Genomic DNA, 144,179 nt, shown 5'->3' with positions numbered 1-144,179 from the left:
TTTTTAATGAAAAAACAGAGAAATGAGGGTTCCTTTTCTGTGCTCTAAGGGTGGTAAATTCTGAGGAAGAATTATCCTTACAATCAAGTATTCTGTAAGTGCATTCTATGCTATGTTTTTAAAAATTCATAAATGCTAAAAAAAATGAAGAAAGATTCTGTAAATATGGATGTAGTATGAAGGATAATAATAGTAAAAACATTTTTGTGGGTGTTTAACAAGGGCAAGGACATAACAAAATTTCATTTGCTAAGAATGTACAATATATGTTACATGCAAAAAAGAAAGATGGATTTAATTTATTTTAAGCAGCAATCACTGTCATTAATATTCAAATTCAATACAGATGCAGAATATTTCCTACGTTTTCCAGATTGACTGAAAGTAATGAGAAGGGAAGTTACCAGATATTTGTCTCACATACCGTAAAACTACCTTCAAGGCCCTAAGCAAGATATTAATATATTTTAATTTGTTTTACAGTATTAAATACAAAATTATCCTTGCAGTTGAACATACAGAGAATTTTAGCAATTCCATAATATTCACAGACATTTTTATATTGTATAAAGTTTCTGATGTTTATTTAAAATTTTAAAGAATATTTTCATAATATTCAATATGAAGCTTCCTTTAGGAAAATATTTTTTGATTAAGAAAATTTGATGATAGTACCGATGTTATCTATTTAAAGGTAACAGGCATACTTTGTAGAAAAATGATTATCATAGCTCACCTGCCATTATCTTTGGAAAGCCAAATATAAAATGCCAGATAAATTGCCTTGAGATAAATTCAGAATTTAATATTTCTTACTATGCACAGTTTGAATTTATCTGGCAGAAAGAAAGGTAATTGGCCGGGATTAATTTTTCTTAGTATCAGGCTAGGGCTGTGTCTGCAAAACCCACTTTTTATGTGGAGATACAACAATTCTTATGTCACTCACGACAATGTTGACTATCTTTGTCAACTTCTGTCTCCTCTTCCTCCCTGGCTCATCAGCGTCTCATCCAGGGCTCCAGCTCTGGTTCAAGTTCTGTACACTGTTTCTCTCTGTCTCCTCAGGAGTGGTGGTGATATCCTCCAGCTCTAGCTGGTCTCTCCACGTCTTAACATTTCTTTCTTTCTGCAGCTTTACCCACAGATCATTGATTTCTCTTTAGAATCACATGTCAGTGCCACTTCTGCTTCCTGCCAAGATTCTGAATGACATAGTGTGGCATCTAGGTGGAAGAATGTAGCTTTACAAATATAGACCTGGATTTCAGGAGAGATGCTGGATGGAACCCTAGATTTCAGAAGCACGGCATATAGTGGGGTGGGAGCCAAGAGAAGCATTTTGATTTCACACGTGGAGCATGCAGAGTGTATAAAAAGACCCAAAGAAAAACAATTTAGAAAGAAGGCAAGAAAAATGTCATCTCAACACAGGAGAACTAGAAGAAAATGGTTTTTGCATGAGAATAAGGTAGGGGGCTTACAAATAAAGTGGACTATGAAGAGTTACAAATAATGAAGAAAGGTTACATCATTTGGACACTAAAAGGATATTATTGGATCTGATCATTAATGTGTTTTGTTTTGTTTTGTTTTGTCTTGTTTTTTCATTGCCAGAAGAGTTTCAGGAAAGCTAGAGATCTAGAAAACATTTTATTCAATAAAGTAGGTGAGAAAAGTAGAGTTAAGAATGATCTTTTATAAATGCTGGTGTTTGAGGGAAGAAAAGAGGCAGCATAATGGGTTTGGAGATAACAGGACCTAGGGAAAGTGTTTTAGTTGGAGAAGAAAGGATAATTATATTTTAGGGAACACGACTCATTGTATAAATTTTTAATTTCTGTCCATTCCTTATATTAAAAATGTAAAGGGAGTATCTAACTTACTTTTATTCTTAGCCCAGCATATCTTAACCTATAACCCCTTATTTGGGAGAAATTCCACAGGCTAATCCCAACTACAACCCCCCCCCCCAATATTTGACTACAGAAATTCAAAAGCCACAAGAACCCATTTTTAAAATATACCAAAAAATGCCCTTTGTATAAATAATATATCCTTAATTCAACATGATGATGTTGACACTTTTGATCTCATGAAACAGAGATCATCAGCCTCACAAATCTATAAAAAGCATTCACAAGTTTCTTACACACACATACACACACACACACATACATACACATGCACACATAGAGATGTAAAATAATACAGGGCTATTCTAAGATGTGAAAGAAACATTTTTTTTTTTCTGTGTTCTGATCAGGCATTTATCTACTCCAGCAGACATGTTGATGCTCTCATATAGAATTGGTGTTGACTTGTGGGAAGTCTTGTTCATATTTTAAATAAGTCAATTGACCTATGTTTATAAAAATCTGTGACTTATTTCCACCAAAATCTTTTGAGGCATTTATTTTAAAATGTGGCATCTTGGGCTCTTTTCCAGACCATCTGAATGAAAATCTCTTTTGGTGGATACTTTACATCACTCTTGTCAATGTAACAAGTCTCTAGAGGAGACAACATTATTATGACAATGACTGGTGGGGCACACAGAAGTTTCTGGAATGAGTTACCGTTACCCAACAAGCATCTGGTTTTTCTACAACCCTAGATATTGAGGTTTGGGGGCTCTTCTAGAGATTACAGATATAAATAACACCAAGGTAAAATGCTGAAGCAGAATTATTTTAGTGACAACTGACAATAATAAAATGTCTTCAAAATAATAACTTTTAAAAAATAGTACAATAAACAGACTTCAAGTTAAAAGTTAAATGTTTGTATATTTAGGAACAGTTTAGGTAGCTGTAACTGATGAATACACTATTAGTTTTATTACTTATCTTATGGTTTTCAGGGTCCATTTACTTGAATCACAAATATGAGCAGAATGGGCTGATTTCAGTAAGCTTATCTGGGGCTCCAAAGCCATGTGCGAGCCATCTGAGCTACTCTTTATAGTTTATGCTAACCCGAAAACCTCAATAAAATAGAGCATTTTCTTCTTACAGTTGCTCACAGTTTATTCATTTAGAAACATATTCTGCCCTTAAATACTTGCATGTCTATCTTGTTGAAGATAATGGGATTTGTCTTGGGTAATGAAAGTCAGAATATGGCTGAAGAGACATTATGGAATTTACATAAATCTATGAGCATATATCTTCATTCTTGTATAAGGTGAGGAGAATTTTGCTGTCTGTGATCATTGTCCTGCCTCTCCAAATTTTTTTGCAAAGTGTGGTACATAATGCACAAGCCAATATGAAGTATTTGAACAGTAATTGCCTCCATTATTGTTGTACCATCTGCCCTTTTCATGTACCGTCATTTCAACTAATCACTTATAATTGTTTTCAAGATGTGTAGAGTGTCTGAAGTTAATTCATCAAAGCAAAATCAGTGGGAGGTGGAACAGTGCCAGAGGTGAACAATGTTGAGAATATCTAGAGAGCCCTGGTACTAAAAGGGCAAGGCATTTTCTCCTCCCACTCTCTTCCTACCCCCTTTAAGACAGTGCAGAGGAAACACCATGCAAAATGGAGCAGATTGGCCATGAGAATAAGACATCATCCTTCCATATCATCTTAGCCACATGCCTCACCTATACTTTCCCTCTCTTGGCTACATTACTCATTGCACCTTCATAATAAAGACTAGATTATCCAAAGAAAACACTGAAAACTAAAATGATACCAGTCTATGTCAAGGCATCGAAGAGCAGGAATGTCTTTACCACATCAGCCATACAACAAGTTTTAAGTATTTCATGCTTTTCTGCCTACTCATTTCCAAGTAATGCTTTATAAAGTATTTTTGAATGGTTAATGCATTTCTAGATGTCCCCCCATCATCTGTTGTGGCTTTGCTACTTATCTAATTCATTTATTTACTTCTTTTTTTAAAAAAAAAATAATGTTTATTTATTTTTGAGAGCGTGAGTGGGGGAGGGATAGAGAAAGAGGGAGACAGAATGCGAAGCAGGCTCCAAGCTCTGTGTTGTCAGCATGGGCCCCGACACAGGGCTCAAACTCACAAACTGAGATGATGACCTGAGCCAAAGTTGGATGCTTAACCGACTAAGCCACCCAGGCACCCCTTATTTACTTCTTTTTATCCCTTTCAAAGTTTCCATTTGATATTACAAATGAAAAGTGATAAGTACCTCAAATTCTGAAGAATCTTTCTTTTGATGTAAAGTAATGTTATTTAATTTATTTAATCAATTTAGTCTTCTCTCACTTCAACCCCCTGTCTCCATACCACCAATCTGTTCTCTATATCTATTCATTGCTTTTTAAGATTCCACATACAAGAGCAACCATATGGTATTTGTCTTTTTCTGTCTGACTTATTTCACTTAGCATAATGCCCTTGAAGTTTATCCATGTTATCACAACTGACAGGATTTCATTTCTTGTTGTGGCTGAATAATATTCCATTGTGTATATATACCACATCTTCCTTATCTATTTACCCATCCAAGGACGTTTAGATTGTTCCGTATCTTGGCTGTTGTAAATAATGCTGCAGTGAAAGTAGGGCTGCATATATCTTTTTGAGTTAGTGTTTTCCTTTTCATTGAATAAATGCTCAGAAGTGGATTGATGGATTGTATGGTTAAGTTTTTGAGGAACCTCCATACTGCTTTCCACAGTGCCTGCACCAATTTCCATTCCCACAAACAGCACACAAGGATTCCCTTTTCTCCACATCCTCGCCAACACTTGGTATTTCTTGTCTTTTTGGTAATAACCATTCTAAGAGGTGTGAGGTGGTATTTCCTTGTGGTTTTAATTTGCATTTTGATGATGCTTAATGATGTTGAGCATCTTTTCACGTATCTGTTGTCCTCTTTGGAAAAATATCTACTCAGATTTTCTATCCATTTTTTAAATTGGATTATTTGATTTTTGCTACTGAGTTATATGAATTCTTCATAGATTTTGGATATTAACCTTTTATCAGATATATGAATTGCAAATATTTTTGCAAACCTATCCTGTAGGTTGCCTTTTTGTTTTGTTGATAATTTCTTTTGTTGTGCAGAAGCTTTGTAATTGTCTCACTTGTTTATTTTTACTTTTGTTGCTTTAACTTTCTGTGTCAAAGTCATTGGCATGACCAATATCAAGGAGTTTACTGCCTATCTTTTCTTCTGGGTGTTTTATAGTTTCAGGTCTTACAATACATTAAAAGTATCGTAGTCCAACTAATGATCAAGCTCAATCTGAACTATCAAAATCAATGCCATGTAATCTAATCCAAGTAGAAATTTGAGACAAGTAACAAAGTAAGATGTTCAACAATGAATGAAGTATTGCTAACATTTTCTCCTTTAATGTTTTTATTCAATTTAGTTTGTCATTTGTAACATGTTCTCTGGTCAACAAAGTCCTATTGTCAGGTAATGGTTTCTCTATCAGGCACAGTGTTTTCTCTTTAATCTCCCACATCTGGAGGAATATGTAGAAGAAATGAAGTGCAGGATGGTTCTGAGTCATAGAAAATCAAAACCTCCTAGACCTAGAGACATACAGGCTCTAGGCTTCCCTATCTCCTTAGCTTCTTAAGGCCATAGGACAGCCCCTAATTTCCCTCCCTCCATTCCCACAGCCCAGTGATTCTCAATCAGGGGAACTTGTCAATGTCTTAAGACATTTTTCATTCCTACAACTGGAAGGATGTTACTGGAATCTAGTGGGTGGAGGCCAGGGATTTTGCTAAATATCTTATGCTGCATAAGACAGTTGACCACAGCAAAGAATTATCCAGGTCGGTATATCATTAGTGCCAAATCTGGGAGTTTTTCAAAGCATTTTCAGTGATTGGAGACAGATTTTTAAAATTATTTTTGTCTACAAAATGCAACTATAAATTGTAACTTGAAAGTTGTTCAGGAAACAATAGAACTTTAATTGTGTTACTACTTACATTTGTATTGCAACCTAAAAATGCTTTGAAAATAAGCAAGAGCATCATGGGTTTTAAAAGAAAGTTTGGTTTATTAATGTCAGCCATTGAACTTAGTTAACCAGGTGCCTAGTATAGAATAGTTACAACTGATAGATTATATGTAAATCCACTGAAAGGGGATTAAGACCTACATAAATACTTTGAATTAAGCATCTAAAATCTATCCTAAAGTATAGATTTTAAAGAACTATTTTGAACTTCAGCTTTTCTTTTCTTTTCTTTTCTTTTCATTTAGGGACATTGAGGCTTGCTGAAGTCTTTTAGTGTTTTGTCTTAGAAATAGTCCCTCCCTTCCCCCCCCCCCCCCCCGTGGATGCTAAGGACAAAACAACTTTAACTTAAAAACAGGTCAAGCTCCCATAAGGATGTGAAATAGGGAAGGATTACCTTTGGCTTCCTATTTTCTTAGAGGCTCTGTGTTCTCATGGCTTTTCTTCTGGTGACCTATAGAAAATTGTGAAAGGAATGAAGCTAATATGGATACACATGAAGCAAAACTGAGTGTACCTGATCAGGTTGCCGAGCATTTCCTCTTTGAGGGGGCTGCCATAACAAGGCTCTTCACCCACATTTGCTTTCTCGGTCTCTAAATGCCTTCCAGTTTTTCTCAGTAGGTATAGGTAGATGAGGTGTTCATTTGTTCACTTATTTAATAAATATTTATTTTGTGGCAGGCAGTTTTACAGCACCGTGCTAGGGAAGTACAGTGGGGAAAGCAAGGCTGGAGGGTGAGGCTTCCCGGGAAGGCTAGTTTAAGGATTATGTGAATGAGGGAGCATTGATGAACAGAAAATCATGGTAGTTGTCAGGGGAAGATAAGATGTGTGGAGCTAGTATATGACATAGTGAGAAAAAAGGGATAAGGTCAGGAGCAGAGAATGAACGAGGAGACATGTATGTATGACACTGTGCTTAAGAGATAAGCTGCTCTGCTCTGATGTACTGCGTCACAGAGATAAGTTGTATAAGAAGTAGAGAAGGGGGGCTGTTGCTTCGAGTGATGATATTAGGAAGGCTACTGGAGGCAGGATGAATGAAATGTTTAACACAGAGTGAGCAAAGCTGCAATTTGGTCCATATTTCCTTTGGAAGACAGAGCTCAAGATATCAATGTTAGCAACTTGGGGGCCCCAAATAAACAAAGACCTTCGAGATACACGCGGCTTGAGTTGTGGCTTCTGTGTATTTTTAGTGTTATCGTGAGACCAGCAACAACTACTGAAGGATTGGAGTAAGGCGCTCAATGTTTTCATTTTTTTCTGCCTGAATCTTTTATTTAATATTTAAGAATTTATCCTTATCTGCCCACTTCTCTATATCAGCCTTATATGCTTCTGGGAATTTCCACCATCTTTTTTTGTTTGTTTTGTTTTGTTTTTTCCTTGCTCTCTCTACCTCAATCTGGTCATCGCAGGAGGACAAAATATCTCCTTTAACTTTGAAACTCAATACTGACACTGTTGAGTCAACTAAGGATGTAAGAGAGAACTGGCCTCAGCATCAGAGGCCCCCAGGAGGGTGTATAGCATTAAGCTCGGGCTTTTACAAACTATAACTTCTCTCTTTTCTCTACCCTCTTAATCTCCCATCTTTCCCCTGAGACTCATTAGCCATTAATCATTATCTTAAATGTGATTTGTTACTAAAAACTAGGGTTTGTTCAATCAGATCAGGTTCAAGAGGCATCGAGGTACTCCTTTGGAATAATTTGCTTTTATGACTTACTTGGTCAATTAGTCATTCTCTTTTTATGTACAAAGTTCTCCACCCCCCTCCAAATAATAAGAAGCTATTCAAAGAGCTTTTTTACTAGATCTCTTGTTAAAGACAAAAAAAACTATTATGTCTTTTGGACATATTAGTGTTTTTCCAATGAGAAAGTGCATAATTTTAATATATAGGAAAGACTTAAAGGCATATTTGCTAATGATAGGCTTCTTGGTATCATTTGACTACCAACCCAGGGTTTGGTAGAATTCTTCATTCTTGTGTCTTCCATGCCTACTTGAAAGGCAGAGTTCATTCAACTTTCAGTCAAAAGGTTTATGAATTTTGATAGCTCATTATTTTAAGATTTTCTACTGGAAAGTGATCCACACTGGATGGTTGCTATGAAAAATGAGGTAGTTTTTGGTCATTAATAATGACTAATTTCATTAATACTTTCCCTTTCAACTGTTCACAATTCTGGAACCGTCATATGTTCTTTTATGTAACCACGATCGTTTCTTAAATTATAAAATTCAAAGAAAATTATCAAGCAATGAAGTACAGTAACTAAGAATATGATCTCCATACTCCTGGTGGATTTCATTCACGGTTTCATCTATTACTAGCTGGGAAATTTAGTTTATCATTTTGAACCTGTTACTTGATCTGTTAAAGGGAGTAATAGTAGTACTCTGTTCATAGGTTGTAAGGTGCTTAGAACAATGTCTGACACATAGTATGTGCTTAATAAATGTAAGTATATTCTTTCCATTAGAACACATAATTTGTGAGGGCAGGAATTTTTGTCCACGTTATTTTTTTTCCCTATTACTGGTGCCTGCAAGTCTGGAATACAGTTGGAATTCAATGAATATTTGTTGATGGGATTCAACAATGGAATATGGTTCTATTTTATATATACATACACACGCGCACGCGCGCGCACACACACACACACACACTGAAACCTTTTTGTCCCTGGATGAGTTGACTTTTCCTCCACGTAGCATGTTCTCTTCTGACTTGAGTATGATCAGATTATCACTACAAATTTCACAGCTGTCAGTTCATTAACCCACTAAGTGTCTAAGTTAATATCAATGTGATATTATTGGTACACCTGCTACCCATACTACAAATTTAAAAGTACCCCTTTCTGCGTTGCTAATTGACTTGATCATTACCTTTATGAACAGACGGTGATGTTTTCCTGGACAGAGAATTGCACACATTTAAGTATGCTCTAAAATTTTCACATAGTGAAAGTTGATTGAAGTTTAATAGAGATGAGTTAGACTGAAGACTTTGGTGAAGACGTTTTAAGGTTTTACATTTCCTTTAAAATTAATCTCTAAAATGTGTCATAGGGCTTCACCATTACTTAATCTTACCCAGAAAAATAATTCTAACTCCAGTTATTTCAGGATTTTCAGTTATTGTAGGATCCGTAAAAGTAATGGCTCTAAACTTTAGCAAGTATCAGAATCAACTAGAGATCTTGTTAAAACAGGTTGCTGGGTCCCACCCACCAGTTTCTGATTCAGTAGGTTCGGAGGTGGGGCCTAAGAATTTCCTTTTCTAATGCATAGCACGTGATGCTGGTATTGCAGGTCTAGGAGAGACACTTGAAGAATGACTGGATTAAAGGTTCATATCAAATGATAAATTGATAATTAAATGCAAACAATCAGTCTCAAAAAAGGAAGATTTGTGGAGCTGTTTTCAGTATCTACAAGGCCACAAAGGGGTGCCTGGGTGTCTCAGTTGGTTAAGTGGCCGACTTTGGCTCAGATCTCATGGTTCAGGAGTTCGGGCCACATTGGGCTCTGAGCTGACAACTTAGAGCTTGGAGCCTACTTGGGATTTGGTGTCTCCCCTCTCTCTCTCTGCCCCTCCCCTGCCTACACTCTTTGTCTCTCAAAACTGAATAAATGTTAAAAAAAAAAATTAAAAATTTACAGGGCCACTAACTGGGAAAAGGACTGAACATGCTAGATATGTCTTTTAAGGATTAACTAATTCATGAAAAACTATCAAGAATATTTCAGCTTATATTGAAGAAAAAAAAAGTTTAACTTAATTATAGAGAGAGACTACCCAAAGGTGGCTGAGGCCATGAGTTCTTTGTTGGTGGAGATATTTAAGTTGAAAGTCTAGGACAAAGACAAATCCAGAGTGGGTAAAAATTTGGTACTCTGTGGCTCTGGGAATGTCTTTATATCCTAAGCTTATGAGTCTAAGAAACTTTTTTAAAAGTCATCTATTTGAATTACTGTCTCTAAGCAAGATATCCAAAACACTTATCATTCCAGGAATGATTAGTTGTGAATAGTATGTTCGTTTTCTGTGGGTGCTGTAAAAAATGGACACAAACTTGGTGACTTAAGATAACAAATAAATTATCTCAAAGTGCTGAAGGCCAGAAGTCCAAAGTCAAAGAAGCAACAGGACTGCATTCTGGTTGTAAGCTTTAGGGGAGAATTCATTCTTTATTTCATCCAGCTTCTGGTGGCTGCTGGTATTCTCTGCTTTGTGGCTGCTTCATCCAGTCTTTGCCTCCTTGATCACATGCTTACCCCTCTTCCATCTTTGCCAAAACCCCTCAGCCTCCCCCTGATAAGGACACTTGTGATTACATTTAGGGCCCACCCAGACAATCCAGGGAGATCTTCCCATCTTAACATTATTAAGTTAATCACAACTGCAAGACCTTTTCTAAGTGAGATAACATTTACAGGTTCCGGGTATGAGGGCCTAATATCTTGGGGCCACGATTTAGTCTACTACAAATTATAAGTCCCATCTTTTATTTATTATACTCTTATGAGGTAAATGTACTATGTAAAGGGTCCTGGGTGTGGAAGAAGTTCTTTTTTCTACGTTTTAATATTTCTGCTACAATGTAGATGAAGGAAAAGACATACAGAAGACAATTTTTACTCATCCATTTTCTTACATGAAAGAAATTAAAATTTTTGCCAAAAATGAGATTTCCTATAGCATATAGATTATGTTTTTCCTGACAAGCGTTAAGGAGGGTGCTGTACTACATTGTGTTCTTCCCTGGAATATTCAGCAGTTCATCTCACTAAAACTGATCTACTTTACATGTAAGAACAGACATAGACAGCTGCTTTCATGCAAAAAGGGGCAATTGGCTATTTATAATGTTATTAAACTAGTTTTAACAAGTATGTGAAGTTAAAAAAAAAAACAACCATTAGAAGGCTAAGTATCAGTATTGATATTTAGTAGATCAAGTTTAGCAAATCAAATTCATTGAAATTGAATTAAATCAATTGTCATCTTTTAAAACTGCATTGAGATGTACTCTACATGCCATATAATTCCTTTTAAAGTATTAATACAACAGAATTTAGTATAATCACAGTTATGCAACTATAACCAATATCTGATTCTAGAACATTTTTATCATTCCCCCCAAAGAAACCTCATACCCATTAGCAATAATTCCCTATCCCCACCACTACCTGCAGGGAAGTAATAGTCTACTTTCTGTCTACTGTAAATATACATATAAAAAAAAAAATCAGACACAGGGCGCCTGGGTGGCTCAGTGGGTTAAGCCTCTGACTCCGGGCCAGGTCATGATCTCACATGAGTTGGAGCCCCTGGTCAGGCTCTGTGCTGCCAGCTCTGAGCCTGGAGCCTGCTTCAGATTCTGTGCTTCCTCTCTTTCTGTCCCTCCCCGGCTTGTACTTTGTCTCAAAAATAAATAAACATTAAAAACAATTTAAAAAATCAGACCCAAAAATATTTTGTGACTGGTTTCCTTCATATATTATAATATTTTCAAGGTTCATCATGTTGTAGCATGGAGCACTATTTTATTCTTTCTCATGGCCAAATCATATTCCATCATATGGATTTAGTACATTTTCTTTATTTAGTAATCAGTTGGAGTTTTTGGTTGTTTCCGCTTTTTGACTGCATGAATAATGCTGACATAAACATTGGCAGGCAATAGTCAATATTAAACAAAGAAAATCACCTTGAAAATTGTGCTACGAAAATCTGAGTAAATTTTGAAAACTTTGAAAGCAAGAAAAATGAAATAATCTGTTACCATAACACCCTCACGTGGTATATTATATAAATCTTTGACTCTATGGTTCTAAAATCTTAGGTTCTTAACACTGGAATTACAGTAAGAATTAATCATTCTGCCTCCCCCCCCCCCCATGTGCTGGTATATCCATTTTGACAAGAGAATACATATTCTCCTCTATACCTTGAAGTAGGGAAAATATCATAAAACTTCTATGGAAAACAGAAAGGTCATTGCTATCCCAAATTTACTCGATCTCAGACTTCTCTGAATGTTAAACTACCTGTGTTATCCTTGATCTGTAAACTTGACCTCTAAATACTAATTTAAATGATTTATGTATTTGTCAGAAAGAGATAGTGACCTAAATACTCCAGCAGGTACTTTATGTCAATATCCCAAGAATATAATCTCTTATTTTACCTTGTGAATACTTATGGTAGAGAATGAAATGAGAAATAATTTTTGTGCTTTAGCCTTTCAATTACTAACAGTAAATATTATATATATACATTTTTTTTCCAGCTTTGAAAAGATTTCAGACTATCCCTTCATTGTCTGAAACAAAAACATTGTTTGGAAAAAAAACTGAAAAATTTATAAAATGGTTTTTTTAAATTTTTTTGTAAGGATAGTTTTGTTTAATGTTTACTTATTTTTGAGAGAGAGAACATAAGTGGGAGAGGGACAGAAACAGAGGATCTGAAACAGGCTCTGTGTTTTACAGCAGAGAGCCCCAGGTGGGGCTCAAACCCACCATCCGTGAGATCATAACCTCTGCCAAAGTCAGACATTTAACCAACTGAGCCACCCAGGCACCCATTTTTTTCTTTCTAATGAAGGCTTCACTTTTTCAAAGCAGTTTTAGGGTCATAGCAAAATTAAGTGAAAGGTACAGTGATTTCCCATAAGCCCCTGGCCCCCAACCATGCATAGCCTTCCTCATTATCAACATCCTTACCAGAGTGATACATTACAGTTGAACTTCTATTGACACATCATTATCACCCAAAATCTATTATTTACTTAGGGTTAATTCTTGATGTTGTATATTCTATGCAATTAGACAAATGTACAATGACATGTATCCATCGTTATGGTATCATACAGAATATTTTTGCTGCCCTAGAAATCCTCTGTGCTCTGCTTATTAATCCCTCCCCCTACTCCAACTCTGGAAACCGTTAATCTTCTTATTGTCCCCATAGTTTTTCCTTTTTTTTCATAGCTTTTCCTTTTGTAGAAAGTCATAGAGTTGCAATCATACAGTACATAGCTTTTTCAGTTTGCCAGCTTTGACTTGGTAATATGCATTTAAGTTTTCTCTATGTGTTTTCATGGCTTTGATAGCTCATTTCATTTCAGCACTGAATAATATTCTATTATCTGAATGTGCCACAGTTTATTCATTCACCCATGGAAGGATATCTTGGTTGCTTCCAAGTTTTGACAATTATGAATAAATCCGCTATAAACATCCATGTGCAATTTTTGTTCAGACATAAGGTTTTAACTCCACTGAGTAAATACTAAGGGCACAATTGTTAGATTATATGGTTAGAGTGTGTTTACTTTTGTAATTAACCACTAAACTGTCTTCTGAAGTATCTGCACTATTTTGCATTTGCACCAGCAATGAATGATCATTCCAGTTGCTTCACATCCTCACCTACATTTGGTGTTGTCAGCTTGTTGGATTTAGCCATTGTAATAGGCGTGTAGTGTTATCTCATTGTCTTACTTTGCATTTCTCTTGTGACATATGAAACAGAGCATCTTTTCATATGATTATTTGCCATCTGTGTATTTTCTTTGCTGAGGTATATGTTAAGGTCTTTGGCATATATATATATATATATATTTTTATATATTTATATATATTTACATATATATATATTTATATATACATATATATATATATATTTTACAAATTGGTTGTTTTCTTCTTGTTGAGCTGTAAGAGTTCTTTAAATATTGTAGATAATAGTTCTTTATCAAATGCGTGGCGAGCAAATTTTCTCCCAGTCTGTGGCTGCTGTTTTCATTCTCTTGTCACTGTCTTCTTCAGAGCAGAAGTCTTCAATTTTAATGAAGTCCAGCTTATCAATTATTGGAGACTTCTTTTGTCCTAGAGTTGACAAATATTTTCAAGAAGCACTGGTTTAATTAAGAGTATTCTAGTGTAATACAGAGTATATGTTTTCAATGTACTTATTTTAAAGGGAGAGCCAGTTTTTCCTACAAAGTTGGATTTTACAGTTAAGATTCAACAAAATGACAAATACCAATGCTACTAACTTGTTTTATGTAACAACAATTTATGTATTTCCAGAATTTACACACTGTGTACCAAATGGTACCAAACAAATGGTACCAAACAAACAAACAAACAAACAATGATAATATAGCACAATTTTCCTGGTATATAAGCTGATAAGAAACAACTTCCCAGGATACCTGGGAAGCTCAGTCAGTTAAGCATCTGACTGTTGATTTCTGCTCAGGTCATGACATGATCTCAGGGTTTGTGAGATCTAGCCCTACTTTGGGCTCTGCACTGACAGCTCAGCGCCAGCTTGGGATTCTTTCTCTCTCTCTCTCTCTCTCTCTCTGTCTGGCCCTCTCACATGAGCTAACTCTCTCTCTCTCTCTCTCTCAAAATAAATAAACTAAAAAAAATAGTAATAGGGTCATCCATGTCAATGAATTCTATTTAAGTGCTACAAATAAGTAAATGCAAAATAGTAGAAAGTTCATGCACTGCATTTTAAGTTAAGCCAAAATTATAAAATAAATTATTTTAAAACAAAATGCAAATACCTGCACTTTTTTTTTTTAATTTTTTTTTTTTTCAACGTTTTTAATTTATTTTTGGGACAGAGAGAGACAGAGCATGAACGGGGGAGGGGCAGAGAGAGAGGGAGACACAGAATCGGAAACAGGCTCCAGGCTCCGAGCCATCAGCCCAGAGCCCGACGCGGGGCTCGAACTCACGGACCGCGAGATCGTGACCTGGCTGAAGTCGGACGCTTAACCGACTGCGCCACCCAGGCGCCCCCCTGCACTTTTGTTAAAACAAGTTTGTTTGAAAAGTAAAAGATCTTACAAATGAACTTTGGGCAAACCAGGATCACTTAGGGCTCCCTGCCTTGACTTCTCTATTGTAATAAACTGCAGTCACAGTAGAAAATCTTTTACTCCCTTCCTGTCCTCAAACTCTGTTTCTTATGATACTATCTTTGGATCTCTATTATTTCTGGAAAAACCATGGCTAGATATTTAATCAAATATTGTTTATTTCCCCCCAGAAATACATGCAGCCTAAGTCATATCGCTTTAACCACCAGATTTCAATGTACAGAATTAAGATATTTTTTGACCATAGGTTGTCATAAAGTGTGAAAAGGCAGTATGCGATTTTATATGCTTTCTTGTGTCTTCTATGCATTCCGTAAGCTTTTCCCATTTCCCTTCTTCCCATGGTTATAGATTTCAAGCATCTGAATTTTATTTTAAGTCAATTGGAAACATTAGGTTGATGTGGATTATACACAGGGGATCTGAATGGGAAACTTGTTTATTTCATCCATATGGGTTTATTGTAACTTCACCAGAAAGAGCCTACAAAAGAGCACCTCAGTGAGAGAAAAAATGGCATTATTTTTATTTTCAACTCCAAAAGGGAAAACTAAAATTTCATCCCAGGGAGCATTCCATCTAACCAGATCACTCTTATGTGAACAGAATCCAAGCCACGTGGCACCGCCTTGCACTGCTGAACTTAAAACTACTTATTACTGCACTCCCCTGGAAATCAGATAGAGTTTGAAATTCAGAATACTCAATATCACCTGACAGATTTCTCATTTCAAATGATCACAACACCACAGAAATGCAGGATCTATGACCCTTTATCTGGAGTGATGATATTTACTCTACTTGGATACACAAAGGGCCTTGTACTCCCGTTTTCCTTCAGTTGCAGAATTAGGCCAAGAAAGGGCAGGCTTCTTTAGGAAGCTTTCTCGAAGCTTTCATTATGGTCATTTGTTACAAGGTGACATTGTCTTTAGTACGTGGGACTTATTAAATTCTCTCCTGAATGAGTCATACTGAGGTACAGTATCTGAGATAAACAGACTTCTTCAGACTGATTTATTTTCCCAATCTAATTCTCTTAGACATCATGTTATTTGGAGAGCTCTGAAAAGATAACTGTGTCTTAGTCTCTGGTTTCCATGCATTGTCAGAGGCTTTAGAGAGAGTTAAAGTCAAACAATTTAAACATTTAGCCATATCGCAAAAGGAAACCATGAATACCCAAACATCGCAGAGAGGGCAAACAAAACCCATTAAGCAGTGGGTGAATATCACAATTTCTGACACGGAATGAAGCCTGAAACGCTTCGTCCCTTCTTAGCCCTTCAAAGGCAGGAATCGTTTTTAGGGTTGATTCCTAAAGTGTATAACTTAACCATTTCAAGTGCCACTTCTAAAAGTTATATATGTCATTTCGCTCAACATTAAAAATAGCCACATTCTGAATTGCTAAAAAAAAATTAAATTGCAACTAGAGGAAGAAAAACATTCTTGATTCAGGAACGTATATATAGCTAGCTAGTAACCTAGATTAATAGATTGAGAAATGATAAAATGTATCAATAACTACACATGGAGGGGCGCCTGGGTGGCGCAGTCGGTTAAGCGTCCGACTTCAGCCAGGTCACGATCTCACGGTCTGTGAGTTCAAGCCCCGCGTCAGGCTCTGGGCTGACGGCTCGGAGCCTGGAGCCTGTTTCCGATTCTGTGTCTCCCTCTCTCTCTCTGCCCCTCCCCCGTTCATGCTCTGTCTCTCTCTGTCCCAAAAATAAATAAAAAACGTTGAAAAAAGAAAAATTAAAAAAAAAAAAATAACTACACATGGAAAACCTGGTTTAGAGATACTTTTATTTGTAATCATGGCAAATAGTGAACACTTAATCTCTCACTGGGTTACCATCATTTTACTTAAGTATGAATATAGCCCAATACTGCAGATTTTATTTTGTCCCATTTTATATAGATGAGGAAAAGTACTGAAAGACAGACTATCTACTGTGTTGCTCAAGGTCATACAACCAGTAGATGATAAAACAGAGCTCAAACCCTGGCTGCTTTAGCTAGCCTGCTTCATTTCTTGCAGAAAGGATTTATGAAACAGTTTTAGGGAACTAATATTTTACAAATTTCTAGAAAGTACATTATGCAAATACATAACAGCTATCTATTTTCAGTTCTGTTTAGGTTAATAGATAAGTTTTCCTTTGAATTGATGGTATAAGTTAAATTGATTGTTTACCTTTTAGATATGAGAAAAGCAAAGCCCTAGTAACTGACCTAAAGCTAATTGATTTAGTAAATCTGCAAAAAGATTACTTCTCAGCAAAGGGCTAGTTTTGAGTAAGTAAATTTACCTCCTTACCAAACAATTCTGTAATGGTTCAATTGTATTCTGAAGTCCTTCATATTACTGGAAAAAAACGGTTTCCGGTCTTCCCTCCTTGCATAAGTAATTGTCTGCCTTTTACTTTGCTTGCCCTGAAGCAGGGAGTGACAACATTTTTTTTTTTTTTTTTTTTTTTACAAAGGGCCAGATAGTAAATACCTTAGGCTTTACAAGTCATGTGTGGTCTCTGTCACGTATTCCCCCTTTTTCTCCCTTTTTTTTCCCCTTTTATAATCCCTTAAAATATTTCAAAGTTCATATTTGGAAGCTGCACAGAAGCAGTCCATAGGCCAGGTTTGGGTCAAGGACTTCTGGTCTGTAGAACTTTCCTGCAGAGAATTCTGTATGTGTCCTTGTCTCCTAGTTGTTCCAAGATAACACTCACTCAAAGTTTACTATACATAGTGATCATTCAAATTCTATATACTTATGTGTATATACATTGACATATAAAATACATTTAAAACATATAAAGAGATAGCTATAGGAGCTATAACATTGACTTGTAGATTCTTATTTTCGTAGCGTTAACTCATCTCATTTCAGAGTTCAAAGTGCTTTGCGTGCCACAGGATAAGCTGCCTATTTTTTTCCATACGGCCTCTATAAGTGCAGTTTGAAGGTTTCCAGGAAAATATTGTAATTCAGAAGAACTATCTTTAAGTTCTTTCAGTGTACGTTTTCATAATGGTCAGTCTGCCTTTACATAGATTATATATTGCTGAAGAAAGTTCAGTATTTTAAACATTCCTGATGATCTTGCAACTTTTTTCAGCTTTTGTCTTTCTAGAACGTCTCCTTTTCTGTGTTGGCAGCACAATATCACTGAACACAGAGCAGGAGGAGAAATGTACAATCAGCCTTCACAGGCTGGTGCCACCCAGCTTTAAGTGGCCACTCTTCTGAGTCAGTATTTACGCCCACAGACCAAAAAATAAATAAACAAAAGACAGCAGGGCGTGTTTGCGTGTGTGTGTGTGTGTGTGTGTGTGTTTATTCAACAGTGTTGCAGACTTGACTGCAAGTTGTCATTTGCAATCTCTGTTCAGACGGACCACAGCCCAAAGAGTAATTTGTCTTGGGTGCTAAGTGTCAATATTAGAAAATATTTTTAAGCCTAGCATGTAAATGTTGGGTTTGGTGGAATCTGAGCATTTAGTAATATTTTTGTTGAATAGGTAGGAAGGACACCTTGCTGTCCTGGAAGCACTGTTATTTTTTTGTTTTGTTTTGTTTTATCCTAGGTGATCCCTTGAGGATATGGGTCCCTCCTGTGTAAATCCTTCAGGGGATGACTAAGGCTAATTCTAGGCCAGGAAAAAGTATTCCTAGTGAATGTTTCAGGGAAGACTTTTATTTTGTTTCTGGATTTTAAGCAAAGCTCTTGTAGTATATTTGTCTCATCTCTGTCATCATTGTTCGTGTTTTAGAATTATTTGGATGCATGGAAGTTTCCTCACTGGATTTTTCTTAAAGCTTCCTGGGGGCAGAAACCCTTTCCTTTTTATAAAATATTTTTATTTCTAGTGTCCACCATACTTTATGACACAGAGAGGATTTCATGAATATTTTGTATTATTTATGAATATACAGAGGATAGCAATTATGTATTTATGAGAAAAAATACAATACAAATAGAGACTGGATTACAGAAATGAATGTTACCTCTTTGTACTCCTTTTTCATATGCTTGGCATTTATGACAAAATATCATGTAACATTCTAATCAAGTGGCAAAATCAACAGATCAAAGTACAGATGCATTCTTTGCTGTACATGGAATCCTGCTTCTGATAATGAATCTGCCACCACTAATTGATTTGCAGGTGCACTTATTTCTGAAGTCTTAATAACATTCCGGGCAGATTAGCAGATAGATCCCATCAGACCCCTTCTGAGAGAGCAATAAAATGGTTTCATTTTAATCATATACAACAAGCCAAAAATATGGCTGAGGAAAACTTCATGTCTACAGACAATTCCCCAGGTCTTGTAGGCAGCTTCTTTCTATATAATTCGGTTTGGCTAATGGCATTGCTTTGGATGTGCCTAAAATAGTTTTTCAGTTTATTGTGAGAATGTAGAATTTATGTTAAATTAAGAACTCATGTTGGGGCGCCTGGGTGGCGCAGTCAGTTAAGCGTCCGACTTCAGCCAGGTCACGATCTCGCGGTCCGTGAGTTCGAGCCCCGCGTCAGGCTCTGGGCTGATGGCTCGGAGCCTGGAGCCTGTTTCCGATTCTGTGTGTCCCTCTCTCTCTGCCCCTCCCCCATTCATGCTCTGTCTCTCTCTGTCCCAAAAATAAATAAAAAGCGTTGAAAAAAAAAAATTAAAAAAAAAAAAAAAAAGAACTCATGTTAAGACATTAGCCTCCAATAATGGTAGCTGCAGACAACTAAAAACTGGAACTAAATATGTACAACAACTTTGTGAAAGCATACGCAAGATAAAGAGAAGAGATAAAGATAAAGATAAAGAGATAGAGATAAAGAGATAAAGAGAAAGAGATAAAGATAAAGAGAAGAGAGCGGGCCAAAATGAAGACTGTGGACATCCAGAGAGGTTAGCGTGGCATTTAGGGCCACCTTTGCCCAGAAGACGTAAGTACATTTAGAATAAACACAACACTACATTTTTCTGAGGTCCTTTTTGGGTCAAATATATGAGGTATAATATAAATAGAGTAATATACACTTTTTTGAAGTTCAGTTCCATGAGTTTTGATGAATATAAACAGTTATATAACCATCACTGCAATGAAGATACAGAATTCCATCACTCTGAAAGTTTTACTGTGTCACTTTATTGTCACGCTCTTTCCCCAACACCCAGCCCCTGAAAACTACTGATCTGGTTTCTATTTCTACCGCTTGTCTGTTTAAGAATGGGGACATCTGGGTGGCTCAGTCAGTTATGCATTTGACTTCGGCTCAGGTCATGATCTTCAGGTTCTGGTTCATGGTTCTGAGCCCAGCATCAGGTTCTGCTCTGACAGTGCAGAGCCTGTTTGGGATTCTCTCTCCCTCCTTCTCGCTCTCTGCCCCTCCCCCACTAGTGTGTGTGCGCACACGCGCACACTCTCTCTTTCTCTCTCAAAATAAATACAACTAAAAAAAAAAATCCTCTGTGTAGAATGGTTAACAAACAAAGACTGTTATGTAAATGGAATCATGCTCTAACGTTTTGTACCAGGCTTTTATTTTTAGCATGTTTTAGGTTGATCCCATATGGAGTATTGCACTATATGAATATGCCATAATTGGTTATTTACACCAGAGGATGGATATTTGGACTCTTCCCAGTTTTGACCTATAACAAATAAAGCTGCTATGAACAGTATTGCACAGGTCTTTGTGTGAACATAAGTTTCTTGGTTAAGCTCCCAGGACTGTGATGGTATATTGTCCAGTGCATGTATGGTAGGTGTATATATAGCTTTATGTAAGGGACTAACATTCTGTTTCTCAAAGTGGCAGTACAATTTTACCTTCCCATCTGCAATTTATGAATAGCCCAGTTATTCCAGGTTATCACCAACACTTGGTATTGTCCATGTTTCTATTTTTCGCCATTCGAATAGGTGTGTTATAGAATCTCCTTGTAGCTTTAATTTGCATTTACTGAAAACTAATGATGCTGAGCATCTTTTCATGTATTTTTTTGTCACTCACATCTTGTTTCTTGATGAAGTATTCTTTCAAAATCTTCACTCCCTTTTCTCTTTTAAATTGTGCTTTTTGTCTTCTTATTGTTGAGTTTCAAGGTTTTTTTTTTTTTAATGCCTTTTGGATAAAAGTACTTTAAGATATATAATTTGCAAATATTTTCTCCCAGACATTGAATTGTCCTTTCATTCTCTTTCTAGTACCTTTTGAAGAGAAGTTGTTAGTTTTGATAAAGTCCAATTTGGATTTTTTTTTTTTCTTTTATGGTTCATGTGAATGGCATTCTAGCTAAGAAATCTTTGTCTAACACATGGTAATGAACATTTTTTTTCTACCATGAACATTTTTCTCCTACAGTTTCTGCAGAAGTTCTATGGTGCATATGAGTTAATTTTGTATATGGTGTAAGTGTGGATTAAAGTTCATTTTTGTATACAGATGTGTGAATGTATCAGCTCTATATGTTAACAAGACTATCCTCCTTCATTGAATTAGTTGTGCACTTTCGTCAAAAATGCATTTTTATCACATGGCTATGTATTTCTGGGCTCTCTATTCTGTTCTATGAGCTAATAGGACTATCATTTTATGAATATAGCATATTTTGATGATTTTGATTATGATACCTTTATGCTAACTCCTCAAATCAGGCCCTGCAAGGTCTCTAACTTTATTCCTATTTTCTAAAAATAGTTTGGCTACCCTATTTTCTTAGGCATTCCATGTATTTTTAGAATCAGCCTATTGATTTATATGTAAAATCCTGCTTGGATTTTGTTGCAATTGATTGCTGCTCAGCTGTGTTGAGTTTACTGATGAGCCAATTAAAGGAATTACTCATCTCTAATACTGTGTTGCTGGTTTTTATTTCTAGCCCTTTCATTTGGTTCTCAATGTTTCTATTTTTCTGCTCAATTTCCACATTTGTTCATAAATGTTTTCCACCTTTCCCACTGGATCATTTAGCATATTAGTCATACTTATTTTAAAGTGTCTAATAACCCCAATATCTGCTTCATATCTAAATGTGATTCTGTCGATCGCTTGTTCTCTTGACCATGTCTTTTTATTATCTTGCTTTTTAATTTTCATGATTCCACAAAACTTTCCCTCTTGTACACTCCTATAAGAAAAAATAATCCTTCTTTCTTTGAACTCAACTTATTTTGAAGGAGGATTTTGGTACTTGAAATTTCTTCTGCTGGAATGTTCTTAAACCAGATATTAGCATATCTGCTTCCTTGGTCTCAGCTGGAATGTCTCCTCAGGCAGAATTTTGCTGATCATTCAATTCAAATTGCCCAGGAGGTATTTTTGTTATTTACTGTTATTACCTTATTATTTAAACATTTTAATTACGGCTCCTTAATATTATAATATTGCCTCATAATATGCTTCCAAGGGAACACAATGTTAAATATTGTCTTAGTCCATTTGGATCTATAAACAACAGCTATTTATTTGTCACAATCTGGAGACTGAAGTCTGAGATCAGAGTGTCAGCCTAGGTTGTTGGTGAGGGCCCTCTTATGGGTTTCAAACTGTCGTGTCCTCATACAGCAGAAGGGACAAACTAGCTCTCTGGGTGTTTTTCTATAAGGTCACTAATCCCATTCCTGAGGACTTGGCCTCATGGATTAATCATTTCCCAAAGTAGCCACCTCCTAACACTATCACTTTGGGTATTCGTTTTCAAAATATGAATTCTGCAGAGACAAAAACATTGAGACCACAGCAAATATGTTCCCTATTGTGTCCCCAGAGCTTAGAGTAGTATCAGGTAAATAATAGTAGATCAATAAATAATTGTTAAGTGAGTAAATTAGGCAATCCTTCCCAAAAAGAAAGTGCTATCTTATACCTTGTATTCAAGTATTCCTCAATGTCTTTCATTAAAATGTATAGTTTTCTTGATAGAAGGTCTGTATGCTTTTAGGTAGGTTTATTCTAGAGATTTTATGTTTCATATTGTTATTTGGCATGAAATTGTTTTCCACTTTATTTTCATTGTGGATGTAAGAAAAATACTGATGGTAAGAGTCCACTTTATATACCGTTATTAGTTTTAGTTTTTTTTTCCTTTTTTTCAGTTTTGTCTTTTTAATTTTGCTAAGGAAAGATATTTTTTCAAGATAATGATGACTGTGGTTTCCTTCCCCCTCACCTTTTTTTTTTTTTTTTTTTTAAACTATCTTGAGTAGTTATTCTCAGTTGGAGGGGTAAATAAATCCTTTACAGTGCAGGGAGAAATAAGGAAGAGAGCCATGACAGGCTTTTTTCTAATCACATAAGCCCCTAAATAATTCCCCTATTTGTGTTGAGAATAAGAAAAGATTGTGGAAATATTAAATAAAAAGCACTATAAGAAGAGTGATAAATAGTATTAGTGAAAGTAGGCATCTTTCAATTGTTTAGGACGTATATGAAATGATTCTTTTTTTTTTTTCTCCCTTTAAGTATGGCACTGGTTATTTTTGTGTAGAGCTTTTATTTATCGTGTTAAATAGTCACTTTAATTTGAAATTTTTGTCTTCAGGTACTGAGGTTTAATTTTGCCAAATCGTCTTTTGCATACTATTGAGATCATCTTTTCCCCTGATTTAGTGATGGAATGAATGCTACAAATAGACTTTAGAATATTAAACTCTTCTTGCATTGGGGGATAAAGTCAATTTGATCATGTTTTAATTTTCTTTTAATACATTTGTATTAGATTTGTTAATTTTCTGTTAAGAATTTTTGCACATGTGGCAGAAACTCCCTTCCGTTCTTTGTTACAGAGCCTTGATTTCTTTAACCAGCAATGTGCTCTTCTAAATGATTACACTGCTCAGCCTGAATCCAGCTATGGCCATGTAACAAAGTTCTGCTTGTTCATTACAAACAGAAGTGTGGTCTCTTACTTCTCCCAAGTCTTCTTGAAAGGATTTCATTTAGCTAGGCTATGTAACCTTTGGTTCTTCTTCCTTTCTCCTTTTTCATCCTTGAATTTTTATATTCTAGTTAAATATCCAGCAACCATTTCAGACTATGATCTGACAAGGAGGTCTCACACTAGGAGAGTGGGAGAGAAAGGTACCAGGAACCTGGATCCCTGATGTTTCTGCATCTGGCATACCAGTCCCAACCTGCCTATATTTGGACTTCATTTATATGAAAAATTAACTTCTATCTTAAATGACTTTAATTTTGCATTTGCTGCTGCTTCTCCTGAACCTGATCCTAGTAAATTAGGTTCATCCATAGTCATTGGTTTACAATTTCTACTTTTTAAAAATCTATGCAATGTGTTTGATATAAGATATGCTAATTTTGAAAAGTAATCAGGGTGTTCTCAATCTTTTCCTTAATTCTGAAGCATATTAAGTATTTACCTGTAATGGTCAAGAACAGTTTTAGGAATACTTTTGGATGTTTTTTTTGTTTGTTTGCTTAAATGTTCTCCTTTTCCTTGTGTTATTTAGCATTAGTATTTTTTTAAATTATCCATTTCATCCAGTTTATTTACTATGTGTCACTCTAATGCTTTAGCTCTTCCGTATTATAAATTCATCCATACTATACACTTTGAATATTTTATCTGATTAAACTTAATATATGCATCTAAATGTGTATATTCAGGTTTTTTCAAATAAGTACATTCAGCGATAGTCATTAATTTGTTTTATATTGGCAGACACGGTCTGTATGTGGTTCAAAAAACCAGCCTCTTTTGAATAGCTCTGTGTTTGAGATGAGACACTTCTGACCTAGTCCATAGACTTGAATTCTGATTGGTCTAAGCGAGCCATTTTTATTCCATTCCTTCTTCCATTGATTGGTTTAGGCAAAAGCAAAGGATATAATTATGCTTGCAAGATACAAGGGAAGTCTATTAGTAAGTTTCTGGGATCGGTTTTCCTATACTTTAACACAGACATGAAGGGGGGCACCTGGGTGGCTCAGTCGATTGAGTGTCTGACTTCAGCTTAGGTCATGATCTCATGGTTGGTGGGTGGGAGCCCTCCCTCCCTCATTCTCTCTCTCTCTCAAAAATAAACACTAAAATAAATAAATAAATAATAAGACAGACACAAAGAATACACATTTAGATGCCCTCATGCCTGGTAGGGACTTCTAAGAATGTTATAGCCGTGTTGTATGCATAAATAGTGCTGTGCTGGCCTTTGATGATATCCAACATACAGAGAATGCTAGTGAAAACCATCACTGGAGGCTTACTGTACTATACATGGAGCAGCTCTATGTTTGGACTTTCTGTTTATAAAATAATATTTTGTCTTCATTGATCACATCAGCTGAGTCAGTTTTCTTTTGATTAAAGGCTTTCTTATTAATACTTAATTTTTTCTGCTATGTTTTTAAATTTTTATGTTTTAAATTAATTTATTCAGTTATGTTTAGGTTTATGTTTGTATTTTCTAAGTTCTCAAGTTGTATATGAAATAAATTTGCTTTAATGCTTCTATATTTAATAATGACACATTTCCTTAAATGCAGGTTTTAGTTATAATGCATTAGTCGCAACAATGCATTAGTCTCGTCATTACAAGGCATTTTCATTATTTAGAGATTATATATAAATATGTGTGTGTGTGTGTGTGTGTATGTATGTATATACATATATGTATGCATGTTGAAATGGCTGAGTTTGGGTAATTTTATTTAGAATATTGATATGCACTTTCAGTCTTACTGGATTCTGATTAAAAAAAAAAAAAAAGTAGTCCAGATGCACCTGGTTTCTCAGTCACTAAAGCCTTGGACTCTTGATTTCTGTTCAGGTCATGATCTCATGGTTCATGAGATCGAGTCCTGTGTCAGATTCTGCACTGACAGCATGGAGCCTGCTTGGGATTCTCTCTCTCCCTCTCTCCCCTCCCCTACTTGTGCTCTCTCTCTCTCTCTTTCTCTCAAAAATAAATAAATAAACATTTTAAAAAAAGTAGTCAGTAGAATTATCCCTTTTGAGAAATAAAGGTATTTTGTCACCTAATATATGATTAACACTTTTGTTAATATATGAATAATTATTAATTAGTATCAATATTAAATATTCAACTTTAATAGTACATAAGGTTCAATGTGTTTTTAAGCAATCTGACTAGTTATTTTATTCTCATTTTCTATATTCTTATTTTATGTTTGCTTTCTTGGTCTTTCAAAGATTAATGATTCTAATAATTTCTCCTGATAATTTTTAAGTTTCAACTTTATAGATTTTCTTATATACAATAAATGTGGAGATATTGCCGTGTTCTTTAATTATCTAGTTTCTTTTTTATTACATGTATAACTCCATATAAATATGCCATAAAATTAATGGACCCAAAAATTACGGATTACTTTTATTTTATTATTCAAATATATTAACTTCATGCACACATGTATTATTTGTCACAAATGCTCAGGCTTTTCAATGGAACCTGCTTCCTTAAAGCCACTACCATAAACTGTGAAGTTTATCCTAAATACAAACGGGTACTTTTAGAAGAGAAATAAAGTATCATTACTGACATTTTTCTGAAGCTTTATTTATATTGAGTTTAACTTAATATTTATCAGGAAATTAATTTGGTCAACTGAACTCTTAGTATCTGACCTTCATAGTAAAGCTTTAGTTAACTCTTTTTATATAGAACTTAACCTTGGTTAGGATTAAGATTTGTCAATATATTTTTCCCCACCCTCCCAAAATGGTTATGGTTATCTATATGTTTTTTAGTAGTAAAACCATCCATTTTCTATTCTCAGCTATCCATCTCATATTTAAAAATACTACTTACTAAGATGCAACCTTTCAAATATCAAAAATAGATTCCAACAGATCAAAATAAGTGTGAACTTGCTGTATCAAAATAAGTGTGAAATACATTTTCAAACACTCTTTGACACCACACTTAAGTCATTCTTGGTGATATTATAGGTCTACTTATAAAATATGCTTAATGCATATATGTTGAATAAATGAATGCAATAACAAATCAAGGCATGTATGCAAAATTGATACTACAGTCTTTCAAATTTAAGATGATAGAGAATACATTTTTTCAATCATCAAAATAAAGCTTTTATTCTTAAATCTTTTCATCTTAGTTTATTCAAATTATTAATACTTATCTAAATTTTATTGATGAACTATATTTTTAGCCTGTATATCTATGTTTTTAGGTATAATTAGTAGCTACGCATAATTTCATCTGGAGGTATACATGAATGTACTGACTACTATATGTCTAAGGTCCAGAAGATATTATTAACATGTTCAATAATCCCTGAGTACTAAGCACACATTTTTAGGTGAATTGCTTAGTACATGTTGATTTATTAATGTATTGCAAATTTGAAATTTCATTTTTTGGAAAAAAGTCAATAACTTGAGAATGATGTGATATGCAAATATTTGGTAACAGTGATGAAATTTGTAGTAACAGACAGTGACTGATCTGGCTAAGAGCAGCATTTTATGAAACTAAAAATACGTATAAAATTACCTATCAAAAACTATTACATATGAGGCATCTTTAAAAAACAATAAAAGGAAAAAACAGCACATGAAAATGATGCCACAGTCCCCCCAATACATACACGATGACCTTTTAACAAGAAACAAATCGAATGAGATGGAATTGATGAAATAAAAGAAGAAAATCAAAGCAATAATGAACATCCTCTAAGAATACGTAACTGAAAAAATGTTACATACATAATTTGTAGGTACTATTGGAAAAAATCATTTTTTCTTTAGTTTTGGTTCCCCTTATTATTTTAATTGAAGTGCAATTGACGCACAATGTTGCATAGTTTCAGGGGTACAACATGGAGATTTGGCAATACCTATGCTATGCTCCGCACAAGCTTAGCCACCATCTGTCACCATATGCTATTACAATGCCATTGACTGTATTCCCTATGCTGTGCCTTTTATCCCTGTGACATATGCAACCCTTTGAAGTATTTGTGGGTTTATTAAAGAACTAGACAACCACAACTCTTATGCCAATAGCAATATTTTAAATTTTATATGTAAATGTAGTCTATCCCATATATATTTTGAAGGAAGTGAGGAACAGGATGTTATATATTGACATTGAAGAAGTGTACTACATATATTTATTATGTCAAAGAGGCTCAAAATAAACAGATGGTCTGTGTTCATTTTGTTGTTTTATTTGTGTGTTTGTCTTTTCCTAGAACACTATTTGTATAGGCTGGTAGAGAAACATGGAATCACTAGTGTTTCAAAAGATTTTCTTTCAGCTTTCTGCTTATGTATATAAAAAGTGTATTTTATTTATTTTTCCTTAAAAACAGGAAACAATGGGGGCACCTGGGTGGCTCAGTCAGTTAAGCATCTGACTTTGGCTCAGGTCATGATCTTGTGGTTTGTGAGTTTGAGCCCCATGTCAGGCTCTGTGCTGACAGCTCAGAGCCTGGAGCCTGCTTCAGATTTTATGTCTCTCTCTCTCTCTCTGCCCCTCCCCCACTCATGCTCTGTCTCTCTCTCTCTCTCTCAAGAATAAATAAAACATTTAAAAAATGTAAAGAAAGAAAAACCAGGAGACAATGATCCAAAATTCTTCCTTACTGAAGAAATTATTCAGTACTTTCATAATTTCTACATATTTGAAAATTTTGAAAAAAAATGAAATGCAAACACTTAAGCAGGAGATAAATTAAGGACAGCTAACATTTTTATTTTCTGTAAACCGACTAACTACAGCAAATTATTTCCGAAATTTCCGCCTGGGCCCAGTTGGCCACATCGCTCACTGCTGGGACATGCGCAGCTGCTCTGCTCAGGTGAGGAAGTTCCAGTGATCCCTCCCTCATCCTGAGGATGACTCAGCAGAACTAACTGGTAATTGAAGCTTCTTTTTTCTTAGGTTATTTATTCAGCTATTGTGACGGTAACTGAAACTTTTCAGGAACACGCATGATACTAACTTTCGCAACTTGTTGAAGTTGTTGAAGTCCCGCACTGCTTGTTCCTCATCCGCTATTAGTTTAGATTTAATTAAGCTCAGGTGCTTGAGGCACATCATTAATTCTGCCTGTGGAATTTAGCACCTGAAGCAAAGTCACTATCTTGGTAACTTTGTTACAGAGTTCCATTTCATAGACACACGCGGAGTAAAAGCAAATTCACTAGATACGTGCAAAAGGCTAACTGAAGGGAGAATTTCACAGTGTCATTGGGGGCGGTAGCCAATAAAGAACACAAGTGCCAATAACTAAGAATATTATCTGCCTTGTACAGGTACCAAACTATTGCTGTAAAGAAAATGTATTAAAATATGTAAAGGTAATGGCAATAACTGGAACACATAACTCTTAGAAGTTGTGCTAATGTTGACCATTATCGTGATTAATTTTGTTTTAATTTGTTTTGTTTGGCTTTGTGTTGCTGCTCGTACTGATTGTCATTACAGTGTTGAAATACAGAGAATGGAATATAATATTCTTCCTAAATATATCTGCATTAGAGTTTTATGGCAAACATCCCACGTCTGTTTCATATTGCTATTCATGGTATTCTGATTTATTTGATTAATGATGTGATAATACCAAATATCAAGCTTCAGGAAGAACGTTGGTGTTTTTATGAATCATTGTTCATTAGCATGATAAAATTTAATTATTATTATTTATTATAAATATGTCTATTTTACAGTTGATTTCTCTTGGGTTTTTAAAACTGAGAAATCCCCTTATTTAGATAATATTGATGATCACTGTGGCATCCAGACTCCCACACTCCCATCTGAGTTTCCATCAATGTCATCCTCAGTTTGAGTAATTATTGTTTAGCAGTATTTACCCCTCCATAGTTCTCTACATATACTCTTTTGGTTATTTATATTATGTTTGAAGATACCAGCCAATAATAGATTTACTATTTTGTACTCCACTGAAAATTTGATTAATTTCTTCATTCAATAAATACTGTCTGATTGTCTACTTTGTAGATATAAATCATATATATATAATGGTGTAGTAGTGGAAAAATATGTCATATTTTCCCATTAGTCTTCATATTAATTTCAAAACAAATTACTTTTCCAGTATACTAAGCATCTTTATGTTGGGAATACTCCCACCTACCCTTCCTATCAATGGTCCTTTTTTTTTTTTTTTTTTTTTTTTTTTTTTGTAGCACATCTTTCATACCTGTATCACTAGTCACTATTCCATTTCTGATGTTCATCTCTCCCCACCATATATTTTCCTACCAAAACCCATTGTCCCTTCCATATCCAGAATTAGTTTTAGGAGGAAAATTCACTACACATCAATTTGCATTTATTCATTTATTTACTTATTATTTTTATTTTAAAAGAAACAAATCTCCGCTCTAGCTAATGGGAGAGAGTTTATAGACCTGGACATAGAGCATCTCACCTAAATCTGCTCTGAAGTGAAATTGAACAGTCTTTCATCTTTGCATACTCAGCCTCATGGCATAAATATCTAGGCACAAAGATTAGCCGGTAGTGTGGTGTAGAAATATGCTGATGCTTCACGTACCAAAATATCTTTCACATCTTTGGTTGTTGTGATGGATTGAATAGTGTACTCCTAACTGAGGTCCAAAACCCAGTGCCTGTGAATATGACTTTATCTGGTGATGGGATTTGGGGGTGTGGGTGGGGGGTTCAGAGCTGATGGCCAAGAAAGAATTCTTGAAGATGCCTTTGGTACAGAAAGGTGAGTTTATTAAAGCACCGGGACAGGACTCCGGGGTGGAAAGAGCTGCACGGAGGTTGTGCAGGGCGACTGCTTATATACTGTGGAGTTGGGGGAGGAAAAGTCAAGAGGAAGTTCCTTAAAGGGATTTTTGTCTCCTAAAGAGAATTTACAGATTACTGGAGGCCTAACTATTGTCAAGCAAAAGTTGTTTTTCCCTCTAGTAAAGCATCATCATTAAGATAGTAGAGAGTTCCTGGAGATTAGGCTATTGATAAGATTGCCTTTTTTCTTGTAATATTACTAAGATATCTGTAAACTTATGGAGACTATCAACTTAACCATTTGTTTTCTGTCCTTTCCTTTGTTCTTGGGCAGCCAGAAATGCCTGAAGAATATCACACACATCCCACCTGTGGAGATGGGGGTTGTGCTAGTTGTGTTTGGCCCTCAGCTTGCCTTATGTCCCTCATCATTTGACAAAAGGGTCTTTGTAGGTGATCAAGTAAAATGAGGTGATAAGGTGGACCCTAATCCAATGTGACTGGTGACTTATTGTGACATATGGAAAAGGAAAATTTGGACACAGGATAGCAGGCACTCTGGGTGTGTCATACTATGAATGGCATCTACAAGTCAAGGAATACCAAAGATTGCTGTGGGTGATGTGGGGGCGGGGGACTCAGAAGCTAGCAGAGAGGCATAGAACAGCTTCTTCCTCAAAGGGTTCAGAAGGAGCCAATCCTGCTGACACTTCGATCTCCTGCTTCTAGCCTCCAGAACGATGAGAAAGATTTCTCGTTTCATTTGCTTAGTTTGTGGTACTTTATTATGACAGCCCTTGGCAACTAATACAGTTGTTTTCTGGATTCTCCTGTGAAACATATGTAGGGGTTGGGATGATGGTTCACACGGAAAATTTTGTCCAGCAGTTTAAGTTCTTGATGTTAAATTTTTCTTCTGTATTTCATCAGATGATTTCTGCCCCTCCAGCATTCTTGCCTACCTGTGAGGTCAGGTTTTCAGTACTAAACCCAGGAAATCAGGAGGAACCGCTAGTTACAGAAGGGCTATCGACTGCATTCAGAATCACTGGTTGGCGGATTCCTGTTAACAACTCAACACTTGAAAAAGTCAACTCACCCAATAAGTTACAGTTCAGGTCTATAATTAGTTTCTGCATATAAAAAGTTTCAAGGGGCGCCTGGGTGACTCAGGTCACGATCTCGCAGTTCGTGAGTTCCAGCCCCACGTTGGGCTCTGCTATTAAGCCTGGAGCCTGGATGGAACCTGCTTCGGATTCTGTGTCTCACTCTCTATCTGACCCTCCTCCACTCATTCTCTCTCTCTCTCTCAAATATAAATAAACATTTAAAAAAAGTTTCAAAAACAGTTTCAAAAACCCTCTTCAAAGTTTTTTATATGAGGGTAGTTACTAGTTCAGTGATACGATTTAGCAGTAATGAGGAGGGAGGCGGGCGAAAGGGGCATTGTTGCTTCTCTCCTGGAAGTGTGAACTGTCTGTAGGAGGATAATAGCCCACTTAAGCAAGGAGAAACAGGGAATAGCTTCTGTAGATAAGGGAGAGGGTGCTGTCTTCTCTGGAATCATTAATTGGGGATGCACTGGAAGATTTGCAGGTCCCGTGTGTCTTTCCATTTCTCTCAAATGTCCCCTCTTTCTTTGGTTCCATTCTTACGGCTAATGACCTACTTTTACACAAGATTTATGTCAAGACTGTGAATTCAGCAGAACTTATAATTCAGAAACATGTAGAAACATTCTGGACTTTGGTTTGTACGCACTCAGCTCAGAAGATAAAGAAATAAGATATTCTTTTACAATCCAAGACGTCAGCTTCATTCTGTGCCTCAAGACGAGAAGACAGGAATTCGACCTTGCCATTCTTTAAATGATCTAAGACCTCAGAAGCAATCTCTTGTGTCCTGTAATTTCTCATTTCTTCATTTCTTTTCCCAGTACTCTCATAATCCGACAGAGTCTTACCCTCAATAGGACTGTGGTTCTAGTGATACTGATGAGGGAGCTTAAGGCAAACTGAGGGTGAAGCACAAGCTACACCACTACCACCCCACCTCCCAGGTGGTATAAGTGTGCTATTCCTCAGGCACTCCTGGCTTCCCCAAAACAAAGGAAAGGAAACAAATAAACAAACAAACAAAAACAACAAATGGTTGCTGATAGAGATCAGTCATGCAGTACATGAGTCTCCATCAGTTTACAAATATCTTAGTAAAATCAATAGCCTAATCTCCAGAAACCTATGATTTCCTGGAGCCCTTAATATCACCCTCCCCTCCATAGTGATATAAGGAACAAAGGCAAGTAGGAAATAGCAGGTAACCTTATAACCTGCAGCCCATTGACAAATACTTGAGGCAAATACAGAATATGACATTTCTCCAGGAACACTCTAACATTCTATTGTTAACACCTTACAAGAGGAAAAACAACATTAGCTTGACAATAGCAAGGCCTCAGGTGTTTTAGGAGTCCTCTTTAGCATATCAAAGTCCTTCTGGAGGTCTCCCTTTTGACCTTAGCTCCCCAACTCTGTAGTATATAACCAGTCGTTCTTCACAAGCCAAGTGGAGCCCTTTCTGCCCATGGGTCCTATCCTCAGTGCTTTAATAAAATCACCTTTTTGGCACCAAAGACGTCTTCAAGAATTCTTTCTTGGCTGTCAGCTCTGAACCACACCACCATCCCCAAAACCTCATCAATACTGGGTAATCATTTAGGCATTCCACCACTGCATTCTATGGGCATCAAGGTTCCCATTTTGGAATATGAGGTAGTTGACTAAATTATCAATTCCCAATATCCTACATTTCTCTGAGTGTTTTGGGTGGCAATGCACATTCTGGTTCTATTTCCTGTGTAATTTTTGCTGTTGTTTTGCTTTGTTTTTTTTTTTTTTGTTTGTTTTTTGTTTTTTTTTGGTATAACACATACCAACTTCCTTTGTCTAATGTAAAAGAAGCTTACTGGAAGAATATGGGGACCACACAAGATTGAAGAGAAAGTTGAAGAAACAGTCTTGGAACAGAGAGAAACCTAGGGAATTCAGAAATTTTTATAAGCAGGAAATGTTTGTTGGCTTGTTATTGATAGATATGCAGAAAACTACTCTGGGCAAATTTAATTGTTATTACTAAAAAGAGTTTTCCATAAAAGTTAATTAAGTTTCCTGGTGAACTAAGTCAGCTCACATGAAGCTATGAGGATTATTTTTTAATGCAGTAAAGATAAATCTACAGCTGCCTTTTTTTCTAGCACAATGATCCTTTCTATAAAAACCAGATTCATATTACCCAAATAAGCAAGTCAGAGAGAGAGTGAATTTCAAAAGGGCCAAGGAAAAGACGGTCAAAAAAGATTTATGTCCCCCAAACTAAAAATTTATGCTTTTTCTCTTTCTAGAGAAAGTTCCTATATTAATGAATATCCTTAACATTTATGCATGTGTATTAGGATATTTCTCTTTGCAAATAACAAGCCAGAGTTGAGTAAGTTTAAGCATAAAAGGGGTTCGTTAGCTTGCATAACCAACAAGTGAGGGCAGGAAGGTTCTCTGGACAATAAGAATCAGAAACAAAAGCAACACCAGAATTCTTTCTTTTTATTTTTTATGTTCCCTTTTGTTTATGTTATCCCTTAATTGCTCAGATTAAATTCCACACATCAGTGAGCGACAAAATCTAAGACAACTTCAAGTTCACTAGCTTAGAGCTCTGAATCTAGAGAGGAAAAGGGTCTCCTTGCTTAGCTAGAATTTAGGAAAAAACCCCAAAAAGTAAGCTCTAGTCACATGCCATTACTTGTGATGGATGACCACAAATCCCAACGTGGTAGACAACAGCCCAGTTTTAACTGTTTATGCCCATTATCCTATGATTATTAAAAACCTCTTCTTTCACTCTCCAAGATATCTTGGTTGAAACAATGAATTTTGTGGTCAGCCTTAGGTCCTGTGGCTGGCAGCGCCTGACAGAACAAAAGAAACATGGTGCCATTCTGGTCAGCCCCAAGTGTATGCATCCACCACTCTTCATGGAAGATCTACACCTCCAAGGGAAAGCCATGTGCTTGAGTAAAGAAGCTTCCAATTTCTCTAGAGACCACAAGTTATATTATGTGGCACTACTTCCCTAGCAGAATTTATTTACCTAAATGACTAAATGAACCCAATGTGAACTTTCAACATTTTTACTGACTGTTAAAAAGCAAGTGGAATTTTAGGCACATAAAATACCCAAGTGTCCTGTGAGAATGACAACCTATTTTTTTTTTTTTTCACAAAACAATTTTTGATGTACTCTTCAGTGAAGATTATTCCATTGCTATGTGCTCACCTTTGCTAAAATGTAGAGGGAAAAAAGTAAAATACATTTAGTTAACATACTAACCTGAAAAACAAAAAAGAGTGGGTGTTTTTAGTTCTCTTCCAAAATCTGGAAACTAAAAATTACTTCCTTTTGTTTGTTCTAAAATATGAAACCTAGGGGAATAAATGTGAATAGATTCTCAATTGAGAAATGCCCTTTTTAAGATTTTATTCCTGTTTTTCTGATCTGGAAGGGAAGAGGATTACAAAGAACTCTTATTTGAAATGGAAAGAAAGATGTTAGTATTTATGATGATGATTATTATTATGATTATTATTATTTTAGCTCAGGGGATCAGTGCAACTGAGAGCTTGTCAAAACTGCTGTCACCTGCTGAGATAAGCAAGCTAGGAAACACTTGGTTAGGGAACTACTTGAGTTCTAAAGACAAATGATCAAAAAGAGCTTACACTGAATACTCAGAAGTCAGGAAGGTGGAAAAACCAAATAAACAATTAGTGAAGCAGATATTCAGTTGTTCAGATTACGTTACCAATCCCTAGCCTTGAGATCAGAAGGCATGAGAAGATAAGAGAAAATGCCGAATCAGAAGACTCAGCTCAGGAGCATCCTCATTCATTTCTGAGTGCCTGGAATATAGTCGTATCTTTGCTAATAACTTGATGAGTGAAGTGATGGGGATTCAATAGGTCTTATAAATCTGAACATCAGTCTGCAGCATGTGCCACAGCTTTACTGAGATGCAGATGATACTTGAGTTTATTCTTCCATAATTTTACAGTTATTGTTTTTAAAGAATTAACAAAAACAGGAGTTATCTATGACAACGGGGCAGAACGAACAAAGCCGGGAGAGTTCCAGACTCCTTTGAGAAACTGATGAAATTTTGGAAATCTCTAGAAAAAAATAATGGTAATAAATATAGCACTTGTAATCCAGCTTCAGGTGGTTCATTCAAAGATGGCCTAATGATTCTTCACGAGATCTTTTGGGATTCTAAGGAAGACAGACTTCGGGGAGGAAAGGCAACTATATAAAAAATCATGACCAAAGAAACAGGTTGGTTTCTGCTATTATTCGTGTGATTTGGAAGAAGTTACTTGAATGTCTTGTCGTCATTTTTTCAACTCTATGATAAAGCCTTCTATCAAATTGTTTTCTAAAAAGGATAATAGCAAGCTGCTGATTTCAACAAAGACTTTGCAGTAACTTGAGAAAGAGGGACGCTACTGTATCTATTTTGGTTAGAACTTGTAGCATAAAGTGAAAATTTCCCCAGGCATCTGATATCTCTCTAGAACTTGTCTAGCCACCAAGAGTGCAACCATTCCAGTTATTCATAGCTTTGCAACTACCTACCTTCAAGTTCAGGGTATTGCAAAAAAGCAATAATTTATTTTGCCTACAAATGTACAATGTTGGTAGAACTTGGTGGAGTCCACTCATCTCTACTCAACATGGTGTCGGCTGGAACAATTCATCTAGGCTACAAGATCTGCTTGTAAAATCCCCATCTCATGATGCCATCTGATGTTCTAGTTTTTGAGTTTCTCCATGGAGCATCATCTATTTTGGGCTTCTTCCCCCAGGTGTGGGGACTGGTTTTCAAAAGTAAATATCCAAGAAATAGAAGTGGAAACTATCAGTTTCATAAGGACTGGACACAAAAACTGGCATTATATCTTACCACCATATACTATTGGCCAAACAGTGACAGAGCGTGGAATTAAGGGAGTGGCATAGACATAAATGACAGAAGTATTAAAGAATATTGGGACTATCATTTGAAACCACCACTGTGGTGATCACCAAGTTTCCTGAAATAAGCTTTGTTTCTACTACTTATGGAATATTATTTTAAATATTTGCCTAAGCATTCTATGTTGGAGATGAAAGACAATCCCTGAACAAATGAACTTGAAAAGGAATCCCACTGTTGCAGGATTATTTACCACAATTGAAACAGGGTGATATAAAAAAAAATACCAGACGCCGAGTAGAATCGAGGCAAGATTTGTTCATGACCTGGCCAAACCTGATCTCCTGATCTTAAGGAGAAAAGTGCAGAGAATGACCCCGAACAAAAGCAGCAGTGGGCTTATATGGATTTTAGCAAGTCAGAATACATCATTATTTTGTTAACCAATTACAATCTTCAGCATTTCATGGTAGCCAATTATATTGTGACATAAAGACGTTAGTTTTGGCAGGAACCTATAAATTTTGAAGATCTTTGTCCTAAGAGGGTTTAAAATGACCAATCATAGTTAGACACCTGAGATGCTGTAGGGCAGTGAGTACGTAACTTTTTACATGTTGGCCTTGCCTAGGCCAGATCTTGGTAGAGGGGGTGGGGGAGCATTTTGTATCCTAAGTTATCTGTTTAGTAAGCAGGCAAGGTCACAGAAGTGAGATAGGGGGGTTAGTAATCACTGATAACCCTAATAGGGAACTACATAAGCCTTTTATCTCAACTATTCATGAAAGGTGAGTTTCAGGCGAACTTATATACAATAAGCTTTCTAATATCTTATAAGTTGACCTATTACACAATACCTGGGATTCCTTGGTTCGCCCGCAGAGAAGAATGAAAAGGTGGACACAAAATGAGTAGAAGATCCGAAAGGAAGGATAGTAGGAAAGCTCTCTTTAAAGAGAGAGGACATTTGAAAGTGAATGCCCGCGACATAGGCAAGGGTCTTTGTTTTACAAGGTTCTGATCACTGCCCCCCACCCTTCCCCCTTCCACCCTTCCTTCTCAGGTCCTACCCTTGTTGGCTGGATAACTGTAGGTGCTTGTCCATTCCTGATTGGCTCGTTTCCCTTGTGTGAGGAGTCAGACTGGTCATACTGTCCCACATATAACATAAGTTTTATGGTTTATCTAGGTATTTTGATTATCAAATTCCTGAGGGGAACCTGATGGGGAGTAGGTGGTATCTGTTACATTCTTAAGAGGGACCTTTTGCCTGAGGGCATTTGCCCAGCATTGTTCCAAAATACGTGTTTTTCCCTACCCAGGGACTTCAGGTCCTAATTTTTCCCTCTCTGACTACTGAATCCTATCTTTCCCTATTATATTTTCCCCTCTGAACACGTGACTCCTAACTGCTACTGAAATTGGGACTATGACTGATCTTAAATGCTTCCTGCTGAAGGGGGTGGGGGGGGGAGGGCAAGACAGCAGAATGGCAGTCAGGGCAGGTTCAGAGGTCCAATATAATGGGAGGGTGTTTGGAACATCTGGGGGATCAAAATTTTCTTGGAGGTCTTATTTTTCTGGCATATGCAATTGCTTCTACAAATGACATACAAAAAGAATATTAGACCAACAGCATTAATATTCCAAATGCAATGCCTCCTAGGGAGGAGTTCACACCATAGGAAGGAAAGACTCATTGTAGCCATCAAAAAATCTCTGACATGTCTGGTTATATATACATATATTAACTATAGTTTTTTTCTCTCTCTTCCATACTTTTTTGGATCTTGTGGTATTGTTGATTAGAATAATTAAGCACATGAACTAGTTTATGGTCCTCAATCCTCAATTTCTTCTTTGGCCATCCAGTTTCCATAGGAATAACTCCATGAGGAGTATTTAATTTTACCTCAAGGAAAGATTGATCTTCGATATCTAGATTACTATAAGTTTAGCCAACTGTTTATCTGTCCTGCAGCTAGTAGCCCTATGGTCCCTAATTCAGTCATGATGTCCCTTCCTAGCATGGGAGTGTGGCTCTCTGGCATTATCAAAAAAGAATGCGAAAGAATCAAGTGTCCCCATATGCACCCTGGTAGCTGAGAAAAATTTAGTTTTCTGGAGATGCCTCTAATTATTATACTGTGTTTGGATAGTTGGCCGGGAGTAGAAAGGACAGAAAAGGTGGCTCCAGTGTGAAGAAGGAAATGATCGGGTTTTCCTTCTCTATCTAGAGTTACCTGAGGTGAGGCTCTGTGTTTCTGATAGATAGTTGTTTTAGTGGAGCCACCATAAAGGGCCCTAGGCCCTTTTAAGGACACTGGTTATCTGAGCCTTCCCAGATTGAAGTCCCTGAGGGCGCTCAGATTTTTCAGTGATTGTCTCCACCTGAGGGGCATGGCTTACTGGGTTTTGACTTTGGTTGTCCCCTCTGAGGACTTCTCATTTCCAGTGCCCTGAATGGCCACATAAATGGCACTTGGTGCCAGGATCTTGGAAAGTCTGGTCTGAAATAGTACATAAGGCCCCTACTAAGGCCTCAGATTTTTTCTTAAGCCTCCTTTCCTGTTCCTTGCTCTCCTCTTGATCTTGATTGTAATATACCTGATTGGCAGCTCAGAAGAGCTCCTCCAGTGTCCCTTCCTGGCCAACAAGGCAATTTTATCTGGGGCCAACTGAGTGACAGATTGGCCTTTCTGAGAATCATCTCAGCTTTGGGGGCATCAAGGGAGATAGCCATATATTTAAGGAGAGTCTCCCTTTACCTTTCCAGGAAGGCCACCAGGTTTCATCCTGTGTCTGTAAGATAGTGGCTAATTTAGCATAATTTAAAGGTTTAACCTTAGACCTCCTTAATTTCTCCAAAACACAACCTTGGAAGTGGCAGCGACATCATTCCCCAATGGGATGGTCAGGGTCCCAATTAGGATATTGGGGCAGAACTGCCTAAACACCAGTAGGAAACTGGAAGTTCTCTATAGGACCTCCAGTCCCATAGTAATGAGTTGTTCACCCCCATATCTCTTGGTTGCTTCCAGAACCCCATGCTTCTCTGTCTCATTAAGAGTCTGATTCAACAAAAGCATTATATCTTTCCAATTCAAAAACGTATGTAATGTTCTGAAAAGCCTCTATATACTTACTCAGATTATCAAAAAAATTAACCTAGATATCCTTTTATCTATTAAATCTTGCAATGAAAAAGTTATTTGTAATATTATCATGGTGGTGCCTCCCTGTGTTTCTCCTTCCCTCACTCTTCTTGTAGAGGAAACACACCTGTTTCATTAAGGGGAGGGCCTGGAAAACGTGGGCAGCAGGGAGCATACGTGCACGTTCCTAAGTCTGGATATATAGATCGAGGACCTGAGGAGGAGAAAGTTGAGGTAGAAGATTCCCTTCTTCCTTCTCAGGTCTGCTTTGGGTAAAAGCAAGAGGCCCTTAATTGTTTCCCCTCCTGATTGCTGGACCTTGAAAAGAGCTGCCAATAAGCCAGGGTCGACCTTGCATTGCAGACACATGTCCCAATTTTCTCTTAAATCCCAAAAACATTGATCATAGGGGACTTCTCCCCATTTCCCCTCACATTTACAAAACAAGTCCGATTGTAGGATAGTATTATAATTGATACTTAACTCTGGCAGCCAGGTTTCCTCCTCTAATTTATATAAGGACCAAGCCTTGGGGCAAAAGAAAATGAGTCGCTGTTTCTTCAGAGTTTGTGGGTCAAAATCATCCCGTTTTCAGAATGCATCCCAAAGGAGTATTGGCCTCGGTTGGGGAATTGCCCACCTGTAGGAAACAGGAGGAAAGGGAGTCCCTCATTTCAATTTCTTCCAGCTGGTTAGGAGAAAGCTTACCTCCTGACCCAGATTGTTGGTCCGTGTTTTGGCTGACTACGCGACTGGCAGCCAAAAGCCCAGTCAGTCTCACGAGGTGGTGGTAGTATTTGCTCTTACACAGGCCTGACCTTACCTTCCAGAGCTGACCCATCTTCCCCGATTTCTCCTACCCCTCTGTTTCCTGCCTGCAGGACCTTGGGGATATTAACTGTGACCAAGCAAGACTCCCCTGGTTGTAGAAGGATGCACTCATTTTATTTTGGCCCAACAGTAATTTACATATTGATTATCATCCATTGATGGAGGAGGGGGTTAAAAGGGCCAAAGTCAAGGTCTATTCCCCTGCCTTTTTCAGCAATTCCCACATAAATGTGTTCCAGCCATGTGGATGTCCATTTTGGGCAGATGCTAAGCTAAGTTTAGCAAAATGGCTCCCATGTATCCCAGTAAAAACCCTTTATATATCATTCATCCCTCAGATGGCACAGGCATCCATTCCTCTGCTAGACAGAAACAATACAAATGTAGAGAATTTGAAGGCTGGCAGCAAGGACATTGCCATTTTTTCCCCCAGTCTTTGAATCAAAGGAGGGGGAATTTTAATCTTATACCAGTGTACTTTTAAAATCCATTCATTTTAGCCAAAGTCTGTCCTGACCACACATAAAATTCCTTTCCAAAGATTTCCCTTGATGAACCTTCTATAACTTTCTTTTGCATTCAGATTTTGTCCCAAGCCATTTCTCTCCGAATAACCAGTCTCATTTAGGACAAAATTACTTTCTTTTACCTTTAACAAAAATGGATTTCCATTCCTTATATCTTTCTTACACATCTAGTTTTCTACAGAGTTCCTTTCCTTATTTCCATCAGTTTTAACTACATTTAGCAGGAATTTAACTTTTAGAAACCTTAGTCTTCAGTGAAAACTATGGTTAACTAATTGTAAACTGTTACACCAGAATTTTTAGATGGCATATTTATGAATTAATCAAGCACAAAGCATATTTTTCCAACAGATCCAAATATCCTTAGTTTCTCTGCAATAAGCCCAAAGCACAAACCTATGTTTAGTAAGAAATGCTTTATCATTCTGTCCAATTTGGAAAAGGCCTAAATGTCCAACAAATTTAATCTAGTTTATCATCCAAGCAAAAGTTTAAAGTTTCAGGTCATCAAAGACCCTGAAAGCTATCTTAACAATTAACTACCCATGAAGATTTTGAGACAGACAAAATTAACTGTCATTTTCAGTCACCTTTCTGCTGACAAATTGCAACAGAGATAACAAGAGCTTATTTGAAACTTCAGTAAACCTATAAGAAGTTTTATACATTTCATACTGATAACTCTAGAGACATGTATATCTTAATTAAACCAACATACCTAAATTTGTTTAAATACCAATTATTTACCATCGGTGTCCATTTAAAAGTCTTAAAGCTTGTTCTCCCTTGTCAATTTTTATCTAGGGCACCAGTGGAGAAATCTGAAGTGGGTGGTCCAAAAGGGGTGCTCTTCGCTCCTGGACATGAGGGTGGGAGGAGGAGTCCATGGTGCTTGAAGCACTGAGGATCGTAGAGAAATCAGTTATGTATGCTGCACCCAAGGTGGTACAGAAACAAGAGGAGGGAGGGGAAGGCTGAAGATGTGAGTTTCAGCTAAGAAGCCTGGAGGCAGATAAAAGCCTAGAGGGCAGAAAAAGAGGTCTCCTTGTCCCAAAGCCTATCATGTCTGTGGATATTTTTCCACAGACAAGTGGAAATGATCAGGCCATGTCCCACCAAAGAAGATAGGGAAGTTCCTCGAAACAAAAGGAGTTTCATCAGCTGCTTGAGAATATTTCTTAAAGTCCCTATCCCAGGGTAGACAAACCAGAGGCACTTGGCTCTACTTTTCATCTGTGTCTTGTGGGAACCTGCCAAATGTCTTCTCTCCCATCCCCCCATGGACATCAGGGGCAGGAGGTGGGTGGTGATCCCAGAAGGCATTGAAGTAAGTCCTGCTCTCCACTCCCCAAGAGAGGTTTGAAAATGAAAGGTCAAAAAAGTGGGGACCTGGGAGATGAGCCATGCCAGAGTGTCAGAAATGGAAGCAAGCCGAGGGCCACCTTCCACTGTAGTTGGGAAACTTTGGGAGTCACCTAGATCACTCCTAGGAGTATCTCCAAGGGATCAGCCCTGGGCTTTTCCACTATTTTCCAAAGAGAAAGACTGGCCAAGACAGAAAGAAGTGAATTGTACCAGATACCCAAATGGGCAGTCAGGGATCAGGTTCTGCCAAGAGATTTAGGCATCCACCAAAGAGTAGACTTGGTCAGGACCCATCAGTTGCTGTTTGGCCGCCCCTGAGTCCTATGCATCCGGAAGTTTTTCTCAAAAGGAAATTGGGACTCCACCACACTGACATTCCCAACTAGGTTGGGGGATCAGCTGGGAGGAGACCCAAGGAGCCTGTAACCTGAGACTTGAGAATGGCAGCCATGCTATTCACTCTTAACTGGCTGATGGGTGCCCATTGTTTGGTTTGGGGATTTTGTTTAGGATTGAAAGAAAAGAAGGGCTGCTGGCTGCTCTCTACTTAGCGTTAGAAGACATTGATATCCCAGGACGAGCCTCCAAAGAAATGTTACAGGATTTTTCACCACAATGCCCAGGAATCGAGGTCTTGCTGCTTTGAAGAATGAAGAGGTGGACACAAAATGAGCGGCAGGCAAAAGTTTATTAGAGTATAAGATTAGGAAGAATAGTATGAAAGCTCTCTTTGCAGACAGGGGACATTTGAAAGTGAATGTCCAAGGACTGTAGGCAAAGGTCCTTGTTTTATAAGGTTCTGGTCACCCCCTCCCCTTTCCTTACCCTTTGTTCCTTTTTTAAGTTTTACTATTATTGGCTGGATAACTCTAGGTGCAATTCATTCCTGATTGGCTCATTTCCATTGTATGAGGGATGGCCTATGGCCATACCATTCCTTGTGGGTCATAAGGTCTTACTGTCTACTTGTTTTTAGTCAGGTCTTTTGTCAAATTCCTGAGGGAAACCTGAGGGGGGCAGGTAGGTGATGTCTGTTACATTTTTAAGAGGAACCTTATTCCAAGGGGGCTTGTTGTGGTCAGACATTGCCAGCAGTGTTCCAAAATATGTCTTTTTCCCCACCCAGGGATCTCAGGTCTTAACCTTTTCCTCTCTGCCTATTTTATCCTATACTTTCCTATCATACTAATTTTTCCCTCTCTGTCTACTAAATTCTATCTTTCCCTATGTTATACCACAATTTAATACCTTATTACTGTAATTTATAACTTATTCCACTTGAGACAGACTCTTGTTCTCTGTGCTGATATGAGGGAATCAATGTCTACTTAAAAACAAACACAAAAAAGCAAAAACAAAAACAAAACAAAAAACTGCATCCTTATTCCCCATGCTGGGAAAGTAAGTTGATTAGTATGCGGTGCTTAGCACTGGTTCTGGTAACTCAATGTCCTTCTCATCAACCAAATCTCATCTTGCACCAAACAACCCTATAAATGGGCCATTTTTCTCACTTTGTCCCATAGAGTGATTTCTCTTAAAATCTCCTTTCTGCTGAGGATACTGCCCTTCAGGCTGTCTCTCACCTACATCCAAATCTACTATTTGCAGCTGGATCATATCCTGTTGCAATGCCTCTCACCTGGCTAGTTTTTCAATGAGTACGCAGCCAAGTTAGAACACCTGTGAACTGTTTTATCCTGTGGAACTGAGCTCAACCCAGATTAAATATGCCTACCTGAGTGTACTGATGGGGAAAAAAAAAAAAAAAATCAGCCTCAATACCATCAGTTGGGCTCTGATAATACCTCAACAGATGCGGTCTATCGACTCTTAGCCTCTTAGTTCCTCCTGAGGGCAGACCTTATTTAAGAGCAAAGGGCTTTGGAGTATTTCACAAAGTTCCTTTTCCTCTCTGCCTGCTGGAAGTCTGAGGGGATTTTTCTTCTGCTACTGACTGGGAGCTCCTAGAGGTAAGTCTTACAAAATTGTGGGGACCCTCCTATGCCTGTGTCCCCATAGAGATTTTAACTTTCAGGGTTGTCCACACTGAGCCTCCGGCAATTTGTTAGCTACGGTTCAAGTTTCCCTACCCAAGGACTGCTTCCCCAGACAGTTTCCACTGGTGAGTCTCTGCTGCCATTTGCTATATTTGCCCGTCTGTCTCTCCAATCCTGGTTTGCCTGTGTCCTCACTGGTCTAATGGATCCTAGATGAGTTGTTGGTTTTTCAATCTGTTTCAGCTTTTTACTTGCTGTTAGGATGACCTGGTGATTTTCAAAAGCCCCCGTGTGTAGGTCGGGAAATCAGAAGTCCCATTGTTTGATTTTTGGATGTTACCAAAACTTTCATTTCTGGTATAAACTCCTTTGGTCATGATGTATTATCTTTTTTTTTTATATACATTGGTTTTTATTTGCTGAAATTTTGTTGAGAATTTGTGTGACTGTATTCATGAGGGATATTTGTTTGCAATTTTCTTTTATAAGATCTCATCTTGTAATGTCATCACAGAAAGACTCGTTTCATAAAATGAATGATTGGGTTCCCTCAGCTTTTCTTTCTAAAAAACAGAACAAAACAAAACAAACAAAAAAACAGCATTGCATAGTTGGTATTGTTTTTTTACCTGAAGTTTTAGTAGATGGAATTCATCAGTGAAGCTACTTGGACCTAGAATTGTTGTTGCTGTTGTTCTTTCTTTTGTGGGAAATTCTTATCCTACAGACTGATGTACTTTAAATACAGAGCTATTTAGGTTATCAATTAGCTTTGATGATTTCTCTCTTTTAAACAATTTGCCCATGTCACCCAGGTTGTAGAATGTACTAGCATAGAGTGGTTCATCAGTGGGAATTGGTGACTTTTTTTCCTGTTCAGTCTGATTAGAAGCTTATCATTTTTATTGAACTCCTCAAAGAATTAGTTTTTGGTTTCATTGATGTTCCCTGTCATTGTTCTGGACATCATTGTTTCCTGATTTCAATTTGTTTATTTTGGGTGCTCTTGTGGTAGAGCCCCTCCCTAAGAAATGTGGGGAAAACCTCAAGACAAAGGAAGGCAACCTGGCTTTGTGCGCGACCTTCCTCTTGACTCTGTAACACAGACTGCCCATTCAGACTGTATGTTACCATATATGAGAGACAAAGGAGCAAAAATTGGATAAAAAGCAACCCTCCACTGTGCTCAGGGCTCAGCTTTTTGGGGTCTTAGCCAGCTGAGCCTATGCTGGCACAAATAAAGCTGCTTCCTGGAAAGAAAAGCCTTGATGTCCCGACACTCTCTGTGTGTGACAGGCCACTACTCTTATTTTTCGTAGTAAAATAGATACTGAAATGATTGACTTGGTCTTTCTCTTTGCTCATAGAGGCACATAGAGGATGCTTTAAGTCCATTGAACAAATGTTATTATGTTGTAGTTTAATTTTAATTCAGTTCCAGACATTTTCTAATTTCCTATGTGATTTCCAACGGGTTACTTAGAAGTGGGTTTAATTTCTAAATATTCAGGGATTTTTTTAAAAAGATCTTTTTTGTTGATTTCTAGCTTAATTCCGTATTTTTGTCAGAATACATACTTGCATGATTTGAGTATTCTTAAATTTATTAGCTGTTTTATGGCTTAGAATATAATGTATCCTGGAGAATATTGAATGTATGTTCTGCGTTGTTGAAGCATTCTATAAATATTAGGTCAAGTTGGTTGAGAGCATTGTTCAAGTCTTCTGTAGTCTTTGTAAAATGTGTTCTATCAATTACTGAGAGAGGAATGTGGTACTATCTCCTATTTCATTTCTATTCACTTTGCTTCATGTATTTTCAAGCTCATTATCAGTAGCATACACATTTAGGATTGTTATGTCTTCTTGATGACTTCATCTATTTATCATTGTAAAATGTCTGGTAATATTCCCTGTTTTCACGTCTGCTTTGTCTCACATTAATATAAGACTCTAGCTTGCTTTTGATTAATATTTGCGTTGCATCCTTTGTTTTATCATTTACTTTAAGCATCTGTAGCATTATATTTTAACGAGCTTTTTCCAGATAGTATAAAGCTGGGTCTTTGTTTTTAATCAAATAAGTATGTCTTTATAACTAAGGTGTTTACACCTTTTAAGTATAACATTTATTAATCTTGTAATTTTCTACTCATTTAATATTCTTAGATATTTTTCAATCTTTCTGTTGGATTTGAGAGTTCTATAATTTTATCTTCTCTATTGGCATTGTTTTGTGTTTAACTTTTTAAATGATTGCTTTGGAATTTACAAGATATACGTTTAGGACAGTTTATCTTCAAATAATATTAAGTCAATTCATATGTAATGAAAGATTTTATGACTGTGTCTTTTCGTTATTTTCTTCTGTCCTTTCTGTTGCCATAAATTTTATTTCTGCTTGAAACAGTTTTTTTTTTTTTTTTTTTGGAAATTTATTGTCAAATTGGTTTCCATACAACACCCAGTGCTCATCCCAAAAGGTGCCCTCCTCAATACCCATCACCCACCCTCCCCTCCCTCCCACCCCCCATCAACCTTCAGTTTGTTCTCAGTTTTTAAGAGTCTCTTATGCTTTGGCTCTCTCCCACTCTAACCTCTTTTTTTTTTTTTTCCTTCCCCTCCCCCATGGGTTTCTGTTAAGTTTCTCAGGATCCACATAAGAGTGAAAACATATGGTATCTGTCTTTCTCTGTATGGCTTATTTCACTTAGCATCACGCTCTCCAGTTCCATCCACGTTGCTACAAAGGGCCATATTTCGTTCTTTCTCATTGCCACGTAGTACTCCATTGTGTATATAAACCACAATTTCTTTATCCATTCATCAGTTGGTGGACATTTAGGCTCTTTCCATAATTTGGCTATTGTTGAGAGTGCTGCTATAAACATTGGGGTACAAGTGCCCCTATGCATCAGTACTCCTGTATCCCTTGGGTAAATTCCTAGCAGTGCTATTGCTGGGTCATAGGGTAGGTCTATTTTTAATTTTCTGAGGAACCTCCACACTGCTTTCCAGAGTGGCTGCACCAATTTGCATTTCCACCAACAGTGCAAGAGGGTTCCCGTTTCTCCACATCCTTTCCAGCATCTATAGTCTCCTGATTGGTTCATTTTGGCCACTCTGACTGGCATGAGGTGATATCTGAATGTGGTTTTGATTTGTATTTTCCTGATGAGAAGTGACGTTGAGCATCTTTTCATGTGCCTGTTGGCCATCTGGATGTCTTCTTTAGAGAAGTGTCTATTCATGTTTTCTGCCCATTTCTTCACTGGGTTACTTGTTTTTTGGGTGTGGAGTTTGATGAGCTCTTCATAGATTTTGGATACTAGCCCTTGGTCCGATATGTCATTTGCAAATATCTTTTCCCATTCCGTTGGTTGCCTTTTAGTTTTGTTGGTTGTTTCCTTTGCTGTGCAGAAGCTTTTTATCTTCATGAGGTCCCAGTAGTTCATTTTTGCTTTTAATTCCCTTGACTTTGGGGATGTGTCAAGTAAGAAATTGCTACGACTGAGGTCAGAGAGGTCTTTTCCTGCTTTTTCCTCTAGGGTTTTGATGGTTTCCTATCTCACATTCAGGTCCTTTATCCATTTTGAGTTTATTTTTGTGAATGGTGTGAGAAAGTGGTCTAGTTTCAACCTTCTGCATGTTGCTGTCCAGTTCTCCCAGCACCATTTGTTAAAGAGACTGAAACAGTTATTTTTTATTTTATTTTATTTATTTTTTTTTCAATGTTTTTAATTTATTTTTGGGACAGAGAGAGACAGAGCATGAACGGGGGAGGGGCAGAGAGAGAGGGAGACACAGAATCGGAAACAGGCTCCAGGCTCCGAGCCATCAGCCCAGGGCCTGACGCGGGGCTTGAACTCACGGACTGCGAGATCGTGACCTGGCTGAAGTCGGACGCTTAACCGACTGCGCCACCCAGGCGCCCCTGAAACAGTTATTTTTTAAATGAAGTACAATTATAGAAAAAAAGCTTTTTTTTTTTTTTTTTTTTTTTTTTTTTTTTTTTTCTTTTTTTTTTGCCTACATATTCCTTTTGGATACAAATTTCTATTAAAATTTTTCATCTGCTTGGAGAAGTTCCTTTATCATTTCTTACAGTGCAATCTGCTGAAAATGAATTCTCACAGGTGTTGTTTGTATGAGAAAGATTTTATTATTGTTACATTTTTTTATTAGGTAAAAATTCTAGATTGACAGTTAATTTTTTTATGCACTTGAATATTGCTTAATATTTTGTTTTGCACACTCTCTGATAAGTCTACTATAAATCTTAAATTCCCTTCCCTGAAAAATAAAGTGTCTTTTTTTTGTCAGACTGCTTTTCTAATTGTCTTTTTAATTACTGGATTTCAGTAAATTGATTATGATGACCCTTGAGATATTTTTTATGTTAATTCTTATGGGGATTCATTGAGATTTTTGCACCTGTAGGTTTATTTTTTTATCAATTCTGGAAACTGTTAAACCTTTATTTCTTCAAACTACCCCTTTCTTCTCTTTCTGGGGCTACAATTACACGTGTCTAGAAAAATTCCATTATACGTGGTCGTGTGTGTGTGTGTGTGTGTGTGTGGTGTGGTGTTTTTCCTCTGTGATTCGTTTTGTATAATTTTTAACCGTCATGACTGATATTTTCTTCTGTAGTGTCTACTGTGCTATTCTCAATAAGTTAATTGTTAACACGGATTACCTTTTTGCTTTTTATCTCTTAACATATTCCTTTTTTTATCCTTACTCTTTTTATCTTCTCCGTTCTTGAACATACAGAACATTCCATGGCTCCCCACCCCCAACATCTTTATCTGCTAGTTCCATCATCAGGGTCTCTTTCTATTGATGAACGTTGCTCCTGGTTATGGGTCATATTTTCCTGCTTCTGTGCACGTTTTGTAATTTTCTGTTGGATTCCACATGTGCCAGATACCTATGCATTTTATGTTGTTGATTAATGCATTTTTCCACATTCTTATGAATACTGCTTTTGGGCTTCTTGTCTGCCATGCAGTTAAGTTATTTAGGGTAAGTTCAAAGCAGTGTTTTATGCAAGACTAATTTATCCAACACGACAATGCTACATTTCTGCGCATTCTACCTAATGCTCTGTATACTACAAGGTCTTTTCCTTCTGGCTGTTGGGGACATAATCTCTTCCAAGACCTGTGTGAATGCCAGAACATGTTTTGACTATTCATTTCCAGTTTCTTTTTCCCAGGATTTGAGTAATTTCCTCTCACATTAGAGCAAATTAGTGCTAGGCCAAAGACTTGAGGGGACTTTAAATTTCCTTTTAAAATTTCAAATATACCAACATACAGCTCTTGGTAGCATTTCTAAGTAGATATTGAGTATGTGTTGTATTTAGTGATGTCAGCCTTTCTTAAAAATATTTATATATTTTAACAATCTTGTTAAAGAAACAACTTTGTTAATTCTCTAATGGATATCTCTGTTTTCCATTTCATTTATTTCTGATCTTCTATTTCTTTGTTGTTGTTTTTTTTATGAATTCTTATTCTTATGTTCTACTTTTGGACGTTGGGCTTCTCAATAGTAAACATTTATTCCTTTCAAATAGAAATATGTCTATAGATTGATAGCCTTTAAATTGCTTCTTTAGCTGTTTCCCATGAAGTTTAGATGGCATATTTTCATTAGTATTCTAAGTTTAAATTTTAAAATTTGTATTATGTTTCTTCCTTGACTTAAGATTTCAAGTACATTTAAATGTCTGTTTATGCATTTTAACATTATCTTTCTTGCTCTTTCCTGACTTTATTGCCTTTAGCTTAGAGAATATGAAAATATCTTATATATATCAGTTCCTTAAAATTTATTGAGATTTTGCTTATGAATGACTTACATGATCAAATTTTATAATGTGCAAAGGGTTTGAAAATAAGGTGTTTTTCATTCTACATATGCCTGTTAGATAAACTTTGATTTTGTTGCTCAAATCTTCTACTTTTTACTAGTCTAACAAGTGCCAAGGAATTTATTTTGACATCTTCTAGTATAATAAATATTTGCCAATGTCTTATCATCTAACTTTTGTTATATTTTCAAGGTTATATTATGAGGTGAATACAAGTTTATATTTGTTGTATACTCCTGGTAAATCAAATATTTAATTTTTAATTGATCATCTTTATCTAAATACTGCATTTCCTCTTAATTCTATGCCATTTGCTATTATTATACCCATTTGTCTGTCTTCCAATTAGACATCTAATCTTTATTTTTCTGTATCTTTTAATTGTACCTCAAGCCACCAGATTTTGTTTCTTATATAAAGTGAAAATTGGGGTTTATTTTTGTCTACATGAGTCTGTGCATAATGTTATATTAAATTCAGTTACTTAAAACAACCTTTGATATTTTACACACGCTACTCTGAATAGTATCTAAGCTATAAGCTCTGCTTTACTGTGTTCTTGAGAATATAGGCTGATGACTGGACGCTCTCTTCTAGAACATTATTGTTGCCTATGGTAGAAGATAAAGAAACATGGCAAAGTACATACTCTAAATGCTTCTTCCTGAAGTGACTTATGCTATTTCTGTTCACTTTTCAATTCTCAAAGCAAGCTCTTGAGGGGAACTAACCTCAAATCATGAGGTATGCAATCCTACTATGTGCCAAGAATAAGACAAAGCCCAGAGTATCACATGGGTTGATTAGTTGTATACTGGAGACTATATATTTTTCATGCCCCTTAACTTTATTTCATACCATATTTTTATTTTTGTAATTATGTTAATTTTTTAAACTGTCTCCAGTTAAGTAACAAGGGAAGAAATGTTATTTTACTGTTACTGTATGATTCAGTAGAATTTTAGGATTAAAAATGTTGGTTTTGCCTTTTACCTATCTTTATCTGTAAGGAGACTCCTTTCTGAGTGAAATAGTATCTAGCTCTTCAGTAGTTTATATTTTTCACACTTAGTTGGAGATATCCAAAACCTTTGGGCAATATCATATATTGAAAGGTTGAAGAAGTTTGCACCAGAGCTTCCCCACACCTAAATATTTGTGCTATTCATTTAAAATGTTTTCATAATGAAAGAATAACAACCCAGATTTCATGGAGACTAATTATTCCCATAGTTGTTCCAGCTTTAGAAGCACCTTATTTAAAAGAGCATAGTACGTTTTTTAATGGCTGAGTAATACTCCATTCCAGTGTGTGTGTGTGTGTGTGTGTGTGTGTATAATGCCATTTCTTCATTCATCTATCAGTGGACACTTTGGTTACTTCCATATCTTGGCTATTATAAATAATGCTGCAATAAACATGGGAATGCACATATCTTTTTGAAATAGTGTTTTTGATCTCTTTGGGTAAATAGTAGTGGAATTACGGGATTGTATATTTCTATTGTTTTTTGAGTAACCCTCATGTATTTTTCCACACCAGTTGAACTTTTTTACATTTCCACCAACAGTGCAAGTGATTTCCCTCTCTCCGCATCCTTGCCAATATTTGTTACTTGTGATTTTACTTACATGTGAAATTTAAGAAGCAAAACAAATGAACGAGCAAAAAACAGACTCTTTAATACAGAGGAAAACAATGGTGGCTGCCAGTAGTGGGGGAATCAGTAAAATAGATAAGAGATTAAGAGGCACAAACCTCTAGTTATAAAATAAGTCATGGATGAAAAGTGCAACAATACGAATCTTGTCAATAGTACTATAATGTGGTAGGATGACAGATAGCAATTACATTTATTGTGGTGAGCACTGAGTGATGTATGGAATTGTTGAATCAAGATATCATACACCTAAAACTACTATGACATTGTATGCCAACTTTATTTTAATAAAGGAACAGAACACTAGAACACCAAATTAGTTTTTCAAATCTATCAATACTAATTACATAAAACTGTCAGAACTAGTTGAAGTTATTCAATCAACAATATTGCTTTTAGGATTGTAGATTATGGACCTGGTAAGTGATATTTAATAGGTCAGTTCTCCCATTGTATAGATGGGCAAACAGGCTTAGAGAAAAGGTTTCTGGACTTTTTTTTTTTTTTTTTTTTCTGGAGTTGTCTGACCTTGTCTATTATTTAACATATCCTAAAAGCTGACATCACCATAACTTACACTGACTCTACCTCAATTATCTTTTTAAGTATTATAACTTTATATTTTTATTGCTTATTAGCAGTACATTAAAATGTCATAAATAATGGTTTGGGGAAATAATTTAAACTATTCTTTCCTGATAAAAGGCAAATGTTACCCTTAGAAAATGTAACTGAGAAAATGTTTAGGACTCAAAAATTGTGAACATGTTTCCCCCACAAATATTCAGACATCATTGGTCATCTGTTCATTTTATAAGCTCTGACAAGTTTCCGAGGTTCAAAGTTCAAACTGCGTGTGGTTATTAGTTCAGACAAATATCACAGATTGTTAAGAAAAGAACATGTGAGTTTTAGTCAGCCATAACCTACAGCTGTCTCCACTGTTGCAGATATATTTAGGGTATTTTTGTCCATACTTATGAACTAACTGTCTATGAGATGTCACATGTTATAACAGGGATAGTGACAGGAGCTATGGATGACTAGGAAACATCATGAGTCAGTTTGATTCTGGTTCTACATCTTAAAAGATACAAATCAAAACACGTCACATAAGCAAAATGCATGAACTATTCAGCCCTGATTCTGAATTCCACATAGAAAAAAATGAACTGTCACAACATTTAATGATATTGTCAGTATAGATTTCTTTAAGGTTTGCAAAGAAAACTGAAGAAGAAGAAGAGAAATCCTCTGCTTTTGTTAAAGTTAGAGTAGGTATTCTCCTGAAGTTAGTGCCTGCCAGTTAGGCGCTTAGTCAAGTGATTTATTTTTTTGCTACTAAGTGATTGCTTTTATAATATTCCTTAAAAATTAGTTAAGGGAGTAGGCAATAGAAAATGTTTTAGTTGGCACAAGAAGGAATCCACTTTTTGAACCATCCTTGATAACTCTGTTAGTCCTTTTGTGCCAACATTAGGTAGGATGGGTCATGCATTTGACAGCATGGACTCTGTCTGATGTGGGGGTCACAGGCCGGAGGTTTTAGGTACAGCTGTATCTTTTGTTAGTTGCTGCTTCCTGATAGTATAAATAAGTAATATTGGCCTCAAGTAATAGGACAGAAGCTGAATCTGAGAACTTTCATTCAGTTCAACTGACATTTATCAAGTAAACACTTGTTTTCCCTCATTTTTTTTTCTTACCTTTGACGCCTTATTGTATCAACACCACCCAACATTTGAATCCTCACTATATGCCAGAAACTCTGACAGGCATGGATTTTAAAGATTGGTTCTGGCCCTGAGGTGGCACATGATAGAAGCCTCTATTGCCCTGGCCCTCAATGGTCATTCTTCACGTTTCACCTTTTGTAGGGAACATACATACCTACATCAAGACAAAAAAAAATTCATTGAGTAGGTGACATTTAAAATTAACTGGTGCCTCTTATTTTTTATTAAATCATCCTTGTTGTGAGGCATCATGAGAGTGAAGGGCTATATACAGTTGGTTTCTCTGAAATATAAGTTCGATGTCAGGAGAGCCTAGCCCTGGGTGAGGGAAGTACAGTCCAGTATTTTCCATACAGCTAATCTATCCTAAGAACTATCTGCTTGACTCTCTTCACTGTATCTTAAAATACTTTTTATGTATTTTTGGAAGTAGCAGTGGGACTCAGTCAGCATAGTCACGTTTTCCATAAACCCACGGCAGAGAAGGTGCAAAACAGGAAAAGCAACAGCTTGAACCAAAACAGAAAATAAGCTAGAAAAGAGTCTTCTCATTAGAATGTGTTTAGTTCACTTGAAGTTATTCTTAGAATAGTATTGCTATTTCTACCTAACGGCAAAATAAAAGAGATCTCCTATAAAAGTACCTTGGTAAGCATGTAAAAAAAAATTGCGGAAAAAAAAATATCAAAGCAGTAAAATAGGAAGAGAAGTGTGCTCTACTCAAAGACAGAAATATCTTTAACTTTCCCGAATGAAAAGTTGACTCTGCTTAGGCCAAAACATGAAGCATGGAAACTTGTGGAGAATAAGTGTCTTTTCAGGCCCTGTTCAATCTTTAGAGAGTTAAGCTTGGGGAAATTAAAATAGCAAGGTTTTAGAGTGAATTGCCATGAAAGTGTAATCATAGCAAATCTACTTAGGGTGCTATTAATGAAAAGCAGAAATAAATGTAAACTTCTTAGAGTTTTATTGACAGATGAATTATAGGTGCAAATTCATAATGGAATTTCAAAAGTCCATTGATTGTTAAAGCCATATTCTGATTCCTGGAGGAAATTGCCAGGGTCAAGACAATGACAGGCAGAATATTTGTATAATAAGAACAGTAGCTTTAGAGAAGGACAGACAGATTAGTGGAAGAGGCTGACAGTATTCACACTTATTAGCCATATGTAAATTTATGAACTTCAAGATTATGGGAATAAAATAAATTGCACATATGATGTTATGAGAATTAAGATACTGAATGTCTAATACCTACTAGATACTCATCCTTCAATGAACAGTAACTATTATTATAATTATACTATCAATATAATAAAAAGGTAGTCGAGTACAGTCAGTATAAAGATTTTCCTTGTGATATTTCAAATTTTCTTTTTTTTTTCAGTTTCTCCTATGATTAATTTCTCATGTTGGTAAAGACAATGTGACATATTGTTCATTGTCACAGTGAATGGCAAGGAAGATAAAATGTCTCATTTCTAACAGCATCTGTCCCCGTTTTCTTCAGGTTTAGAATACTTTGCATGAAGAGATTTCAACAGCAAATGCATGAACTACTATATTTTCAAATCTCCTGTGTGCTAACTTAAAAAACAGATATGCTAATTGCTAGGAAATGATTATGAGAAATTGATTTGAAAATTGCAAATCTATTTTGACTGGTAAGCCTTCTTTGAGAAGACCTATCCCTAGAGTTTTCAACATGTGCATTGAAGTGGCAGGAGGATGCTTCAGGGTGTCTGAAGTGGTCCTGGGCTTGACTTACTAACTTCCATCCCCAATCTCTTCTTGTCACTCATCCACTCACTGCCCTTCTCAGTGATTCACTTGTGAATGAACACCATGTCCAAATTCTGCCTCATAAAACGTAAGAAAAAGTCAGGTTGGGTCATCCTCGAAAGGATATCCCTCTCCCAGAGAGAGTAAGCAGAGGAAGTGTCATCCTTTGCTTGTTTGTTTTTAACTTTATTTTATTTTGACACACACACGCACGCACACACACACACACACACACACACAGATAGAGCAAGAGCAGGGGAGGAGAGGGGAACGGAGGGGCAGAGAGAGAGGGAATCCTAAGCAGGCTGCACAATCAGTGTGGAGCCTAGCCTGATGCAGGGCTCCGACTCATGACTGTGAGATCATGATCAGAGCCAAAATCAAGAGTCAGACACTCAACTGACTGAACCACCCAGGCACCCTGAAAAGTGTCAACCTTTGAATATGATCATGTCTGGTTATAATGCCTAGAACTGCTGCTGCCATTTTGCAACCATGATAAGAGCCAGCCTGAGGGCAAAGGCGCCCCCTGACATGGATGGGCAGAGAGATTCAAAAGCCTGGGTTGTTGATGATCCTAACCTATGTGGAACTCTTTATTTTGGGGCCACATGTCATGATTTTCATTATATTTAAAACCAATTAGCATGACTGTTTTTTCTAACACATAGCTGTAAACCACCGTAACTGTTAAGAAGGAAGCCCTCCATAAACATTAGCTATCTTCCTCCTCATTCTCCCACTCTTCTCCAAGATCATCAATATCAATATTCTTATTTCCTCCTCAGCCTCACAAACAAAGTGTATGGCCTGCAGGGAAAGCAATTCCCTTAAGTCTTCCCTTGCTGGCCCAATCCCTTTCTCTCTATCCTTCAGAGTGGCCAAAGGCTGCTGTGTCACATCTTTTGTTCTCGTGGCACTGTCCCTGTTCTTCCAGGTCACTTATAACACCTGTATTTAAGTCCTAATTGATTAGTTGTTTCTTTGTCTTACTAGATTGTAAACTCACAAGGGCGGGAAACCTTCCTGTCTTATTCAATGTTGTCTGCCCAGTGGATAGCATGGTCCTGAGAAGTACTAAGCACTAAGTATATACTCTAAGTGAATGAAAGACTGAATGCAAATAAAATCAAAGTAGAAAATAGGAGGATTAACTATTCTTCTAAATTACTTCATTAGGTAAATGTGTCTAGTAAATATGCTACTTATGTTTGGACTATGATTTGACAAAACTTTATTGACATCACATACTATAGACTCTAAAACTGTCCCCTGAGCAGTATCTTTTACAAGAACAGAAGGGAATTGGGAATGACTGCTGTTGAAGGAACCGAGGACAAGCCTGTCAGATATACCCCCATATTTCATACTCGAGGGGTTAATGGCTTTTATTTGACAGTTGTGTTTTGCCTCACTTTAATTTGGATATACGATTTTCTTTTGTGTTTGTAGTTGACAACTCTTCAAGGACAAATACTGAACCCTGTGGGGGGAGGAAAAAAATAACAGATTGCCAGATAGACTAAAAAACAATTTAGCGCTCAGCAAGGAAAGAAGTGAGAACCCGGGCTTGAAGCATCCCGTGTAGACAATGTCACTACAGCACATCCAGATGAAAAAGAAAGAAAGCACCCTTAAACATCTCAATTAGAGAATCAAGGTGAACAGAATCATTTTCCTTGAAGCACTGCCAAATATTTGACATAAACTTCAATTTGCAGCAACAAGCTTCAAGGCATCAATTAGAACAGAAATTTTCTTTTAGAAAAATAATCCAGGAAGGAGTCCGCTTAATGTTTTTCTCATAAAGCTCATTTTGTTTAATTGATCTGAGGCCCTGTCTGCTTAAAGACAGACTTGCCTATTACTCAAGGCATGTCAGTTTCTTTTTCCTGTGGTGTGGTCCAAGGAAAACTTTACACAGATGTGTGTGTGTGTGTGTGTGTGTGTACACATAATTCATTATGGAATTAGACTCCAGTTAGAAAAGATTGAAGGTTGGTATGCTTTAGGAAGAGTCTTTCTTCTTTTTAAATGTTTGTTTATTTATTTTGAGAGAGAGCACGTGCTTGTGTTGGGAAGGGGTAGACAGAGAAGCAGTGGATCCCAAGCAGGCTCTAAGGTGTCAGCTCAGAGCCCCCACAGAACCCTGAGATCATGACCTGAGTCGAGATCCAGAGTCAGACACTTAACCAACTGAGCCACCCAGGCACCCCTGGAAAGATTCTTCTTAAATGTACACAGTTTTGCACAGTGTCTTAAATCTTTTCTATTATCAATAACTGTGTTTAATTTTGGTGTTCACAGGTATTCTCTAAGCTTAACACGGAAATCTAATCATATTTAAAAAAAAAAAAAGAATTGCCATGTTTTTCTGTTTAACTCTTTGAGAACCCATCAGCTGATGAGGCTGGTTCTCTCCCAGGTAGAAGGTCAAATGTTTAAGGGATTAGTTATTTGCCTCCACTACTGATGCCAAGGTTTCAGCAATCCCCTCACTTCCAAGCAAACACACATTTTGGAAATTTTATTTTCTCCGTCTTGTCTTGTTTCAAGATTTTTCCAATATCACGCCAACCACAACTACTACTGTTATTAAAACACGTAAGTAAGTGAAAATAAACACTGGCAAAAAAGGGCTCTGAATTTAGAAAAGGTAGAAAAGCTAGTAGTTGTAGCTTTCAGGAAGTATTTTATATAATCATTTGGCTATTTGTAGGGGAAGGAGGGAGAAGAGGAGTTAACGTATCAATATCCTAGGAATTTCATAAAAAAGAGTATTTTTATTTCATAAAATAAAAAAAAAACAGTATTTTGACAAAACCAGCCACCTAAGGCTATATGTTTCACTAGGGCATTTGAAATGGTATTTCTCTGTTCTTTAAAAATGATTCAGGGGCACCTGGGTGGCTCAGTCGATTAAGTGTCAGACTTTGGCTCAGGTCATGATCTCACAGGTTCGTGAGTTCGAGCCCCATATTGGGCTCTGTGCAGACAGCTCAGAGCCTGGAGCCTGCTTCAGATTCTGTGTCTCCCTCTCTCTCTCTACCCCTCCCCTACTCACACATATTCTCTCTCTCTCTCTCTCTCTCTCTCAAAAAAAAAAAAAAAATTAAAAAATATTTTAAAAAATGATTCATTTACAGGGGCACCTGGGTGGCTCAATCAGTCGAGCATCTGACTCTTGATTTTGGCTCAGGTCATCATCCCAGGGTCGTGGCATCGAGCCCTGAGTTCAGTGCTATGCTGACTGTGGCACCTGCCTAAGATTCTCTTTCTCTCTCTCTCTCTCTCTCTCTCTCTCTCTCTCTCTCTGTGTCCATTCCCCACCTTGCATGTGCTCTTTCTCTTTCAAAAAAAATTCATTTACAAAGCCATTTATACTGTACTCTTAGATACTTAATCTAAGTCAACAGGGCCACAAAGATCAGTCTGCATATTGTACTTCATAATAGTATAGAATTTGAAGTCATTGCCTTGGTTTACCTGATAGCACAGTTTTTTTTGCCTCTTATCAGGCATGTGACCTTGACCAAGTTACTTAAATTTGTTTTGCCTCAGTGTCTTCATCTTCAAAATGGGGACAAGCAGAGTGCTTTCCTTTCAGGATTGTTGTAAAGCATGAATGAAATCTTGCTCATAAGGTGTTTGGAACTAACACACACTAAGCACACTCTAATAGTAGGAATAACAGCTAACTGCTATAGAACTCCTAACTTGCCAGGACATTTAGTTACATAATTTATGGGACCACTATGTGAATTGTACTATGTAGAAATATTTACAGTGTTCCAAGAACAGCTACTAGTTCTTAGATTAATTTAAGGAAAACTTTAGAGAGAAGGTGACTTTTTTGAATAAGGGAATCTTCTAATTCACCTCCAGGCAACCATGTTTGCAAGTGAAAAGGGGGTGTTGTTAATGATTATGCTGAAACAATGGGCATGAACCAGAAATCACCTAGGGGAACCCAGATGTATGATAATACTATTTTTACCTGGCTTGGACACTTAGTTTGTTCAGATGAAAAAGGAAGAAGGGAGGCAAGATCAAGGATAGCTGGATGTACAATCTGAGGTCCTGAAATGGATGAGGTTTTTAAGGCAGAGCAAATAATTTAGCATGGCTGGCATATGGGGGTATAGACATGGAGAGCTAAATGAATAAAGGCTGGGAATATACTTTGGCCTCAAAAAGGTACTTTATTTTACAGGCAATAAAAAATCCCTGAATAGTTTTAATTATGAACATGGCAAGATCAAATTTACATTTGGAATGATAGTTCTGGCTGCTTTGCATGCATGAGAATGTTGAAAACCTAAGTAAGGAAAGTTTGCTAGGATAGTCTAGGCAAAAAATAACAAAGACCTCAATTATCCCACAGGCTGAAGAATGAAGAGAAGGGGTGGGATCCTGAGTCATTTCAAAAGTTGATTTGATAAGATATGCTAAGCAATTATATAGATAGAAATTAAGGGAAGGGAAAGTTCTAGCTTGGGTGCGTTAGATAGATGAATGGTGATTAACCAAGATGGGGAATAGAGAGTAGGAACAGGTTGGGAGAAGAATGTAATGAGGTATGCCTTAAACACAAGTTCTCTATTTGAGATGTTGCTAGAGAGAGCATTCTATAGATGTTGAGTACATAACCATGTATTATAATGAATAAACACTTTGTATTTGTGATGGAGATTTACAACATTGTCTATATGTTCTGTTGAAACAAATAGAAACAAGAGACTGGGGTATCCTATACACTACTGGCCTTCAAAAAGAGAATTTTGGATTATCTGGCAATTGCTTTCACGATTTCATTTTTCTATGAGACTAAAAAGGAAATTTTTAATAAAAATTTTTTTGGTAATACAGTTTCATTTTATTTAGAAGATAAAGAGAATACCATTTGAAAGGTTTTGCTTTTTATATACAAATTTATGTTATCATACAGGTTGTTTATCCCAAATTCTTTTAAATATACCACCAGGTATGGACTCCTACTCTAGTAAATAACTTACTTCTCTTTCCTGGACCAAAAGAAATAACTGAATATTTGTAAAATTTAATTCAATGGATCTTAACTGATTGAAATAAATGTTAAAACTGAAGACAGAACAAACTGGGCAGAACAAAATGGGAGATGGCAAAAGAACCCTGTTTCTTTCCCTTCTCTCTATCCTAAGGCTGTGCTAGGTGATAACTCTGGAAGATAGGCAGAGGTACAGTGACAGAACCATCATTGTCCTCTGTGAATGCTGCTCAGATCGTGTTTTAGGAGCACTGGGGGTCACAGAAGAGGTACAGGGTAGAAAACACCAGGAAATCCTACCAAAATGGAGCTTGCGCTCTTGGCCTTGCAAAGTGGCTGAGCTGGGGAAGTTGTTTTCCTTCAAACCACGTTTCTTGGCTCCCAGCTTTAGACTGTCACAACAAAATACACCATCCTTTCTTGATGAAAAGCCTCAAGAAAGCCAGGATAGAAGGAACATACTTAATAACATCCTCAATGGGGAAAGACTGAGAGCTTCCCCCCCCTAAGATCAGGAACATGACAGGGATATCCACTCTCACCACTGTTGTTTAATATAGTGTTGGAAGTCCTAGCAACAGCAATCAGACAACAAAATGAAATAAAAAGCATCAAAATTGGCAAAGATGAGGTTAAACTTTCACTTTTCGCAGACGGCATGATACTCTACATGGAAAACCTGACAGACTCCAGCAAAAGTCTGCTAGAACTGATACATGAATTCAGCAAAGTCGCAGGGCACAAAATTAAGGTACAGAAATTGGTTGCATTTTTATACATCAATAATGAAGCAACAGAAAGAGAAATAAAGAAATAAAGATACCATTCACAATTGCGCCAGGAACTATTAAATACCTAGGAATAAACCTAACCAAAGATGTAAAAAATCTTTATGCTGAAAACTACAGACTAAATGTCACAAGATATAATTGCATTGGGATATGTGATATTATTTATTCATTAAGGTAAATACTTGGCGATTTAAAACTATATCTTAAATTTGTACTGTATTTCTTTCAAATATTCCCTTTCACTGGCTTAATTGATTTTTAAAATATTCAAGTATTTATTTAATTACCTCATTAGATATTGAATTAAAAATCAGTAAAAAGTATAGCTTATTGGCAAAGAAAACGGAAATCATTTCTAGCTTTCTAAGGAATTCTGCCCCAATGAAAAAAAATTTTTTAAACCAATGGGCCTTGTCCGTATGTGATGTCTGCTTACTTCCCTCTTGGCTGAGCCATTTGTTTCTGGTTCCTAGAACTACAGATGCTAGCTAGCATCGACCCCTTGAGGATAATTCTTCCTGCAGTTGATAATATCAGTAGACAAGAGGCTCATGTCACCTTTTCTATGATTCCTTCTGATGTACCATTTCTAGACACAGATCAGAAATGATTGCCAAGTGCTTAGAAATACATGTCTATTTGTAAAATGTGGCTACGGTATTTTGTTTCTGCTCTTGCACTCCTACTTAGCATTAGCAACCAATGCTCTCTTCCTTTGCTCTCTGGGAGACGGTGTCCTCCCATCCAAGACAAAAAGTCTGGGCATAAGGGCATGTACATCTGTCACATCAAAGTCATTAAAATGATGTGAGAAAGTCTAAGTTTGGCAGAACTGCAATTGGGAGAGAATGGTACTTACCCAAATCCAGACCGATGCTGGCCACTGACCCCAAATTACCTCCATTATCTAATTGTGGCTGCTGGTTAAGGATACTATTTTGTTCTATATGTAGATACAGTGATAAATGGGATGGAATTCAGTAGGTCTGATGCCTAGAAAAACCTTCTTGAGACCTGGGAATTATAGACAAGATTGAGAAAGAAACATGCAGAACTTTTCTCTGTTGGGCAATTCTAGTTATCATGCAGCTATAAAAACAGAGCAATCTTCATATTAAGAGAATTTTTTTCTCTAAATACAGCAAAATTAACACCATCCATCCATTCATTCCTTTTACAATATTTATGAGGAAAAAGCATTTGGAAGCTTTTTTTCTTAAACTGAAGACTCTTGGATATCTTTTAAAAATGTTGAAGCAAATGGTTTTCCAGTATCATTTAGCTTTATTTTATTTTTTGTTATGGGCCTTAACATATACTCTGAACCTGCACACATTAGCAAATGATATTCCTGAACCTTCAGCTTCCTTCCATAGCATTGCCTACTGTGTTAAATACCTAAGCGTTTGACTCTGGCAAATACAATTAGACTATGTAGGAAAGAAAACAGCACGTGGCAACATATAAATAAGCAGAGATCTCATTGCCTCAATGTTCAGTCAGCATTCTCTCAAAGCACGATATTTTATGAGAGCCATTCGTGTGTATTTTATTATGTGGAGGGGTAGTCAGAAAATAACTCCTGTGTTGATGGTTACCCTTATATTAATTATCCAGATCATTTATCTACTATGTATGAGTGATCCCCAATTATGTATGAAAAATCAGCAAATCAAGTGTAGTCTGTACAGAGATACCCACAATTACCACAAATATACTGACTCTACTGATATACTCTTCAGGGATAGGTTAGGATACATCTACTCTTTGAAAACCAATTGCATTTGTTTCCTAATGTTGCTGTAATCAACGACCACAAATTTACTGGCTTAACCCAACAGTAATCTCTTTTTGTACAATCTGTAGGGCACACATCCAAAAATGGTCTCACTGGGCTAAAATCAAGGTATTGGCAGAGCTTCATTCTCTGCTGGAAGATATAGAGGAGAATGCTTTTTCTCACATTTTTCCAGCCTCTAGAGACTGCCCACATTCACTGGCTTCTGGACCCCTTCTATCCACTAAGACAATAATGGTCAGTTATGTCTTTCTCACATTGCCTGACTCCATTGTGACTCTTCTGCCTCCCTCTTCCACCTTTAAGGATGCTTGTAATGGATTACATTGGATCCACGTGGGTAATTTAGGACACTCTCCCCATTTTATAGTGAGCTGATTAGCAACCTTACCTGCGTCTGCAACCATGCCACTCCTTGGCCATTTAACATCAATTATTCAGTGTCTGGATATCAGGGCCTGGACATCTCTGGGGGATCATTATACTGCCCACCACGCTAGTCTAAGGTGTTGTGTTCTTTTTTTACCACAGCTGCAGTAGAAACGTTTTAGGGATGCCCACCCTAAGCACACACCTTCTCAAATAATGTGCCCATTACCATTGGTCCCAACTAAATGGAACTGAGGTGAGCCTCTAACTGAAGAAGGAGCCCATTTACAGATGAACCAATAATTTATAACCTCTAAAAACTAGTCCCAAAGACAAGCTGGCCAGGTAAATCATCCATTTTGGAGATTTACACTTAGAGATACAGAGGGAAGATACCAGGTATCCGTGAATTCAGGAGCTACCAAGTTATGTAGACGTGAAAACTAGATAGCAGTAACAGTTTTTAGTATGTTTAATTAAGCTAAGGAAGATGGTTGAGGAAGAGGGTTAGGGGGTGAAATAGGTGTATCGAAGAAAAAAAAAAAAGCCAAAGAAAATACGAGGTGACCTTAAGAGATGACATGAGGTCTCTTTTGTTCCTTTTATTCTTTTTGTTTATGTTGACATTTTTGAGGAGTACTGGTGAAGTATTTTGTAAAATATACCTCAGTTAGTATTTGATATTTTTTTCATGATTAGATTAGCGTTGTGGGTTTGGGGGGACGAAGATCGTAGAGGTAAAGTGCGATTCTCATCACATCGTATCAAGGGTACATACTATCAATATGACTTATTGTTGAGGATGCCAAACTTCATTAACTGGCTAAGGTAGTGTTGTTTTTCTCTAATGTAAAGATAGAATGGGGAGCTATTTTCCACCTTCTTGAGGGTGGAGTATCTACCTAAATTATTTGGAATTTTCACCCAACATTTTTCTTTTGTCCTTTATTAGATCATTTGTTTATATCAATATGGACCCATTGATATTTTATACTTTGGGTTAGAATTCCATTTTTCTTTTGTCCTCATTTTTATTAACAGTACTTTGTAAGCTCTCTTTTCATTCTGTATTCTCTAAAATTTTATGCCTATTGCTTTAATAGCCATTTATGCTCAAAGATTAAAAATATCTATCTCTCAACATCTCCAGGTTATGGAAAACTTTTTCATGGATGTCATAATGGTGTCTACAGCAGGCTTTGGGTAGGCCTGCTGTGTTTAGTGCCTACTAAGCTTCTTTGTAACATAGGATATAGTGCTGGTGTAAGCTGGTCATCGGTAAATAAATGCAATGCATATATGCATGCATCGAGTCTGTTGATAAATTGTTTAAAGTTGATGTTGACAAATTGGCACCAAAACAAAATTAGAAAACGTGCATAGAGCTAAGTATTTAGGTCTGGGTCTATCATATGATTGGTGATATAAGAAGCTTGTTAAACCCTTATTTAATACATTCTATGTCTTGGAAGGATGTCACCTAAAGCAGGTAAAATATCATCACCATCAAGGGGAAAACATAACCTGAGAGGAAATTAGAAGATTCGAAGAACTTTCTTCTCCAGTGTCCGCTATCCTAATATCCTTTAATATGACATGCTGGAAATATAGCTTTGATAGCAATGAGGAAACAACCTTCTGCAAGACTTATGTTAGAGCACGTTGTGTATGTTTTTTTTGTCACACCTCAAAGCCAGTCAGTTTTGGAGAATTTCAACACTTCAAACTCAACCTGTCTATGATGAAACATATGTATTTCCTTCTTCCAAGTCAGATGCTCTCCTACTCTTTCTCAACTCAGTGAGTGGCACCACAATGACAAAATAATGCCAAACACTTTTCAGAATAATTGTATCAATTTATAGAAGTGTTGTCCTTGATGCTGCATTATTCCTTTTCCTTTATCTCTAATTAGGTACTGAGTCCTACATATGGCTATGTTTACTCATTTCATCATTTTATGTTCATTTTTTTCACCAGTATCCTACTTCAAACTATCATTTTCTGTCTAAAATGTATTTTGGAAATGTTCTATCATACTATCCTCAACCACTCTTTTTTTAAATTTTTATTTTTTTGATATAGACTGTTACCTTAGTTTCAGGTCTATAACATAGTGATTTGGTGAGTTTTATACAATAAGCTGTCCTCACCACAAAGGCAGCTACCATCTGTCACCATACAACACGATTACAATACCATTGACTGCAGTCCATATGTGGTGCCTTTTTACCCCTGTGACTTATTCATGCCATAACTGGAAGCCTGTATCTCCCACTCCCCTATACCTATTTTGTCCACAGACCCTTCCACCTCCCTTCTGGCAACCATCGCTTTGTTCTCTGTATTTGTAGATCTGATTCTGGTTTTTGTTCACTATGTGTGTGTGTGTGTGTGTGTGTGTGTGTGTGTGTGTTTGGTTCCACATATGAGTAAAACCATATGGTATTTTTCTTAGTCTGATTTATTTCACTTAGTGAAATACCCTCTAGGTCCATCCATGCTGTCATAAATGGCATGATCTCTTCCTTTTTTATGGCTGTGTAATATTCCCCTGGGTGTATATACCACATCTTCTTTATTCATTTGTCTATTGATGGACACTTAGTTTGCTTCCATCTTTTGTCGATTGTAAATAATGCTGCAATAAGCACTGGAGTGTGTATATTTTCAAATTAGTATTTTTGTTTTCTTTGGGTAAATACCCAGTAGTGGAATTATTGGATCATATGGCATTTCTATTTTAATTTTTTAAAGAATCTCTATACTGTTTTCCATAGTGGCTGTACTAATTTACATTCCCACCAACAGTACCCATGGGTTCCTTATACTACACATTCTCACCAACACTTGTTATTTCTTGTCTTTTTGACTTTAGCCATTCTGTCAGGTGTAAGGGAATATCTTACTGTGGTTTCACTTTGTACTAACTTGATGATAATTAGCAAGATTGAGTATCTTCATGTGTCTGTTGGCCATCTGTATGTTGTCTTTGAAAACATTTCTATTTAGGTCCTCTGCCCTCTTATTTCATTGGATTTTTTGTTTGTTTTTGGTATCGAGTTGTATAAGTTCTTTAAATATTTTGGACATTGACCCCTTTTGGATATATCATTTGCAGATACATTCTCCCTTTCAGCAGGTTGGACTTTTGTTTTGTTGATGGTTTCCTTTGCATGTAAAAGCTTTTTATTTTGATGTAGTCCAAATAGTTTATTTTTGCTTTTGTTTCCCTTGTCTTAGGAGATCTATCTAGAAAAATGTTACTATGGCCAATGTCAGAGAAATTACTGTCTGTGTTTTCTTCTAGGATTTTTAAGGTTTCAGGTATTAACATTTAGGTCTTTAATCTATTTTGACTTTTTGTGTATGGCTGTAAGAAAGTGATCCAATTTTATGCTTTTACATGTAGCTGTTCACTTTTCTCATAATCATTTTTTGCAAATACTGTCTTTTCCCGATTGTATATTCTTGTTGTAGATTAATTGACCATAAGTGTGGATTAATTTCTGGGCTATTCTGTTCCATTGATCTATGTATGTATTTTGGTGCCCGTACCATACTGTTTGGGTTATTACAGCTTTATAATACAAACCTGGAATTGTGATACCTTCAGCTTTGTTCTTTCTCAAGGTTGCTTTGGCTACACAAGGTCTCTTGTGGTTCCATATAGATTTTAGTATTATTTATTATAGTTTTGAGAAAAGTGCTATTGGTATTTTGATAGGGATTGCACCCACATGCATTCGTGACCAGCCCCAATCTAATCGTTACACCTGGGTCAGACATCCCTGTTGAAAGCATATGTATAAGCCCTTCATCTTCTGCTTACCACCATAAATGGAATTCCACTTGGGATTAAGATAAAAATACTCTAGCTTAGTTTATAAATCCTTTGCGGCCTATTCCTGTTTTGTTCTTCAGCCCCTTTTAATATCCTACCCTCTCTCACCCTCTCTGTTAGAACCATATCTGCTTGCCTCACCCTCTGGGATGGGCCATGCCCTTCTGTCCATCCTGCCTACACTATTTCCTTCGCAGGAAGTCCTCTCTCTATCCCTCCCTAGGTAATCCTGTCATCATCTTTGCAATCTCAATGTGGTCATATCTTCTGGATGATATCAAGTCACCCCAGTGTGCTGTGATCCTATAACATCATAAACACAGCTCCTTCTGTTTCTCCTTCATAGCACTGATCATAGAAGCAATGCTACGTATAATTAGGTATTTGATATGTGGAATGAGGTTTTTCTTCCACCAGACTGTAAATTTTGAGTGCAGAAATTTGGTACATAGTTACCTCTGTATGTCTATTACTTAAAATGATATCTGGCACATAAAAAGTTTTTAAATATTTCTTTAAGAAATTTACTATTTTCTAGATTTATTAATATCCCAAATGAAGAAACAAAAGCTTAGAGGAATGAAGTGCAAGGTAATTCATTTGTTAAGGCAGAGACTAGAACAGTTCTCCTGAATTTTACTCAATTATTCCCCCATCATCTGTTCCTTTGTGATTAAAATCTGAAAACAAAGCAAGGCCAAACAAGATGAAATTCAGGTACAAGACACACAATATATTTATATGCCATTGAAAACGAATATGGCATAAGTTTTCTCAGAGCTACAGCATGATTGATTGACATATTTGTTTTACTCAGATACACAGAATTAGCTTAAAAAGAGTATTTCATTAATAACAGACTCGTTTTTATGAATGTCCTTTTTAAATTTGCCTACACTTTTTGTTTTTAATAATAATATAAACACTCATAAAACCGCCATTAAACACAAAAACGAAAATCTTGCAGATGTTCCCACCTCTCTTACTCGTTTGTCACCTCACTGGCATTCGGTACCAAAAATCCCTTCACTTTTCTAAAATTATGTGTGGTTATGTGTGTTTGCTTCATCCTAAAATGAAGAGATCCTATGGATTCGCATACTTTCTGACATTTGTTGTCAGGCTTTTACTGTTTTTCAGCGTAACAGGCGTAAAACGATAACTCATTGTGGTCTTCATTTGCAATTTATGAACAACAAAGTGGGTTTGAATCGTCAGATTTTTATTTTCCATTAATTCCTTCCATTCTGGGTCGAATTGGCCAGAATTCATTCTTCTCCTTATGTAGAAAAATTATTTTACTGGGGCGCCTGGGTGGCTCAGTCAGTTGAGCATCCGACTTCGGCTCAGGTCACGTTCTCGCGGTCCGTGAGTTCGAGTCCCGCGTCTGGCTCTGTGTTGAGTGCTCAGAGCCTGGAGCCTGTTTCAGATTCTGTGTCTCCCTCTCTCTCTGACCCTCCCCCGTTCATGCTCTGTCTCTCTCTGTCTCAAAAATAAATAAATGTTAAAAAAAAATTAAAAAAAAAAAAAAGAAAAAAAAAAGAAAAATTATTTTACTGAAAATCATGAAGAATAATAAACAATCTTACAAATCACTTTATTGTGATAAGTTGTTTTTACTATAATGGAGTATTATAAGAGTGTATAATTTTAGACAGTAGGAAACAGACATTGCCAGTGATTATCATATTTTCACTCCACTTAATTATTTTTTTTAATTTGGGGGACGGTTAAGGTTTTTTAAATCTTGGGGCATGGTTTAGTTTAACAAACTAACATTAGATTTGGTCCACTAGCAGGCAGGTGGATTTGGTCCACATTTGGTCCACTAGCAGGCAGGTGAAGTAATAGGAATGATTAATTTGTGTGTGTGTGTGTGTGTGTGTGTGTGTGTCTATCTGTGTTTGTTCTTATATGTTTCCATATGAGTAACAAAATTAATGTTAGGGTAACACCCTTGTGTCACTTGGTCCATGCTCTGATTAACTGACACTTAGTGGCAACATGTCTAGAAGCTTAATCTAGACTGGAATTTGCAAAGATGATCCTCATTTTCCTTTTGGAAAATCATCTTTTGCGAACTATTACTAAAAACTTACATCAAAATAACCAAAGGATTTAAAATACAATTTTACTCATTTATAAAAAAAATTTTTAGTAGATAAATGTCATTTCCAATCACCTGTGGGAAATTATTCTGAAGCTCAAACTAATGTGCTATTACCCTTAAGTAAAACTTATGCTCAGGAAGATTTGTCATGTTTCTGCAGAGACTTGAAATATTGGCATGAAGGTGAATATGCAGTCTGGTATCAACAGACATACTCTAAGTTACTTACATCTCTACATTAGCTAAAAAAGGGAAATCGTCTGTGTGTGTGTGTGTGTGTGTGTGTGTGTGTGTTTACAAAAGAAACTGCCTTAAGTTTACTCTAAAATCCAGGTAGTATTTATTACAAAAACCCTTTCCAGAAAGTTAGGAAATTCCAAAACTGTCATTGGAAACCTCGAATTCCCCAGAGTGCAACTGCTTTATAGGAGAGGACATTGGTCAGTGTGAATTCTGGTAATCATGTATGCTGGATCAAATGTCTGCATTCCCAGCCAGTTACTAAAGTCAACTCTGATCGACAGTCCCTGGACTGTTTAATTTTTTACCATGCCAATCATCAAGGCTTCCCTCTTCCCTCTCATTTATTTACATTAATAACGGAACCTTTAGCTGCTATGCTCAAAGTGAAATATTCTTCTCAGAAACAGTTTATGGAGCCAAACTTTTTTTTAGTGTCAAGGAGAGCTCAAGTCATTGACTCATTGTTTTTGTTTTCCCAGATAATATCAAACATGTGTCCCAGATCATGTATAGTGAACCTGCTCAGAAAACATTCTGACTGCATTTGGTGTACAAAGCTGCCAGAAGCTACACATTTTGATGTTGGCCAGATGTTAGGCATTTGTGCATAAAAATGATGGGGAAAATATGCCTATTCATAGTCGAAGGTTTCTGCCGGCAGTTACTCTAAGGGAGATTTTGGTATTTATAGTATAATAGAGTCACATTATTAAGTGGGAAGAGTAGTTTATCCCACAAAATAGGCTCTTTGGAAGAATTATTGTAAGACTGACAAAAAAGCAATATAATTTCCAATTATCTAAGATTGATCTTGCCTCATATCTCCAAGTCACCTCTTGCCATTCTTCATTTAAATCTATGTACTCTACTGTCAAATCTTGAGATAATATGGGGTCATTTTATCATTTTCATTAGGATGTTATAAGAAATACATCATAAATATATAAACAAAAAGTGAAACATTGTTAGACTAGTGCATTGGGGAAAGTTTAGATGTTAAATTTTAATCATTTGAACAAAAGTACATCTTTTTGCATAAAGTATCTGAGTATTTCTCCTCCATTAATTCAGTTAGGTTATTCAGACAAGCCTTCTTTATATGATGGAGTTCTCATTTGCATTTGAAACCTGAGGCAAAATTAATTTTCCTTTCAGATGGTATATAATAAAATCCTACTAGTATTGTCTTTCTTTAAATCCCTTTAGATAAGTGATCCTGGGAGCATTTCAAGCTTCTTAAAATACTTGATGGAATGAATGAAGCCAAACTCTGAAGAACTAAAGATAGTCAGTTAGCACATATGTCAGTATTAAATAGCCTCAAGAAATTAAAGATCAAATGTTGAGTTTGACAGATACGAATTTCTGAGAAATATGGGGAAAACCTGGAAAGAGTCATAACTGCTTAGCATCTGAGTTAAAAAAAATTAAACTCTGAAAAAAAATACATTAATCATTTCTCTCTATATATAATGTAGCGAAATCTATGGAAAATGCTGTAGGCACATTTTTGTGCTTTTGACTAAGGAGAGAAGTATGCCAACTGGGTCAGAATTAAACGGTTAATGTATTCAAAAAATAAAAATTCTATGTGTCTACATAGAAATTTTGACTTTTAAATCAGGGAAATGCAGAATATATACATAAGCAGAGTGTGAAATTTGAGTGCACTTTGATATAGAGAACTAATTGTACCTTTTAATGATCAACAAAGTGAGCAACCTTACGAATGTATTTGCATTCTAGATGATCATAACAGCCCTGGCAAGCAAAAGAGGAGGTCTGCTGGATGATCTAGTCTAGACGATACTTCCTAAACATAAAAACAATTGATTACTTAAGGCTCACAGTTCACATATCAGCCCTACAGGGAGAAAGAGATGGTCAGTGAATGTAATTTTTGAATAGATATTCAGGTGGTTTTTCTGAGTTCAGATCAGGTAGGGGTTGTAAGTCCTATTGATTCTAGATAAAGTGATTCTGTCTAAAGCATGCTACATGTCCATGCAGCCATGCTATCGGATTACTGCTTCGACACTCAGAAAGTCACTCATAAAAGCGGTCTGAAACTGGCCAGTCAGAGACACTTGAAATAAAATATATTTTATGGAGGCTTGCGCTTCTATAACGGTGGGAGGTGGTTCTGAGGTCTACCTTTCTGGTAGATCTTACTAAGACCTATGATGAAGTAAGGTATCTGATATAACCTATTCACCTTCTCATCCAGAGTGCCGAGAAGGAATTTCTTTTATAGAGTCTACAACACTAAGGATCAATGGCTGTGGTAGCCGCAGACAATGGTGGGTGTAAATCATGTGAAAGAAATGAAAAATGCTCACAAAATCAGACAAAGAACTGATAACGTTAAGTCATAGTAGGTAACATGAGTATTCAGTTATCCTTGTACAGGTCCATGATGATCTCCTATGCAAAATAAGCTATAGATATTAACAACACCCATGGGCTATAAAATCCTTGCATTCTTGGGAGCTAGCTTAGAGCCTGGTACACTTCCTGTACACTGGGACCATTTTTAAATGAAAAGGATACAATTTAAAAAAGTAAGTTTTTTGTAAGAAAAACATCTTAGCATCCTAAACAAGAAGAAAAGTAAAATATTTATACCTCATTGGGAGAAACTTTTCATCCTATTTATTTAATACCACTCTATAATGTTAAAATAGGTAAACTCTTCTCTGACCTCTCCAGAGGTCAGAGAACTGTTTAAAACTGCTGGGTGAGATTAGGGGCCTTGAAAATGCTTTTGATTAGCATGAAGATAAAAATCTGCTTTTAAGCATTTTTTTTTTTAATTTTAACGTTTATTTATTTTTGAGACAGAGACAGAGCATGAACGGGGGAGGGGCAGAGAGAGAGGGAGACACAGAATCGGAAGCAGGCTCCAGGCTCCGAGCCATCAACCCAGAGCCCGACGCGGGGCTCGAACTCACAGACCGCCAGATTGTGACCTGAGCTGAAGTCGGACGCTTAACCGACTGAGCCACCCAGGCGCCCCGATAAAAATCTGCTTTTACAACTAAAACTATGTGGCAGATTTTTAATATGTATCACCCCACAACATTATATTCTGCTCATCTGACTATACAAATATCTTGGAATTGAATAAAAGAGTCATTCAATTGAATATAATTTCCACTTTGTGGCAGTAAGTAAACTGTAGGGTAGGATCAAATGGTGAATCCTTAAAAGAAGGCATTCCAGGAGCATTCAACGTCAGAGTACTTGGATGCTAATATAGAATTTTGAGATGAATTTAAATGAAGATGTATACTGTAATAATCATTACTGAGAATCTTAGCTATAACATGCTCTTACATAACAACAAAACAAGTGCATATGCTGGAGAATTTCAGTTGTTACCTTTCTGTCTTGCTTTGAAGCAAGGTTTTCATCTTGGTAACACCATAATTTGAAGTGCATAGTTGGATAGCTTAAATTGGTAGATAGTAGATAGAGAGTAGATAGATAGTAAAATCTATCAATTTTAGAAAGCTGAAATCAAAACAAGGATCTAGATTCAAAAGTGGTTATTTCCTTATAGGTGAGCTTACTGTAATGAATTGTAATGCTACTTATTATATTCACTTTAGGAGGAACTCAGAAAATAGTGAAGTTTACAGTTAGATGTAGTCAGGGGAAAAAATCCCACAGAAGTCAACAAAAATTGTCTTGGGACATTTCTAAGAATAGGAGTAAAGGACATATTTTCTACTTGACCAAGGACTAGTCACCTTCAGAAAATAAATAAAAGGTGTGAATTTAAATTGCAAGTGAAATATCAGTGTAAAATTTCTCTTTAAGTTACTTGGGAAGAGCTACCTGGTTTTTGATGTAAGGAGGAGTGTAAGCATCCCATGCATGCTCAGGGGAGGCAGGAGAAGCATATTACCAGACAAGGAAGAACTGCGAATTAATTTGTATAATTCTTTCTCTTCTATTTTCTTCTCTCAGGTCTCCAAAAGATCGGTAACATAATGGCAGTATGACAGACTTCACAAAACTTGGGGCACCTGGGTGGCTCAGTCGGTTGTTTCTGACTCTTGATTTTGACTCCGTTCATGATCTCATAGTTTGTGAATTCAAGCCCCGTATCCGGCTCAATGTGGAGCCTGCATGGGATTCTCTCTCTCCCTCTCTCTGCCCCTCCCCTGCTCATGCTCCCTCTCTCTCCTTCAAAATAAATAAATAAATAAATAAATAAATAAACTTAAAAAAACTGACAAAACTAGGTAATTTTTTGGAGGTAAGGACTGGAAAGAGGAATAATAGCTGTGATCTTTTGATTAGGATGACAAGTGTATGTATGTGGGAGGGAGGTGTTTGAAGGCACCACTTACAAAAATAAAAGTTGAAAAAATTGTGAATTCATAGTTGATGAGGTAGCTATTTGAGAATATGGCAATAGGGCTCAAAATAGAAACAAAAGTTAAATACATAAATTTACAAGGGAATTATCCACAACGCAGAGATAAGGAAAGCTATGAATTTTGGATAAGTTTTTTAGGGAGGAGATTTTAAAAGAAAGATATAACAGGCCTTAAGTTATATGTCTGAGGACACCTGCACATAGGACATTGAAAGCTAAAGAGAAAGGCTAAGATATATGAGTAGACCAGGCAGTTGGTCATTGAGGAAAAACCAGAAGAAGCAGGGGAAGTTCCAACTCAAGGGAGATATTCAAGAAATGGAATTAGGTGATCAATAGAAGTCTGAGGGGATGGATCAAGAGGAGAGAGGGACCGAGGAAGAAAGGGAGGGACTGAGGAAGAGGAAGAAAGGGAGCACTGGTCATGGAGCCCTTTTGCTGGGGAGACATGAAGAGAATAAGCCATGGTGTGAGTAGACCACTGTTGATTCTGATAATCTGCAGATGCAGATTAATAGACTCGGAGAAAATGAGGTAGAAAGGAAGTTGAAGTCCTCTTTCTTCCTTATAAGGAGGACTGAAAAGAGAAAGGGTTTGGAAAGGTGACAGGAGACTGTGAGCAGGAGTAAATGGGAGATGGTGGGGAGTTTCCACGTGAAGACGAAGGGCATAGAATATGATGGGAATTTGCATGGACTCACAAATTTCTGGAACAACATCAGGGAGTCTGGGAGCACGTCCAGTAAACACGAGACGAGTGTGGTAGGAGAAGAGAGGCCCAAGAAAATAACAACTTCAGCATCTAAAGCAGGCTCTGTGCTGACAGCAGAGAGCCCAATGCCCCAGCCACAAGCCATGAGATCAGAACCTGAGCCAAGTCTGAATTTTAACCCACTGAGCCACCCTGACGCCCCATTCTTTCCATATTCCTTAAGCATTAGCCCTTTGATCCCAGACAACATACTCACCGGGTCTATGGCCATTCGTCTTTTTCCACCTGATGAGGGGAAGCATGGAGTCCCCCAAAGAGTCACTCTAATTTTTCATTTATTTTTTCCTTATGTGAATCTAATTGAATTCAAAAACTCAAACATGAGAAATGAGGTCAAATTTGTTCCCCATTTAATAGGAAGAAAAAAATGCAATGATGTAGTAACTATCTTTCTCAGGGTAGAGGTCTAATTTTCTGCTTAAGATAGTCACATATTTCTGAGCTGATAGAATTTTCTAATTTTTAGAAGTAATTTAATTCATACATCTAGACTTGAAGTTTTCTGAAAATGCCTGAGGGGCAAAACTACGATTTTTGTTGTTGTTTTTCCCCTGACAGACTATTTCTTTTTTATTGGCTTCATGATTTGGGGAATATTTGATAACAAGGCAGAACTCAAAGGGGTGAACTTTATTACTCTCATTTATTTTGCTCCAGGGTCGAAGAGAGTTGAAACATTTATCTCTGTAGTGTATCTTCTATACATACTCCTACTATGGGCACTGACTCACGGTCACATGTAAAAAGATTCACACTTCTGAAGAAAAAATGTTGTTGAAGAGCGTGTCTACTAAATCACTGGGCCACAGCCCATTTTTAATTAGTAGAAACACTAGAAAGAGACTGATGAAGTAGAAGGTAGCTGGAAATTTTAAAGCCCTCTGAAAATAGTTATTAAAACCAATTTTAAAAATCAGCCTTAAGATTTGCTTATAGCAAAAAAGGGTTTTAGAACTGGAAGTGTTAAAAATGGTTAATTCTATGGATTCAGAAACAAAGACCAGACAAAATAAATCATACACTGATTGCTGGAAAAAAAAAATTAACTAGAATCCAAATCTTCAGTTTCCCAGAGTAAGTCTTTCTATAATCTCCCCACCAAAAGTGGTGATAATTACAAAGTTTTGATAACAAAGAACATGGTGAAACTAACAGTAAAGCTCCTTACTGAACAAAATAAAAATCTACAATGATAATAATCCTTATGTAAATTAGAACCAGTATCCAATATTTTTGAACTTTTGTTTTTATTTTTGTTCCTATCAACTGTGTCTTTTTGGAGTGTACCAAAAGTCCATCAATTTGAATGTTTTTATTCTTGTCTTTGTATGGTATCTGAGTAGTTGAATTCCATTTGTATTTTCTATAACTCATATCAAAGCCAGTTAAATTCTTCCTGTACAGTTTTAAAATATATATGTCATATATATAGGCATACATATATTTAAAATATATATATGTATCATATATATATGATATATATATGCCAAAACTTAAAAGCCTTTTTTTTTGCTATAATCTGTTATTTGCTTCTTTTTCTATACTGAGAAAGAAAATAAACTTTTAGTAAACTGCTGAGTGTTCCAGACACTGTGTTCAGTCCTTTGTTTTATACTTTTATGCTTTTTTTTAACTCCTAAAGAAGTCTCTGACATCCACGATCCCAGTCACGAAGAAAAGAGAGATTAAAAAAAAATTTAATGTTTATTTTTGAGAGAGAGAGAGAGAGAGTATGAGTGGGGAGGAGACACACAGAGAGAGAGAGAGAGAGAGAGAGAGAGAGAGAGTATGAGTGGGGAGGAGACAGACAGAGAGAGAGAGTATGAGTGGGGAGGAGAGAGAGAGAGAGGGGGAGAGAGAGAGAGACGGAGACACAGACTCCTTAGCAGGCTCCAGGCTCCCAGCTGTCAGCACAGAGACTGATGTGGGGCTCGAACTGGTGAAACAAGAGATCATGACCTGAGCCAAAGTCGCTCAACCGATTGAGCCACCCAGGTGCCCCAAGAGAGTCAGATTTTTAAACTTATTCCAAATAATATAGATAATAAAGTGGCACAAAGGTTCTCTCAGGTGGTTTTACTCCAAAGCCCATTCTTATTTTAGACTAGCTCTTCCCACAACCTCCATAATCTCTTTAATTCATTGTTAATTATGGAATATCTCCCAGCCCCTATTTCTTCCAGCCACAAACATGCTCTTCAATTCACCAAATGTACTTCCCTTACCAACTTCTGATCAAAGTGATCTATTCTTTGGCATTTATATTATTTCCTGAGGAGTATTTTGTTCTCCTTCCCCATGGCATAAATCTCTCCTTACTGGAAAAGGTAATTAAATTTTACTATTCTGTATTTCTTGAAATAGCATCTTGTAGAGCAATATTTTGTTGACACCAAGTGACAAAAATAAAATCTCATCCTGGATAATGTATAGGAATTATACCAGCAACCCCAATAACTGATCTTCCTCATTGAATGACAAACCAATGAGTGGACAAAGATTTTACTGAGATGAACTGCTGACTTCTCCACAGGAAAAATAAGTGGACCTTTTTTTAATGGAAATTTTATACTTCTGAAATATTTAGGGTGGCGCTTCATGGCATTTTTGTTGATTGAATATCCTCAAATATAATTTTGTAAATTTGGAGAGACCTAACAGATGAATTAACCAATCAAGGAAATTATATGTATGTCTGGGGTAAAAATAAACTATAAAGTACTCACAAAATTACAAAGGCTTTTGATTCTTTTAACTGTTCCTAACTCAAAGATCTAATGAGAGATTAATAAAGATACACATGTAAGCCTGGAGTGATAGTCTCACGCCAACTACATGTTATCAGACATTACACACAAACAGTCAAAATAAATCAAAGATGTGATATCTCTGCATACTGGTTTGACAATTTTTTTCCTAATGAAAAATAAAAGAGAATTATTAATTGGTTTCTTAGGACATTAATTTAAGATAGATACTATTGGATTGATTTAAGGGATCTATAACCATAATTTTCTTTTTTTCTTGGCATTGAACTCTGTCTCTGTCTCCCACTTTCTCTCTATTTCTATCTTTCTCAGATATCATCCTTTTCCAATCCATCAGGGATTTGACACTCTGGCTTGAGATAAATAGAATTCTCACGCTGAAAGTACTATTTTATAAGCGACAAAATACGGAATAGCAGATCTGAGATAGATTGACAATCATAATAACAACTATTATCCTCTAAAGCTGTTTTCTGCTACTTAAAGGGGCACTATCTATTATAGAAAGAATATTCTTTAAAGTTTGGCTCCACTGGAAAAATGTTTTGTTATTGTGATTGTTGCAAATATAAGCATATTGCCTCTGGCTCTTTTAAATGAAACCAGCTTCATTTCACTTAAGAAGGTTATCTGAACACATTTAAATTGGTCACATTTGAATCCATGTGTAGTTAAATCTTTCAGGGAAAAAAAGAAAAAGTTATCCATCTCCATTTCCACTACGTTAATCTTAAACCTGGATTTTCTTTCTACCCCGTATTCTTAGTACAAAGCCTTATTGGTGTCCTCTGCACCTCATCCATACATAGTATTCAGATTTGCCAGAATAATCACTTTCAAACTTCATTGTGGTGGTACTTCCCTTGTTCATGAACTTCCTTACATTCATATCCAATAGGTTAGCAGATAAAATACAAATCTATTAGCTTGCCATTCAAGGGATTAACATGCACTGCCTTGGCAAAAATAATTTCCTCATTTCTTTCATTTCAGACATGGAAGTCTGAAAAAAGTCACAAAGTGAAAATTGAACATTTCCCCTTTCCTTCTTGCATTTAACATCTCAGCTGATAATTCCCAAGTTCACCTTTAGAGGCCAGACGGCTCCACTTAATTCTGGACCCATATATTTAACTGCCTAATTGGCACCTGCACTTGGATCTATAATAGGTATCTCAAAATGAACTTGTCTAAGACTGAACTCCTGATCTCTCCCCACACCAGCTCTATCACTCGTTTTCTTCATCTCAGTCACTGACAACTCCATTCTACCTGTTCAGGCAAGTGATGTCACCTTTGCCTTTTTTCCTTTCTCACATCCGTTCCAACAATAAATACTATTGGCTCTACTTCAAAATATATCCAGAAGTCAACTCCTGCTCCCCATCTCCCATTGGCAACCCACACTGGTCAAAGCCACCTCATCTCTCCCCCGGATGAGCGCATTAACTTTTGTGCCGGTCTTCGTTTTTTTTCCCTGAAGCCTACACTCAATTCTACAACCAGACTTTGCTATTACCTTGCAAGACCCTATGTGGTCTGCACCTCCTGATAGTTCTCTGACCTCATCTTTTGTGATTTCCTTCTTGTTCTCACTGCTCCAGTCTCATGGATTTTCTTTTTGTTCCTCTAATACACAAGGCACCCCACTATCTCAGGGCCTCAAAGGATCTGCTTTAGTTTTTCTGTTGTCATAGTCACCAAATCCTGTTTCAGTGACTTTTAAAAAAATTTGTTCTTTATTTTAAAACTTTTAAATATTTGAATTAATATTAAATAATTTTTCATTCTTTTCTGTTTGTGCATTGCTCTAAAGTAGTAAAGGCTATCCATTTTCCTCAAAGCATTCCTTTAGACAAATGTCATAAATTCTTAGTGTTCTACATTCATCATCACTACTCTCTAGATTTTCTATATATGGATGTTTTATATTAACTCCACGAACCAGGATTTATCCAAAAATATAGTATTAAAATTTATAGTTAGTATAACATTTTGTTTTCTGGTTGCATGATTTTCATTTTTATTGAGCTATGGTCACAGTATAGTTTTTATACTTATTTTCCCTTGATAGATAATGAAGCTTTATCTTTGGCCAAATATATGATCAATTTTTATTAATATACTCTGAAGAAAAATTATAACATCAAATTTTGAGTACATGTTTTATATATATATTACATATAAAATTTTATATTCACACAAGATATATACGTATATTTATATACACATACAACTATATCAGTCTATACATACTAATTTATATACATATATAAATCAGCACTGCATTATTATCGTCTGTTGTTTTCCATTTGGATTTTCTCAAAGAAAGAATTAAAATCAACACCTGTGTGATTCTATTTCTCCTTTCATAGTTGAAAGATTGATTTATTATAAGATTCTATTTTGGTCGATTTTATTTACTTTTACTTTCTCTGATATAGCCCCAGAATTCCATGTATTCATTCATTTGGGTAATTTGGCTTATTTTTTCAATTCAAAGTATGCTTTTTGTATAGATTTTAGGTATGTTTTTGATACAGAATTTTTCATTATAAACTAATATGAAATTATTTCTCTGGATGATTTCAGCTCATTTATACTTATTTGCTTTTCCAATTATGTTTTCATGTTATTTTATATGATATTACATTTCTTTTTTTAATTTTATTGATTTCATTAGCTGTGTGCCTGCTTTAGTGTTTTTACTATGATGATTTCCCTGATATTTAGGAAGCTTTGCATTTTATTATGGTGGTCATATTTATGATAATATCTTAATATTAAACCATAGTCCTTTATTATCTGTCATGAAAAAAATATAATATTATTATATTTTCTCTACTGTTTTCTCTTTTGCCTCTTAACTATATCTGCCTTTAGTCAATAGTAAAATTTTTATTATTTAGCTTTGTATCTCCAACAGTTCTTTCAATGATATTACTTAATTTTTAGCTATATTAGATGAAGCAATTGAACTTCTTCTACTTCCTCTCTTTTTTGCTTACATTTTCTTTTAATCATTTTTGCCTTGTGAAGCCTATCACTTCTACATTTTTCTTCACCTTATACCTGAGATAGATGTTAGATTTTATTCCAGTTTCATATAGTTAATGCTCATAACCTCATCCTTTACATAATCTTTTGAGATTTTCCATAGTTAACTGAAGTTCTTCTTATAGTTTACTTAAGAAGTACTCTTGGGGAAAAAATATTTTCAAGCTTTATGTAAGTTCAGGCTTTATAGTTGAAAAGTATGTTTTCCCTATATGAAATCCATAGTCCTACTTTCTTCTCTTGAGTGTTTTGTAATTTTCCTGCTGTATCTTTTGGTATACAAGTTTTGGAGAATTTTGAGGCTAGCCTAATTCTATTTTTCTTCATTAAAGAATCTTGATCTTTTGACCTTGCTTCCCAAGGAATTCTTTCCTTATCTTTGATGTTTAGGATATACCTTGATATTGACAATTCTGTGTCAATTTTCCTTGTTGCACAGTGTATCCTTTCAATATGTAAGTTTAAGACTGTTTTGATTTCAGAGAAGTTTTCTTGATTTCTAATTTTAAGTACTGTATCTCCATTTCATTATGGGGGGAGTGGGCAGAATGAAACCTAAGCAAATAAGTTTCTCCTTGATAAATTCTCTAAATCTTATCATTTCCTATTTAAGAGCTTAACACTTTCTTTCAAATTGATGTTGATTAATTTTGTCATTTATATCTACCATTCCTTTCACCAAGTTTTCCACAATGTCAATTATTTCTTTGGCTTTTTCCATTTTGTCTCTGTTTTTTAATATGCTTGCAAGATTTCTCCCAATTTTTATGTCATTACCTTCTCTGTCTTTCCTGAGTTTTCACTTTCTTGCTTTGTGATTGTAGTAATCAAAATGCTGGTAAGAAACAGATGATCTACTGAAAGGAGACAATACTAATGAGGCAAGTTTAATAAAAGGATTATTATACCAAATGCCTAAAAATGGTGAAGCACCTAAAGCTTGACAATAGTGGAAGAAAACACATTATCTCATGGAGGCCTTAAGGGAAGAAACAATTACTGGAAGTCAGAGGAAACAACAGTAGTTGTAAGAGATGGTTACTTATCAGGAGATGTAACATTCATTGGAGAAACACAGCACACCAGTGTCCTGGCTGGAGGAAAGCTGGGGAACAAATGTCCTAACCTTAATCGCTTACCCATAGATCTCTTGTCAGTACTCCCATCCACCCCACTGACCGAAGTCAATCTGAGGGAGCAAAAGAGAACCACTGAGTAACTTTGCAAAGATCAGCCTTCATGAATTCCTAGCAAATTAGGAAAGAAGGAATCATGTATTAGGGGCAAATAGCAAACATCTAACACAGGGCCATTCTTAAATTTTCAGTAAAATTTTTTCTCCTCCATTTCTCCATTTTCTTCTCCTAGTATCTTGTTATTCTGTGCTAATTCTCCTCCTCCTCCTCCTCCTCCTTCTTTTTTTAATTTACCACACTCCATGAATTTGAGTAGAGAATGGAGACAGGGCCATGTATCAGGCTGAACCACAAGAAATTGCCACCTTTACAGGTTTAAATTGATAGAACATAGTTAATGTGGTTCAACATACAGAGGCAAGTTAGTTTTCACAATCGTTTCCCTCAGGTGTATATGATAGACTTCCACTTGCCTGTGTGCCTTGGCGTTGTATGTCTTCTTGGAACTCTGTTTCTGTTTCTTTTTCAAACCAAATTGTGTCCTCTGGCTTCTGCTGAAACATGGTCTCTGCAGTGCTCCAACGTGCAACTGCAAACAAAGGTGCATTTTTGCATCTAGGCGTGTTCCCTTCACTTTTAAGAAGCATGTTTGTTTGTTTTGTTCCTAGTGCTTTTCGCTGTTGTAAGATATCTCAGCATCAACAAAAATAGGCACCCACTGTCGAAATTTCCATCCCAATTTCTTATATTGACTTCCTCCTACTTTAATTCTGGTAAATTTCAACTGCTTTTAAAAGTCTTTAGCCTTATTTGTTAGTCTTGGGAGGGCACTTATCTTTTTGTTCCTCTAAAATTGGAAAATTATTTTTACGCTGTTATATCCATACCACAAATATTTATTATGTACATGTTATGTGCAATGCTTAAGTATTCATAATACAACAACAAAACAAAGATACTTTATTAATCTTACATTCTGTACAGATAGAATAGTTAATAGATCAAAAAATAAATGGATTTACAGACAAATGGATGGTATAGACAATTTGTTATTCAGACCACCATTTTGCCATGCCACAAAAATACTATGTAACAAACTACACCAAAACGTAAAGTATTAAATTAATAATACTTTACTGTCCTAGAGCTACTCGTGGGCTAACGGTTGGCTCACCTGGTTGCACTGATAATTTTGGTAGGCTTGCTCCTGTAACTAGGAATTGGCATGGGGTTGGAGAGAGGTGTCAGCAAATCTTGGCTAGGCTGAGCTGGGACATTGGCTCTACTTCATAAGTCCATCCTCTCCCTAAAATTAGCAAATTAACCTAGGCTTTTCCCCCCTTCATTTGTTTGTTTTCTGGCAACGGCAGAGGCACAGGTATGCAAATAGAAATATAAAACGTCTTCACTCAGAACTGGAAGATGGTCATTTCTGTCCACTCTGTGTAGACCATCCAAAAATCAAGGAGTGAGAAGTATGTCCCAGCCATGATGCACATACATGCAAATACATATGCAAAAGGCCATGGACAAAGGGAATAACAAACAATTGGGACCAATAGTGCAGTTATCTACTCAGTAACTGACAGAAGTGGGTCTTCTATGTGACTCCTATCTGAATAGAATCTTAGAAAACAAACACGGCAAACTCCTGCTCCTTGAAACTCGGCAATAAAATGTCGTTAACCAAAGATAGCTGGCCAACCATGTTTGAGAGAGTTGTGAACAAACGCAGTTCTACATAGCTGAAACTGACATGCTATGATACTGTCAGTGTATAGATTTGAAATAATCAATGGCCTAGCCATCAGTGTATTTAGTTACCTGTCTAACCAAACAGCCATCGATAGAACCTTAAAATTCTAGCAATATTAACTAATATATTATGAATAACAGAAAGAACCTTTGTGTTCAGCCATATAGGAAAAATCATGTTTTATAAAGAAAGTCCAATTATCAATTTATTTTTTACTTAATGCAAAGAATAAATTCAACTTACTCTAGAGAAATTTCAAGAGAATTAGTGTGTGAAATTTCTTTTGATGCATTTTCCATGAGGAATACAGAGCACCTAACCTTTAAATAGTTCTTATAGAGTTGGGTTTAAATTCTAAACTCCGTGATGTGTTCCTTCTACTGGACTTGTTAGTATCTGGGGGGGTGTTGTTAAAAAATCTCGTGAAGTCTGTCTTTGCTCTATAATTTTGTCAACTGGGTCACTGTAAACACACACACACACACACACACACACACACACACACACATCAGCCCCTGAACGGTCATAAAGAGACAAAAGATTTCACTAAGGATTCTTCTTGGTTAAGTGCACAGAACAGCTAGTTCTGGTCAGTAAAGGTAAAGGAAACTGTTGTTACCCACCATAAAAATTAAGAAAGATGGCGTATATACATATGTATACATATATGAAATATGTATAAAATTTCCATTATGACAGCATTAGATATTACAGTAAAAGATGAAAAAAAATTAAAGCATAAGTCCATTAAACTTACAGAAGATTTATTTTAGATGGGCAAAGAGTACACATTAAAGGAAAAGGAGAATCTATGGAGGTTCCACTGGGAGTTTGAAATAACAGAAACAAAAATCACATTATGGAAATTCGTCATTGTGTTTTCAAATTTAACATTTTATCTTACATCCAATAACCTATGACTGTTTCTCTCCTATTTGACTTGTTAATTACCTACATGCTGTGTCACCATGGGCATGTCATCAGAATGTTCCTTCTTTCAGACACCTTTCCTTTCATACTTGCTTTAATTCACATTCACATATTACAGCAAGTGAGCTGTGATACCCTGTGATCTACATGGCATTGTAACTATTGAATTATGAATTATTTGAAAACCAAAACAGCCTCAAGGGACATCCTCAAAGAGGTGCCTATTTGTATTTCAAACAATGAAGGTTAGACAAGTAGGTTTTTACAGTATTGTTAAAATAACATATACGCATTACCTATATTCATGTGTATAAACATATCATTAATGATTCCATGAAGAAGAGTTCAGTTTCCAAGATCGCTGAGTAAACGTCTGTGCCAACTCGACTGTGCACACGTGCGCACATATATATGTGTGTATACACACACACACACACACACACACACAAACACACGTTTCTCCAATAAATAGTAATAGCTTTTTTCATTCTAAATCGATAAGTTCTTCAAATAATAAAACCTACAGTCCTGGAGTAAAGTTAACCAGTATTATTTAGATACTTTCCTTATTAGAGATTGTTCTCAACTCTTATGTGCTGCTTCACTGGTCTGAGATACAACTACTTCTGTGAAATTAATGGGTCTAATTCTTTTTTGCCCAGTTTTATAATTCCCCAGATAAAGAAAGCATTTTGAAGGGCCCCTGGATGGCTCTGTCAGTTAAGCGACCGACTTCGGCTCAGGTTTGTGAATTTGAGCCCGTGGTTTGTGAGTTTGAGCCCGCGTTGGGCTCTGTGCTGACAGCTCAGAGTCTGGAGCCTCTTTCGGATGCTGTGTCTCCCTCTCTCTCTCTCTGCCCCTCCCCAACTTGTGCTCTGTCTCTCTTTCTCTCAAAAATAAATAAAATGTAAAAAAAAAAATAAGAAAGCATTTTGAAACACACACATACACACACACAAGCAAATGTAGTCATATACTTCATTTCTACTGTGTAAGCATTACTATCTCCTAGTAAAGTCCTCTCTTATTCCAGGAAACTCTTCAGTGACCTTCCTGTTATAATGTATAATGGTCCACTTACAGCCTTCAGATCCAATGATTGCAGTAAGTCTTTCTACTTATCTTTTTAACAACCAGATCTTGATTTCCAACATCTCACAAGTTTTTTTTTTCTCTTTATGAAATATCTGTTGGGGTGCCTGGGTGGCTCAGTCAGTTAAGTGTCCAACTTTAGCTCAGGTCATGATCTAACAGTTCATGGGTTCGAGCCCTGCATGGGGCTTTGTGCTGACAGCTTCCTCTCTCTCTGCTCCTCCCCTCCTCACACAATGTTTCTCTCTCTCAAAAATAAATAAACATTGAAAAAAAATCTCTTGAGTAATATTTTTTATGTTTATTTTTGAGAGAGAGAGAGAGAGAGCTCATGAGCATGAATGGGGGAGGGGCAAAGAAAGAGGGAGACCACAGAATCCGAAGCAGGCTCCAGGGTCTCAGCTGTCAGCACAGAGTCTGTTGTGGGGCTCGAACTCACAAACTGTGAGATCATGACCTGAGCCGAAGTTGGTTGCTTAACTGACTGAGCCACCCAGGTGTGCCATCTTGAGTAATAGTTCTATAATTTTTTATTTAAGTAAACTTAACTTTATTTAAGTTCTATAATTTTTATTCTAAAAACACTGGGTTTTTAAACCAGTGTTTTTAGAATAAAACAACAATGGGACGCCTGGGTGGCTCAGTCAGTTGTGCATCCGGCTCTTGATTTCTGCTCAGGTCATAATCCCAAGGTCATGGGACTGAGCCCCTCATTGGGCTCCATGCTCAGTGTAAAGCCTGATTGGGATTCTCTCTCCCCTTCTACCCATCGTCCCCATTGTGCACGCTCTCTCTTTCTCTCTCTCTTTCATATAGAAAACATTAGTTACATTAAAGTGAGGAAAAAGGAAAATTCTTCCTGATGACAACGAAGCTTAACATACTAAAGAAACATTTAATAAACCAGTATGGAGTAGTTTTGAATCTATGGTGCATATTAAGTAACAACCTGATTCATGCAATGTTTATTGTAGGTGTCAACTTCACAGTAGAGCAACCAAGCCAACGTCTGTAGCACAATTAACCTGAATGTAAGCTATGTAATTATAAGGCTGTTTGCAGTATTATGTTAGCATGGCTACAACCATTCTGGGGTTTTCCTTAAGTTCTAATTACTGATTCTTACGGTATCAATAATAACTAAATTCAATGCCCCCTGTAAGAAATGACACTTAGAATGTGGCTACACATGTTATTTTAAACAAATTAAGCACTTCCTTTACTTTTTAGAGCAATTAACTGTAATTACGTAATTTACTTTCAGGTGCAATGCAGTGGCTTTGTTCTTTCTCTTTTGGCTTATAGGGATTTTTTGTTTAGAGCTTATTTGTGGGGGAAAAAAAGGAATGTTAAAAATATACTAAAATTTTATTTCAATCGTGGCTCTTTTATATCAAAGTTAAAAAAACATATTAAATACAAATAATGAAGAAAAAACAACTAGGGAACACCAAAGCATAAATTGGTTATTTATAAAATGAAGGAGAGCCATTACTTTAAAATTTTCATTTTTCCTGGGTTGATCCTGTTCTTATTTACACCTGACAGGAAATTCTGGAGGGCAATTAATCGCCTTTTTCACAAGAGAAGACATATCATTTTTTTTCTTTTAGCAATGACCCTGATCTCTATGCCCAAGGAAGACACATAAACATTTAGGTGACTGGCTTGAATCCAGTGGTGCACATGTATAACTACTCCTCTCACAAACTGCTGGAAACAAAGATTATCTTTAAAATATTAAAGCTGTAAGTCCAACAGGACAATATGATAAATGGAGAATTTGTAATCTGTACGTATGCTGTCCAAAGACAGCAAATCCCGAAGGAGCAGCAGAGAAATAAACAGAACTGGGGGACTTTTTTGTCAGAAGATAATGATGATGGCAGAAAGCATCAAAAATATATACTTAATTTTGCAGTTGTGGTTGCTATTAATTTGTCTTTAAAGCAAGCGAGAACTGTATTCGCACATCCAAAGCAGAAGCTTCTCATTCTGACTTCCTAGAGGCTGAAACCTCTTTGTTTACAATTCTTACTGATACAGGGTTCTGAAATGGAGATGAAAGCAATTACTCCTTCCCTCATTTTGACCCTCAATATATCTTTCTCTGCGTCTGTTCTTACTCACAATTTGAATGGCAAGATTATAACATAAAACCAACTGTAATAGGAGTGTTCTCCAAGTATACTAGCAAATCACAAGGCTTAATAAAATTTCAAGGCTCAATTGCAACTGGTGTTTTCTTGGCTCAAAAAGGACTGTCAACTATGAGAACTTGACAGTTAACAACAGTACGTTTCAAGATGATACCACACAGAAATTGTGTTAGGTTTGAATATGCAGATATAAAAGGCAACAAATGAACCAGAACACAAGCAAAGTAAACATCTGATAGATTAAAGGAGAAGGTGGCCTTGGGCTTAGTTCAAATGGATCTGAACATAGATTCTGGGACATGCACATTCAAACTTCCAAAGGGAAATCAGAACACAGATTTCTACTGTTATCATGTCATCGGTTATGCACACTTGGAAACCAGAACATAGATTTTTATTGCCATTGGGTTATATATTATATACATTTGGGATCTAAAAGCCAATTCTCCACTGCCTCAACTCAAATTACTTTAAATTGGATAATGCTACAGGACATAGAGCTTTGCCTCTAGAACTAATTATAGGAAGCTGAGAGTTTGGATTCATTTCTGAATGCAGAATGGGGGCTCAAAAATAGGCGTTCAATCAATAAATGAGCTATAATATTCAAACTATTGGGGCGCCTGGGTGGCTTTGTCAGTTAAGTGTCTGACTTTGGCTTAGTTCATAATCTTGCAGTTCGTGAGTTGGAGCCCTGCGTGGGGCTCTGTGCTGACAGCTCAGAGCCTGGAATCTGCTTCTGATTCTTTGTCTTCCTCTCTCTCTGCCTCTCCCCCACTTATGCTCTATCAAAAATAAATAAAACGTTCATTAAAAAAAAAAAAACTATGCATGCCAGTTGCTCCCTCAGCTATAGAAGCCCATAGGTGTGTATAAATGTCCTTTTATACGAGAGATCACTATCAGATGTTGCCTGGTTTTGTAAATACAGGTTTATTGGAATACAGCTATGCTTTTTTTATTTATACACTATGGATGCTTTTGTGCTATAAGGGCAGAGTTGAGTAGTTGTAACACTGTGTAGCCTGCAACACTGAAAATATTTACTATCTGCCCCTTTACAGAGAAAGTTTGCTAACCCATGGTCTATGCTGTTTTCAGCATAAGCTTTTTAAAGACTATAAAAATTTCCATTTTTTGGTTATTAATATTCATAACTTTTCTTGCAAAAATTTGGGTACTTTCTAATGAGCAAGTGGGATCCTGGATAGACTTTATCACACTTACAAATAATGTTACATCAGGACTAGTTTAAGCAAAACATAAATGTATTAGAAGGATATTACATATCTTATAAAATCAAAGGCAGTCCATTTTAGACCAGATTATGTGACTAATATAAATAAAGACATTTGCAGAAAACTAAGCAGTGGGATTTTGTGAACTATCCCATTAAAACATTGTTATTGAATAACTACCCCAACTGCATTCTCTGAGTTTCTACTTGAGATTCAAATTCCTGAGAGGCAGTCCCATTTGCCTACGTTAGGTCTTCTATCCAATGAGAGTGGCAAATGTTTGTTTGTAATTGACAGCCCCACAAAGGCACAGGGAAAAGGCATTTTATAAAATAAGGAATGGTATGAAGAATTAAAAAGAGCTTCGTGAAGGCTTGTAAGCAAAGGGAAAAACATGCTTAAAGCTGTAAGTTGTATAAAAACATAGGATCTACTATGAAAACAGGAATAATCAAAGGCTAAAACTATAGATATTTGAAAATTGAGTGGCAGAGCTAACAAAACAAAAAATAATAGAACCTTTATTTAGAAGTAAGGTCAGGACTTTGTGGAACCTATAATTTCATGACAAGTACTAACTATTGTAGTGTGAAAGTGGCCACAGACAATATGTAAGCAAACGGGCATGGCTGTGTGTCAATATAACTTTATTTACAAAAACAGGTGATGAGTTTTTTACTTCAAACCATAGTTTGCTGACCCCTGTTCTGTGTCCATGGTTGCCCAAGGAGACTGTTTCTATACCAAGGGTTATGCAAAATGAACCCCTAGAATGTGAGGGAAAGTAGATGGTTTTCATTTGTTTTTTTGTTTTTTTAGGAGGTTTTCACTTGTATGTCTCTTTTTCTTTAAAAAATTCCAGTTATATATGTACATTATTGTATATATTTGTAGAATAAAAGAACTATGGTTTAATTATAAATACATATATAAATGTTTCCTCAATATTGTTTTACTAGGGACACATAGTTGGCTCAGTCAGTTGAGCTTCTGACTCTTGATTTCAGCTCAGGTCACGATCTCATGGTTCTGCACTGATAGTGCAGAGCCTGCTTGGGATTCTCTCTCTCTCTTTCTCTCTCTCTCTCTCCCTCCCCCCCATGCATCCTCTCAAAATAAATAAACTCAAAAAATTGTTTTACTAATATAAATATGTGACAAAAATATATGTGTGCGTGCATCTATGCACACACACAGAACTGCTCTAGGCAATAGGGAATAATTGAATAATTGTACTTTTTAAAATTAGTGGTGTAACTTAATCAGATTTGTTTTTCAGAAGGATAATTTAGTGAGCTGTATTTTCATTATATTTAATTTCCTTACCGGAAGTATAGCTATCATTTTCTTCTTAATTCAGAAGATTTTTTTCATTTTGTTTCTTATGTCTTTGACTATCTTAGTTTTATCAAATATGTTTCCTGATAGTTATCCCAAATTGAAGCCATAAAAAGCATCAGTATTACAGAAAGTAATGATACTAAAAAGTGATAAAGAATTTTGGTAACTTGATGAGATCTTGTTGACCAGAATAATTCAGTGCAATTTTTGGTGTCGCTTGGAGAAAACAGTGAGACTATTCAGTAGAGCAAGTTTAATCCTCATGATAGATGGGATGCAGTGATTAAATGGCAAAATCTGTGAACTACTACTGCCAAAGGAATATTAAAAGGGGTAACACAGAATATGTCAAGACTTAATACTATGGAGAAAATGCATTTTTAAAATGTAACTAGATCAAGAATTCTTCCTATAAGAGGGAGTGGAACATACATTTCAGAATTAGTATAGTACAAAAACAACAGGAAAGAGCTCAGCATGCTAAAAACAGTTCAAGACTAAGGAAACATCCATCCATTATTGTTTTAACACAAAAAGGTATAGTTTCTTGAAAATAGCACAGAGAAAATACTTTCTATAGACGTGTATTGGGGAAACCTCACTCACAAAGGGAAAAAAAAAATCACATTTTTCATAACCAAATCCTAGCATAGATGACCTATAGAAAGAGTATAGTAGAATATCAGAACAGATCCTATCCTCTTGGCCATCAGGTACGGTGCTTGAAAACATGATCATCCTTAGGGGTAACCCATCTTGGACTCTGACCTTAATATACCACTGTTACTCTGTCTCAGGCTCTCACCCCATGGTCCCATCCTGGATATCAGTATAACCAAGAATTGTGCCAACCAAAAATTAAGACCATCCATTTTCATTCTTCTTGCTCATTTGAACAGTGTCTCTCTGTGATAATCTTTCTACCTCATTTAGAACTCAAATCCATTGACTCTAATAAGTAATATTATCAATTATCTTTCTCTAGATTGGGTTCTTGGATTCATCATTACAATCACTTTTGCACAAACACTCAACGTCTTGCCTAAAAATAACAGATTATCAATCAAGATTTTGTTAAATAACTTTGTATGTATTACTGCTGCAATACCACAGCCTGTTATTTTATGCTAAATGATGTGGAATAGATGAGCGATATTGTTCAGATGTAAAAGAGGACATTGAGTAAATGGTGGGCAGCTTCCTGGAGGCAGTGTGGCTTGATCTAGAATTTCATAATGTATAGAAACTGGATGGTTGGGAAGACATTTGTAGGAGGGAGAATCTGATAAGTATAAATGGGGTAACTAAAATACCAATTTAGGTCTAAGGGATATAGGTACATGGACTTAAGATTAGGGGAAAAAATCCAAGAATACTTTGAAAGTATAGGGTTCATCTTTGTATATACCAGTTTCAAAGGTTACAAAAATTTATAGCAGAGACCACTGGGCAGGGCACACATTGAACAGCAATTCATTTTTTAGTAAAATAATAGCATTTTTCAGGTAGAGACAACATTATTTTCTCAACAAAAAAAATCTCTAAATTTTGTATACTTGATTATATTTAGTCTCTTAGGCATATATATATATATATATATATGAAAATTATAAAATTAATTAAGTTAAATGTTTAGTATTTGATTAAGTCTCTTTTATGTAATGTCATACCCAATCATTTTTATGGCTCCAATATATTTAGCATGACATGGTAAACAAGATTAAAAGCACAAAAGCTACTTACTGAGCTCAATCAGCATTTTCTCCACGATCTGCATTTATTACAGACTTTCATTTGCAACTTGGTATAAATTGAAATGTAAGTGTATATATTAAAGACAATTAATCATGCTATGTTAGTGGTTTCCTATATCGTGATCTACGACTGCCATCTTCGGTATTAATAACTTCTGTATGATATTTCAGGAGCTGAAAAAATAATTTCAAACACTGGAGCAAAATTTAAGTTTTTCACAGCTACTGATTCTTCGTCTAGCCTGGTAGTTTGTTAATGGCCATCGTAGAGATTTCTGTCTCTATGTACACAAGTTTTATTATCTATTCATTCTGAATAAGGATATGTTGACATACCTAGTCAAAACTGTCAGAATTTGCAATCTGCTATGTTCATGTCATGTGCATTTATAGTATCAGATTCACTGAACCTATTAAGATGCAAGGGAGCCAAGGTTGGATCAAGGGTCACAGCTCACTTACAAACATATGGGCACAAGTTGCACACACACACAAAGACACAAAACTTTGTGTGTTATCAATAAACAAGCAAGGTTATAAGAAAATTAGAAATATAAAAACAAGCCTTTAAAATAAGATCTTTAAAAAATAATTCAGAAAAAATTAAGTAGAAGCATGCAAAAGCTCTCCTGATATGAAAAGGGAACTGAGGTTTTAATCCAGAAAAGTTTTTTTTTTTCTAACATAATTAAGATAATAAAACCCACAAGTCTTTAGTACTTGAAAAATTACGGTAAAATTTTACATGGATAAAATCTTCCAAATAAAAATGCATGCAAAAAAAAAAAACCCAAAAAACAAAAAACAAAACAAAAAACAAAACCTTGATTTATGTTAGACTTTCCTCCTCCAACTGTGAATGCTGGAAGAAAACATTGGTTTGATGAAGAGTTTTGTGTTCATAAGCTGAGAATTCTATATTTATTCTCATATAGTTTATATGTGACAGTCAATGGGAATTCATTGTTAAATATGTAGGGGATAAGAATATATATACATATTCCTATATGTATATCTATATTAATATATTTTCCAATAGTATTAGATGTAAATATATAGGTATGGATACAGACTATGAATATAGACATATTTACATACACACATAATCAAGCTATAAGAAAGATGAAATAAGAATTCTGAAAAGTCCTATTAAAAGAATATATGGGAGATAGGCATCAAAAATATGTAAATATCTGGGGTGCCTGGGTGGCTCAGTTGGTTAAGCGCCTGACTCCTGAATTTAGCTCAGATCATGATGTCTCAGTTCGGTTTGTGAGTTCTGTGCCAATGGTGTAGAGCCTACTTGGGATTCTCTGTCTCCCTCTCTTTCTCTGTTCCTCCCCCACTCATGCCTTCACTCTTTCTCAAAATAAATAAATAAACTTAAAAAAAATGTAAATATCAATACTTTGTAATAGGAAATACCTGTGACTGAAAAAATTGAGGAAAGCAAAATCAAAATACTCTGGAAAAAGATATTTAAATATTATATTTAACATTATATTATTAATAATAATTATTCTCTGCTACTATAAGCCCACATTAAATTAACATAGTCTCAAAATGAGAGAGAGAGAGAGAGAGAGAGAGAGAACACACCAAATCCCTCATCTTAAATAACAGGAAGTAAAATAGTATATCATCTTTTTGTCTTTATTCACTAAACGAAAAGCTAAGACTATATATATTATTAGTATAAGTCAGATATGCTACCACATGATTTAAGTTTGCTATTATGAGCAGCAGTATAGTATGGGGCTAAGAACACAGACTCTGGAGACAGATCATCTGAGACTGTAAACCTAGCATAATCCTTGCTGGTGTTTGACAGTGTTTCAGAACTCTGGGCTTGAGTTTCCTCACGTATAAAAGGGGGATTATAATATACCAACCCATAGGGCCATACTGATGATTAAGTTAGTTAAACAAATTGTTTTTATTTACTTATTTTGAAAGAGACAGAGACAACGTGAGTGGTGGAGGGGTAGAGAGAGAGAATCCTAAGCAGGCTTTGCACTGTCAGCGCAGAGCCCAATGTGGGGCTTGAACTCACACACTGAGAGATCATGACCTGAGCTGAAATCACAAGTCAGAGGCTTAATTGACTGAGCTACTCAGGTGCCCCGTGATTCAGTTAGTTTAAATAAGAAAAACCCTTAGAACAGTACCAGAGCACGGAAGCCATATGTAAGAGTCTGTTTTGTTACTGTTAAAGAAGAAAAGGATATCAGATTGTGTGTCACTTAGACAAATTTAAGCAAGATTTTAAAAGTCAAGAGGTAGGGAAAATATCATGTCTTCTTTATCCATTCATCAGTTGATGGACATTTGGGTATTCTCCATAGTTTGGGTGATAGGTATTAAGGAGGTCACTTGTTAAGATGAGCACTGGGTGTTGTATATAAATGATGAATCACTGAATTCTACTCCTGAAACCAATATTGCACTGTATGTTAACTAAAATTTAAATTTTAAAGAGGAAAATGCATGTGAGTCAAAAGAAGAAAAATATATATATATATATATAACTATTAATACATAAATAACATAGCCATGGGAAATTAAAATGAGAAAGTCAAACAGTAATATTCATAACAAAGATTTATAAATATGGACGGTATATTTAAACATATAGTAATGTTTATTTTTAAGACAGTTGGAAATTCAAGGAGAAATGGACAAATACATAAATGTACAGAGAGATTTAAACATAGACCTACTGGTCTTTGAGCATAATAGATTAAATGGATAAAAAGATACAAAAGATTTGAATAATTTAGTAAGGTTGAATGTTATTTATACATCTTTGATGTTTGTGTTCTATCACAAATACACTTTCTTTGTATCCACACACCTGAAAAAAGCTGCCAAAAGGATTACTGGATATTTATCCCAACAGAAGTAAATACCACACTCAAATTATAATAATTTAAGGAGACTTTATTTACAAAGTGACTATTCACAAAGGTGGGTGTAGGACCCGAAGGAAGGCCACGGTAACCCAGGGCTGGAGACAATAGGCACAAGAGGACAGCAGAGGAGAGATGTTATAAACTCAGAAGAGTAACGGGGTAATAAACACCCCACCTTTGTTCTTCTCTCCTTCTCCATCCCCCTGCTGTGGCTTCCCATCGGACAAAACCAACTAGAAGCCAGGAAACTAAGAAATCCCTTGATGCAATTCCATAAAGGCCAGACATGTGAGACAGAAAGTAGAAGGGAGGAGGTTAAGAATGAATCTGGAAAGACAAGATATGTGGCAGAGAAGCCACAAACAATCCCAATAAATTTCAAAAGCCAGGAAATGCTCTGGACACATTTGCTAAAGACCCCAATAAAATAAAAAGTAAAATTTTAACAACAATTTTAAGTTAAAAAATGAATCCACCTTAAACAATTTCTTCATTCACCATCCCGTCTTGCAACTTCTTATTTCCTATATTTTTTTTCCAAAAAGCATTAGTTCCTATAATGGTTCTTCCAGGAATGTCTTTAATGTTAAATTCTGTCTTTCTCTCTGTGAGACAATGATAAACAAAGTAATCCAGGAAGCAAATATTATCATGTTCCTAAACCCATCTAAATGTTGACTATAAGAGTACTATGTTGGGGGAATTAAAAATATGAAATTTCTGAAACAATATGAAAGGCAGAGTTAGGAACCTCAGAGAGCATTTGAAAATGATATTTACAGCATTTGAGAGAAGGAAGATATTGATTACTTCATTAAGTATGAACCTTAAAAAATTGATGGTAAATGAAAAAGATTACAACATTTAAACCAATACATGGGAAAACAGAATAAAAGAATACTTAATCAAACAGAAGCTAGGAATGGAGAAAAAGAGGGCAAAGAAAAACAAATATGCTAAATAAAAGATAGAAATTAACATGTTAGATATCAAAATAAATGAAGACATTTAAATAAGCTACTAAGGAAAAGTGTATCTAATTACACTAAAAATATAATTCAGTTTCATTCTGTTTATAAGGCATGTACTCAAAATGATCCAAAATCATTGGGAACAAAGGAATGGAAAAACATTTTTCCAGGGAGAACTGTTATAGTCAACATTTGAGAAAAATTGTAAGTCTATCAGTAGGGTAAACACACATATATATGTATATGTATATGTACATATATGGGTATATATGTGTATATATATGTAGATGTATATGTGTGTGTGTATATACAGGTGCGTGTGTGTATATATATATACTGGGATATTATACAGAACATAAACATACAAAGCGAGTCTATATTAATATGGATAATTGAAAATATGACTGAAAAAACATTCTGCTTAATTATGCATGTGATATAAAATTTATATTCATTTAAATTGATAAATCAACAGTATGATACATTTTTCTATAGTAAAAACTGAAAACACTAGAAAGATACATTTTTTTTCTAATGATTCAAGTTTTAATTTAAATTTCCATTAGTTAACATGTAGTGTAATATTGGTTTTTGTATCCTTTGAGTAAATACCTAGTAGCACAATTGCTGGATTATAAGGCAGCTCTATTTTTAATTTCTTGGGGAACTTCCATACTGTTTTCCAGAAGAGTGGCTGCACCATTTTGCTTTCCCCTTTCTCTGCACCCCCTCTGATATCTGTTGTTTCCTGTGTTGTTAATTTTAGCCATTCTGACAGGTGTGAGGTGTTATCTCATTAGTTTTGATTTGTATTTCCCTGATGATGAGTGATTTTGATCATCTTTTCATGAGTCTGTTAGCCATCTGGATGTCTTTGGAAAAATATCCATTCATGTATTCTATTTTTTACCTGAATTATTATTATTATTATTATTATTATTATTTGGTGTTGAGTTTGATAAGTTCTTTATAGATTTGGGATAATAACTGTTTCACAGATATGTCATTTGCAAATATTTCTCCTATTCTGTAGGTTGCCTTTTAGTTTTGTTGGTTGCTTCCTTCACTGTGCAGAAGCTTTTTATCTTGATGAAGTCCCAATAGTTCATTTTTGCTTTTATTTCCCTTGCTTCCAAAGATGTGTCTAGTAAAATGTTGCTAAGGCCGAGGTCAAAGAGGTTGCTGCCTGTGTTTTCCGCTAAGGTTTTTATGGTTTCCTGTCTCACATTTAGGGTTTTCATCCATTTTGAATTTATTTTCATGTATGGTGTAAGAAAGTGGTCCAGTTTCATTCATTTGCATATTGCTGTCCAGTTTTCCCAGCACCATATTTTGAAAAGATTTTTTCTATTGGATATTCTTTCCTGCATTGTCAAAGATGAGTTGACCATATAGTTGTGGGTCCATTTCTGGTTTTCAATTTGTTCCATAAATCTGTGTGTTCTGTTTTTGTACCAGTACCATACTGTTTTGATGACCACAGGTTTGTAATATAGCTTGAAGTCCAGAATTGTGATGCCTCCAGCATTTTTTTTTTTTTTTTTTTTTTTTGTCAAGATTGCTTTGACTGTTCAGGTCTTTTGTGGTTCCATACAAATTTTAGGATTGTTTGTTCTAGCTCTGTGAAGAATGCTGGTGGTATTTTGATAGGGACTGAGTGAAATACGTAGATTGCTTTGAGTAGTATAGACATTTTAAGAAAATTTGTTCTTCCAATCCATGATCCATGAGCATGGGATGTTTTCCCATTTCTTTGTGTTATCTTCAATTTCTTTCATATGTGTTCTATAGTTTTCAGAGTACATCTCTTTTACCTCGTTGGCTAGGTTTATTCCTAGGTATCTTATGGCTTTTGGTGCAATTGTAAATGGGATTAATTCCTTTATTTCTCTTTTTGCTGCTTCATTATTGGTGTATAGATTTCTGTGTGTTGATTTTATATCCCGTGACTTTATCAGTTTTAGCAATTTTCTTAGTGGAGTCTTTCAGGTTTTCTATAGTATCAAGTCGTTTGTGAATAGTGAAAGTCTGAATTCTTCCTTGCCAAATTGGATGCCTTTTACTTTTTGTCTGATTGGTGAGGTTAGAACTTCCATTACTATGTTAACTAACAATGGTAAGAGTGGACATCCTGTCTTATTCCTGACCTTAGAGTAAAAGACCTGAGTTTTTCCCCACTGAGGATAATATTAGCTGTAAGTCTCTTGCATATGGCCTTTATGATGTTGAGGTATGTTCCATTTATCCCTACTTTGTTGAAGGTTTTTATCAAGAATGAATGCTGTACTTTGTCAAGTGCTTTTTCTGCATCTATTGAGAGGATCATATGGTTCTTATCCTTTCTTTTATTAAGGTGGTGTATCACATTTATTGATTTGTGAATATTGAATCACACTTGCAGCCCAGGAATAAATACCACTTGATTATGGTGAACAATTCTTTGAATGGACTATTGGATTTGATTTGCTAGTATCTTGTTGCGAATTTTTGCATCCATGTTCGCTAGGGACATTGGTCTTTTTAGTGGAGTCTTTGTCTGGTTTTAGAATCAAGGTAATGCTGGCCTTGTAGGACTTTGGAAGTTTTCCCTCAATTTGTTTCATTTTGAAACACTTTGAGAAGAATAGGTATTAACTCTTCATTAAGTGTTTGGTAGAATTCCCTGGGGAAGCCATCTAGCCCTGGACTTTTATTTGTTGGGGACATTTCTTATTACTGATTTCTTTGCTGGTTATGGGTCTGTTCCCAATTTTGTATTTCTTTCTGTTTCAGTTTTGGTAGTTTGTATGTTTCTAGGAATTTATCCATTTCTTCTAGATTGCCCAATTTTGTTGGCATGTATATTTTTTCATAATATTCTCTATACTTGTCTGTGGTGTTGGTTGTGATCTCTCTTCTCTCATTTGTGATTTTATTTATTTGGGTGCTATTTTCTCTTTGATAAGTCTGGCCAGGGGGTTATAAATTTTATTCTTTCAAAGAACCAGTTCCTAGTTTCATTGATCTGTTCTAATGGATTTGTTTTGGTTTCTATATCCTTTATTTCTGCTCTAATCTTTATTTCCCTTCTGCTGCTGGGTTCAGGGTTCGTTTGTTGTTGCTTTTCTAACTTATTCAGATGTCAGGTTAGGTTGTACATGTGAGATTTTTCTTGCTTCCTGAGGTAGGCCTGTATTGCTACATACTTCCCTCTTATGACCACCTTTGCTACATCCCAAAGGTTTTGGACTATTGTGATTTCATTTTCATTTGCTTCCATGTAGTTTTTATTTCTTCTTTAGTTTTCTGTTTAATCCATTCATACTTCAGTAGGATGTTCTTTAACAATGTATTTGTGGTCTTTCCAAATTTTTTCTTGTGGTTGACCTCAAGTTTCGAAGCACCGTGGTTGGAAAATATGCATGGTATGAAGGAATGACACATATTAAATTAATAATACTGGTGACTCTTCAGAGAGAGGGAGGGAAATCAGACTGGACTGGGATCAAATGATTCCTCAATATAAATTAAATCTGACTAAATGTTAATATTTGTAATTTCTGGATTTTCAGAAATTAATGTTCATTGCATCACTCCTTGTGTGTGTTTATTTTTTTATTTAAAAGAAATTTTAATGTTTATTATTTTGAGAGAGAGAGAGAGCAAGTGGGGGAGGAACAGAGAAAGAGGGAGACACAGAATCAGAAGCAGGCTCCAGGCTCCATGCTGGCAGCTCAGAGTGGGGCTCAAACTCACAGACTGCGAGATCATGACCTGAGCTGACGTCGGCCGCTTAACCGACTGAGCCACATAGGCACCCATTGTGTGTGTGTGTGCGTGTTTTAAGGCAGATAATAAAGGGGTTTGAAAGAGGAACAGTAAAAAGAGTGGAAGTGGTTGATATATATGCTGCCCAATACACTGTGAGATATGCCACAAAAATAAGATCTTGACAGAAATGAAGATCAGGCATCATAGACTCACATACATATGGTGCTAGTGCTCAGAATCTCAGCATGTTAACCTCAACGCTTGGTAGTTTTTTCAGATTATTTAAAATATATCTTAAACATCTGTTTCACTTGTTCTTTATTAGAAGAAAGACATTAAGATAGACACAAAACATTTGGACAATAGTCCCAGAGGAGAAAGGGTAACTAATGGCATAAAAATTCCCTCAGGACAAAGCAAGCAAACATTTTCTTGTCTGGACGGATAAAAGGGACCTTGAAGTAAAACCCTGAATGCAGCCCTAGTAACAGCAGACAAGCCTAGATTTGCCTAACTATGGTAAGGGGTCAATCTGGTTGCCAAGGGTAGCCAGCCGTAATGTAAATGAGTGAAGTGGGCCAGGCTTTAGTACACATACATACAGGTAACTGACAGCCTCAGTGTAGGGGAAACCCCAGGGATTTGATAGAGGCTGTGCTGAGCTGGAGAATAAATATTCCTTCTGAACGATCTGCTCCAGTTGATAATTTTATTTAAGAAAGTGATCTTAGGGTTGCTGTGCTTCTGGTTTCTCAAGGAAAGATAAGAATTCTGGTAGTTATAAGAAATCTGACTTTTTGTATGCTGGAAACAAATTTAGATTTATAGCATTGTGCTGGCCAACACCATGAAATAAACGGACCCTGGCTTTGGGTTACCATGGCCTGCAAGCCAACAGGAGGAGAGCAACGGAGTCAGCAAAGATGGTTTGCTTTATGATGATGTTTCTGGAAGCTTTAATCAGCATCCCAACACCAAAGCGTCTCCTGTTAATGCAACCGACTATCAGATGATCCAGAAAGCCTCCTACCCATAGGTCTATTTTATCGTGTAGGCATTTGTTTAGCACACTGAGTGCTTTGTGCCTGCTCTACTCATAACACCATTCCTTCAACCGTTTGATCTCTGCAACGTCTTGTATTGTATTGAAAGGGACATACACAAAACTCAATCCTGAATATTATGTTTACAATCTTTTTCACACACCTGATGGTTTTAATTCATGGCACTAAAATCTAATGTTATAAAAATGTTGTTGGGTTGGAGTCTAACAGTTTAAAATTAACCACTTTCTGGATGACATCCTAAATAAGAATAAAGCTGGCAAAAATCTTATTGTAAATCTCCTCACATGAGGACACTTCCCAGGTTACAGTCACAGAAATGGACTCCGCAGGGAAAAAGCAGCTACGCCAGGGACAGCACTTACAAGTGAGCACAAAGTGCCAAGAGAAAGAGCTTTTTAACATTTTTGCTGATATGGCTATATGTCTTCAGGACTGAGTTTGTACCATGGCACCCACATCTCAGGATTGAAGAAAGCTCCCCACCAAGACTGTGATTCCTGTAAACCATAAAAGCATCCTGATCTCAGGTCTTCACAACTAAACCAAATATCTCTAAGATCATTAAGACAAAGCCTTTCTCCTCGTGTTCATTTAATTTCTCTATATTATCCTTATTGTCAACAACCTGCCTCTCCCCATACATATGTCTCTTATGACAGGTTTTACATTGGATTAATAGTAAATAAATGAAATGAGCCCATTTCAAGTGTTTATTTTTTGTATGAAATCTAACCAAATAAAAATTTTTCAAGTAAGCACATTACACTATCCTAATTCTGTAAGTAAAACGAAGATGGGAGAACAACACAGAGGAAAAATAAATTATTGAAGCAAATAAATAAATTGGCAGTTTATTGCCAATTATTACCAAGCGTAATTGGCATTCTAATCCTCTGGATCTCCCAAACTGAAATTGCCGTAATAGTTTAAATAGAAAAAAAATCATGTAGCTACTTCAAGGAAATAATCGTTAATGAATGCAGTCCTTAGTTAGAAAAGCAAATGAGTCACAGTGAGTACTGCGGTCTTAACTCTGTGATTGTACATAGCAGTCTAAGCAGGGTTGAGCTGGCATGTGAATTTCCCCTTAGTTGCAACATGAACTAGAAACTTAAGGTTTCACTGTTGAATGAATAACTGGATCAGCGTTCGGTTGTGTGTGTTTAATGAATCAATGACTTACCTTTGTTTCAATGCCACATAATTAAGAGACTGATTTGTCATATATGATGTTTTTATTACCTTTATTATTTATAGCTTCTAGTTGCTTTTGAGGATGAAAGGTATGTGAAAGTCAAAAGAGTAATGACAGAAAAAACGAGGTGCCACCTTCCCGTGAAAGCATCACAAGGGGCAGTATCTGACACCTGACAACTTTATGGCGTATACAGACAATAAAGGTTTTTAAAAATGATGTCACTATATATTTTGTGAGTTAGAATGATTTCAGAGAGCTGACTCGCTAAAATTACAGTTGAATAGGTTTTATTGCTGTTGTATCTGGTGGAAGAACGAGTAAAAAAAAAAAAATCAATCATTCCAAACAATTTACTGGAGAAAAAAATTCTGACTGGATATTAGGTTAAGTGTACTTTGATACTTGTCCAGATTAATGTTTTACTTTTTGTTAGTAGTATTCTATTTGGGCAAAAAATGCATTAAAAGATCATGCATCTTAATATGAAGTGAATATTTCAAAATACAAAAAATAAATGAAGAACACAGGTTGATATGTTCTAGCATGTATTCTCTATTTTCTTTTTAGTTTTTTGTAAAAAAAAATATGTTCATATGTCTATCTCTTTCATATATTTACAAATCCTGAATAACTCCTGGTGGATTTTTTTTTTCCATTTATGCATTCAGATTAAGGTGCTAAATTGTTTTTAGTAAACAAATATTTGTAAAACTCAGATATTTGTAATTTGTTTCTAAGTTTTCAATTTCAGTGATTCATTACATAGTTAGTTGACTAACTTACCTAGAAGGACCAACTATTGACTTTTCAGTGCTTATTTTTCTTAAGATTCTCTATTATCTCCAAGGGAATTGTACACAGCACAGCTTCTTTTTGGAGTGATGTATGTGTTCTTTGGTAGTTAAACTTTCACTCAATTCTTAATACAACTGAAGACAGAGCTCATTAATCATACCCCAAAGCACAGTACTATGATTATACCTCTGTAGTTTCAAGGTAGTAAGTAGGATCTCTTCTTTTGTGTCCAAAGAGGTTTACTCAACTGGTCATTACACAACTATATCCATTAACTTGCTTTACGTTAACTATTGCTCTGTATTTCAACATCAGAAATTAATTCTATCATGGTTATATACTCATTAGAAGAATGCATAGACACACAATTGCTAAAACATTCAGTAGCTTAAAAACTTCTAGAAAGACGGTTTATTTTTGAGGTATTTAAAAATGATTTCATTTACCAATATTTTAATCACTTTTTTCTTCAAGTTTAATATTTAACTTTGAGAAACCTGAAGTATTTCAATTATGCCTAACTAATCTATCTTCAAGTGTATGGGTGCATGTCTGTATGTACACACCATTATAGAAAAGACCATTATAGAAAAAATGTTAATTATAATTATTCAAAAGTTTTATTCTAGAAGTAAACATATCTGCTGTACTAGGCTCATGTCTGTAGTCTCCCTCCAGTCTGACTCCATCCTGTCTCCCATTTCTGCTTTAAACTACTCCCCTCCCACAGTATAAGCCCTTCTGATGATCAGACATGTGCCCACAGCCTTGCATCCCCCTCTGCACCACACATTGTTCCTGCCCTGTCTCCAAAATACTTCCACTATGCCAAAATTTTGACTCCTTACTTAATAAAACCCCAGATACTTTTCGTCATTTAAGAATTTTCTGTCTCCTGCTTCATGTTACCATGCAGGTGTCTCCCTTCCAATCAAAGTCAATTCATCCTCATCCACTGAATCAAATACCCTCCATTCTTTCCTACCTGTGATATACAGACAAAAAATGTGTATGTATATGTATACATTATGTATATATGTATATATATGTATCTGCGCGCACGCACACACCCCTCTGGTTCCTGGCACAAAGCTTGTAAACCCTTGTAATTTACTTTGTGAAAGGAGCCCTAGAAGCATCTCTTGCTCAAATTTTTGTCCTTGACCTATCCACGACTCCCAAAACTCTTATAAATTCCTAAGTGAGAACAAGAGTACTAGGAGAATCTTTTGTTCTGTTAAATTGACTCTGGTTGGGTTCCTGAATGGCTCCTTGATGGGGGCTAGTCACCTGAAAGCCAAGACAAGGTTAGAAGCTCCACCCCTCATTCTCCAGAGAGGGGAGAGGGCTAGAAATGGAGTTAATAACTAATCATGCCTACTGGAGGAAGCCTCCATAAAATCCTGATAGTGTAGGGTTTGGGGAGCTTCCAGGTTGGTGAACACATCCACATGGGGAGGGTGACACAATCCATCTGTACAGGGTCAGAAGCTCTTATGTTTGTCTCTTCGTCTGGCTGTTCATCTGTATCCTTTGTCATATCCTTTTTTTTTTTTCTTAAAGTTTATTTTTGAGAGAGAGAAAAACAGCATGAGCATGTAAAGGGCAGAGATAGAGGGAGACACAGAATCCGAAGCAGGCTCCAGGCTCTGAGCTGTCAGCACACAGCCCAACGCAGAGCTCGAACTCACGAATGCAAGGTCATGGCCTGAGCCAAAGTCAGATGCTTAACCTACTGAGTCACACAGGCACCCTAATCATATCCTTTAATAAACTGATACATAGTGTTTCCCTAAGTTCTAGTCTGTGTAGCAAATTAGTCAAACCCAAGGAGGAGGTCATTGGAACCTCTGATCTTTAGCCAGTTGGTCAGAAGTACAGGTGATAAACTGGGCTTGCAACTAGCTTCTGAAGTGGGGATTGGGGGCAGGGCAGTCTTGTGAGGCTGAGCCCTTAACCTGTGGGATCTGACACTATGTCCAGTTAGGTAGTGTCAGAATTGAGTTGAATTGAAAGACACCCAGCTGTTGTCACAGAGAATTCTTGCTGGGGGGAAAAGGCCTCCATATATTTGGTGACTGGAAGTTGTCCAAAGTGAAGTAAGTGTTCTATGTGAATATTAAGACACTTACCCGGGAAGCACTTAGAGTAGTGAGTAATTGGGTCTTTCCCTACAGATGAAGGAAAGAACTAGTTTTTCCTATATACTATCTTTCTCCCTGCTCTCTTCTTTTACTTCCCATTCTTGACTTTATCATTTTTTACATGCTTTAGTAAGACCTATCCAAAATACAAACAATTGGAGTCCCTTCCCCTGCTATCTCTGTTTCCATGTACACCAAATATTGACTCCTCATGTATCACTAATTTTTCATTTTCCATTAACCCTTCAGCTCATTTCAACTAGGGTCGAAAGATTTAGCAAGCAAAGTAAAAAGTACGAGTTAAATATACAAATAATGTTTAGTAAAGTATGTTTCGAATACTGCATGCATTTTATCTGGCAATCCTAATTTCCCATACCTCTTCCACCAGGAGCCAAAACTGCACTCGTGATACCTTTGTTGCTTATCCAACTTCCTTAGAAACAAAGAAAGCCCCCTTACTCATCTGGAACAGAGAGTGTTAGGTAATTAACACTTTGTGGGAATAGCTATCCTCAATGACAGATTCCAGTTCTCGTGCCCCTTCCACAGGTTAATTTTAAATGTGTGATTTTCTTAATTTCCAAGAATTGCACCATGGGATTAAGCTCTAGAGTGGTAGCTGGTTTAAACAATGCACCTTGTACTGGCTACATTCTCTTCCCTGTATCCTTTCCATGCTGTTCTGCCAGTGTTCCTAGCTCTTCCCAAATAAACTACTTGTACTTAAATCTTTGACTCAGTCAATTTCTGGAAGAAACCAGAGAAAGGCTCAAGTCTGTTCCTATTTCACTTTTCAGTCTATCTTCTGCTCTTGATGATCTCTTCACTTCCACGGCTTTACTAACTTTGTACAGATAAATTAGTATTTTCCAAAAATTTCCAAACATTTTCCACAATTTTACCTCCAGCTCATTCTTTCTAACTTTCAGGTTTATAAAACATATTTGACATCCATCTGGATTACTCTTGAACATCTCAAAATTAACGTGTTCAATTTTTCCCCTTTCCTTATTTATGTTCTTCCTTTAATCTCCCCTCTTTCCATAAATAGCTTTCCTACCTACCTAGTTTTTCCTGGGGCGGGGGGAGGGTGTTTGTTTGTTTGTTTGTTTGTTTTGCAGTAGGTTAAGAAGAGGCATTCTTAACAGTTTCCATTCTCTCACCTATATAGCTCATCTGTAACCAAGCCTCAGAGACTACCTCCAAAGTATATTTGTAATAGGTCCACTGTTCCCTCATGATTACTGTTACCTTAGCCCTGCCACCATATTCTCTTACATTGGAATTCTGCAAATTTCTGCAGCTAGTCTTTACTCTATTTTTGACCTCTTCCAATCCATTATCCACAGAATAGACAAGTGATACTGTAAAAATATAAATTAAGTTTTGCATTACTCTGCGTGTAAGACTTCACTGGCTTCCTATTATCTTTTAAATGGAGTTCAACTCCTTAACTTGAACTGTAAGGCCAAACCTGGATGATCTCCAACCCAAATATGGCCACTCTTGCGGGGCCATTATCACTCTGACACACCAGTTTTCTTTAAGTTAGTTGACTTTAATGCTATTTGAATTTCATGCTATTCCTGAAGGGTAATGTTCTGTTTCATCAACTCAGTCTTCTCTAATTTAACTAGTTTTTTTCCTCGAAATTGTACCACAACCTGTAATTATATATTTTTACAATTAGTTATTAAATGTCTTTCTTCCCTATCAGAATGTAACCTCCATGAAGATAAAGGCCATGCCTATTTTGTTCCATACTGCCAACATAATGTCCCGGTACACAACTGTGTGTCTGTTTTGTGGTACAGCTCAACAATTGATTGAATACACTGAAAGGTTCAGAAAATATATGTGATAAACTGTACATATTCAAGCGTTTTAACCCATTTACTCTTTCCAACTGTATAGAATCCAAGGGAAGCCACAACATCTAACCTTATTGAGCTTCCATCAGCTTACTTCCCTTTTGATTTTCATAACCTAAGCATCATTATAACCATTTTTTTTTAATTTTTTTTTTCAACGTTTTTTATTTATTTTTGGGACAGAGAGAGACAGAGCATGAACGGGGGAGGGGCAGAGAGAGAGGGAGACACAGAATCGGAAACAGGCTCCAGGCTCCGAGCCATCAGCCCAGAGCCTGACGCGGGGCTCGAACTCACGGACCGCGAGATCGTGACCTGGCTGAAGTCGGACACGTAACCGACTGCGCCACCCAGGCGCCCCTCATTATAACCATTTTAAAGACCAAGAAAATGAATCTCAGAGATGCTGAAAAAGATTCTGGCTCATACAAATCTAATAAGGATTATAACTATCAGAGCTGGAATTAAAATATATGGCCTCAAAATCTTTTGCCAGTAATACTCTAAAAGTTTCATTGAATGATATCTTATGTCAACTTGGTACTAGAACTGATCTCAGAATTTTTTTTATTACTTTTTTTGGATCTCAGAGATTTTAGAATCTATTAAATCTAAATTTTGGTAAGTAAGCAACAACTTTATAAAATATTATTCTCAGCAACTTTCCTATGTTTTTCATAATGAAAACTTCCGGGAATAAGATGTTATTGCTCATCTGTTAAAATATGTAATAGTCGTAGACTGACACTACCTTCTCAGCAGATATTTATAGCAACATAGAAAACAACCCTGTATCAGGAGAGAAAGAATTATCACAACGCCTATGGTCCCTAAACCCAGGTAGCATGCAATTTTTCTCCACACTTAGTAGTGTGGGGCATTTGGCAAGTTACTTATTCTCTCTTTACATTTGTTAAATCTCCCATAACATGTGGATGATAACAGTATTCACCTCATGAGGGTAATTGTGAGAAATATATAAATTTATGCGTATAGAATGCTTAAGACAGTTCTTGGCACATAATAAGTGCACAATAAATATTAACATTAATTATCTACCTCTGAAAATAACGCTGTTAATAGTTTTTCACCTGTTAATTTCATTAGCCGTTATTAGTCACCAACATACTAGATTTTTAAAATCTATTTTAAAGGCAGATAGAATGAAGAAGAAATTTCAGATGTTGACAGTTGCCATGAATAAAATGAAACAGGCAAACAAATTTGCTTTCCATTAATTCTATATTAACTTTAATTGAAGTAAACTCCATATCTAAAATTTGATTTGGGCCTTTCAATCCAACAGAGGAATATGCTAATGTTGGTATTTACCATTAGACTATTCTTTTAATTTTTAGTTTGCTCATTATTCTCAGTTATCTCCTAATTTTCACTTAATGTTAAAAAGAACATATACTTTGTTCTAACTGCAAAAACCATTGGAATTTTAATCCAAGTTGATAATCACACCCACCTGCATTTTGTTCTGAATGTCTTTAAGACAAAATAAAACCCATTTGGTCTGGTTAAATGTATTTAAAAATTCAAATAACTCAAATGTTTTGTGTTTCAATTAAACCATCTAGACCACTTGATGTCTGAGGGAGTAGGCTGCAGTGACCAGATGCTTTATCCTTGGGTACACATATCCTTTGTGCCATCCTCTTGTCTGTCCTAAGGGGAGGAGGAGGAAGAGAGAGTGCATTTACATAGTATCAGAAACAAACTTTAATTTGACTGCACAGAGAGTTTATCTTGAATATTTAATTATTTATTCCCATACCGAAATCGTTCTTATCAGACAGAACGTGTTAGTAAGTAACCCATAGGGGGGAAATAAAATTTGCCTTAGAAAAATTTTCTTATGACTTCTCTTGTTCTCTTCTTGCATCCAACATAAATGGAAAGCAATTGGTCTGAGATGTGCATTCCCTCATTGCACAAAATAGGCACTAAACGTGTCTAAAGAGCCGCTTCATGTTTCTTCAAAATGTTTCTTCAAACAAGCAATAGGACCATGCATGCTTACACACTTCAGATAAAATTAGAGATGAACAAATGTTTTTAAAACCTGAAGATACAGACCATATAGGCTGAGATTCTCTTAAAAACTGAAACCATAATTGGCCTGGGGGGGGGGGAAGATTGGAGTGCTTTCGTAGTGAGCAAAAATGACTTCTGAAAGAAAAAAGGGTCATTCATCTCCAGGAAAATTTAATTAAATTAAAAAGGAAGGCATCGAGAATTAAAATTTTACAACACATGTATTAGGAAAATACTTCTGAAAAAACATATGAAAAATTTCTTTGCATTTCATATGTCAGTGAATAACTCATTTTCCCATTCTGATTTGATAACATTTGGACGGAGTCAAAAGAAAATATAAAGTGTTCATTCGAAGTGTGAAGAGGTCATAAACTTAAACCATAAAATATTTGGAGATTTTGCTCTATGAGTCCTGGCTGCATAGTTCAGTTATGACATAATTAATCTCCTCTTAAAGAATGAAAACAATATGTATTTTAAGAAATTCTCATCTATCCAGTGGGGAGTCCTACTGTCGTGACTTTCCATTTCCTCAACCGTTCTTGTCCGTAGATTCAGGGATGTGGAAACAAATGACTTACAAAATCTTATTCTAAAGTGAAAAGAAGCATTGCCTCCTCCTGTTGGAAGCGAATGATCTCCCAGTGCGCTCCCTTCCACTCTGGTTTACATACTCAGGGACTTTGCTCTAGCTAATAATCCTTTTCTCTGCATTGTCTAAAACCGTTTTGTCACTAGTGGTTTCTTCTGCTTATAAATGTGCTCAAATTTTTTGTCATAACTATTAAAAAAGTTCTCTTTTGATATGTCTCTTCCTAGATAAACATAAAGCTTAAATGCCTGCCAGTCTTCTGAGGCCACTTCTAAGTATTGCTATTCAGCTTTCTCCCCTTCCTTATTTCCCAAATCTCTCCTTCACTGGGTACAATCTGGTAACATGTTTCCAAGTCACTAAAGTTGCTTTGCTAAGATCATTAACAGTTCTAATTGCTGACTACAAAAACCAGATTTTAGTGAATATGCTGACCCCTGCCCAGCTAAAATGCTAAGAAGATGTTCAAGTTGTTTTCAACAAACAAATCAACCACCCATTTTGGAGCTGGTTTGTAAGCGACATGACATCAATCAATCCTTCTGTTTTCTCCTATAATGCATTTTGTGTTATGACAGTAAGTGAGTACAGAAAAAGAAGAGTCTAATGTGATTTTCATTGTTCCTTCCTTGACCAATTAAAGTATGCGATTACCTTGCTGTACTTTATATTCATAGCATCATTTACATTATTAAACACTTAATACCATGTTAAACACCAACTATCATATGATGTAAGCATTTAAAACAGTAAAATAAGTAGGTCAGCAGGAAATCAACACATTAAAGGAACTGGTATCAGCCTTTAAAAGATGAATGTCTCATAGTCTTTAAAGTCTGTTTAATTTTTCCTTCATCAATTCCTATTCTTATAACATCTTCATTAATGATTAATTAAAAATTACTTCAAGAAAAAAATGGGCATGAAGAGAAAATCTGAAAGGCTGTATAGTGTATAAATTGTTTTATCTCTTAAATACAAAATTTAATTTCATTCTAGTCCCATGAATATGGAAAAACGTTTCATGTAAATAAGAGTAAACTACCAGATACAGCAAGGATCTATTAATATCACCCAAAGAGAACTAAAATTTTGAAAAAAAAGTTTACTTAATTATGATATATATACATACACACACATACACACACATATGCATATTTCATGCAAATTTAGAAAGTCAGATAGATTTAACCAATCAAAACAGAAGATGTTTGGCTCTAAGACATGTCTCTGGTTCATAGCTTCAGTTTGATCTATTTTAAGACAAAACTGCTATATGCTGTTATTTATTTCCAGGTGCAATAAAATCCATTTAATTTGAAGACTAATTAAAGTAGAGAAACCTAATGACAAGGAGTAAACTAATGCTCTACCAATCAAACTAGGGACTGACACAGACTGCCAAAAACAACAGAGAACACTCAGTAAGGGAAAATGTCAGCATTGATATTAAACATTTATACATAGTTTGTTACTGTCGTAAGTCATGAAATTAAAGGACGTAACTTAACATTTGACCCTAAGCCATATTAATTAAGCCTACAGTTGATATTTTCCTCTAAAACAGTTAACTTATTAAATTGTGTCAGTAAAAATGACCACTTAATAATTCTTTTGTCCTTGTTTTACGTATATGTTTCAGAGCATATGAATAACCATACAAAAAATTAGGGATAAATTAGAAAAGTTATCTATGCCCTTTCTGCTCATCTATGATTAATTTCCAATGAAATACTTTGATAGAAGCTGTGGTACCATCAACTTTTTAAGATTAATTTAAAATTTTTGTTTATTTTTGTCCCAGAGATAAATGAGATAATGAAGTTTGACTTAACTTCTACTTGGACAAATGTGACACATTATGCTAAAATTATTTAAATGCTTAAAGACCAAAATGCTACTGAAGATGAAATATCTCCTTGAATGCAAATTTCCCCTATTTTTTAGGATTTGTGAAACTAAAAATAAGTTTATGCAATTCAAAATTTTCTGACTTCTATTGCCAATACTATGCATTACAATTTAGAGTGATCAAGCTTAACCTTTAAATTCTAGGTAGCAGATATTATTGACTAAGCTGAAGAATGTGTTTTTTTTATTTTTAATGTTTATTTTTGATAGAGAGAGAGAGAGAGAGAGAGAGCGCGCGCGCAAGTGGGGGAGGGGCAGAGAGATGGAGACACAGAATCCGAAGCGGGCTCCAGGCTCTGAGCTGTCAGCACACAGCCCAACGCAGGACTCAAACCCACAAACTGCATGATCATGACCTGAGCTGAAGTCGGACGCTTAACCAACTGAACCACCCAGGCACCCACAAAGAATGTTTTTTTAAAACTGAAGATTAAAGCCTTGGGCCGCTTTCTGTCAGAAATTTACTCACTTTACAACACTTATCACATGTCGTTTGCTTTATACTAAAGATAATATAGAAAGTAGTACAGATACACAGCAGCGATTCAGATAATAACTGTTTTCCTTATATTAACGATTGAGTTGTTGAAAATCACAGGCCCCAAATGGCATCACTTAGGCTGACTCACCAACTCAGGGCTTAACACCTTAATGCAACTGCAGTTTCAACCACCCCCAGAAATATGTCTTAATTCTTCAGTCAAGAATTTTCTGATCAGCACCAGTGAGGTAATCTGTCACATGGGCCCTCTCCTTCTACCAAAGTAAGATGAAGTAATCTGCCTGAAAAGATGATCTGTTCTTCCCTTTAAAGGAAAGAGGCCTTGTCTAGAATAATCCTTTTCTTCTGCTAATAACTTTCTTGCCCTACTCTTCTTCCTGGAAAAATTTTCCATTTTGTACAGCTCCCTACGGCTCCCTTCTACTTGCTAGATGGGGTGCTGCTGGATTCATTAATCACTTAATAAAGCCAATCAGATCTTCAAAATCACTTGAATTTTGTTTTTTAACAGATTTGGTGACAGTGGTAAGATCTGAAGTAAACTTCTGACAGCATTTGGGGACAAGAAACAGGTGTGGCACCCTGTGAACTCTTCTGAGTTCATTGTCTTTCTTGCCATTTCTGAGGGCCATCGGTAAGTCACTCTAGGTTTGAGCTCCATTCCTTTTGTATTTGAGCTACTGATCTTCTTGGCCTTCCAGTCCAGGGTTAACAGGTTAGTTTAGACTGACTGGAGGTTCTAACTGGCAACTGGAGGTTGCCAGTCCTTAGCCTGTGGTTTAATCTGCAATTCCACATTGGAATAACTTCTCCAGTTCCAGTCCACCATCCCCATTTACTGGGGTTTGCTGGTTGGTCCCTTCCCCATTTCCAGCCTGTAGTGTCCCTGCTTGGAGTTGGCTGATTTAGTCCACAGCAGGAATTCCTAGCGGTGCACACAGTCTTTTCTTGGCCAGTCTGCAGTGACATCTTTTGGTTACTGCTGGTATGTTGAGGTACATGTTTGTTTGTCTGGTTTTGTATAAATAATGGCTATTTGTTAAGAGGGATATCAGAGGCCTAAAAGCCTCCAAAAATGGTGGGTATGAGTCTACCATTTTTTTAAGCATATTTATTTGAGAGAGAGCACATGTGAGCACATGACAGGGGGCAGGGAAGAGAGAGAGGGAGAGAGAGAATCTAAAGCAGGCTATGGCTATGTGCTGTCAGCACGGAGCCCGACACAGGGCTTGAACTCACAAACTGTGAGATCATGAGTGATCTGAGCTGATATCAGGAGTCAGCCACTTACATGACTGAGCCATCCAGGTGCCTGGAGTCTACCATTTAAAGGTTGTTAGAGTGCTTACCACCTAACTCAAAGACTGCCATGTTAGGAAGAGTTGGTTACGCAATGGGCTAGATTGCCACCAGGTCACCACCATCAAAGTTTCCATGTGGTGAGGTGCAGTGCAAAGCACCCACAAATCCCAACCCTAGGGCAAGTACCTTTAGGTATTAGTTTGGCTTTAAGAAACCCAACGTCTAGCTAAAAGAAATGAGATCCTTTATATTCAGAGAGTTAAGAGTGCCACATTCCAGCATACCTGATTATTTTATGTCGAAGAACGATAGTCCTGGAAGTTGCAGATATGTAGCAAGATAAAAACAACAACAACAACAACAACAACAATATAACGTGAACTTACAATGGCCATTTTGGGGAGCATTCAAATTAGGTAACATTATTTATGAAGTGCCCTTGAAGGCAAGGGTTCCCAAAGTAAATGGAATAGGATCCCTGTTTTAACTGACAAAGAGAAGCCTCCAAAAGGTTTCAAAATTCCAAAACAGTTTCATTACAAAGATTCACTGCAAAAAGCTAATTAAAAAAATTAAAGAGAAAGACACCTAAAATTAAAGACCAGAAGACTGATGTAACTCCTACTGCTTCCCTCTATCTTTTGAGCACTCCTCCTATTGAACCTTTGTTTAAACTGTCTTTCCACTTCTAAAGAGACTTTCAGACGGTAACCTTTTAGAATAGGACCATTGGAGGCTACCGGAGATCCTCTTCAGGTATCTTTCACTGATTGGTCAAAGGTCAAACTAAGGACCACAGTTAAGGAATTTCTTAAACCTAGGGAGGACAGAGAAGTGTTTTTGTAAACAAAATACCTCCTGAGAGGTTGAGAAAGGGAAATAAGATTTCAAATTGTCCCTTCCTCTCCAAATCCAGAGCCATTGGTTACTGATTTTTTCCCTCCTGAAAATAAGTATTTCCTTCTTGCTTGTTTCTTCATCCCATGTCTCCAAAACAGGGCTTAATTTATGACATGCAATTTGTGGATTGTTTCTCTATCTTTAAGAATGACTCTAGATCTAGGGTGCGTGGGTGGCTCAGTCGGTTAGACGTCCAACTTCGGCTCAAGTCATGATCTCATGGTTTGTGGGTTTGAGCCCCGAGTCAGACTCTGTGCTGACAGCTTGGAGCCTGGAGCCTGCTTCAGATTCTGTGTCTCCCTCTCTCTCTGCCCCTCCCCTGCTCACACTCTGTCTCTGTCTCTCTCTCAAAAATAAATAAACATAAAAAAAATAAAAAACAAAAAGAATGACTCTAGATCTTATGAAGATAGTATCTTTTGCACACTCATTGATGACAACTCTTGAGTCCATAATGTTGCTTAATACTCCCAGAAATATTTACTCTTTGTCTTGGATGAAACCCAGCAAGATATTAGAAAGGACTTAATAACTCTGTGATCAGAAATTTGGCCAAATTGGAAGCCAATGTTCAGAGCCTGATACAATCTTATTGATTTTTTTTTTTCTTTTTATGTCTTCTCCCCTAAGCTCAGTGTACCAGAGGAAAAAACATTCTCATCAGTCAGTGGATGGATCTGATTCAAGTGACAAAATAATTCTTTGAGGAATTAAAAATAACTATCCTTGTTTTACAAATCTAGTCTTTATAGGACCAGAGGTATGATTGCAGAAACAATTCAGAGACAACCCATCCTCTTACCAATTCCAAAACCTCTCCTATTTATCTCAAAAAAGCTTGTGAGTATTATAAAAATTGTGGCCTTGAGAGAACAAAAGTCCCTCTAAGAGGACTTTGCTTTTTTTTTCCCCCTATGCATTAAAGTATAATTGTTTAATGTCCTACCTGGCCTTCTCCAACAACTATCTAACATCTCTTTTCAATGCAAACTTCAGGGAGATCATTCTTTTTTTTTTTTTTTTTAATAGTTGACACAGTTATATTAGTTTCAGGTGTACAACATAGTGATTCTACAAGTCTATAGATTATGCTCTGCTCACAAATGTAGCTACAATCTGTCACCATCACACCATTAAAACACCATTGACTATATACCCTATGCTGTACATTTTATTCCAATGAGTTAGTCACTTTATAATTGGAAGTCTTTATCTTCTACTCCCCTTTACCCATTTTGCCCATCCCTCAGCACTTCTTCCTTTTGATAACCATTAGTTCTCTGCATTTATGCATTTGTTTCTACTTTGTTTATTTTACATTTTTTTTTTAAAGTTCTATACATAAGTGAAACCATATGGTGTTTCTCTTTCTCTGACTTATTTCACTTAGCATAACAACCTCTAGGTTCATCTCGGTTGTTGCAAATGACAAGATGTCCTCCTTTTTATGGTGGCATAATATCCTCTCTATATATAATATCTTCTTTATCCATTCATCTATAGATGAACACTTGGGTTGCTTCTACATCTTGACTATTGTCAATGATGCTACAATAAGCAAAAGGGTGCATATATCTTTTCAAATGAAGTGTCTTCTTTTTCTTTTGGTAATTTCCCATCAGTAGAGTTATTGGATCGTAAGGTATTTCTATTTTTAATTTTTGAGGAGCCTCCCTACTCTTTCACACAGTGTCTGCACCAATTTACATCCTCACCAACAGTGCAGAGGTTTCTCTTTTCTCCACTTCCTCACCAGCACTTGTTATTTCTTGTCTTTTTGATTCCAGCCATTCTGAAATGTGTAAAGTCATATCTCATTGTGGTTCTGATTTGCATTTCCCTGATGATGGGTAATGTTGAACATTTTTTCACGTATCTGCTGTCAATCTGCATGTCTTATTTGGAAAAAAGTCTATGCAGGTCCTTTGCTCATTTTTTAAATCAAATTATTCTTTTTTTTTAGTGTTAAGTTGAATGAGTTTTTCTCTATTTTGGATATTAACCCCTTATTGGATATATCATTTGCAAATATCTTCTCTCATTAAGTAAGCTGTCTTCATTTTGTTGATAGTCTGCTGTGCAAAAGTTTTTATTTTGATGTAGTCCCAATAGTTTATCTGTGCTTTTATTTCCCTTAACTGAGGGGACATATCTAGAAAAATGCTGCTAAGACTGATGTCAAAGAAATTACTGCCAGTTTTGCTCTAGGAGTTTTATGGTTTTAGGACTCAAACTTTTATGTTAAATCTATTGTGAGTTTACTTTTATATACGGTGTAAGAAAGTGGCACAGTTTTCCCAACACCATTTGTCGAAGAGACTGTCTTTTCCATATTGCATATTCTTGCCTCCATTGTCATTGGTTAACAATATAGGTGTGGGTTTACTTCTGGGCTTTCTCTCCTATATTACATACCTATGCGACACTATGATATTGTTTTGATTACTGTAGCTTTTACTATATCTTACAATTTGGGATTGTGATACCTTCAGCTTTGTTCTTCCTTCTCAAAATTACTTTGGCTATTAGAGGTCTTATTTCAGGATCATTAGTTCTAGTTCTGTGAAAAATGCTGTTGGTATTTAGACAGAGATTGTGTTGAATCTGTAGATAGCTTTGAGTAGTATGGACATTTTCAGTGTGTTAATTCTTCCAACGCATGAGTATGGAATATCTTTCCATTTGTTTGTGTCCTCTTCAATTTCATCAGTGCTCAGTTTTCAACAGATAAGTCTTTCACCTTGGTTAAATTTATTCCTAGGTATTTTATTCTTTTTGGTACATTGTAAATAGGAATGTTTTCTTAATTTTTCTTTCTGCTACTTTTTTATTAGTGTATAGGAATGCAACATGTTTCTGTATATTAATATTATATCCTGAAAGGTTACTGAATTGACTTATTACTCCTAATAGTTTTTGGTGGAGTTGTTATAGTTTTCTATTTATAATATCATGTCATCTGCAAATAGTGACAGTTTTACTTCTTCCTTACCAAGACAGATGCTTTTTTTTCTTGTCAGACTGTTGTGGTTACAAATTTCAGTACTATGTTGAATAAAAGTGGCAAGAGTAGATACACTTGTCTTGTTCCTTATCTTAGTGAAAAATAAACGTCTTTTTTTCTATTGAGCATAATGTTAAATTGTGGGTTTTTCATATGTGGCCTTTATTATGTTAAGATATATTCCCTCTAAGAAAAATTTGTTGAGTTTTTATCATGACAAGATATTTAATTTTGTTAAATGTTTCCATATCTACTGAGATGATCATATGATTTTTATCTCTTGTTTTCCCGATGTGGTGTTGTATCACATTGATTTTCAAGTACTGAACCATTCTTGTATCTCTGAAATAAATCCCACTTGAGCATGGTGAATGATTGTTTTAATGTATTGTTCAGTTCAGATTGCTAATATTTCATTGATGATTTTTGCATCTATGTTCATTAACGATGTTGGCCTCTATACAGTTTAGGGGTTTTTTTTTGTTTTGTTTTTGTTTTTGTTTTTTTGTATTCTTTATCTCATTTTGGTATCAGGCTAATTCTGGCCTTTTAGAATGGTTTTGAAAGACTTCCTTCATCTTATTTTTTTGGAATAGTTTGAGGAGAAGAGGAATTAACATCTTTAAATGTTTGGTAGAATTCACTTGTGAATCCATCCAGTTCCATTTGTTTGTTTTTTTTTTTATTCCATTTTGTTACTAGCAGTCTGTTCAGATTTTCTATTTCTGATTTAGTTTTGGAAGATTGTATATTTCTAGAAATGCATCATTTCTTCTAGGTTTCTTCTATGTCCAATTTGTTGGCATATAATTTTTCATAGTATTTTCTTATAGTCCTTTGTATTTGTCTGGTGTCCGTTATTTCGCCTTTTCTTATTTTATCTGAGTCCTCTTTTATCTTGAAAAGTCTGGCTAAAGATTTATCAATTCAATAATCTTTCAAAGAAATATTTCTTGGTTTTATTGATTTTCCTATGGGTTATTAGTCCCTATTTCTGCTCTAATATTCATTAATTTTTTTCTACTAGTATCGGACATTTTTTTCCTATTTCTTTTAGGTACAAAGTTAGGTTGTTCATTTGAGATCTTCATTTCTTAAGGTAGGCCTATATCGCTATAGTTCCCTGTTAGAACTGCTTTTGCTAAGAACTGAAGATTTTGGACTGTTATTTTATTTTTGTCTCCACCTATTTTTTTTGTTTTTGATTCACTAGTTATTTAGTATCATGTTGTTTAGCCTACATGTGTTTGTGGATTTTCTTGTAATTGATACCTAGCTTCATACTGATGTAGTCAGAAAAGATGCTTGATAGGATTTCAATCTTCTTAAATTTATTGAGATTTGTTTTGTGACCTAAAACGTGATCTGTCCTGGATAATGTTGCATGGGCACTTGAAAAAAAAATATGTATTCTGATGATTCTGTTTTGGGATGTAATGTTCTATTTGTGTATGTTAGGTCCATGTGATCTAATATGTTGCTTAAAGCCACAGTGCTTCTTATTTTTTAACTGGATAATATATCTGTGATGCAAATGGAGCACTAAAGCAAAAGTTAACAGAAACAAAGGAAAAAAATGATAGTAATACAGTAATAGTAGGGGACTTTATGTATTTAGGTGCTTTGTTGGATGCATAGATATTTACTGTTGTTATGTCCTCTTGTTGAATTGATCCTTTCACTATTTAATGCCTTCTGTCTATTGTTCCATACTTTTTTTTAAAGTTTATTTATTTTGAGAGAGGGGCAGGGACAGAGAGAGAGAGGGAGAAAGAGAGAATCCCAAGCAGCCTCCACACTGTCAGTACAAAGCGTGATGCAGGGCTCAATCTCATGAACTGTGGGATCATGATCTGAACTGAAATCAAGAGTTAGATGCTTATTTATTTATTTTTTTGCTTCCATTTCCAAGGTAAATGTTTTTCTATCCCTTTACTTTCAGTCTATATGCAGTGAAACCTAAAGACATATACAGATAGGTATTGTTTTTTAATCCATTCTACTACTTCAGTATCTTGATTGGAGCACTTACACCATTTACATTTAGAATAATTATTGAGTTATATACTTATTGCCATTTTGTTAACTGTCTTCTGGTTGTAGTTCCCTGTTCCTTCCTTCTTCTCTTCTCTTGTTCTCCTCCCCTGTGGTTTGATGGATTTCTTTAGTGTATCTGTTATAAGTTTTTGATTTGTGGTTACCATTGAGTTCATATATAACATCCTATGTGTATAGCAGTGATAATAGGTTGACAGGTTCAAACACATTTTAGAAGGACTGAGGTTTTACTCCCCTCCTTCATATTTTATGTATATGTCATATTTTATGTCATTTTATTTTGTGTATCACTTGACGATTTTTTATAGATATAGCTGATTTTACTACTTTTGTGTTTTAACCTCCATATTGGTCTTATGAGTGATTAATCTACTACTTTAGGTTTTTGTGAATATTTTCTTTATACATTTTCTTCTAGTTATGGCCTTTCATTTCCACTTGAATAATCCCCTTTCTTTTCAGACCAGTTTAGTGGTGATGAACTGCTTTAACTCTTGTTTGTCTGGGAAACTCTTTACTTGGAAAAATTATCATTCAGCATTGAGGAAGAGATAGAGTATTCTTGGTTGAGTAGTACTTTGAATATATCACGCGGCTCCATTTTGGCCTGAACGTTTCTGCTGAAAACCCAGCTGATAGCCTTATGGGGGTTTCCCTTGTATATAACTGTTTGCTTTTCTTGTGCTGCTTTTAACATTTTCTGTTATTACTTTTTACCATTTTAATTATCATGTATCTTGAGGTGGACCTTCCTGGATTCATTTTGTTAGGGGCTCTCTGTGATCCCTGGACCTGGATGTCTGTTTCCTTCTCCAGGAAGGGAAATCTTCAGCTGCTCTTCAAATAATTGTCTGCTCTTCTCTCTCATTCTCCTCCTTCTGGGACCCCTATAATGCAAATGTTATTACTCTTGGTGATGTTACAGGGTTCCCTTAATATATTCTTTTTTTTTTCCTTTTTGCTATTCACTTGATTGCTTTCCATTACCCTGTCTTCCATATTGCTGATCCATTCTTCTACATCCTCTAATCTGTTGTTAAATTCTCTGTAATGTATTTTTCATTTCAGTTATTGAATTCTTCAGCTCCGAATGGCTCTTTTTTCTATTTTCTGTCTCTCTTTGTTGAAGTTTTCACTGAGATCATCCACTCCTCTCAAGTCTCATGAGTATCTTTATGACCATTAATTTGAACTCTTTATCAGGCATGTTGCTGACCTTCCTTTTGTAGCTCTTTTACTGTTATTTTGTCTTGTTCTTTCATTTGAAACATATTCCTTTCGTCTCATCATTTTGTCTGTTCCTATGTATTAGGTAGGTCAGCTATATCTTGAATGTACTGTCCTTGTATAGAAAACGTCCTGTGGTGCCCACATAGCCTAATCCCTCCTGGTCACCAGCCCTTGTGTGGGCTGCATACACCCTCCTATTGTGGCTGAGTCATGACTACCTTTAGCCCAACTGGCTATAATAAAGCTCTTTACTTGTTGTGGGCACCCTGCACAAAGTTTGCTCCTCAAACTGTTGAACGGTCCAAAAGAGGTTGCCATAGGCTCATTGGTGGGCAGGGTCAGTAGTCAACATAGTTGTCTGTAATTAGCCTCACTGCCACAACTGCAGGTCGATTGAAGGGCAGAGCTGCTAATAGGCCCTGCTGTAGAAACAGTGGGTGTGCTGGTATACAGGGTTGTCCTCCCCCTCCTCAGGGTAGGAGTCATTTTGTAGTGGCACTGGTCTTGGCCAGAGCTGCCTGACACGGGTAGTGTGGCAGGAGCCACTTTGGAGGAATGGTGGGCAGGTCACACAGTGCTAGCAAGGTAGATGAAGAGTTTTAGCACTGGCTCCCACAAATGTCCAGCTATGTAGGCTGGGTAGGGGAAGAGAAAGGGTGCCCAGAGAAATCGTATTCCCAGAGAAATTTCCTGCAGATTCTTGCCCTTCTGGCATGCATTCTAAGATCTGGCAATAAATTCCCTTCGTATATGTCCCAGGCACTTTTCTAAGTAGTTTTTCTGTGTTGTGCTAAGTTATTCAGTATGCTGGCTCTTCAAGGTGGGGACTCAGTTTTCTATTGCCCTCCAGCTCTTCTGGAGTCAAGCCCCACAGGTTTTCAGAGCCAGACATTATGGGGACTTATCTTCCCAGTGCTGGTCCCAGGTAGTTCTGGTGCCCAATCTTCTTGCTTCTGCATGCTTGTTCTTCAACAACTGTTTGTGGTTACCTGCACTGGGGATTCGGTGCCCAACCTCATTTCAGCTCCTCCTACCCTTTTTGATGGGGCCTTCTCTCTATAACTAGCTGTGGAAGATCTGTTCTGCCAGTCTTCAGGTCATTTGCAGAAGTAGTTTATAAATTTAGTTGTTATCTTGATGTGTCCCTGAGATGACATGAGCTCAGGACCCTCCTACTCTGCAATTTTCCTGCTACTCTCTGTAATTTGAGTCTTTTTAAAGGCACTATGATGGGTAGAGGAATGTAAAAAATGAAAAATGAGGTTTTTCAGGGAGCTCGAAAGATCCAAGCAGCCATTCTGGATTTTCCATAGCCCTAACTGTTCTTTAACTTAGAGTAACTGTTTACCTATCTTAATTTTTGATCCAGGAGCAGATTATTCCCATATTGCAAGGATGTCAGGATGGCAATCGTCTGGCAATTAAGGGTTTCTTTCTTTTTCTTCCTTCCTCCCTCCCTCCCTTCCTTCCTCCCTTCCTTCCTCCCTTCCTTCCTTCCTGCCTGCCTGCCTGCCTGCCTGCCTGCAATTATGTACTTACTTGGTGAAGCAGAATGTGGCACATGTGGATGAAGTTCAGTTTTGCAAATGCAAATATAAAGAAGCCTTAGTATCACTTATTGACAATATGTCCCATGCAATTTACATATCAAATAAGCCTAATTGGTTTACAAATTGTTTAGTATATTCCAGGTAAAAATATTTTTAAAAGGGTTTTTAAAGCACTTGATCAAACAGAATGGTAGATCATCATTAAATCTGATTATGAAAGTTTACCTTTAAAATATTATCAAAAGCAAGCAAAAGTCCAGGAAACTTTTCCTTTTAACTGAGAAAAAAACAAATTCTAAATTTGTACCGGCTTACTTTTGATTTTAAAATGAATTTTTAAATAAATTCATTTTAATTTTGGCCAGCTTAACTACACATTAAAATTCCTTTTCAAATATTCCTTTTCCACAAACCTTCTACAACTGTTTTTTTCCTACATTTTTGTTTTATCCTATATCTTCCCTCTTTAAACAACCAGACTTATTTTAGGACAAAATTATTCTTTGCCCTCAACAAAAAAATGCATCTCCATTTCTTATACCCTTTGTTACTGAAAACACATCACACTCTTCTGGCACACGGAGATGTTTTTCTTATTATTTCTGGTAGATTTAATGGCATATATTACTTAGAATTCTTAAACCTTAGAACCTTAATTTCTACTGACAACTAAGAAGTAACCAACTCTGTTATACCAGCATTCTTTAAATTTATATACTTATGAATATACTTCATAATTTCTAGAAGCATGTTTTTTTCCAATGTAACAGAAACAGACCCCCCCCTTTTTTTTTTTTTTTTTTTTTAGTTTCTGTGTAATAAGAAGCCAACAGTAGATAAACCTATGGTGAGTAATTAATGCTTCAGTATTTTTTCTCATTAGGAAATGATTTAGATGTTTGATGAATTTAACTACTCATCATTTAACCTAACTCAGAGAAACTTCAAGGTTTTATGTTACCAGAAAGATTTTGAAAAACTATTTAAGTCGACATAAATAGTGATAAAAGTACATTTATACAAACTTTTATCTTGCTTACATCTATTTAATTCACTTGTTCTTAATAATTAAGTTTTTGTAGGTAAAGTCAGCCATTATGCCAAGCTATTACTTTATTGTTGACAGATCTTGCATAAGATAACATAAACCTATTTGGCTAGTAAACACTGGTAAAAGTTTTATATTTAATGTTGACAACTCCAAAGACGTGTAAGCTTTAATTAGACGTTCAATCTTAATCTGGCTTTCATATCAAGTATTTTTTGAGATCACATGAGCTTATTGAATAACATTTGGGTTAGTATCTATCTTTCTGATGGTTTTAGAGTGCCTAATCCTTACAGGGGCTTGCCTTCAAGCCAACTAAACAGAACTCTTGTACAAACTAAATCTAGTAATACCACCCAGGGGGGAGAAAATACCGCATAGCTACACACATGAACATACAGACAGAATTCAGCTACCTTACTGCCTCTGTGTAAAAATTACTGCCATTAAATATATACAAAATTCATTAATTATAAAAATTCAGTGTGAATTTATTTTTCAGGTAGATGGATAAGTTAGGATTATCTGTGGAGATGCCTAAAGCTTTTACTAATATTTGTGAAGACACTTAAGATTTGTATTTGTCCTTACCAAGTCAAGTTCTGAGTGACCTTTCTCCTCTTTTATTTGTATTTATTTACCTTAAGAATTACTTCTCTGGGGTTCCAGTCCAAGGTAGCAATGCAGGAAGACCCTGAACTCAAACCCTTCTAGACATACCAAATCTAAACCTATCTGCAGAGTAATGCCTCCTGAAGAAGTACTGAGGGCTGACTGAAAAGCTTCTGCTCAACAAAAAATAGACCACAAAGAGAGCAACATGAGAGACAGACACACAACAACAAAGGGAACACCCCTGATGCTGTGAACTGCAGTGAGGGAGATACATGTACCCTGGGGGACAGAAAGAAAAAAAAAAGCCACGGATTAAAAGAGCAACCAGAATATAAAAGATCCAGCTCTAGAACTTTGTCAAACAGAGGTAGAACTGATGGAACTCTCTCTCTGGGTCTGAGGAGCTGGCAAGATCCATGGTTTACAGTTTCTCTCTATCTTAACAGTGCATACGGGAAGAGGGTCTTGATGCCATAGCAGGCCTGCTGCCTCAGCAAGCCCTTGACCCTAGCCTACACTAGCTCCAGATGCCCTGGGACACAGAAACATCTACAGTTTAAGAGTAACTAGGATATAGTGGAACTATCCCAGAACCCTTCCAACTGATGGGATAGCTGCTGGAACTCTCTCTGGGTTGGAAAGGATGGTGAGCACCATAGTTTATCACAGTCTATCTTGATAACAGGCTCTGGATTTCATAGCTGACCTACCACTTCACTGAACCCTGAGTCCCTAGCCCACAGCATCCCCAACTGTCTCACTAAGGCAGCTCAGCATGGTACATACTGGGACACCTCTGGTCAGCACTCACTACAGTTTATCCATCACACCAAAGTAATACAGGCACAAAGTGCTGGAGCACTCCAGACCTGTCAAACTTTGGCTATCAACTGATTTTTCAGCAGAAACTTTGCAGGCCAGAAGGGAGTGGCATGATAAAGTCAAAGTGCTGAAAGGAAGAAAAAAAACTACAGCTATGAATACTCTACCTGACAAGGTTATCATTCAGAATGGAAGGAGAAAGGGTTTCCCAGAAAAAGAGAAAGGAGTTTTCTACCACTACACTGGTCATACAATAAATAGTAAGGGACTTGTTTAAGTGGAAAATAAAGGCCACAATTAGAAGAAAACTGTGAATAAAGATATATAAAATACGACAACATATACACAAATGTGGAGGGGGAAGTAAAAAAATTCTTTACAATTATTCTGACATATATCAATCAACTTAATACAACAAAAATAAAGAGAAAGCCAAGCATAACACTACAAAAAGTCCTCAATCACAAGATAAAAGAAAGCAACAGAAAAGAACTACAGAAAAAGAAATTAACAGAATGGCAAAAAGTACATTATACTTTTTGCTTTATACTACTTTATATGTGAATCGTATGAATATTCCAATCAAGAGATAAAGAGTAGTGGAATGGATAAAAGAACAAGACCCATTTATCTGCCATGACAAGAGACCCCCTTCATACTTTCAGGCACACACACTGAAAAGTGAAAGAATAGAAAAAGAAAAAGTGCATGCAAATGGAAGGGGCAAAGGGTAGGGAAAGCCAGTGCAGTAATACTTCCATCAGGTAAAATAAACTTTAAAGACTGTAAAAAGAAACAAAGAGGGGCATTACATAATTAAAAATGGGTCAATCCAACAAGAGGACACAACAGTTGTAAATATGTAATATCTATGCAACGCAGCATTAGAGTACCTAACTGCAGAAACCGAATATTATTAGACATAAAGGGAGAAACTGATAGTAATACAATGATAGAGGACTTTAATATACCACTTATATCAATTATTTCCAGTCAGAAAATAAGTGTCTTTGAAGGACACATTAGACCAAATATATATACAACACATTTGATCCCAAACCAGATATATACAGCACATTTGATCCAAAAACAACAGAATACACAGTATTTTCAAATCCACATAGAACATTCTCCAGGCTAGATCACGTGTTAGGCCATAAATCTCAAGACATTTAAGAAGACTGAAATCATATCATCCATATTTTCCAACCAAAGTAGTATGAAACCAGAAATTAATCACAAGGAAGAAACTGAAAAAAAAAAAACACAAAATAAGAGGCTAAATGACAGGCTATTAAATAGCCAATGGACCAATAAATAGGAAATGAAAAAACACATGGAGATAAATGAAAATGAAAACCCAACAGACCAAAATCTTTGGATTGCAGCAAAAGTAGTTCTAAGGGGGAAATTTACAGTAAGACAGTGATACACAGTGGTGCAGTTATATCTCAAGAAACAACAAGAATCTCAAATAATGTAATTTTGCATTTCCAGGTACTAATAACAGAAAAACGACAAAGCCTAAATTTAGTAGAAGGAAGGAAATAATAAAGATCAGAGCAGAAACAGAGACAAAAAATAGAAAAAAATCAATGAAACAAAGAGCAGATTTTTTGAAAAGGTAAACAAAATTGATAAATCTTTAGGCAGATTCATCCAAAAAAAAAGAAAAAAGAAAAGAAAGAAGACAGAAATAATATCAGAAACAAAAGAAGAGTAAAACTAACAACCAAAAGACAGAAATTCATAAGATTATATGAGAATACTATGAAAAGTTATATGCCAACAAATTGGATACCCTAGAAGAAATTGGTAAATTAAAACATGTAAAGAGGAGTTAATACCTATTATTTTCAAACTATTTAGAATACAGAAGAGAAAGGAAAACTTCCAAGTTCATTCTGTGAGGTCAGCATTACCCTTATACCCAACTATCCAAAAATTACCAAAAAACTACAGGTCAATGTTTCTAATGAACATAAGAAATAAGAAATAAGCAACAAAATATTAGGAAACCAAATTCAACAATACATCAAAAGGATTTTTCACTATGATCAAGTGGGATTTATTCTGGGGATGCAAGTGTGGTTCAATATTTACAAATCAATAAATGTGATGCATTTGCGTTAACAAGAAAAATAAAAAGCATATGATAATTCTAATAGATGCAGAAAGAGCACATGACAACATACAATATTGATTCATGATAAAAATTCAATAGACTGGGTTTGGAAAGTAACATACCTCAACATAATAAAGACCATATATGAAAAACCCACAGCTAACATTATATTTGGGGAAAAATTGAAAGTGTTTCCTCTATTATGTTCAGGAACAAGACAAGGATGTCTACCTCACCACTTTTATTCAATATTGTGCTAGAAGTCCTAGGCACAGCATTCAGACATACAAACTTCTAAGGAGTAAGTAAAACTGTTACTATTTGTAGATGACAGGATACTATAAGTAGAAAACCATAAAGACTCCACCAAAAGGCTATTAGAATTGATAAATGAACTCAGTACAGTTGCAGGATACAAAATTAATATACAGAAATCTGCATTCCTATATACTAATAACAAAGTAGAAAGAAAAATTAAGAAAACATTCCCACTTATAATTACACCAAAAAGAATAAAATACCTAGGAATAAAGTAAACTACAGAGGTGAAAGACTTATATGATGAAAACTAAGAAAACAGTGATGAAAGAAACTGATGATAGAAACACATGGAAAGATAATTCTATACTCATGGACTGGAAGAATTGATATAGTTAAAATATCCATTATCGGGGTACCTGGGTGGTTCAGTCAGCTGGGTGTCCAACTTCGGCTCAGGTCAGGATCTCATGGTCTGTGGGTTTGAGCCCCGTGTTGGGCTCTGTGCTGTCAGTTCAGAGCCTGGAGCCTGCATCCGATTCTGTGTCTCCCTCTCTCTCTGCCCCTCCCCTATTCACGCTCTGTCTCTGTCTTTCAAAAAATGAATAAACATTAAAAAAAATTTTAAAAAAATCCATTACCACCCAAAACAATCTACAGATTTATGCAATCTCTGTCTGAACACTACCAGTATTTTTCACAGAACTAAAACTAATTATCCCCAAATTTGTATGGAACAAAAGACCTCTAATAGCCAAAGAAATCTTGAGGTATCATAATCCCAGATTTTGAGATAAACCATAAGCTGCAGTAATCAAAACAATATCCTACTGGAACAAAAACAGACACATAGTGAATGGAATAGGATAAAAAGCCCAGAAGTAAACCCACACCTATATGGTTAACTGATGACAATGGAGGCAAAAATCTACAATGGGGAAAAGACAGTCCTTTCAATAAATGGTTGTTGAGAAAACTTTCCTATACCTTACACAAAAATAAATCTGAACTGGATTGAACATCTAAATGTGAGTCCTGAAAACATAAAACTCATAGAAGAAAACATGGGCAGTAATTTCTTTGACATCGGTCTTAGCAACTCATTTATAGATTGGTCTCTTCAGGCAAGGGAAACAAAAGCAAAAATAAATATTGGGACCACACCAAAATGAAAAGCTTTTGCACAGCAAAGAAAGCCATCAACAAAACAAAAGGTAAGCTACTTAATGACAGAAGATATTTGCAAATGACATGCTCAATAAGAGGTTAATAGCCAAATATATAGAGAACTTATAAAACCCAATACCAAAAAATGAACGATCTGATTAAAAAATTAGTAGAGGACCTGAATAGACACAAAACCAAAGAAGACATAGATGGCCAACAAGCACATGGAAAGATGCTCAACATCATTAATCATTAGGCAAATGCAAATCAAACTAAAATGAGACACCACCTCACACCAGTCAAAATGGCTAGTATCAAAAAGATAAGAAATAACAAGTGTGGTAAGGATGTAGAGAAGGAATCCTCTTGCACTGTTGGTGGCAATGTAAACTGGTATGGCCACTGTGGAAAACAGTATAGTGATTCCTCTGAAAATTAAACATGGAAATGCCATAGGACTGAGTACTTCCACCACTGGGTATTTACCCAAGGAAAATGAAAATATTATATCCAAAAAAGATATAAACACTCCTATGTTATTGCAATGTCACTTATAATAGTCAAGATATAGAAATAACCCAAATTTCCATCAATAGACAAATGGATAAAGAGATGTGATACACACACACACACACACACACACACACACACACACACACACAGAGGAATATTATTCAGCCATAAAAAAGAATAAGAATTTGCATTTTTGACGATATGAATGGATATAGAGGGGCTTATGCTGGTATGAGCGGCTACTGTAAGTCTCTAATATCTTATGCTCACAACTATTAGCAGATTAATGAAGTCTTCCTGGATTCCAGTTTGAAGGATCTTGTTGGCCACAACCTATTGGCCTGATGATCATTTTGCAAACTTCATCAGAGCAAAACAGCTCTCATGCCCACCTGGAAAAGACCTTACCAAGTGCTCGTGACTACTAATAATGCTTTAAAACCAGAAGGTATTAAGGCTTGGGTACACATCACATACCTAATACCTGGTCCTGTACAGATGCTGGAGATCTCTAAATCTAACTGCTGAGGAAAATAAATACCTGACATTGACATAGACTGCTTTTCTACCCAAGACAGCTGATCAAAACTTCATACTTTAAATGTTTCTTTTATTGTTTCCTCTTGTTTGGCCTGGAAAGATAATGGCCTCATCTGTATTTTTTCCAGGCCATTCCTAAGTGAGGGGGTGGAGGATGAGCTCTGGAATTTAAAAAAAAAAAAAAAAAAAAAAAAAAAGACTTTTATTTCATGCTAGGAGAAAATCTAACTATGCCCCTAACTTTTCACAAGCAAAAGAAAACATCTCCCTGGTGAACTCCCTGAATTTACATTACTGGGTTAAAAAGGACCTACTGGGAGGCTTTGTGATTCAGAATTTATTCCTTTTGGCAGGTGTCTCTTTACCTGGTTAGGTATAAATGTAAATAAGACTGTGATCAAGAACTTATTAAATCTTAAAATTATTGCAAAATATGCTGCTAAAACAATAGTGGCCCAACAAAGATCCTTAGATTCTCTAGCCAAACTAGTTCTTGATAATAGGATAGACCTCGAGTATCTTTTAGGTGAGCAAGGAGGTGTCTATCCTATGGCTACCACCACCTGCTGTTTCTGGATAAACACTTCTATGGAAGCTAAAATTCAGCTACAAAAGATCAATAAGCAAGGTACTGGCTTTCTTAAAAGGGTGACTCCTTCAATGGGGACTTTCTTTGATTGGTTTGGGTCCTGAGGACAATGGCTCTGATGTGCATGCCAACTTTGGGAATTATTCTGTTTACAGTTATCATAATATTCTCCCTGGTGCATTGCATCCTCTCAAGAGCTAGCTAGCTAGTTATCTTTTATTTAAATTTACATCCAAGTTAGTTAACCTATAATGCAATAATGATCTCAGGAATAGAATCCAGTGATTCATCCCCTACATATAACACACAGTGCACATCCCAACAAGTGTCTTCCTTAATGCCCCTTGCCTATTTAGCCCATCCCCCCAAAATCCCTCAAGCAACCCTCAGTTTGTACTTTGTATTTAAGAGTCTCTTATGTATTATCTTCCTCCCTGTTTTTATTTTATTGCTTCCCTTCCCTTATGTTCATCTGTTTTCTATCTTAAATTCCACATGAGTGAAATCATATGATGTTTATCTGTCTCTGACTATTTTTGCTTCTCATAATACACTCTAGTTCCATTCACACTATTATAAATGGCAAGATTTCAGTATTTTTGATCACCAAGTAATTTTCCATTGTATATATATACCACATCTTTATCCATTCATCAGTCAATGGACATTTGGGTTCTTTCCACACTTTGGCTATTGCTGATAGCACCGCTATAAACATTAGGGTACATGTGCCCCTTGGAAACAGCACACGTGTATCCTTTGGATAAATACCTAGCAGTGCAATTAACTTTTTGAGGAACCTCCATACTGTTTTCCAGAGTGGATGTACCAGTTTGCATTCCCAACAGCAGTGAAAAAGGGTTGCTCTTTCTCTGCATCCTTGCCAAATTCTGTTGTTGCCTGTGTTGTTAATTTTAGCCACTCTGACAGATGTGAGGTGGTATCTCATTGTGATTTTGATTTGTATTTCCCTGATGATGAGTGATGTTGAGCATTTTTTCATGTGTCTGTTAGCCATCTGGATGTCTTCTTTGGAAAAGTGCCTATTCATGTCTTTTGCCCATTTCTTCAGTGGAGTGTTTTGGGAATGTTGAGTCTGATAAGTTCTTTATAGATTTTGGATTCTAACCCTTTCTCTGATATGTCATTTGCAAATATCTTCTCCCATTCTGTTGGTTGTCTTTTAGTTTTGCTGATTGTTTCCTTCACCGTGCAGAAGATTTTTCTATCCAGATGAGGTCCCAATAATTCATTTTTGCTTTTGTTTCCCTTGCCTGCAGAGACGTGTTTGTTGAGTAACAAGTTGCTGCGGCCAAGGTCAAAGAGGTTTTTGCCTGCTTTCTCCTCTAAGATTTTGATGGCTTCCTGTCTTATGTTTAGGTCTTTCATCCATTTTGAGTTTATTTTTATGTATGGTGTAAAGAAAGCGGAAGAATTTTAAATGCCCATTCCTAGCTGCTAACTACCAAGCAGATGTTCTCTCTGAGTGGAACATCAGAGGAGAAGTGAAAAAAAATGACTTAAGGATTGTGGACCTGAAGTTGTGGCCTAAGAATACCACAGGTATTTAGCAAAACAAAACAAAACAAAAAAGAAACAAACAACAACAATAACACACATATGACCTGTGAATATCACACAGAGAGATCAGTAAAAGCTACAAGAAGTGTAGAGCGGTAGCTGAGAGTGCCACTAATGCCTAAAATTTTTATTACATCTCTCAGTTAAACTGAAAAGTCTGATCATTGGGGAAGAATTGTTAAAAAGAAAGCCACAGGCCCCAAATGGCATCACTTAGAACAAGTCACCAAATGGGACTTAATACATAATCTAATTGCAGTTTCAACCTCTCCCAGAAATGTATGTCTTAACGAGTCAGTCAGGAATTTTCTGATCAGCCCCAATGAGGTAATCTGTCACAGAGGCCCTCTCTATCCCTCAAAGTAAGGTGAGGTAATCTGCATAATATCCTCTATTCTTCTTCTCCATTATAGAAAGTGATCTTGCCTGAAACATTTTTTTTGCTAATAACTTTCTTACCTCACCCTTTTCCCTTATAAAACCTTTCTTTTGTACAATTCCTCAGAGTTCTCTACTTACTAGATTCGTGAATCATTTAACAGGTCAATTTGATCTTCAAATTTACTTGGTTGAATTTGTTTTTTAAGAGAGTAAAGAAAATTACAAATTTATGTTTTTATTCCTAAATCACATAAGTATTATGAAATTATACAAAATATTACACAGAGGTAGCATAAGCTTTCTAAACCTTGTCAATAGAAAATTTTTCCCTAGCAATTTCAACTTTTTGGAGCATACTGTTGATTGTGGACAACAGGACCTAAAGGCTTTTAGGAATTAAAATTTTAAAATTTTAGGTAAACTAAAAGATACTTATTTGATTTTTTTTTTAATTTAGCACCTTCCAGAGCTAATACAAAGGATCTCATTTCTTCTCCAAAATACCAGTACCCTAGCTTTAGCTGAGCATCATTTAGCCTATTGCTACAGCTCCTTAGGTAGCTACCACCTTGAATTTCTCAAATCCATCCTTCTTACAGTTTTTGGAATTTTCTATAAAATGCAAATTTGACTATTTCACATCCCCATATGTGTTTCCTCATTGCTATAAGGCACATTTCCAAGTTTCTGATTGTACCACACTTTTTCTCCATTATTGAGCACCTATCTACTTGCCTTGATCAATCACATTTGCTGCCACTGCCTACCTCACATTTTGAGCTCCAGCACACCAAAGGATAAATATTTTCCCTGTTACACACTTGTGTGTTTTTCTTGCACCATCGTACCTTTGCTCATGTGACAAACTCTACTCAGAATCACCTTCTCCAATATCATTTGGTAGAATAAATTCTATTTACGGCCATAAATTCAATTATGTTACTACTTCCATAAATTCTGATATCTCTTCAAACAGCGATACATAACTCAAAGATAAAGAATGACTGGCTAATTTAACTATATAAGAACATCAGAAAGCTAAATATCATAAAGATGGGAATATACTAGCAGGGCACATTCAACAGAGCAAGGGTTAGTATAGAAAATATAGAGTTCATCCAAACAATAAGCAAAAAATAACTGAATTAATATGCAGTGGGGAAAACATACAAGTATTCAGAAAAGAAGAAACTAACATGTGCACGAGTAGATGGTCAGCTTTCAATATTATCAAGAAATCACAAATAAAGAAAAAGCAATCCTGCTTTTTATATATTACCTTGGAAAGTGTTTGAAATGATTGGCAATATTCTGCGTTGGTAAATTTAGGAAAACAAGCCCTCATACACTAAGTCCTTAAGGAAGTCAATTAAAATGTGTGCATACTTTGACATGGCAATTCCCCTTTCTAAAAATCTCTCCTACAAAAATACTCACACACAGACTCAATTCTGTCTCTGTAGGTACACGATGTTGACCCTTGAAACACAAAGATGTACATACAAAGATATTCCTTAATATTAACAGCCTAAATGCCCATTAAATTTTATATGGTGAAATTACATACAGTGAGTGCTAACCTTTAAATATCATGCACAAATTTGAAAACAATAAAAAATAGGTTACGTATTTGCAAAATACATTAAGAATAAAGATCACATCACAAAACATTAAGAATAGTATAATATCCTTATGTTAAAATATATTTTTAATTTTTAATAAAAGTAGGACAGGGAGTATGGAATAGTTGGTTAACCCACTGATTATATAACATTTCCTGTGTTTAACTCCCAGTTTCACCACTTACTAATTGTATGATATTAGGTGAGTTATTTATCTCTTTATAGCTCAGTTCCCTCCTCTGTAGAATGGATATAAATGTATTTTTTAATGAGTGACAAAAAGCTTGAAAGATTCACATGGATATATCACCGGGAGTTATTTCTGAACAAGGAAGTAGGGACACAGGGGTTTCACCTGAGACTTTTAATTCTTATTCTATATATTTCTGAATTTTAAAATATATTACATTAACAAAATTAATAGTAAAAATAACATGCCAAAAGTGGCACTGCTCAGACCTACAATATAAATAAGTCTTCCATATTAGACATATAAACACCATTAATTCAATTGTTACAAGGAAGATCCATGTAAAGAATAATAGCATCTATGCTGTGTTAGTTTTTATGGCTATACCACAACATACAGAGTAAGAAAACTCATCCTCTCAACTTTTTAAAAAATTTTTAGTGTTTATTTTTGGAGACAGAGCATGAGCAGGGGAGGGGCAGAGAGAGAGGGAGACACAGAATCTGAAGCAGGATCCAGGCTCCAAGCTGTCAGCACAGAGCCTGACATGGGTCTTGAACCTAGCAACTGTGAAATCATGACCTGAGCAGAAGTCAGGCATTAACCGACTGAGCCACCCAGGCACCCCACATCCCCTCAACTCCTACCTAAGAAATGTCAGTGTAAAACTAAATAAAGAAGGCATACATTAATAGGTCAAAGTCTTAGGAAGGTATCAGTTGGTGCAGGTGCTGCTCACCTAGGTTGACAAGACTGGGCAGTAAAATCTTGATTTAGTTGCCAGATCCAATTAAGTTGGTCAAGATATCTATCTGAATCATAGTTATTTTATGTAAATATTTATGTTTTTAAAATAAATGACTGAATGAGATCTGTGGATCCAATAGTAAGGAAGAAGACCAATTCAGAAATGATGACACATTAATCATAATCTATGTAATCTATGTATATCTATTACATAGATATATACTACATAGGTTAATATTTACTCTTTCCTCAAAAGTGCTGTTATAGTATTTACTCATATACAGTGGATATAAATATTTCTATTTTCTTCTAACTTTATTTCCATATTAATCATAACCTGATTATTTTCTTTTTCAAATAAGTCTGTGGCAAAATTATTGCTTCTACTTAACAAGGTTTCCCTAAAGTTGCAAAGAATGTTGTCTCTGCAAGTGCACAATGTTGACACTTGAAATACAATTTACATGTACTACATTATGAGGAGATTTGTATTCTTCGATTGTATGTTCCCTCTACACCGGAGACCTGGAGACAACTTTTTTCTTGCCATTACCAGAAAATGCACATAATTGAACTATTTGTTTGTTTTTACCTGGGAAGGACTGGTCTCCCCCTAACCTGTGTTGCACTGTTAACTGTCTTTGTCTATCTTCAAGGCGTCTAGTTTGTTCTGTGATGATACCAGTTTTATAGTCAATCCCATCTTGTGGCAGGAAAAGAACTGCTTTCAGATTGAGTACGACCTCATAAAAAATCATCCTGCAGTGCAAAGTCATTGATTCTACAAGCTTTTCTAAGTTCTAATTGCCAGCATTTCCTTGGCTATAGGAATCCATGGTCTTACTGTTTAACTGCTTTTTGCCCATTGTATGTAAACTACACTTATTAATTCAAGATGAGCTAATTTACATTAAAATTAGAACTGACTGAAAACTATTTTGAAGCCACATGAATACATTTTATGTGTGATATAAAAAGAGATGGTCAACATATAAATGATACCTAAAAAATAAGAAAAGCTCAGGTAAGGGATCTTGAAAACCACCAGTTACTCAAGCTCAGAAAGAGTCAATTTTAACATTTAATCATTGGGTTATAACAGGTTAAAATAATTTCACAGTAGGCATATGATGGTTATTACATAAATTAGTAAGTAGATGAAAAAAAGAATGAAGTGAAATAATTTTTTGCAGGTTATTTCACTACTGCTACTTCGGGTCTTGACCAACTTCTACTCAATTTACTCTATGTGGACAGTGAAATTGTTATCTCTGCTGTAAGAACTACTAACTCTGTTCTCTCCCAGAGTGTAATATAATTTTGACTTTTAGGCAGTCTGAAAATAAAGGCCTAGAAGTAACTTCACTCTTTTCTATGATCAGGAAAGACACATTCTCTGGCACCCCGGGAAGAATTAAAGTCAACATAATATTTAAAAGCCATGGGAGTACCTAATAATCCACTTTGATGGTCCTCATGAGAAATACAAATTTACCTTTATGTCTTTATTGTGATTCCTCCAATGTATCAAATGACTGAATTTGGCATTTCCCATCCCTTTGATTGCTCTAATCTATCAAATAATGGAACTATGTGATTCTCATTTCCTCTAAAAGGGTGTTCTGTTTTTCTCTTTTCTTTTTCACAGACTGATTTACAACCTTTTCTTCTATTACTCCCTCTGGAACTCTCTTTCCATATTTCTACCAGCTTTTGTGTTAAACGGTTTAACTAAATTGCATGGTGGCTCACCCCCTCATTAACTTCAATCCCTGCCTTCCTACTTTTAAATTAACAATGCCTGACTACCAAGGGAGTTTTATGACCATCAACCCATTTCTTTCTTCTCATGATTATATAAATACAGTTATTTTATTCCCAATGAGAACACTATTAGAACACATTTTCTCTGAGATTAAAACAAAACCATTCTGCCTAAATTCCTTTATTATACATATGTTTTAAATTTTTATTGATTTCTACATTTGAGAAAAGCTAAATGGAATTGCACATACTATTCTAAGTGTGTCATTTCATCTCAATATTTTAAAATTATACCTAATTAATGCTTATAAGAAGTTCTCCTTTAACTTATAATACTAAATATATTACTTTGATTTTGGTTTTAGAACTATTTTTCCATATCTGGAAATCATATTATTGGTTGGACACTCCTAGATATTTTTGGCATTTCCACTTAAAATAAGTTACTATTTTACACATTTTTAGCATTATGCGCTTTTTGATTTTGACATTGGCTTTTTTACTAAATAGCTTTTTTTAATTAATGATTCTAACATATGCTTAAAGATGCTTTCTGTGAAATTCTATCATTTAGTATTTTAAAATATATTTATTACAATGCTCTTTAAGAATTTTATTATCAGTGGTCCAAAGGGGAGGTCATTATGAGGATTGTGACAGGTCATAGTGGTGTGACCAGTAACCCAATGACCAAATAAATGATGGATAAGCTACAGGACAGTTGAGTGGGAAGTCATTCACTCAACATTGGATGTGTGTTGTATAATAAATGTTTCAGAAGATTAGGAAAGCAAAGTCTCTGCCCACAGACATAATCAGAGGCTAGTGGGGAAGTTACAACATACACTACTATTTCAGGTATACTACAATAAAAACTGTGAAAGTAGCATAAAGTGTTTTGAGAAATGGCAAGTGAGGATGAGAGGAATCTTTGCCAAGTTTCATCCATTTAAAATAGGATATTCAGGGGTGCCCCTGGGTGGATCAGTCAGTTAAGTGTCAGACTCTTGATCTCCACCCAGGTCATGATCTGACAGTTCATGAAATCGACCCCTCTCCCCATTTGGATTCTCTCTCTCAGCCCCTCCCCTGCTCACACTCTCACTCACGCATTCTCTCTCTCTCAAAATAAATAAACATTAAAAAATCAGACATTCAGTGCACCTGGTTGGCTCAGTCGGTTAAGTGTCAGACTCTTGATTTCAGCTCAGGTCATGATCTCATGGTTTGTGAGTTTGAGCCCCACATCTGGTTCTGTGCTGACAGCAGAAAGCCTGCTTGGGATTCTCTGTCTCCCTCTCTCTCTGCCCCTCCCCAACTGGCTCTCTCTCAAAAATAAATAAGCACTTAAAAAAATCAGATATTCAGTGATGCTACAGAATAGACACATTGGTAGGTGTCACATACACAAAAATGCATAAAACAAAGTCTCCTGCTCTCATGGAGTTAACACTCTAGTGAGGGATAATTGCACACATTCAAAGAGGAAGGGGAGAAGGCAAATAAACATATTTCAAGCAGAATAAAGAGTCCCCCCACCAAAAGCAACTCAGAATTATAAAATGATTACAAGTATGTGTGTGCCAGTGCAGGGAAAGGGGTAACAGTAGAAAAAGAGTATTGGGATACAGGGTAAGAAAAGACCACAAAAGAAATGGAGATCTCCCCTCCAAGGATTTTAATTGTGTAATCAGTAAGTTGTAATCATAATTTTTTGAATAAAGATATTGACAGATCTGTATGTACAAAAGTAACTGAGGCAACAGAGGAGAGGAAGTGTTACCAGTGCAAACAGGAAGACCAATGGTACAATTTTTTTTATAATAGTCCAATAAAGACATGTCGGCTCATTACAACTAGAGTTTTGCGTGTTGAATAAGGTATCTATAGAGATTAAGTGACAGGAATAAGAGAATAAAACGTTCCAAGTTTTGGACCATTATCCTATGATGATAATACAATTTCCCATGATGAGAATGTAGAATGCAGTGAAGTTTGACAGATAAGTTTTGTGGTAGAAAATTTGGATTTGAAGAACTTGTTGTTCATATCAAGTAGGCAACTGGAAATTAAAATAATGTTGAGAAATAAAGAAGCACATTTGGTATTAATATGTTACTAGTTCACAAAATAGAACTAGATGAGATTAGCCGAGGGGAGACAACTGAGAAAGGAAGAAAATGGACAAAAGGAAAGACCACTTGTGAACGATAAAATGAATCAGGAAGAAAAAAAAAAAAAAAGATCCTATAGGTCCTGTTAAAGGGTAATCAGGGAAATCACTAGTGTGATTCCAGAAGAAAGGAGTATTAATAACAACACATGGTAAACAATCTATTACATGTGGGGATCACTAATGATAGTTACAGAGTCAATAGGGTACAAGGAACAGAGAGCATACTAAAGAAGAACGAAGAGTAAATGAGAGATAATAAAGTGGAATCAGCAAATGAAATACTAAGAATGAGCATTAATATAGAGTTTACAATATACCAGGCCCTGTTATAAACACTTTATGTATTTTACATACACATTTAATCCCCAGCAATAACCATAAGAGGTACGAATGATTATGAGTCCCACATTAGAGATAACAAAACTGAACCAGAAAGAAATTAAGGAGTTAATCCAAGGATATAGAACCAAGAATAACAGAACCAAGATTTGAACTTGTTCAATTTGTTCCAAAACTTTTCCTCTGAACAACCACAGATTAGTTGATACCACAATCATAATTCGGTGCTGGCCTTATGATTTGTTTTAACAAACCGAATGTGGCAGAGTTGTTTGAATCCTAGATGCTAGGCTTCAAGAGCCCTTGCAGCTTCCACCTTCACTCTCTTAAAAACACTGTCCTGAAATACCATGTAAAGATACTAGTCTAGCCTATTAGCCACATGGAGCAGAATTGAAGTGCCCTGGGGAAAAATTAGCACTGATTTCCAGACATGTGAATAAGCGAACTCAGCCACAGATGCAGTGGAATGCAGCCACATGAGTAAGCCCAGGAGAAAGCAGACAACCCATGGAATCTGGAGAAGAGACAAGTGTTGTTTTAGACCACGAAATTTGGGAGTTGTCTGCTATGCAACAATAAACAATTGATGCAGAAACTGGTACCTAAAACTGGGTACTGCCATAACAAAAATCTAAAACGAGTGGCGTTAGTTTCGGATGAGGTAATAGCGGGAAACTATAAGAGCAGCAGGAAGTGTTAGTGGACTCTGTGAGAACAATAAAGAAATTGCTATTGAAGGCTTGAGAAAGGGTGATCTGTATTATGTAGTGAGAAATAATTGACAACAATGCCATCTGAAAAACTTGGAAGATATAAAATAAGACTAATGAACTTGTGAGTCTGGCCAAGGAAATTTCCAGACAGAATGTCAAAACTGTCAGTTGGCTTCTTACAGGTTCATGTGACAAGGTATGAGAAGGTAGAGATACACTGAAATTCGAGCAGCAAGAAAAACCTTCAGAAATTACAGAAGACACAGTATACACTACGGGTTGGAAAACAAACCTATTTCTTTTCTCCATATTCTCTCCACAAAGGATTTTTTTTAAATAAAAGTTGGTCTCATGGTAAAAATGAAATTTAAGGTGTTAAGATCTCAGAAAATTAAGTTGCTACTAGTAGGACCCTGACAACTGAGAAAAAGAAAAAGAAAAAATTATCTTCTAAAAATCATAAGGACATTATCCCTTAGAAAAGTTTCATGTATTCCTCAGAGAGTGTTCTGTTTTAAAATCAATTGTGGATTTTAGGGGCATCTGGACGGCTCAGTTAAGCATCTGACTTCGGCTCAGGGCACGATCTCACAGTTTGTGAGTTCGAGTCCCGCATTGGGCTCTGTGCTGACAGCTCAGAGCCTGGAGCCTGCTTTGGATTCTGTGTCTCCCTCTCTCTCTGCCTCTCCCTGCTCGCTCTCTCTCTCTCTCTCTCTCTCTCTCCCAAAAATAAACAATAAACATTAAAAACTTTAAAATTCAGTTGTGGATTTTATCTTTTAGAGCATGAAGGAAAAATGAATCAGATTCATAAGAAACTAGAAAATTGTAAGAAGAAGTTATCAACACTATTAGCTTCAGCTAAAAGGACAGTGCTAGATTAAAATGAACAGAGGCCTCTAGAAAACTAACACAGCTGCAAACAGGGACTATTTCTTGTTGATAAGAAAAAAAAAAAAAAAAAAAAGGAGGGAGGGTAATAAAAGGCAAGGGAAAGAAAGAGACACAGAAACAGACCGAGAGTCACTGAGGGCAGACCATGAGCCCAAGGTCTTGAGCTAAAAGCCCAGAGGGCAGAGTCAAGAGCTGAAGAGAAAAATAGGTTAGGGAACCACTCTCAGAAAGTGGAAATGGATCATCATCAAGTCTAATTTCTTGTTCTAGGAGTTAGGGGAAGTGGTGGCATATGCCCTCCTAGAATTCAGAACCACCAAAATTTCCACAGTCCACAGTTGCTTTGTCCCTCTGTCTCCTTTCTCTTTAAATCAATAGTGATCTCTACACTCATTTCACCATTATATGTTGAGGAGGGGAGTGGTAGATAAATTATTATCTCTTTATTTCACAAGTCTCTGGATTAAGAAAACCCACACCTGAAAAGCCTCACCCAGAACTGATAAAGATCACGAAATCAAAAACTTTAATCTAGGGCACCTGGATGCCTCAGTCTGTTAAACATCAGATGTCGGTTCAGGTCATGATCTTGCAGTCTGTGGGTTCGAGTCCTACACTGGGCTCTGTGCTGACAGCTCAGAGCCTGGAGCCTGCTTTGGATTCTGTTTCTCCCTATCTCTCTGCCCCTCTCAGCTCATGCTCTCTTTCCCTTCCTCAAAAATAAATAAACATTTTTAAAAAATTAAAAATAAATTTAAAAAAGCAAAAAACCTTCAGTCCTGATACTATGATTTGGTGGGGTCTTTGGAAGGCTGAATGAATTTTACTTATAAGAGCTGGGTAATTAGTTGAGGTCAGAAGACAGGCTATAGGAGACTAAACTGTGCTACCAATTTTTTGCAGCTTCTCCCCTCAAGAGGTGAGGGCTGTTTCTCCCTTCCTTGAATTTAGGCCATTCCTGTGGCTAGTTCTGATAAATGTGTTGGAAATGATAAATTCTAGAGTCTAAGGCACAGAGGACTTTCAGATTCCATTTTCCCCCCTTAGAATGCTACAATGACACTTCAGTGAAGAAAGAAGGTTTACTTGGAGGAGAAGCCACATAGAGGAGAAATCAAGGTATCCCCGCCAACTGCCAGGCATGTGAAAAATCCTGGACTATTTGGCCTAGGTACCTCCCATGTTAAAGGTAGCCTTCTGAGTGGGCCAGGAGAATACATAAAAGAAACCTCCTAGCCAACCCACAAAATCTAAAAGAACAATCATTGTTTTAGTTCAGTAAGTTTGGAATGATATATTATTTTTAATCCAGCATTATATAACTGATAAACATACTGTCGCTCACTACTGTACCTATTAAAGGTGTTTTAAGATGAATTAATATTTTTATTTAAAAGATACGCAGAATCAATACATGTGTGTTGTATATGTCTTTTAGAATAGGGACGTCTAAGACACATTTGGCAGATAGGACAAAACATAACAAGGGATGAGTAAAAATTATTAGGAATGGAAGAAACATACATATATATGTAGCAGAGATTAAAAATGTAAGAGATTATTATAAGCAACCATATCCCAACCAATTTGAAAATTTCAACATAAATGAGAAATTCCTAGACAGACCAAGAGGTCACAGAAAATTCTATTAATATTAATGATATTTATTAAGTAATTTAAAAATATCCCAAACAAATAAAACAGTCTAAATAGGGCTTTCTAGGAATGTTGGTATTCAAGAAGTAGTAATTTCAACTTTGACTTCATTCTTTCAGAGAATGGAAAATGAAGGAATGCTCCCTGATTTCATGAAATTAGTGTCGCCTTAATAACCAAAATTCTAACAAGTGCAGTCCAAAAAAAAAAAAAAAAAAAGCCAACCTCACATAGGGACATGCATAATATTTCTTATGATTATAAAATCCTAGAAATTATATTAGCAAAATTGTGACTGGTTTACTTTTGTCACAGAAGCAAATACTTGGTTTATTCTTAAAAACATATAGAATTTAAATATTATATCTAATTATTTTAAAGAAGAAACAAAGATTTTCTCAGGATTAAAAAAAAAAAAAAGACTATACCCTACACAAGCTTCTTGAGCGGCCTTGGTGAACTGGTGGGTCGTTAAGATGAAGTAGTCAGACAGAACATTCCTTATTCTACCTTTTGGCCCCATATCCCTTTATTTTGGTTATGGAGGAGAAAGCATCACTGAATGCACTGAATGAAGCCTGCATCCTCTTGTACATTAGCCTAACTTCATAAGGTATGAAGCCATAATGGAGTTTTTAATATTCCATTTCACAATTTTCTTTGGTCCATTGCTTCTGGTTGATGGCGTACATAAAGGGAAAGATCACTGAATGCCATGGCATCAGCTCACTGCCTTTCTTCTCCTACTAAATGCTGAGTTCCTTAGTTAGAAGAAATGTTGTATAGAATGCTGTAACAATATATACAGCTTTCTCATTCCTCAATAATTGTTTCTGGCAGAAGTAAGCAGAGAAATCAGATCCATATTCAGTATAAGTATCTACTCCACTGAAGACAAACTCTATCTGCTATCTTCCCTATGATAGAAAAGAGCTCATATAACTGAGTTAACACCAGGTCGCTACACATTGTTCTCTGCCCCCTGGAAGACAGGGCATTCAGCAGTGGCTATAGCCAGATCAAATATGAGGTGGCGTGGGAGGGGTAGTGAGAACTGGAAGGGGGATTACGTGTTGAAAAATTCACGAAAAACATCTTTTTTGGCCTCTTCCTTAGGAAGTCTGATGAGCCAGCACTGAGGCTGATAATGAAAAAGAGTTATATTGACAGAATATTTTTGACACCTTATCATTGAGTGTCTCCTTAGGCACACTGAATGTTCACATTGGTAACAAATATTTTAACTCCTCAGGCTTCATCTGTATGATTTACCCACATAATCCTGCACATGCCCAACTATATGGTTTGTTAGGTAACAAATATTTAGTTCAATATGAACAGTTCAGTTTTTTCCCCCTCCCAAATGCATTGTTCTATACTGCAATTCCCCATCAGCACTTGACACAGTCTCCAGATATCAATGCAATCTAATAATAGGCACCTTGAACACTCTTGATTTCACTGGATCGTAAGCACAAGTACAACACCCTTTGCTCTACAATCTGGGCTAGTTGGAAGGCCTTCCTGGCTGTGAATCCCACTCAAAACTCTCAGTATTATGAGTTACATGGGATATAGGTAGGAGCAGCATTTCCAAATATGTATATGAATTGAGCAACACACTAAATTTTGGCATACGTCATCTACAAATCTAAAGAGGTCCAACAGGCATTGTGTCTTTGTCATAGAGTTCGGGGACCTGAGATGCAACTTATCTGACACTCTGGAAGGGGCATTCCAACATCCTTTAGACAACTGAACAGCCAAAACATTTAATTCAGTGGCAAACTCCTCAAAGTCCTTCATCTTATTTTCCATTGTCTAGTATGCATGCATCTTTCAAGGATAGCTGCTACTTACCAATCAATATGTCCTATCAGCATGGACAATCAATGTAATAGACCAGCACGATTTCCTATAGGAAACAAGATAATTAAGGTCCCACTGAGCTAAATTATGGAGCCAAGTCCAGGAATTGATAAAGCCTTGTGGCAGAAAAGTGTTGTTATACTCTGCTAGGTGAAAGTAAGTGACTTCTGATGCTCTTTGTTTATTGGTATTGAGAAAAAAAAAATGCATCAATCAGCTTGATAGCTAATTTTCCAGGTGTCAGGGACTATATTCACTATCACCATTAAATAACAAATGCAATTGGAGACACCTCTTGATTAAGCTTATGATTGTCCACTATCATTCTCTATGATCCATCAGCCTTCTACATAAGCCAAAGTTAAATGGGACTGTGATGGGTATAACCACTTCAGTGGATGGAAATTGCCTCCTTCCAGTTACTTGGGGCAACAACTATGGAATCATTCTTGATTTCTCTCTTTCTTTCATGCACACTTCCGATTTGTCAAGAAATTCTATCAGGCTTATATTACTGTGATAGCTTCCAAACAGCTCCCTTCCCTTCATCTCTGTCGTCTACCATTGATTTTCATTGGAGCA

This window comes from Neofelis nebulosa, chromosome 6 (assembly GCF_028018385.1).
Source record: "Neofelis nebulosa isolate mNeoNeb1 chromosome 6, mNeoNeb1.pri, whole genome shotgun sequence".
Classification (NCBI taxonomy): domain Eukaryota; kingdom Metazoa; phylum Chordata; class Mammalia; order Carnivora; family Felidae; genus Neofelis; species Neofelis nebulosa.
Note: the sequence above shows the minus strand (reverse complement) of the source record.